Source organism: Oncorhynchus keta, chromosome 27 (assembly GCF_023373465.1).
Source record: "Oncorhynchus keta strain PuntledgeMale-10-30-2019 chromosome 27, Oket_V2, whole genome shotgun sequence".
Taxonomy (NCBI): Eukaryota; Metazoa; Chordata; class Actinopteri; order Salmoniformes; family Salmonidae; genus Oncorhynchus; species Oncorhynchus keta.
In genome coordinates this window covers 47,755,873-47,900,051 of record NC_068447.1, presented here as the reverse complement: position 1 = coordinate 47,900,051, position 144,179 = coordinate 47,755,873, and the positions used below count along the sequence as shown (strand labels likewise).

Below are 144,179 nucleotides of genomic sequence, written 5' to 3'. Positions count from 1 at the left end.
TTCTATGGACACTGTGTTAACAACCCTCCAGGCAAGCTTCAATGCCATACAACTCTCCTTCCGTGGCCTCCAATTGCTCTTAAATACAAGTAAAACTAAATGCATGCTCTTCAACCGATCGCTGCCTGCACCTGCCCGCCTGTCCAACATCACTACTCTGGACGGCTCTGACTTAGAATACGGTGGACAACTACAAATACCGAGGTGTCTGTTTAGACTGTAAACTCTCCTTCCAGACCACATCAAACATCTCCAATGCAAAGTGAAATCTAGAATTGGCTTCCTATTTCACAACAAAGCATCCTTCACTCATGCTGCCAAACATACCCTTGTAAAACTGACCATCATACCAATCCTCGACTTCGGCGATGTCATTTACAAAATAGCCCCCTACTCAACAAATTGGATACAGTCTATCACAGTGCAATCCGTTTTGTCACCAAAGCCCCATATACTACCCACCATTGCGACCTGTACGCTCTCGTTGGCTGGCCCTCGCTTCGTACTCGTCGCCAAATCCACTGGCTCCATGTCATCTACAAGAAAAAGGTAAAGTCCCCTCTTATCTCAGCTCGCTGGTCACCATAGCATCACCCACCTGTAGCACGCGCTCCAGCAGGTATATCTCTCTGGTCACCCCCAAAACCAATTCTTTCCTTGGTCGCCTCTCCTTCCAGTTCTCTGCTGCCAATGACTGGAACGAACTACAAAAATCACTGAAACTGGAAACACTTATCTCCCTCACTAGCTTTAAGCACCAACTGTCAGAGCAGCTCACAGATTACTGCACCTGTACATAGCCCACCTATAATTTAGCCACATGAGAACTTGCTCTCAACTTGCCTACCTGGTTAAATAAAGGTGAAATAAAAATAAATGTACGTGCCTTCACACAAACTTCAGGCGAGCTGTCATGTGCCTTTTACTGAGGAGTGGCTTCTGTCTGGCCACTACCATAAACACTTGATTGGTGGAGTGCTGCAGAGATGGTTGTCCTTCTGGATGGTTCTCCCACCACAGAGGAACTCTGGAGCTGTCAGAGTGACCATTGGATTCCTGGTCACCTCCCTGACCAAGGCCCTTCTCCCCCGATTGCTCAGTTTGGCAGGGCGTCCAGCTCCAGCAAGAGTCTTGGTGGTTCCAAACGTCTTCCATTTAAGAATGATGGAGGCCACTGTGTTCTTGGGGACCTTCAATGCTGCAGAAATGTTTCGGTACCCTTCCACAGATATGTGCTTCGGAGCTCTACGGACAATTGCTTCGACCGGATGGCTTCGACCTGATGGCTTCTGCAGGAAATGCAGAAGTATTTTCTGTTTCGCTATGATCAGGTTGCCAAAATAAATTACGGATACAAACTTGAAACCACTGATCATGACAATGGAGTGAAAGGGTTATATCCTGCCTGTTTAGCCCTGTCCAGGGGTATCGTCGGATGGGGCCACAGTATCTCTCGACCCCTCCTGTCTCAGCCTCTACTACTCATGCTGCAATAGTTTGTGTCGGGGGGCTAGGGTTAGTCTGTTACATCTGGAGTATTTCTCCTATCTTATCCGGTGTCCTGTGTGAATTTAAGTATGCGCTCTCTAATTCTCTTTTGGAGGACCTGTGCCCTAGGACCACGCCTCAGGACTACCTAGCCTGATGACTCCTTGCTGTCCCCAGGCCACCTGGTCGTGCTGCTGCTCCAGTTTCAACTGTTCTGCCTGTGGCTATGGAACCCTCACCTGTTCTCCAGATGTGCTACCTGCCCTAAGACCTGCTGTTTTCAACTCTCTAGAGACAGCAGGAGCGGTAGAGATACTCAATGATCGGCTATGAAAAGCCAACTGACATTTACTCCTGAGGTGCCTGTTGCATCCACTACAACCACTGATTATTATTATTTGACCCTGCTGGTCATCTATGAATATTTGAACATCTTGGCCATGTTCTGTTATAATCTCCACCCGGCACAGCCAGAAGAGGACTGGCCACCCCAAATTGCCTGGTTCCTCTCTAGTTTCTTCCTAGGTTCTGGCCTTTCTAGGGAGTTTTTCCTAGCCACCGTGCTTCTACACATTCATTGCTTGTTGTTTGGGGTTTTATGCTGGGTTTCTGTACAGCACTTTGACATCAGCTGATAAAAAAGTTCAATTGTAGAATTTCTTTCCTTCTTAATGTGTTAGAGCCAATCAGTTGTGTTGTGACATGGTAGGGTTGGTTAAAGACAAAGTGCATATTTTTATGGGCTCCCGCGTGGCGCAGCGGTCTAAGGCACTGCATCTCAGTGCTAGAGGTGTCACTACAGACGCTGGTTCGATTCCAGGCTGTACCACAACCGGCCGTGATTGGCTGGGTTAGGCCGTCATCGTAAATAAGAATTTGTTCTTAACTGACTTTAGTTCAAGGTAACATAAAAAATATTATGTAAAGAACAGCTCAAATAAGCAAGGAGAGATGACAGTCCATTACTTTAAGACATGAAGGTCAGTCAATCCAGAAAACTTCAATAACTTTCAGCGTTTCTTCAAATCCAGTCGCAAAAAGCATGAAGCGCTATGATGAAACTGGCACTCATGAGGACCGCCACAGGAAAGGAAGACTCAGAGTTACCTCTGCTGCAGGATAAGTTAATTAGTTACCAGCCTCAGATATTGCAGCCCAAATAAATGCTTCAGAGTTCAAGTAACAGACATCTCAACAACTGTTCAGAGGAGACTGTGTAAATTAGGCCTTCATGGTCGAATTACTGCAAAGAAACCAATACTAAAGGACACCAAATAGAAGAGACTTGCTTGGGCCAAGAAACACGAGCAATGGACATTGGACCGGGGGAAATCTGTCCATTGGTCTGAGGAATCCAATTTTGAGATTTTTGGTCCAACACCCGTGTCTTTGTGAGATGCAGAGTTGGTGAACGTATGATCTCCACATGTGTGGTTCCCACCGTGAAGCATGGGGAAAAAGTGTGATGGTGCTTTGCTGGTGACACTGTCTGATTTAGAATTCCAGGCACACTTAACCAGCATGACTATCACAGCATTCTGCAACGATACACCATCCCATCTGGTTTGCTCTAAGAGGGACAATCATTTGATTTTCAACAGGACAATGACCAAACACACCTCAAGGCTGTGTAAGGGCGATTTGACCAAGAAGAGTGATGAGTGCTGCATCAGATGACCTGGCCCCCACAAATCACCCAATCACAACTCAATTGAGATGGTTTGGGATGAGTTGGACTGCAGAGTGAAGGAAAAGCAGACAACAAGTGCTAAGCATATGCAGGAATTCCTTCAAGACTATTGGAAAAGCATTCCAACTGAAGCTGGTTGAGAGAATGCTCAGAGTGTGCAAAGTTGTCATCAAGGCAAAGGGTGGCTACTTTGAAGAATCTCATAAATAAAATATATTTTGATTTGTTAAACACTTTTTTGGTTACTACATGATTTCATAGTTTATGTCTTCACTATTATTCAACAATGTAGAAAATAGGAAAAATAAAGAAAAACCCTGGAATGAGTACGTGTCCAAACTTGACTGGTACTGTATTTAATACATTTGCAAACATTTCTAAAAACCTGTTTTTACAGTGTGTGGATTGAGTTTGTTAAATATATTTTTTGAATCCATTTTAGAATAAGGCCATAACGTGTGGATGAAAGGTGGATAAAAAGGTGTCCACATCACCAACAAACTATCATGGTCCAAACACACCAAGACAGTTGTGAAGAGGGCACGACAACACCTTTTCCCCCCTCAGGAGACTGAAAAGATTTAGCATGGGTCCTCAGATACTCAAAAGGGTCTACAGCTGCACCATCGAGAGCATCCTGACCGGTTGCATTACCGCCTGGTATGGCAACTACTCTGCATCTGACCGTAAGACGCTACAGAAGGTAGTGTGAACGGCCCAGTACATCACCGGGGCCAAGCTTCCTGCAATCCAGGACCTATATACTTGGCGGTGTCAGAGGAAAGCACAAAAAACGGTCACAGACTCCAGTCACCCAAGTCATAGACTTCTCTCTGCTACCGCACTGCAAGTGGTACCGGAGTGCCAAATCTAAGCTCAAAAGGCTCCTTAACATCTTCTACCCCCAAGCCATAGGACTGCTGACAATTAATCAAATGGCCACCCGGACAACTTACATAAACCCCCCATTTGTTTTAACACTGCTGCTACTGGCTGTTTTTATCTATGCAGTCACTTTACCCCAACCTACATGTACAAATTACCTCGACTAACCTGTACCCCTGCACATTTACTCGGTACCGGTACCCCCTGTATATAGCCTCGTTATTGCGATTTTATTGTTACTTTTTGATTTCTCTTTACTTTAGTTAATGTGGTAAATATTTTCTTAACTCTTTCTTGAACTGCATTGTTGGTTAAGGGCTTGTAAGTAAGAATTCAACAGTAAGGTTGTATTTAGCGCATGTGACAAATAAAGTTTGATTTGAAACAGTGAGGGACAGTCTTTACTCCAATAAGAATGCTTGTTTTTGTTTTCAGTATCGCCACGCTTTATTACATTGTGGAATAATGAAAGAATTTGGACTATTGTGTGCATTTCTATTACATGAAATCCAAATAAAAATCTATTTAAATTACAGGTTGTAATGCAACAAAATAGGAAAAAACACCAATGGGGATCAATACTTTTACAAGGCAATGTTAGGCACAAATACCAACGTTTGCAACACCCACCTTGAATGACATAATGCATAAGAATGTAGCAATAGAGAACAGAGGAGTTGTAAACAATATGTCAGTGGAAGGCACTGCCCATTGGCTGAGCCCAGACGGATGCGTGCGTGTGTAGTAGGAGGCCTACCTCATCTCTCTCTCCTCATGTTGAGCGATGAGGTTGCTGTAGAAGTTCTCCAGGGTCACCTTGGCCATGGTCACACGTTCCTTGGTGTGATTACTCATCGAGGAGCAGGAACTCTGGCCCGTCATTGCCATGGTTACCTGAGAGATGCATTGAAAGGGGGAGGGTGCAATTAAGCAACCTGTATATCCTCTTGAAAGAACTATAGGCCTACACTATCATAATTAACTTCAAGTCCAAACCAAATGCAGATGTATTCAACTTTTCACCAGTCTTGTAATTGTGCTGTTTTCACATAGGCCTATACCCTTGCAAACACTTTCACAGACTCTTCTTTTATTTGCTTTTAACTTTCCCTACAACCTTTTCAAAGTGCTGAACCACTCTCTTTCTAAAATAAGGGGCCAAGAGAAGAGGGGTTAAAGACAATTGTCCTCTTTTAGTCGCAGTACAGTAACTCAATGTCCAGTCAGCCTCAGCACATTTTGCATGGCTGAGCAACAGGGACCCTTGAGGTGGCAGGAGGAGGGAGGCAAGTGGAAAGAGTCTGCCGTTTGGCTAAGAGCTCTCCACGCACCGACAAGGCCCTTGATTTTTGTATTGCCGATGCTAGGTCAGGGTAATTCAATTATCCGCCGGACATTCAGATGGGCAATGAGTCATGGAAGCCGCCGTGTTTGCAGTGCTATGATAGAGGCTGGTCAATAATACAGTGACAGAGCAGTTAAATGGTGTGGAAATCAATTTTGTGCACCCAATGCTGATGGGAGCATTACTCTGAACCAGAGAGGGGTAGTGTGTGCATCATCATAAACTGTGCAGACAAATACATCACCTCTAATGTCCAAGACATGCAAACACTTCAAGCACGCCTTCTCACAATTTATTTGTATACCTTTATTTATTTAACTAGGCAAGTCAGTTAATTAAGAACAAATTCAAATTTACAAAAAACGGCCTAACCCAGCCAAACCCTGACGATGCTGGGATAATTGCACGCTGCCCTATTGGACTCCCATTCACGGCCTGTTGTGACACAGCCTGGAATCGTCCCATTCACAGCCTGGGCATTAATATGGAGCTGGTCGCCCCTTTGCTGCCATAACAGCCTCCACTCTTCTGGGAAGGCCTTCCACTACATGTTGGAACATTTCTGCGGGGACTTGCTTCCATTCAGTCACAAGAGTATTCGTGAGGTCGGGCACTGATGTTGAGCGATTAGGCCTGGCTCATAGGCTGCGTTCCAATTAATCCCAAAGGTGTTCCATGAGGTTGAGGCTCTGTGCAGGCCAGTCAAGTTCTTCCACATCGACAAAACATTTTAGTATGGACCTTGCTTTGTGTACGGGGGAATTGTCATTCTGAGACAGGAAAGAGCTTTCCCCAAACTGTTGCCACAAAGCTGGAAGCACAGAATCGTCTAGAGTGTCCATTGTATGCTGTAGCGTTACGATTTCCCTTCACTGGAACTAAGGGGCCTAGCCCGAACCATGGAAATCAGCCAAAGACCATTATTCCTACGCTACCAAACTTTACATTTGGCACTATGCAGTCGGGCAGGTAGCATTCTCCTGGCATCCGCCAAATCCAGATGTCTGTCAGGCTGTCAAATGGTGAAGCATGATTGATCACTCCAGAGAACATGTTTCCACTGCTCTAGAGTCCAATGGCAGCAAGCGTCACACCACTCCAGCCGACGCTTCGCATTGCGCATGGTAACTTTATATTACGTTCCAGGCATTTTTTTCTAGTCCCACATAAAAACACCTATTCAAAGTCCTCACTGTCACTCAGAAACAATATATCTTCACCAGCTTCGAGGGCATTATCACTTTTATACACCAACATAACCAAATAATGATTTAGATAAAACGTTATTTTGATTCATTTATTCATACTATTTCATCCTTCCACAAGATGTAGTCCCGACAAGTCTAGGGTTGCTCCCCAGCCCGGCTGATCGTTCTATCAATTGTTGCCAGAGACGCGACCCAGTCGTTCAGTCTTTTTGTTCTGTATCTATTCTCAGTCGTTCGTTCTAAACGTTCCATTGCCATACTGGCTGGCAACGTTCTTATCCTTTGCTTGCTAGCCTACTACGGCTAACTTAGTCATGTCAAAAAGTGCAGCCAGAAAAACAGCAAAGCATGTGTTTAGAGCTTCCAGTTCCTTGGTGTGCAGATCCCCAACAAGCGATCATGGTCCAAACACACGAGACAGTCATGAAAAGGGCACGACAAAGCCTATTCCTCCTCAGGAAAGTTAGAAGATTTGGCATGGGTCCTCAGATCCTCAAAAGGTTTGACAGCTGCACCAGAGAGTATCCTGACTGGTTGCATCCCTGCCTGGTATGGCAACTGCTCGGCCTCCGACCGCAAGTCACTACAGAGGGTAGTGCGTACGGTCCAGTACATCACTGGAGCCAAGCATCCTGCCATCCAGAGGAAGCTTGTCAGAGAAGGCCCTAAAAATGGTCAAACTCCAACCACCCTAGTCATGGACTGTTCTCTCTGCTACCACATGGCAAGGATACTGTAGGCCTAGTTATCATGTTTCACATTGTATTTATTAACCACAAAACTGTATTTTTAACCCTCCTGCTGTGTTCTGGTCAAATTGGACCGATTTACAAGTTCTCTCTGAAAAATGTTGTTCATTTAGGTTCCATGACTTTGTTGTTGTAAGGTTCCATGACTTTGTCCACACAGGGCATCTGAACAAACAAAATACATTTGATGATTTTCATTACATTTTGGGTGTTTTGTTTAACTTTGTACACCTGTGGTGTTCCCGGTCAAAAATGACTGGTCATTAGAAAAGAATGGGTGAGACTACAATTAGTGTATAAAATTGAGTTCATGCACATGCCCATTCATCAGATGGACACACTTCCTCTCCCAGACCCCCACATGCATGTGTCTTGAGCACACACCTCACTCCCCTTCATGGCTTCCATGGCAACCCCCGCAGAAACCTTTCCCCAATGGGAACCACACCGGTTGGCATTCTCACAAACAATCGCAACATTCTTTCAATAATATATAGAACTTTTCTCCTGGTATATAAAGCTTTGAGGCCTTGCTCACAAATCATTATGTGGCAGCACAATGACCAAATGATATACTGTATGTGAGGCTCTTGATCATATCTTTGATCATGACACTGGTGAGGAGAGAGTCCTTGTTAAACTTTGACATAAAGTAGTCTATGATAAATAGCACAATATGTTTCATGTGAGTATTTGTTATAGTCCAAATAATCAATACATAAAGCATTTTTTTTACTCAAAAACTAGATGTATGAGTTCAGGTCAATGAGGCCTACAGGTCATAAACGGAAGTTCAAAACGAATGAATGTTCACAAGAACTCAAGTTGATAAAAAGATCTAACACAACATTAGGTGATAATATATGTATTATTGTGGATTTATAGTCAGCTATAATGGAGCGGTCATTTTGGACTGGGAACACAGAATGAATTGACGTGAAAGGAACACAACAGGAGGGTCATTTCTGGTGTCGCTTTGCACACACGCTTGTTAGCTAGCTCAAAAGACATTCCAAGTTCTTTCATATAAGTCGCTCCTCCTAGGTATACTTCTGTGGACATTATTCAGATAATCATGTCATAACAAGATGTCCAGCACGTCAAGCCTCCTTGTCCCTCTCTCGACATCTCTCCACCCGCAAAAATCCCGTCGCATCTTGCGCCATAGGGTACACTTCTTTGTCCATCAGGCATGTAAACAACTAGCTTGCCTGCACTATTCGCACTGATCGCTTTAGTACTTTAATGAGCTAAAACTGTTAATTTCACAGGTTAAACGAATAACGATATACACGGGTACTTTCGGGGGATCGAACCGGTTAAGAACTTTATTTTGCTGGTCGGAACGAAACGATCGGAAAATAATTTCGGTTCCAACCCCTTCACGTTAACCTTAGATAGCTAAATAAAAGCTGACTATAAAGTAAAATGCCAAGTAGCTAACGTTAGCCAACCTAATTTAAACATGTTTACACACGCGTGTCAAACTAGTTAGCTAACTTATCAAGAGTCCATCCAGTGCACCATCACATCAAATAATATCTTTGCACACGTTTGTATCGAACTAGCTAACGTTAGTAACACAGGCTACACAGCTTGTGGTAAAGTCAAGAGAGCTTGTTCGCTAGCTTAACTAACCTTTGCTAGCCTAGTTGTTTACTGTCGGGTAAGATAATGGGACTAGCGTTAACTGTGTAGCCTGTGTTACTTGTGGTAAAGTCAAGAGAGCTTGTTCGCTAGCTTAACTAACCTTAGCTTGCCTAGTTGTTTACTGTCGGGTAGAATGACGTTAACTCGGAAAACACAACTAGCTCTCTTCAGTACCTTAGCTAGCTGATGTTAATGCTGATGTTAACCTTCAAATATACTAAATTATGGACTAAATAAACGGTTAAAAAAAATCTAGCCACATAGCTTCAACAAAGTAGCTAGCCAACTTGGTTTAGCCGAGTTAGCTTAGCTAGCTCATGCTGTGCTAAACGTGAAACGTTAGCTAACCAACCAACGATGCTTGGCTGGCACGATCCCATGAGAAGGTAGTAAGGAACATGTTAACCATAACATGTTATTTCACTAAACTTGGTAGGTACGTGTAATAGTCTTAAATAAATAAGCATTTCGTTATAACTACCTCCGCAGGAACGACCTCTCTCCCTGCTCCGCTGTGTGTGGCTCTTCTTCGATGGGGTTTAACGGCGGTTGGCATCCAACGTTAACGGTGCATTACCGCCACCAGCTGGACGGGGTATTGAATAAGAAACAACAAAAAAACATTGCGGAACTGGGGGAAAACTTCATCCTTCAAAATAAAACACGTCAACTAAGAAAACCCATCGCGCTTCTGCAATCAATGTCCACTTAATTAAGCAATACGGCGCGAGGGAGTGTGGTATATGGATAACAAACCACGGCTAAGTGCTGTTCTTATGCACAATGCATCCTGTGACGTTCTGCATTTAGCATCGAACAGCCCTCGTGATATGCAACTTTTCAGGGAAGTTACGAACAAATATACACAGGCAGTTAGGAAAGCAAAGGCTAGCTTTTTCAAACAGAAATTTGCATCCTGTAGTACGAACTCAAAAAGGTTCTGGGACACTGTAAAGTCCATGGAGAATAAGAGCACCTCCTCCCAGCTGCCCACTGCTCAGAAACACTGTCACCTCTGATAAATCCACTATAATTGAGAATTTCAATAAGCATTTCTCTACGGCTGGCCATGCTTTCCACCTGCCTACCCCGGTCAACTGCCGGCACCCTCCACAGCAACCCTCCAAAGCCCCCACCATTTCTCCTTTACTCAAATCCAGATAGCTGATGTTCTGAAAGAGCTGCACAATCTGGACCCTCTCTTTCTAAAATTATCTGCCAAAATTGTTGCAACCCCTATTACTAGCCTGTTCAACCTCTCTTTCTTATCGTCTGAGATTCCCAAAGATTGGAAAGCTGTCGTGGTCATCCCCCTCTTCAAAGGGGGAGACACTCTAGACCCAAACTGCTACAGACCTATATCTATCCTACCATGTCTTTCTAAGGTCTTCGAAAGCCAAGTTAAACAGATTACCGACCATTTCGAACCCCACTGTACCTTCTCCGCTATGCAATCTGGTTTCAGAGCTGGTCATGGGTGCACCTCAGCCACGCTCAAGGTCCTAAATGACATCATAACAGCAATCGATAAGAGACATTACTGAGCAGCCATCTTCATCGACCTGGCCAAGGCTTTCGACTCTGTCAATCACCACATTCTTATTATCAGACTCGACAGCCTTGGTTTCTAAAATGGTTGCCTCGCCTGGTTTACCAACTACTTCTCTGATAGAGTTCAGTGTGTCAAATCGGAGGGCCTGTTGTCCGGACCTCTGGCAGTCTCTGGGGGTGCCACAGGGTTCACTTCCAGTGTTTTAATTCCTATATTGTAATTAATTCACCACTATGGCCTATTTATTGCCTTAACTCCCTTATCTTACCTCATTTGAACTCACTGTATATAGACTTTTTGTTTTATTTTGTTCTACTGTATTATTGACAATGTTTTGTTTATTCCATGTGTAACTCTGTGTTGTTGTATGTGTCGAATTTGCTATGCTTTATCTTAGCCAGGTCGCAGTTGTAAATGAGAACTTACCTACCTGGTTAAATAAAGGTGAAATAAAATAAAATTACAATTGCGGAGTGACTGGACAAAGCCCTTATCTGTGGTATATTGGCCATATACCATAAACCCCAGAGGTGCCTTATTGCTATTATGAACTGGTTATCAACGTAATTAGAGCAGTAAAAATACATGCTTTGTCATACCCGTGTAATACGGTCTGATATATCCCGGCTGTCAGCCAATCAGCATTTAGGGCTACAACCACCCAGTTTATAATACAAAATACATCCCTACACAGGCTCAGGGGCCTGTGATGGCGGTACATTCACCGACAAGAATTCTTGCATGGCCTCAGCTGTGAAATCACAAAGGCCCAAAAAACATTTAGCGGCATTCATTAATGATTCCAATTTTCTTAGACTTCTTCTCTGCTTGTGCTGTACAGTTTATGACCATTGCAAAAAAATCATACAAAGTCCACCTTTTTAACATGTAGTATCTCACTATCCCTTAGCTGATCCCTTCACTGGTCGTGGTGGCTCTACTACCATTGCTTCTTCCCCGCCACTCGTTCCATCCCATCTTCTCACCGACTCCAGATAAGAGATAAGCTGGACACTTCTTACCATTGCCAACTCATTCTCCTTCACCCTAACAGGGCAGTCCAGGAATTCAGGCACATGTTCACCTCCACAGTTTCAACATTTCACTTCATCTGGCATACGACACTCTTCCCTTCTGCACACACTTGACAAAATCTTCTACATTTACTGCATGGCACTGAAGGGGCTTGTGCACGAAAGCTCTTACAGGGTATCTCATGAATCCTAACTTTATATGAGAAGGGAGAGACTCTTCATCAAAGAACAGTAGCATGGATGAAGTGAATTTCTTTCCTCCGTCCACCATACAGGTCAGTCAGCATGCACCAACCACTCCATCGATGTCTTCAGTAATATCCTCAGTCTTTCTTTCTTGCGCCACCCCAGAAATAACCCACTTGATTGGTGCCCGGCTACGAAAATCCATACAGTTCCACTTCAATATCTTTTTGAGTCTTAAAACATGCTTCTTTCCTCCAAGACATTCCAGATTTTCTTTGAGACGTTAAACTGATTTTTGAAGTAGCATTGATCCAAAACCCTCACTCTGACTAAAACGAGTCTAGTGATTTGAGTGGCTTGCTTGTGGGCGTGCTAGGCAGCAGTTTGCTTGTTTGGAGAGATTCCTGAGTTTCAACATGGGATTCTGAGTTGGAGGACCATTCAAAATGATTTTTCCCAGTCTGAGCTAGTTTTCCCGAGTTCCCAAGCACTAAAGTCAGATATCTGAGAGTTCCTAGTTCTACGTTGTTTTGAAAGCACATTATCCTAGGACATTGGTACTCAACTCTTACACTACGAGGTCCGGAGCCTTCTGGTTTTCTGTTCTACCTGATAATTAATTGCACACACCTGGTGTCCCAGGTCTAAATCAATCCCTGATTAGAGGGGAACAATGAAAACATGCAGTGGAACTGGCTTTGATGTCCAGAGTTGAGTTTGAGGCTCCTAGGGTTTTCAGCGGTTAGCAGACGGTTGGCTGCATGTGAACTACAATTCTGAAGCTGGGTTTGAACGTTTAGAAACTTCAATAATCATCTCTTGCAAAACTGTTTTAGAAACATATGCTGATATGCCCCATCTTTCATATCAGCGAGAAATAATCATTCAAATAAAAAATATCACTTACTGTAGCAGTTTGCACAGATCCATACACTCAAATCAAAATCCAATCAAATGTATCACAAAGTGCTTATACAGAATCCCAGCCTAAAACCCTTAACAGCAAGCAAAACAGATGTAGAACCGAGGTGGGAAAAACTCCCTAGAAAAGTAGGAACCTAGGAAAAAAGTGAGAGTTGCCAGGCTCTGGGGGGTGGCCAGTCGGCTGTGCCAGGTAGAGATTATAAGAGTACATGGCCATTGATTCAAGATTGTTCTTCAAGATGTTCATAGATGACCAGCATGGTCAAATAGTAATCACAGTGGTTGCAGAGTGTGCAACAGGTCAGTACATCTGGAGTAAATGTCAGAGAGGGCCAACCAGGCAGGATATAACCCCACCCACCTGCCAAAGCACAGCCCCCACGCCACTAGAGGGATATCAACAGACCACCAACTTACTACTCTGAGACAAGGCTGAGTATAGCCCACAAAGATCTCCACAGCACAAGCCTGAGGGGGCACAAAACCGGACAGGAAGATCACGTCAATGACTCAAGCTTCTCCTTGGGATTGCATGGAAGAGCACTAGTAAGCCAGTGACTCAGACCCCGTAATATGGTCAGACGCAGAGAATCCCAGTGGAGAGAGGGGAGCCGGCCAGAGACAGCAAGGGTGGTTCGTCACGCCATTGTCTTGCCGTTCACCTTTGCACCTCTGGGCCAGACTACACTCAGTCATAGGACCTAGTAAAGAGATGAGTCTTCAATAAAGACTTAAATGTCGAGACCGAGTCTGCATCTCTCACATGGATTGGCAGACCGTTCCATAAAAATGAATCTCTATAGAAGAAAGCCTTGCCTCCAGCAGTTTGCTTAGAAATTCTAGGAACAATAAGGAGGCCTACCTCGCGACCGTAGCGTACGTGTAGGTATGTACGGTAGGACCAAATCTGAGAGACAGGTAGCAAGTCCATGTAATGCTTTGTAGGTTAGAAGTAAAACCTTGAAATCAGCCCTAGCCTTAACATGAAGCCAGTGTAGAGAGGCTAGCACTGGAGTAAAATGATACCATTTTGGGGTTCTAGTCAAAATTCTAGCAGGTTCATTTAGTGCTTTATCCAGAAAGTCAGGGAGCAGAGCATTGAAATAGTATAATCTCAAAGCTATAAAAGCATGAATGAGCTTTTCTGCATAATAAAAAATAAATAAGGTTTCTGATTTTTGTAATGTTACGCTTACACACAGGTGTTCGGAGCATGCTAGAGGTTGAAAATGTTGTAAAGGCCACGGAAGACACCTGTTGGAAGACGCCAGTTGGTCAGCACATGCCAGGAGCACACGTCCTGGTAATGCGTATAGCCCAGCGGCCTTGTGAATGTTGACCTGTTTAAAGGTCTTACTCACGTCGGCTATGGAGAGCGTGATCACACAGTCGTCTGGAACAGCTGATGCTCTCATGCATGCTTCAGTGTTGCTTGCCTCGAAGTGAGCATAGAAGTGATTTAGCTCATCTGGTAGGCTCATGTCACTGGGCAGCTCGCGGCTGTGCTTCCCTTTGTAGTCTGTAATAGTTTGCAAGCCCTGCCACATACGACGTGCGTTAGAGCCGGTGCAGTATGATTCAATTTTAGCCCTGTTTTGGGGCATAGCAGAATTTAGCAGAATTTATTATAAGCTTCCGAGTCCCGCACCTTGAAAGCGGCAGCTCTACCCTTTTAGCTCAGTGCGAATGTTGCCTGTAATCCCAAGCTTCACGTTGGGGCATGAATATACAGTCACTGTGGAGACGACGTCCTCGAAGCACTTATTGATAAAGCCAGTGACTGATGTGGTGAACTCCTCAATGCAATGTTTTTATTTTTATTTTACCTTTATTTAACTAGGCAAGTCAGTTAAGTAAGAGCGTCTGCTAAATGACTTAAATGTAAGTACAAATTCTTATTTTCTATGACAGCCTAGGAACAGTGGGTTAACTGCCTGTTCAGGGGAAGAACGACGACAGATTTGTACCTTGTCAGCTCGGGGGTTTGAACTTGCAACCTTCCGGTTACTAGTCCAACCACTAGGCTACGCTACCGCCCCGGAACATGTTCCCGGAACATGAATCCCGGAACATGTTCCAGTCTGTGATGGCAAAATAGTAAGCAGGAATCATTTGGATAGAATTGTGGTCAGGTTTACCAAATGGAGGGCGATGGAGAGCTTTGTATGCGTCTCTGTATGTGGAGTACAGGTGATCTAGAATTATTTTTCCTCTGGTTGTGCATTTAACATAGAGACCAGGCAAAACCGATTGAAGTTTCCCTGCATTAAAGTCTCCGGCCACTAGGAGCGCCGCCTCTGGGTGAGCGGTTTCCTGTTTGCTTATTTCCCTATACAGCTGACTGAGTGTGGTCTCAGTGCCATCATCTGTCTGTGGTGGTAAATAAACAGCCATGACAAGTATAGATGAAAAATCTCTTGGCAAATAGAGTGGTCTGCAGTTTATTATAAAATACTCTACTTCAGGCGAGCAAAATCTAGAGACTTCCTTAGATTTCGTGCACCAGCTGTTCTTTACAAATATGCACAGACCGCCAACCTTCTTCTTACCAGAGTGTGCTATCTAGCTGAATATCCATGTCATCATTCAGCCACGATTCAGTGAAACTTAAGATGTTACAGTTATTGATGTCCTGTTGGTAGGATATTCATGATCGTACCTCGTCTAATTTATTGTCCAATGATTGCACGTTGGCGAGTAATATTGATGGTAAAGGCAGCTTTTCCACTCGCCTACTGTGGCTCCTTACGAGGCACCCCGCTCCGTGTCCTCTGTACCTGCGTCTCTTTCTTTTGCCAATAACGGGGATGTTGGCCTTGTCAGTGTTAGAAGTATATCCTCTGCATCCTGTCTGATGAAGAAAAAATCTTTGTCTAATCCGAGGTGAGTAATCGCTGTCCTGACATCCAGAAGCTCTTTTTTGCAGTAAGATATGGTGGCAGAAACATTATGTACAAAATAAGTTACAAATAAAGCAATCAAAACAAACACATGATAGCACAATTGGTTAGGCCTCCGTAAAACTGCTGCCATTTCTTCCGGCGCCATTTTGGACCTAGACTTGGAGCTCCGGTACTGCTTGCCGTGCAGTAGAAGAGAGAACAGTCTATGACTAGGAAGTTATTATGCTAGTTTTCTTTTTACTGGTTAAGGTAGGTAATATGCGTTGTACATGTAACTATAGTCGGTGGTTATCTAGATAATTTTCATAAGCACCTATAGATCTTTGACCTAATCAAAATAGCTTGTAAGCAGCTAGCAAACAGGGCGTACCTAAAATTAGGCATGACAAAGAATTACCTTGGTGTACATTTATACATTAGATTATCCAAGAAAAATAATCAATGGTTCAATCATTTAATTTACCATTATTCCCAGATCCAAGACTCGCTTTAAGCTGCCCTGTAGCTACTTAAATATTAAATTAACTTACATATGATTAGACTGTAGTTTACTACAGTGTCTGCAAATAAACAGCCTAATGGAAAAAAGTAGAGCGGTCTCAACCAACGTGAGTCCAAGTGCAATCAAAAATATAATCATCATTGAAAAGGAAAAGGCACAATGCGCACATAGGTTACATGCTGACTAGACTAGACACATGTGTGCGTCTCCGTGCGCCATCGCTCGCATATTGATTTTGTCCATCAACACCAGATGCTATCAGGACACGCAGGTTGAAATATCAAAACAAACTCTGACAGGTCGAAACGCAAACATTCATGGACATTTAGCTAGCTAGCTTGCTGTTGCTAACAATTTTTTCCTGGGATATAAACATTGGGTTGTTATTTTACCTGAAATGCACAAGGTCCTTTTTATCCTGGATCTTTGTAGAAGTTTGACCCATTTTGAGTTACACAGAATTGTGCGTTTTCTACTCCGACAATTAATCCACAGATAAAAGGGGAAACCTAGTTAGGTTCTAGTAATCTTTCCTCCTTCAGTCTCCTTCTTCTTCTTCTTCTTCTTCTTCTTCTGTGGACTTTATATGGCGGGTGGCAACCAACTTAAGGTGCATTACCATCACCAACTGGACTGGTGTGGACCTCAGTTCAGCTTTTAATCACCCACTGGTGTATATTCTGCTAAAAACCAATGAGGAGATGGGAAAGGCGGGACTTGCAGTGCGTCAATCGTAAAAATTAGAGCCAAGTTCTACTTTAGCAACTGGCTACACAGACGCTGGCGAGCAGTTTTGATGAAAAGATTGAATAAAATGTACGTGTCATTTTATTTTGCAATGTTCGCTTGTGCAACACGGGCGGTGTGGTCAGCATGAGCGAGCGTCGCGCCTTTTCATTTTCAATTCATATTGATTACCCATTTATTTGTCTCTGCCTGCAAATTGTCCTCCTAAAAGGTAGGCTATATCCTATAGATCTATGCAAAGCGTAGCAAGTGTTGCTGTTATCATTCTTTGCTGCTTCAAGTTCAGTAGCCATACCTGTGAGATCAGGTGTGCATCAGGAGCGCGTGTGGTCTCAATTAAATAGAGTAGGCTATAGCCTATACATGAGTGGAGAAGCACAGTCTTTCCAAGGAAATGTACTTCCTAAATAGTTTACTACATTGCTTAGAAATAGGCCTAAATATTGATCACCCATATTTCTCAGTATGAAAATATTTCCTCTCCTGAAAGGTAGGCTATAAAAATAGCTAAATAGAAAGTGCAAGTCTCTCCTACTCTGCTCTCTTCAAACTACATATAGCATATTGGCTGATATAGCCCAGTAATACAGATAGCCGAACACAAGGGCCATATGAGAATCTCTGGGTATTTAAACTATTTCTTAAGTTCTTTTTGCACGTTTGATTTTGCCTATAGTGCACAAAATTGCTGGGACCATGGATGGCAAGTGAGCTGGGTCACATATGCCTAAAATAACATTGTGGGACTGTGGTTGGGTTTGGTACCAGTTCTTGTGGTGGAGGGTGGGAGTCAGACAGAAAGCCAGTGGGTGTGGGCCCAGAATGGTATGAAAAGCTGTGGATGGGGGTGGGAGCGGAATGAAGAAAAGGCATACCTCTACTGTGCACCATAAGAGTGAAGCCTGTGAAGTTAGAGCTGTTTATTACGGTGTCAGTGTGAAAATGTGGGAATTAGCTAGGGAAACTGACAGATCAATAACATTACATTTCCATACTGACTAATACAAACACACATTGCACTGAAAAAACATCAGAATATCAATCTTCAATCATTTGGCTGATAGTTTCATCATTTGATTCAGGTCTAGTGTGATTGAAGCAAAAACAATAGCTAATGTTAGCCAACTTTTGGCCAGCTCTCTCTCTAATAGTACATCAACTGGCGAAAGCTAGCCAAATTCATTTACTTCTGATGAAACAGGACAAAACAAAGGCTACAAGATATTTCCATACAAACAATTGCTATTAGATAGCGATATGAGGTGGATATTATTACTATCTAACAGATAGCTAGAGGCTAGAGCTGACCTGGCTATGGTAGCTACTAGCTAGCGTAACTAATTCATTCACCTCAGTCAAGAGGAATGAAACATTAGCTAATGTTACAAGTCAGTTACAATACTAGCTCAGAACTGCAAATAAACACTTTCATTTTTCTTGTTAAGTTAAACACCAGTTACCTTGTCAGCTAAAGAGTAGCCAGTTTCTGCTCTACTTGCTTTTACAACTTGGTGAAAGAACACAATATACACACTGAACTATGCTCAACTCTCCTGTGCTGTTCCAGTCAGCCTTCCAGAAGCTTTGCCTTCACACAGCCTGTCAGCCTGCTCTGTGGTGTCCAAGTTGTCCTAAATCCAGCATTTACAATGTAATGGAAACCCATTCACGTGTATTTTTCATTCGGTAAATAGGAATTTAACCGTAAAGTTATTTTACGTGCACTACGTCATCACACACAGACTTTCATCCACAATAAGTCAGTTTGTTTGAAACATACAGTATCTCTTGTGGGAAAATGTACATATTGTTTTATGCAAATTTTAGAATATTTGCATGAAAATCTGTCGCAAATTGGATGTAAACCTAGCTACTGATAGTCACTCAATTAGCCCATGTCAGCTAACATTTTTTAGATTGCTAAATTACTCTAGCTATCTAAACTTAGTAATCATGGTCGAATTACCGGTCAGGGAGCCCCCAATGATTGTGTTAGTCAGTCTAAATCAGATATCAACATGCAACAATTTCAAAGATTTTAGAGTTACAGTTCATGTAAGGAAAACAGTCGATTGAAAAAAAATAATTAGGCCCTAATCTATGGATTTCACATGACTGGGAATACAGAAAACTGGATCAGAAAACCAGTCAGTATCTGGTCTGACCAACATTTGCCTCATGCAGCGCAACAGAGTTGATCAGGCTGTTGATTGTGGTCTATGGAATGTTGTCCCACTCCTCTTTAATTAATGGCTGTGCTGAGTTGCTGAATATTGGCAGGAACTGGAAAATGCTGTCCTATACGTAGATCCAGAGCCTCCCAAACATGCTCATTGGGTGACATGTCTGGTGAGTATGCAGGCCATGGAAGAACAGGGACATTTTTCATCTTCCAGGAATTGTGTACAGATCCTTGTGACATGGGGTCATGCATTACAATGCTGAAACATGAGGTGATGGCGGCAGATGAACCGCACAACAATGGGCCTCAGGATCTCATCACGGTATCTCTGTGCATTTAAATTTCCATCGATAAAATTAAATTGTGTTCATTGTCCGTAGCTTATGCCTGCCCATACCATAACCCCACCGCCACTGTTCAAAACGTTGACATCAGCCAACCGCTCGACTGCACGGCACCATACACGCTGTCTGCCATACAGCTGAAACCGGCCACTCCGGGATTCCTCCGTGAAGAGCACACTTCTCTAGCGTGATAATTGCCATTGAAGGTGAGCATTTGCCCACTGAAGTCGGTTACAACGCCAAACTGCAGCCAGGTCAAGACCCTGGTGAGGACAACGAGCACATAGATGAGCTTCCCGATAGTTTGTGCAGAAATTCTTTGCTTGTGCAAATCCACAGTTTCATCCGCTGTCTGGGTGGTTGTTTTCAGACGTTCCCGCAGGTTAAGAAGCTGGATGTGTAGGACCTGGGCTGGCGTGGTCTGTAGTTGTGAGGCCGGTTGGACATACTACCAAATCCTCTAAAACACCATTGGAAGTGGCAATGAACATTCAATATTCAGGCAACAGCTCTGATGGATATTCCTGCAGCCAGCTTGCCAATTGCACGCTCCCTCAACGTGTGGTATTGTGCTGTGTTAAAAAACTGCACATTTTAGAGTAGCCTTTTATTGCTGTTTAATCAGCTTCTTGATATGCTACACCTGTCAGAGCCGTGTGTATAGGTGGCAGGGAAGTCAGGCGCAGGAGAATCAAACTGAATGTAATGGAGTTGTTTTATAACAATAAATGAAACATAACTCCAACACTAAATATAACAATAAAACAAAGTGTGTCGGAGGACCTGTCGCGCACAAATACAAACACCACAACACTGAACAACAAACAATCTGTGACAAAGACATGAAGGGAAACAGAGTAACAGGTAATGAATGGGATTTAAGCCAGGTGTGTAGGAAGACAAGACAAAACCAATGGAAAATGGATCAATGATGGCTAGAAGACCGGTGACGTCAACCGCCGAGCACCACCTGAACAAGGAGAGGCTTTGACTTCGGTAGAAGTCGGGACAGTAGCCGCGCGCCGACATCGGCCTCGGGGACGACCCGGAGGGCGAGGCGCAGGGCGAACCGGATGGAGACGGTGGAATTCTCGAAGCAGGATCTAACACGTCCTCCACCGGAACCCAGCATCTCTCCTCCGGACCGTACCCTTCCCAGTCCACGAGGTACTGAAGGCCCCTCGCCCGACGTCTCGAATCCAAGATGGATCGAACGGATGTCCAGAGGGGGCGGAGGAACATCCCGCACTTCAGCCTCCTGGAGGGGGCCAGCCACCACCGGCTTGAGGAGAGACACATGGAACGAGGGGTTAATACGGTAATTAGTGGGTAGCTGTAACCTATAACATACCTCGTTCACTCTCCTCAGGACTTTAAATGGCCCCACAAACTACAGACCCAGCTTCCGACAGGGCAGGCGGAGGGGAAGGTTTCGGGTCGAGAGCCAAACCCTGTCCCCTGTGTGAACACCGGGGCCTCACTGCGGTGATGGTCTAAGCCAACTTTCTGGCCCAGGATGGCGCGCTGAACGTGGGCAGCTTCCCAGGTTTCCTCCGCGTGCCTGAACCAATTGTCCACCGCAGGAGCCTCGGTCTGACTCTGATACCAAGGAGCCAGAACCGGCTGATACCCTAATACACATTGAAAGGGAGAAAGGTTAGTGGAGGAGTGGCGTAGCGAGTTTTGGGCCATCTCTGCCCAGGGTACGAACTTCGTCCACTCTTCCGACCGGTCCTGGCAATAAGACCGCAGAAACCTACCCACATCCTGGTTAACTCTCTCCACCTGCCCATTACTCTCTGGGTGAAAACCTGAGGTAAGGCTGACCGAGACCCCTAGACGTTCCATGAACGCCTTCCAGACCCTTGATGTGAACTGGGGACCCCAATCAGACACTATATCCTCAGGCACCCCATAGTGCCGGAAAAGGTGTGTAAACAGGGCCTCCGCAGTTTGTAAGGCCGTAGGGAGACCGGGCAAAAGGAGGGGTGACAGGACTTAGAAAAACGATCCACAACGACCAGGATCGTGGTGTTACCCTGTGAAGGTGGAAGATCAGTTAAAAAAATCCACCGAAAGGTGCGACCACAGCCGTTGTGGAACGGGTAAGGGTTGTAAACTTACCTCTGGGCAGGTGTCTAGGAGCCTTGCACTGGGCGCACACTGAGCAGGAGGAAACATGAATCCTCATCCTTAGCTAAAATGGGCCACCTGGGTCAGACCTATCCCAGGATGACCAGAGGAGGGTGACGTGTGGGCCCAATAGATCAGTCGGTCGCGGACAGCCCAGCTGGACACTGAGAGGGAGAGGGCTCTGCACGTGACGCCCGCTCAATGTCCACGTCCAGCTCCCACCCTACCGGCATCACCAAACAAGAAGCTGGAAGTATGGGAGTGGGATCCATGGACAGCTCCTCTGTGTCATACAGCCGGGACAGTGCGTCTGCCTTAACATTCTGGGAGCCTGGTCTGTAAGAGAGGGTAAACACAAAACGGGTGAAAAACATGGCCCACCTTGCCTGATGAGGATTCAGTCTCCTCGCCGCCTGGATGTACTCCAGATTGCGATGGCTAGTCCAGATGAGAAAAGGGTGTTTAACCCCCTCGGGTCAATGTCTCCACGCCTACAAGGCTTTTACGACAGCCAACAGCTCCCGGTCCCCCATATCATAGTTTCGCTCCGCTAGGCTGAGCTTCTTCGAAAAGAAGGCACAGGGGCGTAGCTTCCGTGGCGTATCTGAGCGCTGAGAGAGCACTGATCCTATCCCAGCTTCAGATGCGTCCACTTCCACTATGAACGGCAAAGAGGGATCCGGATGAGCCAACACAGGAACCGAGGTCAACAGAGCCTTCAGGTGCCTAAAAGCACTGTTGCTTCAGCTGACCCCTGCAAGTGCACCGGGCCCCCCTTTAGCAGTGAGGTAATGGGAGCAGCGACCTGACCAAAACCACGGATAAACCTCCGGTAGTAGTTGGAAAATCCTAAGAATCGCTGCGCCTCCTTTACCGTGGTGGGAGTAGGCCAATTACGCACGGCTCCTGACGGAAATCCAATGCTCTAGGAAGGAGACGAACTGTTGGAAGAACAAGCATTTCTCAGCCTTGACATATAGATCATGCTCCAACAGGCGACCAAGCACTTTTTGCACCAGGGACGGCGCGTGTAGCGGAGGATGTCATCGATATACACCACTACACCCTGCCCATGCAGGTCTCTGAAAATCTCGTCTACAAATGATTGGAAAACTGAGCATTCATCAACCCATATGGCATGACGCGGTACTCATAATGCCCTGAGGTGGTGCTAAATGCCGTCTTCCACTCATCTCCCTTCCGAATACGCACCAGATTGTACGCACTCCTGAGATCCAGTTTAGTGAAGAAGCGTGCCCCGTGTATTGATTCAATCGCCGTAGTGATAGGAGGTAGCGGGTAACTATACCTCACCGTGATTTATTTTTTATTTTTTTTATTTTACCCCTTTTTCTCCCCAATTTCGTGGTATCCCAGAGTCTCTGGTGGCACAGCTGGCGCTGCAGTACAGCGCCCTTAACTCCCCCCCCGTCGATGGGGTGGTAATTGAGTCTCCTTCTTTTTACAGAAGGCAAGAGCCAAATCGGGCATATTCTGGTGGAATGCCCACCTCGGTGAAGACTTGGTCTGGACTTTCCACCGTAGTAGCACCAACAGAAACCCCTACACACCTACCTGAGCACTCTCGCGACCACCCTGTGAGAGCCCTCTGTGGCCAAGAAACAGTGGGGTTATGACAAGCTAACCAGGGAAGGCCTAGCACCACAGAATACACAGGAGAATCAATAAGGAAAATACTTATCTTTTCCTTGTGACCCCCCTGCGTTACCATAAAGGAGCGGTGGCCTCCCTGATAAACCCTGACCCTAATGGTCGACTATCGAAGGCATGAACGGGGAAAGGCATATCCACAGGAACAATGGGAGCCCTAAATTATGAGCTAAACTTGTATTAATGAAATTCCCAGCCGCGCCTGAATCTACTAGCGCCTTATGCTGGGAACGCAGGGAAAATTCAGGAAAAGTGACAGACAAACATATGTGCAACAGAGAGCACTGGATGAGAATGGTGCCTACTTACCTGGCGTGACGCCAGAGTGCTCTGCCTGCTGCCTTGATTCCCAGAGGAACCAACCTGGCGCTGACCAGCAGTGTGACCTCTGCGACCACATGGTGCATGAGCGGGAACCCCCTCCGGTCTCCCTGTGCACCATCCCTCCCAACTCCATGGGTACAGGAGAGAGGGTGCGGGAGGATGGAACAACCAGACCCCGATCTAGACGTCCACGAGTAGCCAGCATGTTGTCCAGGCTGATGGACATGTCCACCAGCTGGTTGAAGGTGAGGGTGGTGTCTCTACAGGCCAGCACCCGACGGACGTCCTCGCGTAGACTACAGCGATAATGGAAGATCAGGGCCCTGTCGCTCCATCCAGCGCTGGCAGCCAGGGTTCTAAACTCCTGTGCGCTCCTCGTCTCCTGCCTCAGATGGTAGAGGCGCTCACCTGCCGCTCTGCCCTCAGGTGGGTGGTCGAATATTGTCCTCAAAATGGTGCAACGCCGAATCCTTTTCCCCACACACAGTCCTGGCCCACTCCAGGGCTTTGCCGGTGAGGCATGAGACGAGGGTATAACTCTTCTCACGGTCTGATGGAGCTGGGTGGACCGTGGCCAGATGCAAGCTTAGTTTGAGGAGAAAACCCTGGCAGCAGGCAGTATCTCCGTCGTACCCCTTTGGCAGGGATAAATAGATCCTGCTGGGTTCAGGCGGGGAAAGGGGGCTCACAGTGGTACTGGTGGAGGCGCTGGAAAAACTCCCTGTGTCTCCCAACGCGATCCATGGCGGCGCTCAGATTGTAAATCATCTCCGTATATTCCATGACGAGCTCCTCCACCTCCATGGCCGGGGTACCTTCTCCTGCTGACTTCATTTTTTTGGTCAGAGATTCTGTCAGAGTCGTGTGTATAGGTGGCAGGGAAGTCAGAACAAGGAGAGGCTTCGACTTCAGCAGAAGTCGTGACAACACCTGTCAGGTGAATCGATTATCTTGACTAAGGGGAAATGTTCACTAACAGCCATGTAAAACAATTTGTGCACAACATTTGAGAGAAATAAGATTTTTTGTGTATGGAAAATTTCTGGAATATTTTAATTCAGATCATGAAACATGGGACCAACACTTTACATGTTGTCATGCCCTGACCGTATAGAGCGTTTTATGTCTCTATTTTGGTTTGGTCAGGGTGTGATTTGGGTGGCAGTCTATGTTCTATGATTTTCTATTTCTAGGTGTTTGGCCGGGTGTGGTTCTCAATCAGAGGCAGCTGTCTATCGTTGTCTCTGATTGAGAACCATACTTAGGTACCCTTTTACCCCACCTGTTTTGTGGGAAGTTAACTTTGTAGTTGTTCAGGGCACATAGCCCAAAGCTTCACGGTTAGTTTTTTTGTTCTTCGTTTGTCGGCGTCATTTTTAAATAAAGTTCAAATGTATGCTTACCATGCTGCACCTTGGTCCAGTCCTTCAGCCAGCCGTGACACATGTTGCGTTCATATTTTTGTTCAGTATAAAAAACAGAGCAACTGTGGGCCCTCATGATGATTTCAGATTTTTTTGTGGCCCCCACCCAATCAAAGTTGCCCATCCCTGGTTGAGAAGAAAGACTAGCTAGGTTTCCATCCAATTGGCAACAGATTTTCAAACTAATATTCTAAAATCCGCTTAAAACAATGTGCGAATTTTCCGACCAGAGATGTAAATCCATCAAATTGGGGGGATTCGCGTTATTACGGCAAAAAAGAGCTTCTGGATATCAGGACAGCGATCCCTCACCTCGGATTAGACAACGATTTTTTCTTCAACAAGCAGGATGCACTGGACATACCCCGAACACCCGACAAGGCCAACATCCCAGTTATTGGAAAGAGGAAGAGACACAGCTACAGAGGACAGAGCGGGGTGCCTCGCAAGGAGGCGCAGAAGGCGAGTGGGAAAGCTGCCGTTACCGTCAATACTACTCGCGAACGTGCAATCATTGGACAATAAATTAGACGAGGTACGATCTCGAATATCCAATGGGACATCAAAAACTGTAACATCTTATGTTTCACAGAATCATGGCTGAATGATGCCATGGATATTCAGCTAGCAGGATATACGCTGCACCAGCTAGATAGAACAGCACACTCCGGTAGGAAGAAGGGGTGGTCTGTACATATTTGTAAACACCAGCTGGTGCATGAAATCTAAGGAAGTCTCTAGATTTTGCTCGCCTGAAGTAGAGTATCTTATGATAAACTGCACATCACACTATTTGCCAAGAGAGTTCACATCTATACTTTTCGTTACTGTTTATTTACCACCACAGAGGCTGGCACTAAGACCGCACTCAGTCAACTGTATAAGGAAATAAGCAAACAGGAAACCAGAGGCGGCGCTCCTAGTGGCTTTAATGCAGAAAAACTTCAATGAGTTCTACCTAATATCTATCAACATGTTATATGAGCAACCAGAGGGAAACAAATTCAAGATCACCTGTACTCCACACACAGAGACACGTACAAAGCTCTACGCATACAAAGTACTACTCCGGCTCTGACGCTCGTCTTATGCGGTAGGGCTTGCAAACTATTACAGACTACAAAGGGAACCGCCAGCTGTCACGTTTGTTTTGTTGTTTTTGTAAGTTTGTTTAGTGTTTTCTTCATGAATTAAATGGGTATGTATTTACATCACGCTGCGCCTTGGTCTCCTCCACATAACGAACGTGACAGAATAACCCACCATAAAAGGACCAAGCAGCGTGAATGGGAGGAAGAGCGCTTAATAGAGAAATGGACCCGGGAGAAGGACGAGTGGGTAACAACCTGGGAGGAGATTGAGAGGTGGTCGATCGATCCAGGAAGAGTGCCAGAGCCTGCATGGGATTCTTTGGAACAGTGCGAGGAGGGACGACGATGATATAAAGGTACACGGCTAGCACGGAAGCCCGAGAGGCAGCCCCAAGATTTTTTTGGGGGGGAGCACAAGAGGAGATAGGTTGAGTCAGGAGGGAGACCCAAGCCAACTCCTCGTGCTTACCGTGGGGAGCTTGTAACTGGTCATTGGCCGGCCTAGAATGGGCATCCAGCCAGGAAGGAGGGTGCCGGCTCAGCGCTCCTGGTCACCAGTATACCTCCTTGAACCAGGTTATCCTGCGCCGGCTTTGCGTACTGTGAGTCTGCACAGCCCAGTGCGTCCTGTGCCAGCGCCCTGCATTTACAGGGCGAGTATAAACATGCAGCCAGGACGGGTTGTGTCAGCTCTACACTCCATACCTCCAGTACGCCTCCATAGCCCAGTACGTCCTGTGCCTGCTCCCCGCACTCGCCCTGAGGTGCATGTCCCCAGCCCAGTACCACCAGTGTGAAAACACCACGCACCAGGCTTCCTGTACGTCTCCAGAGCCCTGTACGCCCTGTTCCTCCTCCCCGCACTCGCCCTGAGGTGTGTGTCCTCATCACGGTACCACCAGAGCCGGCACCACACACCAGGCCTATAGTGCGTCTCGGCAGTCCAGTACGCCCTGTTCCCCCTGCCCGCACTCACCATGAGGTTCGTGTCCCCAGCCCGGTACCACCAGTGCCGGCACCACGCACCAGGCCTACAGTGCGCCTCACCAGTCCAGAGCGTCCGGCGACAGTACCCAGTCCAGAGCGTCCTGGGACAGTACCCAGTCCAGAGCGTCCGGCGACAGTACCCAGTCCAGAGCGTCCAGCAACAGTACCCAGTCCAGAGCGTCCGGCAACAGTACCCAGTCCAGAGCGTCCGGCGATAGTCTACAGACCGGAACCTCCTACGACAAGCCGCAGACCGGAACCTCCTACGACGTGCCACAGACCGAGACCTACCACGACGGGTCACAGTCCGGAACCTACCACGACGGGTCACAGTCCGGAACCTACCACGATGGGTCACAGTTCGGATCCGCCAGAGTCTCACTCCAGTCCGGATCCGCCAGAGTCTCCCTCCAGTCCGGATCCGCCAGAGTCTCCCTCCAGTCCAGAGGCGCCACTCACTCCAGACTCGAGCATCAGTCCAGTGGCGTGCTCTAGTCCGGGGTCAGGGTGTGACAAGTGTGATTTATGTGTTGTCTTGTCTAGGGGTTTTGAATGTTTATGGGGGTGTTAACTAGTCTAGGTGTTATGTATGTCTATGGTTGCATAGATTGGTTCTCAATTAGAGGCAGCTGTTTATCGTTGTCTCTGATTGGGAACCATATTTAGGCAGCCATATTCCTTAGGTAATCTGTGGGTTATTGTCTATGTTAAGTTGCCTGTGTCTGCACTATTATAGCGCCATGTTCGTTTTGTAAGTTTGTTTAGTGTTTTCTTCATTAAAAATTTGTCGGATTATTAATTTTACCAACACATAAAGATCCCATCCTATGGAACGCCGTTTGGGTCTTTGCATGTAAAAAAAATATACACGTCAAAAAACACTATTTAACACGTTAAATAAGCTCTTAATTTGACACGTCAAATAACATTTCTTTTACAGAACCTGTGTTCTGAATATGCATGTGCAAACCAAGCGCCATCACTACTATCAGTAGCACTGTCAAAGCTGTACAAACAAGCAAACACCAACCACGAACGATGTGTTTACAATACAGTATTCATTGTTTGACCACAACTTCTGGGGTAGCTAGCTGGCTTTAGCTTGGCACCAATACAACCAATCTGAAAACAATGACCAGTAGAAACTGCAGTCATTTTCATTATTGTTAACAATAATTTAGGAATACTTGTGAGTAAGTATTATTCGTATTGTATTAGCTAGGTAGCCACTTGTTTTTCGCCTATTGAAATTGAACTTTAGGCTCGACCGGACCGGGTTATGTGTTGTGAAGCTAGCCACAATAAGGATTAAGCACAATAGTGGAATTTGTGGTTTGCCTTCAAAATAAAAGTACCTATTTGAAAGTGATGCAGAAGGTTAAAATTGGTGGAATCATGCCATATTTAGACTAGACGATGTTAAACAAGGTTGGAATGTGAAGCAATGAAATGCGGTATCAGTCCTTGGTGGCACACAGAGAACTGTGAAGAGTTTACGGAAATATTTGCGTCGTAGCTCTTATTGTGGGACTTTGACTGCGGGATCATCTCCCCAGTCAGCCTATTGTGCGTATTGACATTCATATTGCACTGTACAGCCTTACCTAACGATTGGGGAACAATGAAATTGTGTATCAGCCTACTCAGAACCCAAGTGTTTTCCACCAAAGCCCTCAAGAAATAGCAGGCTCCAAAACATTCGCGTTGTATTGTGTTCTTCAGGAATAGTGTTCAATATACATCGTAGGTTGACTGGTACAATACATGTGGCTCAATTCACAGGGGTTTCAGAGTCCCGCAATAAGAGGGGCGGCAGGTTGCCTAGTGGTTAGAATGTCATGCCATATTGGATTTGTAACTGTAAGGTTGCAAGATCGAATCCCCGAGCTGACAGCCCCTGAACACGGCAGTTAACCCTGAATAAGAATTTAACTTAACTGACTTGCCTAGTTAAATAAAAAGAAGAGCTACGATGCTGATGTTCTCTGTGTGTCTGACACCCCATGCCGTTGATCCACAATCCATAAGGCTGTACAGTGAAATATGTACGTTCTAATACACCCAGGGTGATTTTAACACATTATTGTCTTCTGTTGAATTTATATAAGAACATTCCAACCTCGTTTAGCATGATCTATTCCAATATGGCATGACATTTTTTTTTATCTGACGTTCTTTACTCGCATAAGATTTTCGACATGTACTTTACTCGCATAAAAAGTTGGTTATTGACGTTTATATATATATATGATTTTATATGTATTTATTTAGACCGGATAAGGCTCTTGATGCACCCGTAGCTAAGATTCCTCCCACTCCCCTTAGTGAAACGTTTTCCAAGTGAAAGGCCTATTGTGCGACGGAAGTGGGATATCCCTATTCCCTGTCAAATATCGCTCCGCTTTTCTTAAATATCTCTCCGCTATAACCACAAAAACAGCTCATAGCTCGTTGGGAACTAGACTCATTTGTGCGGGGATTAGACTCCTGCGTCTAGTCCATACACTTGTTAGTTACATATAAACTGACAAAAGGGTCCGAGGTTGCCGCATAGTTTAATTAGCACACTAGCTCTCAGGCAGACCACGATAGAGGCCATCGCTTCCGCATAGAATCAAGCATCAAGGTAAGAGATTTCCGAAGGACGACTGTTTGTCAACTTGTCTCAGCTTTTCATGATAATGATTGTATGGTGTTGACAATCTATTGTATGTTTAGTTAGCTACATATATTGATAGCTAGCTAGCTAGCTGACCAGTTGATTTTGTTGCTAACTACTATGATTGCATAGGGCAACATGAGATGAACTTCCTAGCTATATAACATTGCTTTTGAATGTTTTTTTTTGTAGACATGATTTGGTTACTATTCACTATAGGTAGACTTAAAAATGCCTGCCCTAAGTATATACCCTTCAATGCTAATTCAATGCCTTAGCTATAATGCAAGCCTTGCATTTATTTACTCTGTCTCACTGACTGCTGTTTGCAATATCAGCACAATCTATCAGGAAAATTGTGATATGCATGTATGGTTTAGCAGTAATTTTTTTTTTACCAGCCCTCCCTCTGCAGCTTGTGCCCAGCATGTTGCCATAGTCAAATTGTGCTCACCAAAACATACTGTCAAGTAAAAAATAACTCTCTCTCCTCATAAGGGCCAAGCCCAGGAAAACTGTTGTTACCCCACTGTGGATTCCCTGAATAGTACCAGGGTGGAGGCAGTCGTAGGCAGAGTGGGCGCCACGTGAAGCGTGGTTTCGGCTTCCTCCATGAGTAACAACGCTGGTCAAAGAGCTCCACGGACCCGGGCGGCGAAGGAAGCCCAGGGGGCAGGGGGGACAACGACATGGATCCCTCAGGACCAGAGAATGGACCCATCCTACAGGCCAACTACCACTGCAGCCCCAACCACAACATGCAGTGGTGGAGGGAGCTCCTGTGTCCTGAGTAAGCTGATCCAGCTGCCGGCTCCTCCGCTGTCGCGCCACCAGCTGAAGAAGTTGGAGGAGCACAGGTATAGCAGTGCAGGCCACTCCCTTCTGGAGCCCTTCATGCAGCACTACTGGGAGTGGCTAGTGGCGCGTGTGCCGGCATGGATAGCCCCCAACCTCATCACTATCGTGGGCTTGGCCACAAACATCCTCACCACATTGGTGTTGGTGTACTACTGCCCCACTGCCACTGAACAGGTAGGTGCAGGGGCACCGCTGGGAATTCTAGGCCACGGGGGAGAATTTAACGTTGGGGCCCTTTCACACACTGTCTATCACGTGACCCACCCTCCCACTGAGCACCCACATATTCATTATTGAACAGTTATTGCTACTAAGTAATAACCATGGAATAGTAGGTCAATGTTTGTTGTCACAGCTGTACGACTAATGTACACTACTGACAGGACATTGAGAAAAGACGAGAGCCTTCAGAATTTCTTGATTGAAAAGTATTGACTGTCAGATATAGCCTACCCATTTGGAGCCAAAGTCTAGATATGATTGTTTTGCCAATGTTTACTGCACTTTTTTCTAGATAAGTATGCTACATAGCCTAATACTATCCACATTGTCTGTATGTGAGAACTGTATTCTAAACCAGTTTACAGTCGCAGTCTTTGATGAACACTGTTGCGGTAAAACACCAGAATGTCACAAACCGGATCTTAAATGTCACTCCCTTGGCTGTGTCTGAAAATGTTACTAGCTGTCAAATCCTCCCTCCATCCTAGTTTCCTCAATTTCTCTCAAAGCTCATTAGAAGAGGAGGTCAAAGGGAGGGACCTTAGATCCTCTACTCCAATGCGATTTCAGAAGAATTTGAAGAAACGAGGCAAGGATTGGACACTAGCTCGTAAAATTTGTCACTAGCTATACCGAACAAAACATAAATGGAACAATTTCAAAGTTCATATAAGGAAGTCAGTGCATTTTTAAATAAATTCATTAGGCCTTAATCTATGGATTTCACATGACTGGTAATACAAATACCCCCCCAAAAATAGGTAGGGGCGTGGATCTGAAAACCAGTCAGTATCTGGTGTGACCACCATTTGCCTCATACAGCACGACATCTCCTTGGCATAGAGTTGATCAGGCTGTTGATTGTGGCCTGTGGAATTCTGTGCCACTCCTCTTCAATGGCTGTGCAAAGATGCTGGATATTGGCAGAAACTGGAACACACTGTTTGTACATGTCGATGGGTGACATGTCTGAGTATGCAGGCCATGGAAGAACTGGGACATTTTCAATTTCCAGGAATATGCGTCATGGGGCTGTGCATTATGCTGGAACATGAGGTTATGGTGGCGGATGAATGGCACGACAATGGGCCTCAGGATCTGGTCATGGAATCTATGTATTCAAATTGCCATCGTTAAAATGCAATTGTTTGCCACAGGGCACTTTGTTCACAACGTTGACATCAGCAAACCGCTCGCCTGCACGACGCCATGCACGCCATCTGCCCGGTACAGTTGAAACCGGGAATCATCCGTGAAGAGCACGCTTCTCCAATGTGCCAGTGGCCATGGAAGGTGAACATTTTCCCACTGAAGTCGGTTACGACTCCGAACTGCAGTCAGGTCTAACATGGGTTTGAATGAGAAGAATAGGAATACAGTGGTTGCTATGCTATACTAAACAAAACTATAAACTCAACATCTAAAGTGTTGGTCCCATGTTTCATGAGCTGAAATAAAAGATCCCAGAAATGCTCCATACACAAAAATCTTATTTCTCTCAAATTTGGAGTACAAATTTGTATACATTCCTGTTAGTGATAATTTCTCCCTTGCCAAGATAATCCATCCACCTGACAAGTGCTCATGGAGCTGATTAAACAGAATGATCATTACACAGGTGCACCTTGTGCTGAGGACAATAAAAGGCCACTCTAAAATGTGCAGTTTTGTCACAACACAATGCCAAAACTATCTCAAGTTTTGAGGGAGTGTGCAATTGGCATTCTGACTGCAGGAATGTCCACCAGAGCTGTTACCAGAAAATGTAATGTACATTTCTCTACCATAAGCCGCTTCCAACGGCATTTTAGAGAATTTGGCAGTACGTCCAACCGGCTTCACAACCGCAGACCATGTGTAACCACACCAGCCCAGGGCCTCCACATCCGGCTCTTTCACCTGCGGGATCCTCTGAGACCAGCCATCCAGACAGCTGATGAAACTGAGGAGTATTTCTGTAATAAAGCTCTTTTGTGTGGAAAAACTCATTCTGATTGGCTGGGCCTGCCTCCCCTGTGAGTGGGTCTATGACCCCACAAGCCCACCCATGCCTGCATCCCGGCCCAATCATGTGAAATCCGTAGATTAGGGCCTCATTTATTTAAATTGTCTGATGTCTTTGAAATGGTTAATTGTTGCGTTTAAAAAATATATCTTTGTTCAGTATATATGGTCCTGCTCCTTGGTCAATTAAGCTTACAACAGCAACTTTAAAAAGTTCAGCCGAGCCTAACTTAAAATTCTCTAAAACCTTTATGAACTATATATATTTTTTAAATTGGCATACATTTTTGCGTAAATCACCAACTGTCAAGTGTCAGTTGTGCAGAGGTGAGGACGGAGTCAGGCGCAGGACACAGAACTGAGTAAAACAACGTACTTTACTCTGAAAAATAAATAAGCCAAAATAAATCCACGCAGGGAATAACAAACCCTAACACAAAAGACAAACACAAACCAGGAACAATCACGCACAAAACATAATGAGAACCAGAGGGCTAAATAGGGAAATAATAATAACGTAATGGGAACCAGGTGTGTACAATCAAGACATAACAAATGGAAGGAGAAACGTGGATCTGTGGCAGCTAGAAAGCCGGTGACGACGACCGCCGAACAAGGAGAGGCACCAACTTCGGCGGAAGTCGTGAGAGTACCCCCCTCCGACGCGTGGCTCCAGCGGCGCACCGACACCGGCCTCGGGGACGACCCAGAGGACGAGGCACAGGGCGATCTGGGTGGAGACGGTGAAATTCCTGCAAAGGGAAGGGTCCAGTGTGTCCTCCACCGGCACCCAGCATCTCTCCTCAGGATTGTACCCCTCTCACTCCACGAGGTACTGCAGGCCCCTCGCCCGACGCCTTGAGTATACTGTGGCTCGCACAGTATACGCCGGGGATGTCCAGAGGGGGCGGAGGAACCTCCCGCACCTCAGACTGCTGGAGCGGACCAGCCACCACCGGCCTGAGGAGAGACACATAGAACAAGGTGTTAATACGATAATTGGGGGGAAGCTGCAACCTATAACATACCTCGTTCAGTCTCCTCAGGACTTTAAATGGCCCCACAAACCGCAGACCCAGCTTCCGGCAGGGCAGGCGAAGGAGCAAGTTTTGGGTTGAGAGCCAGACCCGATCCCCCGGTGCATACACCAGAGCCTCACTGCGGTAGCAGTTGGCGCTCGCCTTCTGTCGCCTGATGGTCCATTGCAGGCGTACATGGGCAGCGTCCCAGGTTTCCTCCAAGCGCGGAAACCATTCATCCACCGCAGGTGCCTCGATCTGGCTCTGATGCCACGGTGCCAGAACCGGCTGATAACATAGTACACACTGAAACGGAGACAGGTTAGTGGAGGAGTGGCGGAGGGAGTTTTGGGCCATTTCTGCCCAGGGGATGAAAGCTGACCACTCCCCCGGCCGGTCCTGACAATAAGACCGCAGAAACCTACCCATATCCTGGTTAACTCTCTCCACCTGCCCATTACTTTCGGGGTGAAACCCTGAGGTCAGGCTGACTGAAACCCCCAGACGTTCCATGGATGCCCTCCAGACCCTTGATGTGAACTGGGGACCCCGATCAGACACTATCCTCTGGCACCCCGTAGTGCCGGAAGACGTGTGTAAACAGGGCCTCCGCAGTCTGTAGGGCCGTAGGGAGACCGGGCAAAGGAATGAGACGGCAGGACTTAGAAAACTGATCCACAACACCCAGAATCGTGGCGTTCCCTTGTGACGGAGGGAGATCCGTCACGAAATACACCGATAGGTGTGACCACGGCCGTTGTGGAACGGGTAGCGGTTGTAATTTCCCTCTGGGCAGGTGTCTAGGTGCCTTGCACTGGGCGCACACAGAGCAGGAGGAAACATACACCCTCACGTCCTTAGCTAAAGTGGGCCACCAGCACTTCCCACTAAGACAATGCACTGTCCGACCGATGCCAGGATGACCAGAGGAGAGTGAAGTGTGGGCCCAACAGATCAAACGATCACGAACGTTGAACGGAACATACTTACGTCGAACAGGACACTGGGTAGGAGTGGTCTCTGAACATGACGCCCGTTCGATGTCCGCGTCCACCTCCCATACCACTGGTGCCACCAGGCAAGAAGCTGGAATAATGGGAGTGGGATCTGCGGACCACTCCTCTGTGTCATACATCCGGGACAGTGCGTCTGCCTTAACATTCTGGGAACCTGGTCTGTAGGAGAGGGTGAAAGAAAAGCGGTTGAAAAACATGGCCCACCTTGCCTGGTGAGGGGTCAGTCTCCTCGCTGCTCGAATGTACTCCAGATTGCGGTGGTCAGTCCAAATGAGAAAAGGGTGTCTGGCCCCCTCAAGCCAATGTCTCCACGCTTTCAGAGCCTTGACAACAGCCAACAACTCCCGGTCCCCCACATCATAGTTTCTCTCCGCCGGGCTGAGCTTCTTCAAAAAGAATGCACAGGGGCGGAGCTTTGGTGGCGTACCGGAGCGCTGAGACAGCACAGCCCAAAGCTAAGGAGGGATCAAGATGAGCCAGCACGGGAGCCGAGGTAAACAGAGCCTTCAGGTGACCCAAAGCCCTGTCCTCCCCAGCTGACCACTGCAGTCGCACCGGTCCCCCCTTCAGTAGTGAGGTAATGGGAGCCGCTACCTGACCAAAACCCCGGATAAACCTCCGGTAGTAGTTGGCAAACCCTAAAAACCGCTGCACCTCCTTTACCGTGGATGGAGTTGGCCAATTACGCACGGCGGAAATGCGGTCATTCTCCATCTCTACCCCTAGGAAGAAGACGAACTGTTGGAAGAACAGACATTTCTCAGCCTTGACGTACAGGTCATGTTCCAACAGTCGACCAAGCACCCTGCGTACCAGGGACACATGCTCGGCGCGTGTAGTGGAGTATATTAGACTGTCATCTATATACACCACTACACCCTGCCCCATACAGGTCCCTGAAAATGTAATCTACAAAGGATCGGAAGACTGATGGAGCATTCATTAACCCGTACGGAATGACGAGGTAATGAGTACCTCGTCATTCCGTACGGGTTAATGAATGCTCCATCAGTCTTCCAATCCTGGCCGGACAGATGCTAGGTAGAGCTCCAGCTGAAGTAGGAACTCCTGACACCCGGCAGCCGTCCCATCATACGCCCTCGGGAGCGAGAGCTGAATCCCACCGGATCCTGATGATGGAGAGGCAGACGTCACGGTAAGTAGCGGTGGAACCTGAGGAGACGACACAGGGTTCACAGGAAAAACCCCTCTCTCCCATCGGTCCATGGTTTGCAGCACGTGATCCATGGCTTTATCCAGACTGCAGCATGGTCGTGTGCTGCTGAACGCGCTCCTCCATTTTAAGCGGAGGGCTGGCTGCACCTGCTGACTCCATGTATATGGTGCGGGATTCTGTCAGTCTATCTAGAAGATAGCGAAGGAATCAGGCTCAGGACACAGGATAAAACTCCAACACACGAAAGACAATCACGCACAAACATAAAGGGAAACCAGAGGGTTAAATAAGGAACATAATCATGAGATGGGAACCAGGTGTGTAAACAGACAAAACAAATGGAAAAATGAAACATGGATCGGTGGCAGCTAGAAAGCCGGTGACGTCGACCCCCGAACGCCGACCAAACAAGGAGAGGGAACAACTTCGGTGGAAGTCGTGACAGTATCTGTCACGATCTTCCTCCTCTTCATCTGAAGAGGAGAGGCGAGAAGGATCAGAGGACCAAAATGCGGCGTGGTATGTGTTCATGATGAATGTTTAATTAAAGAAAGAACTGAACACTGAATACAAAAACAATAAACAAATAAAGACTCTGAAGCTATCATAAGGACTGTGCTGACACAAGCAACTAACATAGACAATCGCCCACAAACAAACAGTGCAACCCAGGCCACCTAAGTATGATTCTCAATCAGAGACAACTAATGACACCTGCCTCTGATTGAGAACCATACTAGGCCGAAACATAGAAATGCCCAAATCATAGAAAATCAAACAGACTGCCCACCCCAACTTACGCCCTGACCATACTAAATAATGAATACAAAACAAAGGAAATAAAAGGTCAGAACGTGACAGTATCCTAACTTCAAAGTCTTTTAAAATCTTTTTAAACTAACCATTTGCATAAACTAACTCTTGAACTGTTAAAGCTAGACTCACCATATTAACTTTCCCATGTTCAGGCTATCCTATCTATCAATCTGAACACAATCGCGAAGCTATCAAATTTAATTGGTCACATACACATGGTTAGCAGATACATTTTTTTTATTGTGCTTCTAGTTCTGACAATTTAGTAACATCAAACAAGTAATATAAGAAATTCCCAACAAATTCCTTATACACACAAATGTAAGGGATGAATAGGAATATGTACATATAAATATATGGATGAGCGATGGCCGTGTGGCATAGGCAAGATGGTATAGAACAGTATATTCATACACTGCTCAAAAAAGTAAAGGGAACACTAAAATAACACATCCTAGATCTGAATGAATGAAATATTCTTATTAAATACTTTTTTCTTTACCTAGTTGAATGTGCTGACAACAAAATCACACAAAAATGATCAATGGAAATCAAATATATCAAACCACGGAGGTCTGGATTTGGAGTCGCACTCAAAATTAAAGTGGAAAACCACACTACAGGCTGATTCAACTTTGATGTAATGTCCTTAAAACAAGTCAAAATGAGGCTCAGTAGTGTGTGTGGCCTCCACATGCCTGTATGACCTCCCTACAATGCCCTCCGGTGATGCGTTGTGCAGACCGCACTACCCTCTGGAGAGCCTTGCGGTTTAGGGCGGTGCAGTTGCCGTACCAGGTGGTGACACAGCCGACAGGATGCTCTCGATTGTGCATCTGTAAAAGTGTGTGTATTTTAGGTGACAAGCCAAATTTCTTCAGCCTCTTGAAGTTGAAGAGGCGCTGTTAACAAGCTATAGTTTTGGCATGTCATTTTTCCAACAATTGTTTAGACAGATTATTTCACTAATAATTCACTGTATCACAATTCCAGTGGGTCAGAAGTTTACATACACTAAGTTGACTGCCTTTAAACAGCTTGGAAAATTACAGAGAATTATATCATGGCTTTAGAAGCTTCTGAGGCTAATTTGACATAATTTGTGTCAATTGGAGGTGTACCTGTGGATGTATTTCAAGGCCTACCTTCAAACTCAGTGCCTATTTGCTTGACATCATGTGAAAATCGAAAGAAATCAGCCAAGACTTCAGAAAAAGAAAAAATGTAGACCTCCACAAGTCTGTTTCATCATTGGGATCAATTTCCAAAGGCCTGGAGGTACCAGGTTCATCTGTACGAACAATAGTACGCAAGTATAAACACCATGGGACCACGCAGGCATCACACCGCTCAGGAAGGAGACACATTCTGTCTCCTAGAGATGAACAGACTTTGGTGCGAAAAGTACAACTCAATCCCAGAACAACAGCAAAGGACCTTGTGAAGATGCTGGGGGATAACGGGTACAAAAGTATCTATATCCACAATAAAACAAGTCCTTTATCAACATAACCTGAATGGCCACTCAGCAAGGGAGAACCCACTGCTCCAAAACCGCCATAAAAAAACCAGACAACGGTTTGCAAACTGCACATGGGGACAAAGATTGTGCTTGTTGGAGAAATGTCCTCTGGTCTGATGAAACAAAAATAGAACTGTTTGGCCATAATGACCATCGATATGTTTGGAGGAAAAAGAGGGAGGCTTGCAAGCCAAAGAAACACCATCCCAACTGTGAAGCACAGGGTTGGCAGCAACATGTTGTAGGGGAGCTTTGCTGCAGGAGGGACTGGTGCACTTCACAAAATAGATGGCACCATGATGACGGAAAATTATGTGGATATATTGAAGCAACATTTCAAGTCAACAGTCAGGAAGTAAAAGCTTGGTCGCAAATGGGTCTTCCAAATGGACAATGACCCCAAGCATGTTGTGGCATAATGGCTTAAGGACAACAAAGTCAAGGTATTGGAGTGGCCATCACAAAGCCCACACCTCAATCCTGTAGAAAATATGTGGGCAGACTGAAAAAGCGTGTGCGAGCAAGGAGGCCTACAAACCTGAGTTAAATCAGCTTTGTCAGGAGGAATGGGCCAAAATTCACCCAACTTATTGTGGGAAGCTTGTGGAAGGCTACCCAAAATGTTTGATCCAAGTTAAACAATGTAAAGTCAATGCTACCAAATACTTTATTGAGTGTATGTAATCTTCTGACCCACTGGGAATGCGATGAAATAAATAAAAGCTGCATTAAATAATACTCTCTACTATTATTCTGACATTTTCACATCCTTAAAATAAAGTTGTGAGCCTATCTGACCTAAGACAGGGAATTCTTACTAGGATTAAATGTCAGGAATTGTGAAACTGAGTTTAAATGTATTTGGCTAAGGTGTATGTAAACTTCTGACTTCAACTGTATGTATAGCTTACCTATCGTATGAATATCCTTTTCTGACTCAAATAGGATTCCCTAAAGATTGCTTTGATGTCCGAAATATTTCAAGTCAATATTACGTATATTTGAAAATATCTACATTGGTCAATCCTAAATAGATTTTTATTTCCTATTACCAAGTCATTTACGGTTTCTTTGCCTTAAATTGTTCCGCAAGGAAAACTAATCTGTGAATTCTGAAACGCTATCTCTGGTGTGATGAATCACGCTTCACCATCTGGCAGTCCGACAGACAAATCTGGGTTTGGCGGATACCAGGGGAACACTTCCTACCCCAATGCTTAGTGCCAACAGTAAAGTTTGGTGGAGGAGGAATAATGGTGTGGAGATGTTTTTCATGGTTCGAGCTAGAGGTCGACCGATTATTATTTTCCAACGCCGATACCGATTAGTGGAGGACCAAAAAAAAAGCCGATACTGATTAATCGGCCGATTTAAAATAAAACTATATATATATATGTGTGTATTTATTTGTAATAATGACAATTACAACAATACTGAATGAACACTTGTTTTAATGTAATATAATACATGAATAAAATAAATGTAGCTTCAAATAAATAATGAAACATGTTCAATTTGGTGTAAATAATGCAAAAAGTGTTGGAGAAGAATGTGAAAGTGCCATATGTTTTTAAGTTCTTTGCTCCTTTGCATCCCTCTCCTTGCCGCTACCTGGGCTCGAACCAGGAACACATCGACAACAGCCACCCTCAAAGCAGCGTTACCCATGCAGAGCAAGGGGAACAACTACTCCAAGTCTCAGTTTATTCTTTCAGTAACCGTTCCGTATTTTATCTAACGGATGCCATCCCTAAGTATAAATAATGCTGTTACATTGCACAACCTTCAATGTTGTCATAATTACGTACAATTCTGGCAAATTAGTTTGAAATGAGCCAGGCTGCCCAAACGGTTGCATATACCATGAATCTGCGTGCAATGAACGCAAGAGAAGTGACACAATTTCACCTGGTTAATATTGCCTGCTAACCTGGATTTCTTTTAGCTAAATATGCAGGTTTAAAAATATATACTTCTGTGTATTGATTTTAAGAAAGGCATTGATGTTTATGGTTAGGTCCACATTGGAGCAACGACAGTCCTTTTTCCCGAATGCGCACCGCATTGATTATATGCAAAGCAGGACACGCTAGACAAACTAGTAATATCATCAACCATGTGTAGTTATAACTAGTGATTATGATTGGTTGATTGATTGTTTTTTATAAGATAAGTTTAATGCTTGCTAGCAACTTACCTTGGCTTCTTACTGCATTTGCGTAACAGGCAGGCTCCTCGTGAGGCAGGTGGTTAAAGAGTTGGACTAGTTAACCGTAAGGTTGCAAGGTTGAATCACTGAGCTGACAAGGTAAAAATCTGTCGTTCTGCCCCTGAACAAGGCAGTTAACCCACCGTTCCTAGGCTGTCATTGAATAAGAATGTGTTCTTAACTGACTTGGCTAGTTAAATAAAGGTGTAAAAAAATAAATGCAAAATTGGCGTCTAAAAAAAACGATTTCTGATTGTTATGAAAACTTGAAATCGGCCCTAATTAATCGGCCATTCCGATTTAATTGGTCAACCTCTAGTTCGAGCTAGGCTCCTTAGTTCCAGTGAAGGGAAATCGTAACGCTACAGCATACAATAACATTCTAGACGATTCTGTGCTTCTTACATTGTGGCAACAGTTTGGGGAAAGCCCTTTCCTGTTTCAATATGACAATGACCCCATACACAAAGCGAGGTCCATACAGAAATGGTTTGTCGAGATCGGTGTGGAAGAAATTGACTGACCTGCACAGAGCCCTGACCTCAACCCCATCGAACACCTTTGGGATGAATTGGAACGCTGACTGCGAGCCAGGCCTAATCGCCCAACATCAGTGCCCGACCTCACTAATGCTCTTGTGGCTGATGTCCCCGCAGCAATGTTCCAACATCTTGTGGAAAGCCTTCCCAGAGGAATGGAGGCTGTTATGGCATGGGCATAAATATAGAGTTGGTCCCGCATGATTTTGGAATGAGATGCTTGACGAGCAGGTGTTCACATACTTTTGATCATGTAGTGTAAATCGTTTTATTATGAGGCACAGCTGAGTGAGCATAAAAAATCATGTTTTTTGTTCTTTCTTTTTTTTACTGGACTGATTGTCTGCATCTGATTGTCAGTCTGAGTGGACGGAGGGAGCAGCTCCCAACATTTTTGTTGTTTTAAAGTGACTTTGAGATTCTGTATGAAAAGCACCATATAAAATGCATCTATTGTTCAGTATACATCACCATGAAGAGAATTCATAATTATGCATTTCTGTAGAGTACAGATCAGGGACCATGATGTCATTCTGTTACCATGACTCTGTTGCCAGAGGTTAATCCACTTCACTTGCTGTAGTTTTCAAACTCAAGGTGTCATATCATAGCTGACACCCCATTTAAGATTTTGGAAAACATGGTCACATAAACAGAGGGAGATTTTAACATCATTCTGTTACCAAACTACATTCTTTGGTTTGAAATGGGTTTTTGTCAAATTTATATTGGAAATGTAAAAAAAGTTGTCTTTGTGTATAGATTTTATGGTTTGTTTTAACTTAGCAATCAATGTTTTTTGTTTGGTATACTTTTACAGTGAAAAATCGGAGTTTCTGCGTCATTTTGTTACCTTGGAATTACCCATATACTGCAAGTTTAGCATTTGACACATTCTTCTAGAATATTAAGATTTATTATGTAGTATAATATGGTGGTATCTATCCCAACAATGGGCTTTGCATAGGCATTTTGAGAACTCGCACACTACTGTAAGCCTCATTTGAAGCAACAAAACCGAAATTGTTCAAACTTAACTTGTGATAACTATACAACAGAACAGATGAACAGGAAGGACATTTACTCTCATGAGTGGTTAATAAAAAAACTATCTGAACGCCACGTGCCTACTAAACTACCCCTCCAGTCTTTTGATCTGACCCGCTGGGTAATACAGTATCTCAATAACCCAGCACCAACAACCCAACCATGCTCTTTTTAAAGAAAACAGCCCAACTAAGTGACATCAAATAGCACCTTGGTTGAACCCATAGCAACCCCACATACTTGTCTTTTCCTACTAACACTGATTTTGCTGATAGATGCTTTTTTTTTTAAATGAAAGTGTTTTACTTGCAATAAATGTGATATGTGGTTGTCTTACCAACCTTAGTTGAGTGCATTGAATGTAAGTCACTCTGGATAAGAGCATCTGCTAAATACCAAATGTAATCATATTACTCAAACATGGAAATGACGTTCATGAAGGCTGAACCCATGCTTTTCTGTGAATGTCGACGAGCACTAGACTAATAATATTATTGTGAAAGTTTCTGATGCCATAGAGAGATTCCTCATTTATGATGTTGAATGTTTGTGCACTTTCCCTTTCAGGCACCTCTGTGGGCATACCTGTCTTGTGCAGTGGGTCTCTTCATCTACCAATCACTGGACGCCATCGATGGGAAGCAGGCACGGCGCACCAATAACAGCACCCCACTGGGAGAGCTCTTTGACCATGGTTGTGACTCCCTCTCGACAGGTGTGTGTGTGTGTGTGTGCTGGAGCGTGTGTATACAGTCTCAAACATACAGAACACACTCAGACTACAAAGGACAGTACAAAATGCTCTCAGTCCCCTACAAACACGCACTTTAAGACGGAGATGTAGACATAACACACTTGCAGACATAAACAACATACACTAACAGTTGAAGTCGGAAGTTAACATACACTTAGGTTGGAGTCATTAAAACTAGTTTTTCAACCACTCCACATTTATTGTTAACAAACTAGTTGGTACTAGTGGAATATGTACCTGTGGATGAATTTCAGGGCCTAACTTCAAACTCAGTGCCTCTTTGCTTGACATGGGGAAAATCAAAAGAAATCAACCAAGACCTCAGAAATAAATTGTAGACCTCCACAAGTCTGGATCATCCGTGGGAGCAATTTCCAAAGGCCTGAAGGTACCACGTTCATCTGTACAAACAATACAAACTGTACAAACAACAACGCAAGTATAAACACCATGGGACCACGCAGCCGTTATACCGCTTACGGTTTGCAACTGCACATGGGTACAAAGATCGTACTTTTTGGAGAAATGTCCTCTGGTCTGATGAAACAGAAATAGAACTGTTTGGCCATAATGACCATCCTTATGTTTGGAGGAAAAGGGGGAGGCTTGCAAGCTGAAGAACACCATCCCCACCGTGAAGCATGGGGGTGGCAGCATCATGTTGTGGGGGTACTTTGTTGCGGGAGGGACTGGTGGACTTCACAAAGTAGATGGCATCATGATGACAGAAAATTATGTGGATATATTGAAGCAACATCTCAAGACATCAGTCAGGAAGTTAAAGCTTGGTCGCAAATTGGTCTTCCAAATAGACAATGACCCCAAGCATACTTCCAAAGTTGTGGCAAAATGGCTGAAGGACAACAAAGTCAAGGTATTGGAGTGGCCATCGCAAAGCCCTGACCTCAATCCCATAAAACATTTGTGGGCAGAATTGTGGAAAAACTGAGTTTAAATGTAGTTTGCTAAGGTGTATGTAAACTTCCGACTTCAACTGTACGTTCATAAACGGAATGATTTCCATTAGGGCTGTCCCCGGAAAAAAAAAATTATAGACCGAAAATCATCTGGTCTTTTGAGCAAATGTTTGCCCAATTTTTAAATGTGTATTTTTCCATATATAGATTTAATGTGCAATGAGCTAGTTTGATGTTTAAACTTACGGTTTGATGTCTCGAGGGCACCAGAGATTTATATAACCAGAAGAAAAAAAACTTAACCTAACCCAACCATTCTCCTCCAGCTGGCTTTCACAGGTTCTGCCATTTATCTCCTGAAGTTGCTGTTAATAGGCTACACGAGGAGTCAAACTTTCTCACGTGGAATGACCATTTCTTACAATTTCTACCAATCTGCATGCCCTTTTATAGTTTTCATATGCACATTTTCATTAAACAGTTTCATTTAATTCATAATGTCTTCATATCTCAGTCATTGTCGTGGTTAATACAAATTATATCCAAATCTAAAAGAAAATGACACAAACGTAAAAAGTAACTTATTGCCAACTATGTAAAAATAGTCTACATAAAGCCAACAAATAAAAACAATGCAGCTTGCAGGTAGAAAATTTCCAGATTTAAAAAATATAGAAATATCCTATAAATCACATTGGCTACACATGGCTTGTCTACATTGAAACATTGTATCAACTTGGATCTGGCCCAAAGCTTGTGCTAGCAAACTTGCAACATTGTATAGAATATTCTGTGCCCTCAGTTTCCTGCACCTGTGAGCTCAGGACAGACACAGCTGTATGCTATTTGCGCAAGGGATAAGAAGCAGTGCTTGACTTGAACAGGAGCTCACCGGAGCTGACTACCGCCACCTCAAATGTTCTCCTGCTTGAGCTCCTGTTCCTCTTATATAATATTAGCTCAAAAGTATTGTGGAGCTCCTGCACCTAGATATAAACAGTACCAACACCCAAAATGAGGACCGGAACGTATTTCAGTCCAAGTCGAGCACTGATAAGAAGCCTATTTTATGACGTATCCACTGTATCGGAGCATGACATTTCCCCCTTTCATTTTCCCTTTCACGCTGAGTGGTTATTGAAAGTGAGAGAGCTGGAAAGATATTTCAAATACATTGAGGAGCTATTGGAATGTATGTAAAAACAGACTTTGTTTGCTTGAAGAAAACAACATTACTTTGAGATGCTCCACGGGTCATTAGTGGTGGTGCGTTAAGCCAATCAGAAATACTATCAGATCCCCAAATGGGCACATTTATAACGTCCTTACTCAACATCGACAGGAGCGCTCAAAACAAAAGACAATGACTAAATTTGACAGAACTCGTAAATGGAATTAAATAAACCACAACTTTTTTTCTCAGTGTAGCATAGGTTGTGCGCTCTGCAAACAATATATCCACTCTGACAATGAGAACAGGAAGACTGGAATAATATTGAATGCATTAAAATAAATGACCGTAACCAAAGTAACAAACATTGTAGATCAGAAAGGATAGGAATTGATGGTACATGTAATACTGGTGAAATGTAATGGGGAATTGATATACACTAACAATCAAACGCAAACAATTCACAAAATGAAGTTATGACACAATGAATGTGCACAAATTGGTGGGAGAGAGCGCATTCTGGAGAGAAGAGCATTGTGCATCTGGGTGAATGGTCAATCCGCCGTCTGCGTTGTCCATACAACATTTCCGGCGATGTGGCCTCAGCAGAAGTCAGGGCATTCATACTTCTTGCGCTTTGCGGAGCAATGTAGAGCTGTTGTCAAGGAAGTGAGTTTGTGTTTAAACCGTTTGTGTCCAAACGTTTGACTGGTAGTGTGTGTGTGTGGAATATAGTAAAAATGAAGAAAAACCCTAGAATAAGTAGGTGTTATATATTACATTACATACTACCGGTCAAAAGTTTTAGAACACCTATTCATTCAAAGGTTTTTCTCTATTTTACTATGTTCTACATTGTTGAATAATAGTGAAGACATCAAAACTATGAAATAATGCACATGGAATCTTGTAACCAAAAACGTGTTAAACAAAAGATTCTTTAAATAGCCACCCTTTGCCTTGATGACAGCTTTGCATGCTCTTGGTATTCTCTCAACCAGCTTCACCTGGAATGCTTTTCCAACAGTCTTGAAGGAGTTCCCACATATGCTGAGCACTTGTTGGTTTGGGATAAGTCGGACCGCAGAAGCAGCCATCTCAATTTGGTTGAGATCGGGGGATTGTGGAGGCCAGGTCATCTGATGCAGCACTCCATCACACTCTTCTTGGTAAAATAGCCCTTACACCGCCTGATGGTGTGTTGGGTTTTCATTGTCCTGTTGAAAAACAAATGATAGTGTGACAAAGCACAAACCAGATGGGATGGCCTATTGCTGCAGAATATTATGGTAGCTATGCTGGTTAAGTGTGCCTTGAATTCTAAATAAATCACAGACTGTGTCACCAGCAAAGCACCCCCACCCCATCACACCTCCTCCATGCTTTTCGGTTGGAAACAAACATGCAGAGATCATCTGTTCACCCACACCACGTCTCACAAAGACACGGCGGTTGGAACCAAAAATCTACAATTTGGACTCCAAACCAAATGACACACTTCCACCGGTCTAATGTCCATTGCTCATGTTTCTTGGCCCAAGTAAATATCTTCTTCTTATTGGTGTCCTTTAGTACCCTTTTCGTGGCAGCAATTCGACCACGAAGGACTTATTCACGCAGTCGCCTCTGAATAGTTGATGTTAAGATGTGTATTGCTTTTATTTGCGCTGAATGTGTCTGTTAGCATTTATTTGGGCTGCAATTTCTGAGGCTGGTAATTAATGAACTTATCCTCTGCAGCAGATATAACTCTAGGTCTTCCATTCCTGTGGCAGTCTTCATGAGAGCCAGTTTCATCATAGCGCTTAATGGTTTTTGCGACTGCACTTGGAGAAACTATCAAAGTCCTTGAAATGTTCTGTATTGACTGACCTTCTTGTCTTAAAGTAATGACGGACTCATTTCTCATTGCTTATTTGAGCTGTTCTTGCAATAATATGGACTTGGTCTTTTACCACATAGGGCTATCTTCTGTATACCCCTCTACCTTGTCACAACACACACTAAGAAGGAAAGAAATTACACAAACTAACTTTTAAGAAGGCACACCTGTTAATTGAAATGCATTCCAGGTGTCTACCTCATGAAGCCGGTTGAGATAATGCCAAGAGTGTGCAAAGCTGTAATCGAGGGAAAGTGTGGCTATTTTAAAAATATCAAATATATTTTGATTTAACTTTTTGGTTAATACATGATTCCATGTTATTTCATAGTTTTGATGTCTTCACTATTATTCTACAATGTAGAAATTAGTACAAATAAATTAACTCTTGAATGAGTAGGTGTTCTAAAACTTTTGACCATGTGTGTGTATAATTTGTTCCTGCTCGACGAAAACAATCTTGGTCGACCAACAGCCTAACGACCAAACAATTGACCAGTATACTAATTGGGGTAAAAATCATCCTTCTCCATGACCACTATCTTTGTGTACCGTCTTCTTAAAGCTAATGAATCATTCATGTCTGAACTATCTGAACTACTTACTATTGCTGTCTCCCTTACCCGCTAGAACTCCCGTCAGTGGCCACACCTCAGACTCAGCTGCGGTTACACAGGGTGTCCCCCAGGGCTCTGTGCTGGGTCCCTTACTATTCATAATTTACATCCTCCCCTTTGGTTAGATCCTCCATCACTTCAACGTTGACTTCCACTGCTATGCTGATGACACACAGATCTACCTCGGCACAAAATCCCTCAACCCACCTCTGACCCATATTATTGATTCTTGCCTCTCTGCAATAAAAACATGGATACAACAAAACTCCCTCAAGCTCAGTGATAAAACAGAACTCCTTTTCATAGGCACCAAACCCACCCTTACCAAAGTTGGCACCCTCACCATTGACGACACCACTGTCTTTCCCACAAACTCATAATTCTGGAATCCACCCTCTCCTTTGAGCACCACATAAAACAGATGGTCAAATCCTCATTCTTCCACCTCCGCAACATTGCCAGATTAAGGTCCTATCTCTCCTGTCCTCTCCGCTGAAACCCTCATACATGCATTAATCTCTTCCAGTCTTAACTATTGCAACTCACTACTCTCCGGCATCAACTCAACTCCCGCCATAAGCTCCAAATAGTTCAAAACTCTGCAGCCCGACTTCTCTCCCACACAGTGGGTCCTGTGCAGCACATCAGCCTTGTAATCCGTGAACTCCACTGTCTCCCTGTCGCCCAATGCATTGATTGCAAGATACTCCTTCTAACCTACAAAACCTTTCACCACCTTACCCCCCCCACCCCACCCCACCTCTGTTAAGTTCTCATTTTTCAGAGTAAATAACTCATGGACACTAGAGAAGCTTAACCAAGTTTAATTATTCCCAAAGGGTTGTTTACAACTGTAATTCAGGCAAAACATGTTCTCACCATCACAAGTGTGTACAGTATATATATTCCACTTTAGACACCCCTCCATCTCTCCAATCCTTACATCTTATGGTTCGACAGGAAGAGAGTAACAGGCTAATAAACCCATTATTTCTCCCTTCAAGGGATCTGACCTGACCTCCTGATCTCAACCCCTCCTTCACCTAATCCACAGATGTCCTATTGTATCACCTAACCCAAACCCTCACCCTATCCATTAACCTAAAACATGTTCGTATCTTACCCTATCTGGGTTTGTATACAAACCCCTACCCTCCCCATACACTGTTACATCACACTCTTTCCCTTCCTTGAGCCCACCCCTCTCTTTGTTTTTGTTTAGTCTGATGTTTTGACTACTGTTTATTTGTTGGTTAATTTCTACAATTGTAAAGTGACTTTTGGGTCCTTGAAAAGGGACCCAAAAGTCCAATTTAAATAAGTCCCACTTATTATTATACTGAACAAAAGTATAAACGCAACATGCAGCAATTTCAAAGATTTTACTGAGTTAGTTCATATAAGAAAATCAGTCAATTGAAATTAAATTAATTAGGCCCTAATCTATGGATTTCACATGACTGGGAATACAGATATGCATCTGTTGGTCACATATACCTATAAAAAAATTAGCCTCACAATTGGCCTCAGGATCTCATCACGGTATCTCTGTGCATTCAAATTGCCAATGATAAAATGCAATTGTGTTCATTGTCCATAGCTTATGTTTGCCCATACCATAACCCCACCGCCACCATGGGGCACTCTGTTCACAACATTGACATCAGCAAACTGCTGTGAGGCCAGTTGGATGTACTACGGAATTCTCTAAAATGAATTCTCTGGCAACAGCTGTGGTGGACATTCCTGCAGTCAGCATGCCAATTGCACACTCCCTCAACTTGACTGACATCTGTGGCATTGTGTGACACAACTGCACATTTTAGTGGCCTTTTATTGTCCCCAGCATAAGGTGCACCTGTGTAATGATCATGCTGTTTAATCAGCTTCTTGATATGCCACACCTATCAGGTGTATGATTTATCTTGGCAAAGAAGAAATGCTCACAAACAGGGATGTAAACAAATTTGTGTACAAAATTAGAGAATACGCTTTCGTGCATCTGCAAAATTTCTGGGATATTTTATTTCGGCTCATGAAACATGGGACCAACACTACATGCTGCGTTTATATTTTTGTTCAGTGTAGTATTATATTATTTTTTTCTTGTGTAATTGAACTTTTCTCTCTCTCTGTCACTCTCTCTCTTTCCCTCTCTGCATCCATTGATGTCACTGGTACTTGACCCACAGTAAAATACATGTTTCTTACTCATGTTCATTTCCACACACAATTAAGCACAGTAAGGATAATAGCCTGGTGCCAGATATATTTGTGCTCTTGCCAACCCCATTGATTGCTGTCATTGTCAAGCCAAACTTGTGCCATTACAATGAATGAGAAGGAGTTGGCATGATGGCACAAACAGACACTCAGGCTGGAGGATACCTGCCTCTTTTGAATCTCTCTCACACTCACTCATTTTCTCTCTCGGACTTCCTTCTCTGCCCCTCCCTCAGTGTTTGTGGTCCTGGGTACCTGTATCGCCGTCCAGCTTGGCACTAACCCCGACTGGATGTTCTTCTGCTGCTTTGCCGGCATGTTCATGTTCTACTGTGCCCACTGGCAGACCTACGTATCAGGCACCCTGCGCTTTGGCATGTGAGTGAGTGGGGGAGGCAATAACAAGGCAGGAGGACAAGAGCATCACGCCTGATGTTCCAGGGGCCGTGTTCATAAAGCGTCTCAGCGTAGGAGTGTTGATCTAGGATCAGGTCCCCCTTCTTATTCTTTCTGAACAAAAAGGCAAAACTGATCCTATATCAGTTCTCTGAGACGCTTTATGAACACAGGTCCTGAAATGTTTGAATAAAATGGCTATGTCATCGCACTCTTTAGTATTTGTCTAGTATGTATGCAACCATGGGAACATTTAGTAACCACATGCTGTTTTGTCATAGGCCTACATGTAGGGAGATGGGAGATGTTTATTTCATAGCCAGGTTTTAACCCAGTGTCTATCTAGCCATGTCACAGAGCTACCTTGTCTTTTTCCTGGTGGGCAGATTTGATGTCAGGGTATCTGATCGTGTAGCTATGTTAGACGTGCACAGCCACGTTTGGGCCCGGGTTCTGGAACTTAACGGTAAAATGAGAGCATAATCCGCGTGTCTTCCCTGTTGAAGATAACCTTTGTGTCCAATCAGGCCCCACTTCCTGCACAGACTGCCCCCATCGCCAACACCAACCATTCCTGTGCAATAGGACAACTTTCTTATAGACCCTGTTTCATTCGTTCTCACATCGCTTTGATACTGTCATTTGGTATTTGATAGAGGTGGCTCAATTTGATTAGATGTGAGATATCCTAGATTACGTTCATCTCTGACCACTGGAGTAATTTTAGGAAGCAGAGAGATGATGGAATTCACATAAATCTTATAATTTAAGTTATAATTTACAACGAATTTTGGGCCCACCACCACCATTGGTGCAAAGCTTTAAGATCAATGGCTATATTTCGACCTCAAACTAAACATGTTTATTCAGATTTTTTAAAATAACGATAGGTCTGTCATGACAGCTTGTTCACCCAGTACATTTCTGTACCAGCAGCCGTGTTGACGTAGGGTTAGGGTTAGCAGCTGATTGAGATTTTGATGGAACTTCACATATCAACATTGGCTAATCCGATTGGCTTTCGGGAACAACCACAAGGACAAGCGATGAATGTCCTTGGAGTATGGCTGATTTTATTTAACAATATGATTTCATATGATGTAAGCCCTTCACAGAGTAAGTAAGCGCTAAGTAGGTTGTCAGACAGAACAACTAAAAAAACTAACAGATCAGGTTCCTCTCAGCCTTTCAAGGGAAATGTTCTCCACACTCTACACACACACACACACACATTCACATTAGAGGTCGACCGATTAATCGGAATGGCCGATTAATTAGGGCCGATTTCAATCGGAAATCAGTATTTTTGGGCGCCGATTTCTGATTATTTAAAAATATATATATTTTTTATACCTTTTGTTTATCTAGGCAAGTCAGTTAAGAACACATTCTTATTTTCAATGACTGCCTAGGAACTGTGGGTTAAATGCCTTGTTCAGGGGCAGAACGACAGATTTTCACCTTGTCAGGGGTTCTAATTTTGCAACCGCACAGTTAACTAGTCCAACGCTCTAACCATTGCACTCCACGAGTAGCCTGCCTGTTACGCGAATGCAGTAGAAGCCAAGGTAAATTGCTAACTAGCATTAAACTTATCTTATAAAAAACAATCAATCATAATCACTAGTTATAACTACTAATCCAGTTTAGCAGGCAATATTAATCAGGTGAAATTGTGTCATTTCTCTTGCGTTCATTGCACGCAGAGTCAGGGTTATGTGCAACAGTTTGGGCTGCCTGGCTCATTGCGAACTAATTTGCCAGAATTTTACGTAATTATGACATACATTGAAGGTTGTGCAATGCAACAAGAATATTTAGACTTAGGGATGCCACCCGTTAGATAAAATACCGAACGGTTCCGTATTTCACTGAAATAATAAACGTTTTGTTTTCGAAATGATAGTTTCCGGATTCGATTATATTAAATGACCAAAGGCTCGTATTTCTGTGTGTTATTAAGTTATAATTAAGTCTGATTTGATAGAGCAGTCTGACTGAGCAGCAGCAGGCCCGTAATCATTCATTCAAACAGCACTTTCGTGCGTTTTGCCAGCAGCTCTTCGCAAGCACAGCGCTGTTTATGACTTCAAGCCTAATGGCTGGTGTAGCCAATGTGAAATGGCTAGCTAGTTAGCTGGGTGTGCGCTAATACTGTTTCAAATGTCCCTCGCTCTGAGACTTGGAGTAGTTATTCCCCTTGCTCTGCAAGGGCCGCGGCTTTTGTGAAGGGTAACGATGCTTTGAGTGTGGCTGTTGTCGATGTGTTCCTGGTTCGAGCCCAGGTAGGGGCAAGGAGGGGGACGGAAGATATACTGTTACACTGGCAATACTATAGTGCCTATAAGAACATCCAATAGTCAAAGGTATATGAAATACAAATGGTATAGAGAGAAATAGTGCTATAAATACTATATTAACTACAACCTAAAACCTCTTACCTTGGAATATAGAAGTCTCATGTTAAAAGGAACCACCAACTTTCATATGTTCTCATGTTCTGAGCAAGGAACTTAAACGTTAGCTTTTTTTACATGGCACATATTTTACATGGCACACATTTTCACATGGCACATATTACTTTCTTCTTCAACACTTTGTTTTTGCATTATTTAAACCAAATTGAACATGTTTCATTATTTACTTGAGGCTAAATTGATTTTATTGATGTTTTATATTAAGTTAAAATAAGTGTTAATTCAGTATCGTTGTAATTGTCATTATTATTATTATTATTTTATTTAAAAAAACATTTTTTTTTTTTTTATAAATCGGCCGATGAATTGGTATCGGCTTTTTTGGTACTCCAATAATCGGTATCGGTCGACCTCTAATTCACAACCAAGAGGAATGGGTACAGTTTGTGCAGGACCTGCTAGGGGGTGCTATGTGCATGTTGTTTTTCATGAGTGATATGTGAAATCACTAATGGTTGCTCATGATTCCTCTGTCTCTCTGCCCGTTCAGCATTGATGTGACTGAAGTGCAGTTCTTCATTATAATCATGTATTTGCTGGCTGCCATCGGAGGATCAGCTTTTTGGCAGTTCTTGGTAATGCATTTAACCCATTTGATTCAGCAAATTATGGCCTGTTTCTACTGCTTGGATTTGAAAAAATGACACTAATGCTAATATTTACATGCATTGTAGTTTGATGCATTTGATCTGGCATGTTGGTTGAAGTGTTCAGACTCACGTCCTGGTTCATGATTGTGTGAATACTTCAGAAACGCATCCTTTCCTTCTTTCCTGGAGGTAAGCACAAATCTAATAAGTGATTGGATAGGTGAAAGCCAGGTTACAGCCCTATTACTTTCACCAATCCAACAAATTCTGATCTGTCTTTACATAAAGGATGGTAGGAAGGATGCATTTCGAAAGTATTGGAACAGGGCTCTTACTAATCTCCCTAACACACACAGATCCCTGGGGTGAACATCCAGATTAAGATCATTCCAGCCATCCTCACTGTGGCAGGAGCCATCTTTTCCTGCACCAACTACTTCCGGGTCATATTCACGGGAGGTGTAGGAAAGAACGGATCAACCATAGCGGTAAGTAAGACGTGATCCATCCTTGCTGATGAGGATCCAGTTGAATTGTATGGCTGAGTTACAGTCTAGGAAGGAAGGTTTACAGTCCTGCTGCTCATTGTATTGGTTATTTCAACAGGTATGATATATGATATGGGTGACAGTTACAGAAGGTTGGTGGTACCTTAATTGGGGAGGACATGGCTCATTGTAATGGCTGGAGCAGAAGATGTGGAATGGTTTCAAACACGTGTTTGATGCCATTTCATTTGCTTGGTTCCAGCCATTCTTATGAGCCATCCTCCCCTTGGCAGCCTCCTGTGGCGGCAGGTAGCCTAGCGGGTAGAGGCAAATCCAAGGTCTGATGGGAAAAAATCTGGTGGGTAGTGAGCTGGCAAATGGAGGGTTGCACGTATCAAATCCTAGATGCTATTGCCTACTATTGTACCCTTGAGCAAGGCAAACCCCCACACCAAATGTGCCCATGGATTGGCTTCATGGGAACTTCTTACGTACCATATGGTCAAGCTGCTCCCACAACAGCTCAATAGGGTTGAGATCCGGTGACTGTGCCGGCCACTCCATTATAGACAGAATACCAGCTGGCTGCTTCTTCCCTAAATAGTTCTTGCATTGTTTGGAGCTGTGCTTTGGGTCATTGTCTTGTAGGAGGAAATTGACTCCAATTAAGCGCCGTCCACAGGGTATGGCATGGCGTTGCAAAATGGAGTGATAGCCTTCCTTCTTTAAGATCCCTTTTACCCTGTACAAATCTCCCACTTTACCACCACCAAAGCACCCCCAGACTATCACATTGCCACCAACATGCTTGACAAATGGCGTCAAGCTCTCCCCCAGCATCTTTTCATTTTTTCTGCATCACACGAATGGTATTTGTGATCCGAACACCTCAAACTTATATTCGTCTGTCCATAAGTTTTTTCCAATCTTCCAATCTTCATCTTTTGCCCATCTTAATCTTTTATTTTTATTGGCCAGTCTGAGATATAGCTTTTTCTTTGCAACTCTGCCTAGAAGGCCAGCATCCCGGAGTCGCCTCTTCACTGTTGATATTGAGGCTGGTGTTTCGCGGGTACTATTTAATTAAGCTGCCAGTTGAGGACTTGTGAGGCGTCTGTTTCTCAATCCAGACACTCAAATGTACTTGTCATCTTGCTCAGTTGTGCACCGGGGCCTCCCACTCCTTTTTCTATTCTGGTTAGGGCCAGTTTGTGCTGTTCTGTGAAGGGAGTAGTACACAGCGTTGTACGAGATCTTCAGTTTCTTGGCAATTTCTCATATGGAATAGCCTTCATTTCTCAGAAAAATAATAGACTGACGAGTTTCAGAAGAAAGTTCTTTGTTTCTGGCCATTTTGAGCCTGTAATCGAACCCACAAATGCTGATGCTCCAGATACTCAACTAGTCTAAAGAAGGCCAGTTGCATTGCTTCTTTAATCAGAACAACAGTTTTCAGCTTTGCTAACAATTGCAAAAGAGTTTCCTAACACAGGAATGATGGTTGCTGATAATGGGCCTATGTAGATATTCCATTAAAAATGGAATAGCCAGTCTTTTCTAATGTTTAAAAGGCGACTGCACTTCCTGATTTGGCGTCATTTTAGATTTGTTTTTTAAAGAAACGCTAGCGGCCATGGCTGAATTCAAACGCGAGTTGGTTTCGGGTGTGGTTTAATGTGGGTGTCGTGTGTGTGTGTGTGTGTGTGTGTGTGTGTGTGTGTGTTCGCAGGTGGGAAGAGCCAAATGATTTCGCCAATTAGCTTTAGCTGACTAGTGTGCGACCATGGAAAAGTTGGGGATAGTGGGGAACATAAATAAATTACACAATGTAAATAAAACAGATTGTTTTCATGTTGCACATTTAAATAATTTCAATATTTGTATATACATTTCATAGTTTTGAGGTTAAGCCATTGAAATGTTGAGTTATTGACCTTTTAAAATATTGTGCCATGTACATTATTGATTGTCCCTAACTAGCCCCATCGGGATATCTAATGCCACACCAAATTGACCATGGGCATAACGATCAGGTTGCTTGCAGCTATGTTCCTAATTGATGATTACTTGGGTGATGCCAGCTGTGGGCATGTGGATATGATTCAAATAAACCCAACCCAAGGAAAACTATCACTACAGTCCCCTTCATTCCATGACAGAGCCATGACTACATGGAACTCGCTGCCACTCCAGGTAACTCAAGCTAGCAATAAAAACAGATTCAAAAACCAGATGAAATAACACCTTACGCCACAACAGGGACTGTGAAGATACAGACATATTGTGTTATGTAAGTAAGTGGCCTGGCAAGAATAGCTCATAGGTGAGGAGCCATCTCCTGTTTCTAAAGTGTGAGGCAGAAACAGGAGATTACGTAGATAAAGTATTATGGTGTATCGAACTGAGCAGGTAGCATACTTTTTGAAGTGATTTGTTTGACAATCAGATGAAAACACACCACCCCGTGATATGAGACACTGCCTGCGCAGACCGCATAAACAACAGTAAACAGCATAAGATGTTAACATGCCACAGTATCCCATTTTAGATCAGCATATCCCAGGCATCTTACCTGGGTTTCTTATAACTGGGATACAAGCCTTTTCGGTTGTTGTAAATGGGATATGATGTTTGTTTGTCATCTCACACACAGAATACTTGAATATCTCAAATAATAACAGGATATTGGTGTGGATTTAACTGGTGACATCAATTAGGGATAATAGCTTTCACCTGGATTCAGCTGGTCAGTCTGTCATGGAAAGAGCAGGTGTTCCTAATGTTTTATACACGCTGTGTATATTATATTATGTATTTTAATTGTTTTGTTTCCTGTTTGGACCCCAGGAAGAGTATTTGGGAATCGTAATAAATACAAAATCAAAAAATTAAAATAATTTTGGATGATTGACTTTGATCAAAATGATTATTTACACTTTTGTAGTAATTTTTAACACTAGAATACATTTGTCTGACTCATATCGATGCCGCATAGGACATTTTCAAATCAAGATGTTGCTTTATTTTATTTAACCTTTATTTAACTAGGCAAGTCAGTTAAGAACACATTCTTATTTTCAATGACGGCCTAGGAACAGTGGGTTAACTGCCTTGCTCAGGGGTAGAATGACAGATTTTTACCTTGTCAGCTCGGGGATTCGATCTTGCAACCTTCCGGTTACTAGTCCAATGCTCTAACCACTAGGCTACCTGCCACCCAGCTTTCTGGTGGCATTCGCTCTTTAAATACCATTTTTCATTTCTTTGCCACCATAAAATGGTGACAGTGGATGCCTATCATGCCTGGACTTTTTCCCATTTGTTTCAGCCATGCCACTGACTGCTCTGCAGACCTTTACCGTGCAGTTTATTGATCACTTTAGAGATTTTCAGCTAGGTACAGTGATTGTGACATCCATGTCCCGTCGTCTTCCTCAGGGAACGAGTGTCCTGTCACCGTTCTTCCACATAGGGTCAGTTATCACTCTGGCTATTATGATCTACAAGAAGTCTGCGTCCCAGCTGTTTGAGAAGCACCCCTGTCTCTACGTCCTGGCCTTTGGGTTTGTGTCGGCCAAGATCACCAACAAGCTAGTGGTGAGGAAGCAGATGGTCTGAAACATTAAACACTGAAAGGGCCTGGTTACTTTCCAAATCCACACTAGTATACCACTTGGAATACATGTCCAATCTTTTGCTTCATTCTAAATAGTATGTTGGTGTGGATGTTGGAACATTGGCCTAATGTGCCCTGTTTTAGTTGTTAACTTAGGGTTAAAGCTCAAATCTGGGATTCCTTATTCAGCAAATTGGCATACCAACTCTAGTCTTGTTTTTCCTTGTTTAACTTAACACTGCCCCATCTTATTTATATATATTTGTTTTACAGGTGGCTCATATGACCAAAAGTGAGATGTCTCTCCATGACTTGGCTTACCTGGGGCCAGGGCTGCTCTTCTTGGACCAGTATTTTAACAGCATCATAGACGAGTACTTGGTCCTCTGGGTGGCACTAGTAAGGCTACACCTCAATTGGTTCAATTGAAACCTAAATGAAAGTTAGGATTTCCCCTTTTAACTTATTTTGCAGTACAATGTAGATCCCATTTATTTATTTTATTTTTTTGGACCCCAGGAGGAGTAGCGCCTGCCTTGGCAGCAGCTAATGGGATCCTAATCAAATACCTTTTCAAAAGATGATTGATCATATAATAAACACAACCAGTTTTGTATATAGGTAGCCTTAAATTGACTTTGACATCCACCCTCTGTCTTGTTTCTCTCTAGTTCCTGTCCATCTTTGACCTGGTGCGCTACTGCGTCAGCGTATGCAACCAGATCGCTTCTCACCTGCACATCTTTGTGTTCAAGATCAAACCCCCCAACCTGCGGCCCATTGCTGCCTCCCAGTCAGGCAAAGATGTGTGGTGACACTTGTGTCCCTGGTCTGGTGACACTGTCCGTACGGAGATGAAGTTGGTGGGTGTACCTCTACCGCCTCCCCCTTGTCACCACAGGATTCCCATTGGATGAGACAAATTGGGAGGCGGTTTCTCTACGAATGTATTAGCCAATGAAATTATGAATACATTGAGGGTGGTGGAAAAAAATGGAAATAATTTATTTCAATCTATTTGTTGTGCAATAATGCTCTGTTTTTGCCGATGTTGTGTTGTTTTGGTGTTAAAGGTTCATAACCGAAGAGAAAGGGGTTTTGTTTAGTTTGTCATAAGAGCACCCCGTTATTTGGTAAAACTATTTGAGAATTAGTTGTCTAACCAAACTTTATGGATAGGGGTTAATGTTGCTTACTATAACCGTGCTGCCACTATCTGTGTATTAGCTATTTTTTAAACTGAATTAAATGTTATCCATGGGAAGGAGCAGGTTATACCTAACCAAGTAATATTATATTTATCTACAGGAAAAACTCCTACAGTTTATTAATGTGTCAGAGCAGTATGACTGAATTTAAATGTCTCTGTTCTTTCAGTATTGGTACTAGTTTAGCTTCTCTACGTACAACTACTTGTTTCACTCCAGAGAAAACATTAGTCCTCTGTTCAAGGTGTAGTTCTGTGTACTGCATTCTGAGGTCTCGTCATTAACCAAGTATTAAACGTTAGAACTATATCCGTACGGATGGACGCAGTACCCGTCCATGTTCAAACATAAGGAATGTTTTTTTTTTCTGCAAAAGTTAAGGAATGCCTCTTACCTTATATCAAACAGTGACGCACAGAGTATTCAAATGTCTGCAGCTAATGTCTCATAACAAGAGTAGAACTTGGTCATTGTTCTCGTGTGTATCATATGCATGGGATGGGCATTTACAACCCACTGTAGTGGTCACAGCCGATATCTCTAACTGATGGGGTTCAACCAATCGAAACATCCATTCAAACGTACATTTTTTTCCCCCTTTGATTGTTTGTCATTTCTGATAAATGCAGAGATTTTGAAAATAAAATGCGAAGGGTGAATCAATCGTTGGCCGTTAAAAAAAAAAATGCTTCTGTCATTTTTTTTGTTTGGTCAAAATTGTTACTTTGTCAAAGAAAATACATTTTTGAATAAACAAGCTTATGTAAAATAAAGATTTGCTATATTTATAACACATATAGAGGCTATTGGAAGCATAATTGGAGAAAAAAAAACTTTCACTAGAGTGGGGAGAGAATGATGTTTCAGAGGGACACCACCTTGCGTTATTCTGCAACATAGCAGAAGTTTTTCTTTATTCTGTGTACCACAATCCATGTGTATATTCAACATAACTCACAAATAAAACTGAATATATTAAATATTTAACTCATAAAACCTTATTGTATATATTTCACAAATGAAACCATAGGGGTCTATTTTAACAGATCTAACTCAATGGTAAATCTAAGCACTGCTGGTAGCACTATAGGTTTGGGGGGGGTGTCAAATATTTGAGCTATTTTCACAACCACTATCTGCTCAGATGCTGGTGTTATCACAAAAGGCCTGGGTTTTGATGAATTAACACATTGTGGATGTGTTGAGGATTGGCAGCGCACTGGCCAATCAGAACGTGCCCCATGGCAAAATATGTGGTTGCTTCAAGTTGCATATTTAAGGTATTTTATGTATTGCCTTGGGATCAACTCCAAAGTTAGTATGTTATTGTTAAACAGCTTACAGAAACAAAATAGCTAAATGTAGACCTATCCCAGCCTTCCTAAATACACTACTCAAAAAAATAAAGGGAACACTTAAACAACACAATGTAACTCCAAGTCAACCACACTTCTGTGAAATCAAACTGTCCACTTAGGAAGCAACACTGATTGACAATACATTTCACATGCTGTTGTGCAAATGGAATAGACAACAGGTGGAAATTATAGGCAATTAGCAAGACACCCCCAATGCGTTCATCCACCTCTGGCCTGCTCGCCTCCCTACCACTGAGGAAGTACAGTTCCCGCTCAGCCCAGTCAAAGCTGTTCGCTGCTCTGGCCCCCAATGGTGGAACAAACTCCCTCACGACGCCAGGACAGCGGAGTCAATCACCACCTTCCGGAGACACCTGAAACCCCACCTCTTTAAGGAATACCTAGGATAGGATAAGTAATCCTTCTCACCCCTCCCCTTTAAGATTTAGATGCACTATTGTAAAGTGACTGTTCCACTGGATGTTATAAGGTGAATGCACCAATTTGTAAGTCGCTCTGGATAAGAGCGTCTGCTAAATGACTTAAATGTAAAATGTAAAAAGGAGTGGTTCTGCAGGTGGTGACCACAGACCACTTCTCAGTTCCTATGCTTCCTGGCTGATGTTTTGGTCACTTTTGAATGCTGGCGGTGCTTTCACTCTAGTGGTAGCATGAGACGGAGTAAACAACCCACACAAGTGGCTCAGGTAGAGCAGCTCATTCAGGATGGCACATCAATGCGAGCTGTGGCAAGAAGGTTTGCTGTGTCTGTCAGCGTAGTGTCCAGAGCATGGAGGCGCTACCAGGAGACAGGCCAGTACATCAGGAGACGTGGAGGAGGGTAACAACCCAGCAGCACTGCCAGAGCCCTGCAAAATGACCTCCAGCAGGCCACAAATGTGCATGTGTCTGCTCAAACGGTCAGAAACAGACTCCATGAGGGTGGTATGAGGGCCCGACGTCCACAGGTGGAGGTTGTGCTTTACAGCCCAACACCGTGCAGGACGTTTGGCATTTGCCAGAGAACACCAAGATTGGCAAATTCGCCACTGGAAAGCAGGTTCACACTGAGCACATGTGATAGTCGTGACAGAGTCTGGAGACGCCGTGGAGAACGTTCTGCTGCCTGCAACATCCTCCAGCATGACTGGTTTGGCGGTGGGTCAGTCATGGTGTGGGGTGGCATTTCTTTGGGGGGCCGCACAGCCCTCCATGTGCTCTCCAGAGGTAGCCTGACTGCCATTAGGTACCGAGATGAGATCCTCAGACCCCTTGTGAGACCATATGCTGGTGCGGTTGGCCCTGGTTCCTCCTAATGCAAGACAATGCTAGACCTCATGTGGCTGGAGTGTGTCAGCAGTTCCTGCAAGAGGAAGGCATTGATGCTATGGACTGGCCCGCCCGTTCCCCAGACCTGAATCCAATTGAGCACATCTGGGACATCATGTCTCGCTCCATCCACCAACTCGCTCCATCCATACACACATATACAAAAGTATGTGAACACCCCTTCAAATTAGTGGATTCGGCTATTTCAGCTACACCTGTTCCTGACTGGGGTATAAAATCAAGCACACGGCTATGCAATCTCCATAGACAAACATTGGCCGTAGGATGGCCATACTGAAGAGGTCAGTGACTTTCAATGTGGCACCGTCATAGGATGAAATGGAAACGTTTAGGAGCAACAATGGCTCAGAAGTGAAGTGGCAGGCCACACAAGTTCACAGAACGGGAACACCAAGTGCTGAAGCGCATAAAAATCATCTCTCCTCGGTTGCAACACTCACGAAATGAGTTCCAAACTGTCTCTGGAAGCAACGTCAGCACAGTAACTGTTTGTCGGGAGCTTCATAAAATGGGTTTTCAGCTAACCATGCGCAATGCCAAGCGTCAGCTGGAGTGGTGTAAAGCTCGCCACAATTGGACTTTGGAGCAGTGGAAATTAATTCTCTGGAATGATGAATCACGCTTCACCATCTGGCAGTCTGGGAATCTGGGGTTAGCAGATGCCAGGAAAACGCTACATGCCCCAATGCATAATACCAACAAACTCCTTTGGGATGAATTGGAACACCAACTACGAGCCAGGCCTAATCGCCCAATATCAGTGCCCAACCTCACTAATGCTATTGTGGCTGAATGGAAGCAAGTCCCCTCAGCAATGTTCCAACATCTAGTGGAAAGTCTTCCCAGAACAGTGAAGGTTGTTATAGCAGCAAAAGGGGGGTCCAACTCCATGTTAATGACCATTATTTTGGAACAAGATGTTCGGCGAGCAGGTGTCCACATACACTACCTTACCAAAAGTATCATTCACACTGATATTAGGGGCAAGGCCTGCTCTTAATTGCATTATGGCTGAACATGCCAAATGTTGTCAATAAGCAAGATATTTTTTTCACCTTTATTTAACTAAGCAAGTCAGTTAAGAACAAATTCTTATTTACAATTACGGGAACATTGGGTTAACTGCCTTGTTCAGGGGCAGAACGACAGATTTTTTCCTTGTCAGCTCGGGGATTCGATCTAGCACCTTTCGGATACTGGCTCAACGCTCTAACCACTAGGCTACCTGCCGCCCCCGCTACCTGCCGCCCCCACATTCATAACGGATAAAGCCTAAAAAGAGAGCAAATAACTCAAATCAAATTCTAAAACATCTTGTTTTAAATAGGCTATACAGGCACCATAATTACTTGCTGTAATATGCAGTCATTTCAAGATGCAGTAATCTCAATGCTTCCCACTCAAGCACGAGTGGTCTTTCTACAGATTTAAGAAGGCTGTGGGTTAAACGGTTAGTGTTCTTTGAGTACACAACAGGAAACACTGCTGAGCTAATCTTCCTTTTTAGAAAATACAAAACAGGCGCACGCATGCAGCAGGCACACACACACACTCCATATCAGTTACAATAGTTGAGTGGTCTTACTAAAAGTATGAAGCGGGTCTATACTCCCAATCAGACTACTAGAATTTAAGTGCCTGAAAATGTTGTTAAAGTGGGTGACAGTTTGCGGGACTGATAGTTTGTTTCCTCTGTGGCCTAGTTCAACACACTGCTTGAACATGGACTTGATTCTATTCCCGGTTGAAAACTTCCAGGGAATTCAGTCATGGTGGAGTGTGGCTTTGAATGTCAGCCAAGGAAATGACTCTGCTGAGAACAAATCTAGTGTCATGGATGTTATTTACGAAGCAAAAAGTATCCCGCTGGGCACAATGGTTGAATCAATGTTGTGTCCACGCTATTTCAATGAAAATATGTTGAACTAACGTGGAATAGAAGTTGAATTGATGTGCGTGCCCAGTAGGATGTGTTTGGTTCAGTTAGACCGAGCAGGGATTGTGGAGCAATTAGTTTGATGGTCTATGTGGCTTCATTGTTTCTCTGCAGTTAAGTTACAGTGGGTGCTTTTATTAGTCATATGACATGAAAGAGTGACTTGAAACACACACACACACACACACACACACACACACACACACACACACACACACACACACAAAGTAGGGATGCTGAGGGTGCTGCAGCTCCCTATTCTTTTTTCTCACCTCGAGGCAAATACCATTTCTTCCATCTGGAATGTGTGACAGCTTGGGTCTGGTATGGATGTGTTGTTCTGCGCTTTCACAGAAAACCACCACCATGACAGTATACCTGCAGGGCGCTCTACATCCTGGTTGAAATTGGGGTGTCGTACCACGGGCCGGGACATCCTGTGGGCGCGGGTTCACAAACACACTTGCACACGCACACAGGGAAGCAGCAGACATTGACACATTAGAAGGGGACACAACAGTGGGAACTGAATGGATCTGATAAACGACCATGGAAAAGCATTGCATTTTGGAAACACGTGGACCACTTGTAGGCAAGGAATGTAAACACATTTTACTTTCCTTGCCTGTAGGGACAGTTTCTCAGGCTCAAATTCAATTACTCCTGGCCCGTCAGGAAGTCGAGGATCCAGTTGCAGAGGGTGATGTTCAGACCCAGGGCTCTAAGCTTGGTGTCGAGCTCGGAGGGAACAATAGTGTTGAATGCTGAACTGTAGTCAATGAACAGCCTTCTCACATAGGAGTTCCTCTTGTCCAGATGTGTTAGGGTTAAGGCTGTGGCGGGTCATTACATTTTGTTAGCTGGTTATTGTCATGCCAAAGACTGCAGGTCTCACGGTATTTGACGTTAATTAACATGAACACGTTGAGCATCTCCAAGCTACTGATGTGCGCCTTTGGAACATATACATTAAAACAGTGGTGGAAAAAGTACCAAATTGTCATAAAAGTAAAGATACAGCACCTTAACAAAGAATGACAAGTAAAAGTGAGTCACCCAGTAAAATACTACTTGAGTAAAAGTCTAAAAGTATTTGGTTTTAAAATCTACTTTAAATCTGCTAAACATCGAAGACAGGCATCCAAAAAATAAAAGCATCCGGTAGTGGACTAAGTTGTGATAAAACGGCAGAGCACTAGTTGATCTTAGAACGCTCATTAGAGTGCATTCAGAAAGTATTCAGACCCCTTGACTATTTGTTACATCATAGCCTTATTCTAAAATGGATTAAATCGCCCCCCCCAATCAATCTACACAACATACCCCATAATGACAAAGCAAAAACATGTTTTTAGAAATATTTGCAAATGTATAAAATAAAATAAAAACTGAAATATCACATTTATACAGTGGTGTAAAAAAAACTACTGCCTCTGATCTGGCAGACTCACAAAAACACACAAGCTTCATCTGTAAATAATGTCAGAGTCTAGGAGATAGCCCCTGGCTTTCCGTAAATTAATTTAAAAAAAGAAAATGGCGCCATCTGGTTTGCTTAATGTAAGACATTTTAAATGATTCATACCTTTACATTTACTTTTGATACTTAAGTATAATTGGAACCAAAGTGACTTTCACTTTTTCTTGAGGGATCTTTTATTAAAGTTATCATTACTTTTTTTTGACAAATCGGGGACTTTTTCCACCACTACATTTACATAAGTATTCAGAACCTTTACTTAGTTCTTTGTTGAAGCACGTTTGGCAGCGATTACAGCCTTTTTTGGGGAGTTTCTCCCATTCTTCTCTGCAGAACCTATCAAGCTCTGTCAGGTTGAATGGGGAGCGTTGCTGCACAGCAATTTTCAGGTCACTCCAGAGATGTTCGATTGGGTTCAAGTCCGGCTCTGGATGGGCCACTCAAGGACATTCAGAGACTTGTCCCAAATCCACTCCTGCGTTGTCTTGGCTGTGTGCTTAGGGTCGTTGTCCTGTTGGAAGGTGAACTTTCGCCCCCAGTCTGAGGTCCTGAGTGCTCTGGAGCAGGTTTTAATCAAGGATCTCTCTGTACTTTGCTACGTTCATCTTTCCCTCGATCCTGACTAGTCTCCCAGTCCCTGACGCTTTAAAAACATCCCCACAGCATCATGCTGCCACCACCATGCTTCACCATAGGAATGTTGCCAGATTTCCCACAGATGTGATGCTTAGCATTCATGCCAAAGAGTTTAATCTTGGTTTCATCAGACCAGAGAATCTTGTTTCTCTGAGAGTCCTTTAGGTGCCTTTTAGCAAACTCCAAGCGGGCTGTCATTTGCCGAGGAGTGGCTTCTGTCTAAACACTCTACCATAAAGGCCTGATTGGTGGAGTGCTGCAGAAATGGTTGTCCTTCTGGAAGGAGTAACCATTGGGTTCTTGGTCACCTCCCTGGCCAAGGCCATTCTCCCCCGATTGCTCAGTTTGGCCAGGTGGCCAGCTCTAGGAAGAGTCTTGGTGGTTCCAAATTTCTTCCTTTTAAGAATGATGGAAGCCACTGTGGTCTTGGGGACCTTCAATGCTGAATACATTTTTTGGTAGCCTTCCCCACATCTGTGCCTCGACACAATCCTGTCTCAGAGCTCTACGGACAATTCTTTCGACCTTATGGCTTTGGTTTTGTCTCTGACATGCACTGTCAAATGTGGGACCTTATATAGACCGGTGTGTGCCTTTCCAAATCATGTCCAATCAATTGATTGGAGTCCTCCTGTGGTAAATTCAAGTTGTAGAAACATCTAAAGGATGATCAATGGAAACGGGATATACCGGAGCTCAATTTCAAGTCTCATGGCAAAGGGTCTGAATACTTACGTAAATAAGGTACTTTTGTTTTAATTTTTAATAAATTTGATGAAAACCTGTTTTCACTTCATCATTATGGGGTATTGACGCAGAGTGCCTGGTTACAGCCCTTAGCCGTGGTATATTGGCCATATACCACAAACCCCCGCAGTGCCTTATTGCTATTATAAACTGGTTGACAATGTAATTAGAGCACTTAAATGTTTTGTCATACCCGTGGTATATGGTCTGATATACCATCGCTGTCAGCCAATCAGCATTCAGGGCTCAAACCACCCTGATTGGTTAACGTTACCACCGGCTAAATCTATGACGTTAAAATGCCTATTTACTGCACAATCCACTGTCTTATCAGCCCAGGCAGAGAAGTTATGAACTTGATCTCCACTATAAAAAGCATCTAGACATTATCTTACATTTCTTTTAAACTAACATTTAGTTTTCAACAGCGGAGATTTGTATAAACCTTACTGTCTGTCTCTCTGACATTTGCAACAATATTCAAATTTGATCTCCAGCTGTCACATGGTGATGAACGTGTCGGGGTCGGGAGGCAGGACGAGACAGCCAGGCAGGCAGTGTTTGTCAGCCAGTTGAAATAATGAATCAGCTGGCATCATTTTTATGGATATATACAAAGAAATGTTGATTGAAAAAAGGTCAAATGAAATGAATTGCAGCAAGTTGGCAGTCTTTCCAGCTTCAGTTTGAAGTGATTGTGTTAGCTGTGTTGTTGGCTAGCTCCCCTGAACAAGAGTGTCCTAACGAGGCAGCACATTTTCTATGCCAGGGGAAATCATGTCTCATTCGCTCAATGTTATGGATGTGTCCAAATAAATGTCACTAGAAAACAGCTTAAACAAATGCAGCTACTTTTGTTATTCTGTCTGCACTGTTTGACGTGACTAAGTTAGCTGTAGTTGGCTAGCTAGCAACAAGGGATAAGAACGTTGCCAGCCAGTATGACAATGGAAAATTTAGAACGACTGGGTCGCGTCCATAGAAACAGAACAAAAAGATTGAACGGCTGGGTCACGTCTCTGGCAACCGAACCAATAGAACGAACGACCACCTGGCTTGGGTAGCAATCCTAGATTTGTTTCGGGACTGTATCTTGTGGAAGGATGAAATAGTATATACATATTTATCAAAATAATTTTTTTTATGAAAATATGTCACTCATTATTCAAATATGTTATATTGGATATATTGGCATGGTTTGGCAGCCTGAGACGAAGTCTTGGTGTTCCGGTACGGCTTACCGTGCGGTAGCAGAGAGAACAGTCTATGACTTGGGTGACTGGAGTCTTTGACAATTTTTGGGGACTTCCTCTAACACCACCTAGTATAAAAGGTCCTAGATGTCATGATGTCAGGAAGCTTGGCCCAGTGATGTACTAGGCCGTACCTACTACTCTCTGTCGCGCCTTACGGTCAGATGCCGAGAAGTTGCCATACCAGGCATTGATACAACCAGTCAGGATGCTCTCGATGGTGCAGTTGTAGAACCTTTTGAGGCTCTCGGGACCCATGCAAAATCTTTTCAGTCTTGTGCCCACTTCACTTCAGTCCCGACGATGTTAATGGGTGCCTGGTCGGCCTTTTTCCTATAGTCCACGATCAGTTCCTTTGTCTTGCTCACATTGAGAGAGACGTTGTTGTCCTGGAACCACACTGCCAGGTCTCTGACCTCTTCCCTATAGGCTGTCTCATCGTTGTCGGTGATCAGGCCTACCACGGTTGTGTCAACAGCAAACTTAATGATGGTGTTGGAGTCATGCTTGGCCACACAGTCGTGGGTGAACATGGAGTACAGGAGGGGACTCAGCACGCACCCCTGAGCGGCCCCAATGTTGAGGATCAGCATGGCAGATGTTTTGTTGCCTACCCTTACCACCTGTGGGCGGCCCATCTGGCAGTTCAGGATCCAGGTGCAGAGGGAGGTGTTTAGTCCCAGGGTCCTTAGCTTCGTGATGATTTTTGTGGGCACTATGGTGTTGAACGCTGAGCTGTAGTCAATGAAAACACATTCTCTTTCCAAACCACTCAACTTTGTGTTATGTTTATGTCCAATGGCCGATGAGCACTGATACGTTTTATCTATAATAGCTTTCGAGCTAAGATTTTGAAAGTATGATGTTGACATGATCAGTCCAAAGCTAAGGTAGATATTTACATTTACATTTAAGTCATTTAGCAGACGCTCTTATCCAGAGCGACTTACAAATTGGTGCATGATTTGAAGTTATTTTATCTGTGGCCAATGACATTGAGCCTTCTTATATGGTTACTTCTAATGTAAATCTATGGCAGCACCCAAGGCATTTGAACTTTCTAGCTCTCCCTGTAGATTTTGCGGTGACTGGTGTCCCCATGAGTGACAGAACACTGAGCCAATCACAGCACAACTAGAAAACATTACCAACCCCTAAACTCTGTATATTCCGCTGGCTGCCCCACAACCACAGAAAGCACGAGAGCTGCTTTACTCGAGAAAGCAAAAAGAGACCGTTTGTATGTGGCTTTATTAACTCATGAACTGATTTTTTTTGTTTGCAAACTTATATGTGACACGTATTAATGCCAAAATAATATGTAAAACAGGCTACAACAACAAATGTTTATATATATTTACAATCGGCTCATTCATCCCCCTCCTCTCCCCTGTAACTATTACCCAGGTCGTTGCTGCAAATGATAACATGTTCTCAGTCAACTTACCTGGTAAAATAAAAGGATAAATAAAATAAATAAAAATATAAATACACTGCTCAAAAAAAATAAAGGGAACACTAAAATAACACATCCTAGATCTGAATGAATGAAATATTCTTATTAAATACAAAAATGATCAATGGAAATCAAAATGTATCAACCCATGGAAGTCTGGATTTGGAGTCACACTCAAAATTAAAGTGGAAAACCACACTACAGGCTGATCCAACTTCGACGTAATGTCCTTAAAACAAGTCAAAATGAGGCTCAGTTGTGTGTGTGTGGCCTCCACGTGCCTGTATGACCCACCCTACAATGCCTGGGCATGCTCCTGATGAGTTGGCGGATGGTCTCCTGAGGGATCTCCTCCCAGACCTGGACAAAAGCTTCCGCCAACTCCTGGACTCCTGGACAGTCTGTGGACGGAGCGAGACATGATGTCCCAGATGTGCTCAATTGGATTCAGGTCTGGGGAACGGGCGGGCCAGTCCATAGCATCAATGCCTTCCTCTTGCAGGAACTGATGAAACACTCCAGCCACATGAGGTCTAGCATTGTCTTGCATTAGGAGGAACCTAGGTCCAACCACACCAGCATATGGTCTCACAAGGGGTCTGAGGATCTCATCTCGGTACAAAATGGCAGTCAGGCTACCTCTGGCGAGCACATGGAGGGCTGTGCGGCCCCCCAAAGAAATGCCACCCCACACTATGACTGACCCACCACCAAACCGGTCATGCTGGAGGATGTTGCAGGCAGCAGAACATTCTCCACAGCGTCTCCAGACTCTATCACGTGTGCTCAGTGTGAACCTGCTGGCACAGGGCGCCAGTGGCGAATTTGCCAATCTTGGTGTTCTCTGGCAAATGCTAAACGTCCTGCATGGTGTTGGGCTGTAAGCACAACCTCCACCTGTGGACGTCGGACCCTCATACCACCCTCATGGAGTCTGTTTCTGACCATTTGAGCAGACACATGCACATTTGTGGCCTGCTGGAGGTCATTTTGCAGGGCTCTGGCAGTGCTCCTCCTGCTCCTCCTTGCACAAAGTCGGAGGTAGCGGTCCTGCTGCTGGGTTGTTGCCCTCCTACGGCCTCCTCCACGTCTCCTGATGTACTGGCCTGTCTCCTGGTAGCGCCTCCATGCTCTGGACACTACGCTGACAGACACAGCAAACCTTCTTGCCACAGCTCGCATTGATGTGCCATCCTGGATGAGCTGCAATACCTGAGCCACTTGTGTGGGTTGAAAGCACCGCCAGCATTCTAAAGCGACCAAAACATCAGCCAGGAAGCATAGGAACTGAGAAGTGGTCTGTGGTCACCACCTGCAGAACCACTCCTTTATTGGGGGTGTCTTGCTAATTGCCTATAATTTCCACCTGTTGTCCATTCCATTTGCACAACAGCATTTGAAATTTATTGTCAATCAGTGTTGCTTCCTAAGTGGACAGTTTGATTTCACAGAAGTGTGATTGACTTGGAGTTACATTGTGTTGTTTAAGTGTATTTCACTGTATCACTTTTCCAGTGGGTCAGAAGTTCACATACACTAAGTTGACTGTGCCTTTAAACAGCTCGGAAAATTCCAGAAAATTAAGTCATGGCTTTAGAAGCTTCTGATAGGCTAATTGACATAATTTGAGTCAATTGGAGGTGCACCTGTTGGATGTAATTCAAGGCCTACCTTCAAACTCAGTGCCTCTTTGCTTGACATCATGGGAAAATCCAAATAAATCAGCCAATACCTCAAAAAAAATTGTACATCTCCACAAGTCTGGTTCATCCTTGGGAGCAATTTCCAAATGCCTGAAAATACCACGTTCATCTGTACAAACAATAGTACGCAAGTATAAACACAATGGGACCACGGAGCCAGCATACCGCTCAGTAAGGAAACGCCTTCTGTCTCCTAGAGATGAACGTACTTTGGTGTGAAAAGTGAAAATCAATCCCAGAACAACAGCAAAGGACCTTGTGAAGATGCTGGAGGATACAGGTACAAAAGTATCTATATCCACAGTAAAACGAGTCCTATATCGACATAACCTGCAAGGCCACTCAGCAAGGAAGAAGCCACTGCTCCATAACTGCCACAAAAAAAGCCAGACCACGGTCTGCAACTGCACATGGGAACAAAGATCGTACTTTTTGGAGAAATGTCCTCTGGTCTGATGAAACAAAAATATAACGGTTTGGCCATAATGACCATTGTTTTGTTTGGAGGAAAAAGGGGGAGGCTTGCAAGCCCGAAGAACACCATCCCAACCGTGAAGCACGGGGGTGGCAGCATCATGTTGTGGGGGTGCTTTGCTGCAGGAGGAACTGGTGCACTTCACAAAATAGATGGCATCATGAGGTAGGAAAATTAGGTGGATATATTGAAGCAACATCTTAAGACATCTGTCAGGAAGTTAAAGCTTTGTTGCAAATGGGTCTTTCAAATGGACAATGACCCCAAGCATACTTCCAAAGTTGTGGAAAAATGGCTTAAGGACAACAAAGTCAAGGTATTGGAGTGGCCATCACAAAGGAGGAATGGGCCAAAATTCACCCAACTTATTGTGGGAAGCTTGTGGAAGGCTACGTGAAAAGTTTGACCCAAGTTAAACAATTAATGGCAATGCTACCAAATACTAATTGAGTGTATGTAAACTCCTTACCCACTGGGAATGTGATTAAAGAAATAAAAGCTGAAATAAATCACTCTACTATTATGATATTTCACATTCTTAAAATAAAGTGGTGATCCTAACTGACCTAAGACAGGGAATTTTGACTAGGATTAAATGTCAGGAATTGTGAAAAACTGAGTTTAAATGTCGTTGGCTGACACGGAACCCAAACAGTCTGCGCGCGCCATCGTGCATAAATATATTTCGTCCCCCTACACCAAACGCGATCACGACACACAGGTTAAAATATCAATACAAACTCTGAACCAATTACATTAATTTGGGGACAGCATTAAATATTAAGGCAATATAGCTAGTTAGCTTGCACTTGCTCGCTAATTTGTTCTATTTAGCTAGCTTGCTGTTGCTAGCTAATTTGTCCTGGGATATAAACAGAGTTATTTTACCGGAAATGCACAAGGACTTCTACTCCGACAATTAATCCACACATGAAACGGTCAACCGAATCGTTTCTAGTCATCTTTCCTCCTCCCAGGCCTTTCAATCTTTGAACTTATATGATGATTGGCATCTAAACTTTCATAGTATTACCACGATGACCGGCAAAACATTTAGTCTTTCCCACTTGGGTATAATGAGGAGATGGGAGAGGCAGGACTTGCAGCGCGGTCTGCGTCAGAAATAGGAATGACTTCTATTTAGCCCGTGGCAACGCAGATGCTCGTTGGCGCGCACGAGCAGTGTGGGTCCAATAATTGAATAACATGGATATTAACATTTATTTTTGCGAGCGGTGGTCAGCCTGTAAGGTGTATGTAAACTTCCGACTTGAACTGTATATTTATTTTTTAGCTAAACAAGTGGGGCTCAAAACGCCATTGGTGCGCATATGAAGTGGCTATGTTGAGCGAAAAAGTTAGCATTTGAAACGAGTCCTATATGCTATTTTCTTTTGTTATTTGCCAACTTTAGTTGTGAATGATACAAACCGTAGAATATGCCTCAGAAATCAAAAGACTTATGGGCTGCATGATGCAACTATAAGCTATTAATGATTTGAGAAAGTTGCAAAGTAAGCTTGTGCTCCGTTTTCTCCAGCTCCAGTTGTTTTCTCCAGCGATCATTATTTCACACATCAGAATATTCTCAATTTAATCTCGTCTTTACTATTATGTACATTTTGTTTAGATTTAGAATGGCCCATCATGGGTAGGAACAGGGGCAAGAGACATGTCATCCATAGGCCCTCTATAGGAATGGAGGCCACTTTCCCACCGGTATATCCCATGTGGGGTAGGCTACTCAGGTTATTTCACCATGCACAAGTGACATTCCCCCCCAAACGATGTATGCCATGGGCTCTCCAGCCCTGTTCCTGCAGTTACCCAGTGCTTCATTTGGGAAACAAAGTGAAATCTGTTCAGGAACATCAACGAAACAACTTTCATTAAACTGTTGACAGCCCCTCTCGACACGCTGTAGAAAGCAATGAAGGCAAGAGGGGAGGAGATAGATACATGGGTGAGATATTCTGTAGCTAAAGTTAATGTGTCAGTCTATTAATTATGAAAATATAAAGAATGTCCTATTACTAGGCTTTTCAAAATACAAATTCACTATAATGTTCTGTAGGCTAACTCAATTAAACTTTTCTGCCTTCTGTAATATGCCGGTAGGCTATGTATTGTATAAAAGCACGGTCATTATTTTAATTCTGTTTTTTTTTGGGGGGGGGGGGCATTGTCGGAACTAGAAGCACAAGCATTTCGCTACACTCGCATTTAACATCTGCTAACCATGTGTATGTGACAAATAAAATTTGATTTGATTTGATTTGATTTGATTTATATAGGCCTTTGTGTATCCACAAGCTCTAATATGCATATGGGTGTTTTGAATTAATCATCACTTTAGAAGGCTGTCTATTTCTGTCTATTTCTTTGTGTTAAGCTTTGAAACAACGTCCAATGTTAACCACTCAGTTTCAACCTGTTATTGAACTTTTTCAAATTGATCAATCCGGTGAGGAGTTTTAAAAGCACAATGTTTTGATGACACGTTTTTGATGTGATTTTCAATTGCATTTACATTTATGTCAGAGTGGTTAGAGGGACAATAGAGCCCCGAGTAATAGGCCATTAGCGACCTGATGATCATTAGTGAGTTGGGTACTACTAACATGTCCAGCGTGCATAAAAGGAGATTACCGTGGCTCATGACTGCCGGTGTGGCGGTAATGCAGTCACTGCAATAGCCCTAGTTAGGGCCGTGTGAATAGCGATGGAAATGGCATCTTCCATGGAACTTTTGGAGTGGTAGGCAAATTCGAGTGGTTCCAGCGTGCCTGGCATGCTGGCCTTGTGGGCCATGACCAGTCTCTCAAAGCACTTCATGATGACCGGGGTGAGTGCGACGACAGGATAGTCATTTGGGCATCTCACCGTGGTTTTCTTGGGCACTGGGATGACGGTGGTCTCCTTGAAGCAAGTGGGGACGACAGCCTGGGACATCCTCCAGCTGGTCGGCACACACTCAGAGGACATGGCCAGGGGTGCCATCTGGGCCGGAGAGTTTTCCTCACATCAGCGTCGGATAGCGAAAGCACTGGTCGTCCGTAGCAGCGAGAGCCATCCTGAATGGCTTGGCATTTTTCTGCCTCGAAGCAAGCATAGAATGTGTTAAGCTCATCTGAGAGGGAGACATTTTAGCATCAGAAACTCCAGGTCATGTGAACAGGAGCTAGAGATGTTTTCAACTTCGGTACACCAGGAAATGTTGATCTGGAAGCATACACTTCTAGCTTGCTCTCACCATAAGCCGCCGTTCGATTCATAATGGAAAATGGATCGAATGGTTGATATGCACAGTTGAGTGTATTGTCCTTCAGCCACGTTTCTGTAAACATAAAAACAGCATTCCCAGATGTCCCTCTGCAATGGAACATTTGTTTTTCCTTATTGGACCGGTCCAGGTAGTCTGTTCCTGCTTCACTCAGTATTCTTCCATTTGGTGGTAAAAACATTTTTTTAAATTAAAGTCCAGTTTGCCTTCTTTATATCTGTAAATGTAGTTTTGATGCTACCAAATTTCTGCTATTGTACTTTTCCACAAATAAATCATAGGGATTTTGTTGTACACACACACACACACACACACACACACACACACACACACACACACACACACAGTGTTAACCTGGTGATATTTTACTTGGCAACATATTTCTTGAACAGAACTGAAAAACTGGAAAGCAGTAGTAAAGGGTCATAAAAAAACTAGATTTTTTTTGCTTCATCTAATTGATCGTAGCAGGTTCAGATGGTAACAGACTGAAGCCAACACTAATTCTGAATCTAGTCTTGTCAACCATCTATATTGAACAAAAATATAAAACAATTTAAGATTTTACTGAGTTATTTAAATGCCACACCTGTCAGGTGGATGGATTATCTTGGCAAAGGAGAAATGCTCACTAACAGGGATGTAAAACATATTTGTGCACAAAACTTGACAAAAATACGCTTTGTGTGTATGGAACATTCCTAGGGTTTATTTATTTCAGCTCATGAAACATGGGACCAACACTTTACATGTTACGTTTATATTTTTGTTTAGTGTATCATTTTATACAGTAGCAGCACATTAAAAATACCCACTGTTACCCCAACCCCTCTCCCACATACTCTTGCTCACATACAGATAAATAAATCAAACTGGGCCTCCCGGGGGGCTGTGCCACAACCGGCCGTGGCTGGGAGTCCCATAGGACGGCTCACAATTGGCCCAGCGTCGTCAGGTTTAGGGGAGGGTTTGGCAGGGGGGGGCTTTACTTGGATCATCGCGCTCTAGTGACTTCTTGTGGTGGGCCGGGTGCCAGCAGACTGATCCCGGTCGCCAGATGGGCGGTGTTTCCTCCTGTTGCGGCTGGCTTTCGAGTTAAGCTGGCGGGTGTTAAGGAGCGCGGTTAGGCAGGTCATGTTTCAGAAGACGCATGACTCCACCTTTGCCTCTCTCAAGCCAGTTGGAGTTTCATCGATGAGAGAAGATTGAAATTTGTGAGAAAAATAGGAAAAACAAAATACAATAGTAAAACATGTATTGTTTATATACAATAACCTACACTATTCACTTGCAATATTTACATCTACATCTAAAAATCTAGATATTATCACACATCTACAGTAAATGCCTTATATACACACACACAATCACCTCGAGCTCAACCTCGACAAGACGGAGCTGCTCTTCCTAACAGGGAAGGCCTTCCCGCTCCAAGACCTCTCCTTTCATGGTTGACAACTCCACGGTGTCCCCTGCCCGGAGTGCAAAGAATCTTGGCGTGACCCTGGACAACACCCTGTCATTCTCTGCAAACATCCAAGCAGTGTCTCGGTCGTACTCAACATCCGTAGAGTACGACCCTACCTCATGCAGGAAGGGGGGGGGGCAGATGCTAATCCAGGCACTTGTCATCTCCTGTCTGGACTACTGCAACGCACTGTGGGCTGTGTTCCCCGCATCAAACACCTGCAACCTGTCCCAAACGCTGCATGATGTACAACCTTCCCAAGTTCACCCATGTCACCCTGCACACGCCACCAATTGAAGTTTTCCTCTACAAGACCATGGTACTTGCCTATGGAGAAGCAAGAGGAACTGCCCCTCCCTACCACTAGGCTATGCTCTACCCTACACCCCAACCCGAGTACTCCTATCTACCACCTCCCTTTAAGCCCAGTCAAAGATCCCCCACCCCCATACTACCACTGACTTGGCTGATGGCTACTATAATGCACTTATTATGGCTAGGTGGGACAACCACATATATCTTAAGATGAATGTACAAACTAAGATGCTCTGGATAATAGCGTCTGCTAAATGACGAATGTAAATGTAATATCATGGCCTCGTTTACAGTGTATTCATACTTAGTGTCTCTTCTTTGCCTTCTCTTGTTTCTTCTGTTCCTGGTATTCAACAATCTTTTTGTGGAAAATTCCTGGGGAAAAAAAAAAAAAAGAGTAGATGATTAATTTACTCCTTTATGATAAGCAAACATATACCCCAGGAACAAGCTGGCTTCATTACCATGGTTAACAACTTCAGAAATGGTTTCTAACACATAAGTAGCATCTTTCAAATACTGTTCGGTTATGTATGTAAGTATGTATCATTTAAATAAACTCTCCCTCGCACAAGCACCTTGCTGGGGTCTCCCTGGCTGCTGCTCCACCTCCTGGATAAACAGGTCAAACATCTGGGTCTGGAGGAACTTCTTGACAAAGTGCCGCGTGGTCTTGGACTTGATGGTCTTGTAGAAGGCTCTGCTCTGGAACACCCCTGGCTGGCCCTTGCTGTTCCGCGTCACGTACAAATCAAAATGGCCAACAGTCTTCACGAAGAAGGGCAGGAAGGCTTCCGAGACCACGCTGTTCAGCTCCTCCACGGCTGAGGGGGAAATGGTACACACACGGTCCAGGTGGCTCCTCAGAGAGGTGTCATTTGAGAGTGCTCATAAGCCATAACACTCTGGCTCTCCAGTACCACAGTAAGGCATCACATTGACCTTCCACCAGTTTGTGTTACTATGATGACACATGCTAATTTTCCTTAACCTCTCATAACTTCGAAAAGATCAATGAAAGCATAAAGCAATCTACAGGCAACTGCCAAAATAAAGGATATACCAACGTAAAGACAAAGTGTTTCAATAGGGCGTTGGGGCACCACGAGCCACCAGAAAAGCGTCGATGCACCTTGGCATAGATTCTGCACACATGTCTGGAACTCCATTCGTCCATGAGAAATTCCAGAATTTAATGTTTTGTTGATGGTGGTGGAAAACGCCATCTCAAGCGCCACTCTAGAATCTCCCGTGAGTGTTCAATTGGGTTGAGATCTAGTGACTGAAACCAACTTTAAACCCCCTATGCTCCTTTGAAACCTCTCAAAAAGTCAAATCTCTTCTAGCCATGGTAGCCAAGATAATGGGCAACTGGACATTTTTATACATGACGCCTAAGCGTTGAATGTTTTAATTGCTTAAATAGCTCAGGAACCACACCTGTGTGGAAGCACCTACTTTGAATATACTTTGTATCCCTCATTTACTCAAGTTCTTCATTTATTTTGTCAGGAACCTGTATTTTCAGAGGTTACAGTTAATAAAAGGCATGTAATTCATATCACATTTGAATTGTGTCAACGTACGTCTATCTGAACACCTGATGTGGTACTGCAGGTGCAAAAGTGCGATAATCTCTGGACACTTCGTGAAAGAATACCCCATGCAACACATCATTTGCATTTTGGATAATCAGCTTTTTTATATATGAAAATACTCACTGGATGTTTCTTTCCTGTTTCTTAGTGCCTGCAGTATTTCATCTTGAAGCTTAGGGGGCAGAATAGACTTCTCATCCCCGATCTATGAAACAGAGGAACTGTATTCAATGGTATGTCAAAGCAAAAAAATGCATCCCCCGCATAGTTTTAAAGCTGCAGTATGTAACTTTTTGGGCGACCTGACCGAAGTCACATAGAAATGTGAGTTATAGATCTGTCGCTCATTGAAAGCAAGTCTAGGAAGCTGTAAATCGGTTCTGTGTGTGTTATTTCTATGCTTCCCGTTCTTAAGTTTTGTTTGTGTCTTTTACTTGTCGGTTTTGTACACCAGCTTCAAACAGCTGAATATACAATATTTTTGGTCATTGAAAATATATTCGAAAGCGGATAATTTTTTTTTATTTTTTAGAGTTAATATCATGCAATTCTACACATTTTGCCATGGGGCATAAAGAAAATTAGCTGTTTTACAGCCAATTTACTACCATTGAACACATTTTGCCAAGTGTAGAGAGAAATGTTTGCCGTTTTGAATATGAAATCTGAGTAAGACTGTCTAACAAAAACAAAATGGGGGCCTCCCGGCCGGTAATTCAACTACAATTACTGAGTTTAGATAATTGTAAAGTTAGTCTCGAGGCCAATTAAAACAATGTTAGCTGACATGGGCTTATTGAGTGACTTTCAGTGACTGACTGACAGACATAAGTGAAAAACTGCTGATGCACAACCAAGTTTCAAAATTGCACCCTGTGCATTCTATTCTAACTTGCAACAGTCAGTGAAGACCCCACCAAGTTAAAAAAATATATATATATATACAGTACCAGTAAAACATTGACTCAAACCCTTGACTGAGTAGGTTCTTCTTTCACTATTTCTACATTGTAAAATAATAGTGAAGACATCAAAACTATGTAATAACACATGGAATCATGTATTAACCAAAAATGTGTTATATAAAAATACATTTTCAATTTGAGATTCTTCAAAGTAGCAACCCTTTGCACACTCTTGGCATTCTCTTAACCAGCTTCACCTGGAATGATTTTTCAATAGTCTTGGAGTTCCCACATATGCTGAGCACTTGTAGGCTGCTTTTCCTTCTCTGAGGTCCAACTCATCCCAAACCATCTCATTTGGGTTGAAGTTGGGTGATTGTGGAGGCCAGGTCATCTGATGCAGCATTCCATCACTCTCCTACTTGGTCAAATAGCCCTTACACAGCCTGGAGGTGTGTTTTGTGTCATTGTCCTGTTGAAAATGAAAACCAGATGGGATGGTGTATCGCTGTAAAATGCTGTGGTAGCAATGCTGGTTAAGTGTGCCTTGAATTGTAAATAAATCACAGACAGTGTCACCATCAAAGCACCCCATCACACCTCCCCCTCCATGCTTTACGGTGGGAACCACACATGCAGAGATCCGCTTATCTACTCTACATCTCAAAAAGACACGGAGGTTGGAACCAAAAATCTCAAAATGAGACTCCGACCAAAGGACAGATTTCCACCGGTCTAAGGTCCATTGCTCGAGTTTCTTGGCCCAAGCAAATATCTTCTTCTTATTGGTGTCCTTTAGTGGTTTCTTTGCTGCCCTATAAGAAGAAATTACACAAATTCTAGGTGACTACCTCATGAATCTGGTTGAGAGAATGCCAAGAGTGTGCAAAGCTGTCATCAAGGCAAAGGGTGGCTACTTTGAAGAATCTCAAATATAAAATATATTTGGATTTGTTTAACACATTTTTGGTTACTACATGATTCCATTTGTTATTTCATAGTTTTGATGTCTTCATTATTATTCTACAATGTAGAAAAAAGTAAAAAATAAAGAAACTCTGGAATGAGTAGGTGTCAAACTTTTGACTGGTACTGTATATGAGGGCCTTCAAAAGAGGGGCCCCGCCAGTTGCGCATTCCTGCTCTACACTATACTTGCTTGTCTTGTCAAACTGAAATTAGGAAAAATATTAGAATTTTAGCAACCTGGAAATGGTGGAGTGATTTTTGCATAGTGCAAATATGTAAGTGCAAAACAGTGAAAAAAATAATTTCAATTCAAAAGCATGCGTTCAAGTAAATGTGATAATTAATTGTGTCTGTAAACGGAGGCCATTCGTTCCACTCTTCAGACAACACAGGACAGATATTTCAGACACTTACTTGAACTAGGAAAGTGTCCTTCCGATCCTCTGACAAGTCCACCACAAGGAGCTGTGTTAGTGAGAACAGAGCCTAGAATTACTATTTCAACACCAATCCATTACAACTAGACTCACAAACTTTCCATCCAGTCATTCAGGGGATCTCTCAAATCATCTATCCTTGATTCTTCAACTCATCAGAATGCATTGGAGAAGGTCTGAGGGGAGGGTACCTTTGACCTCTTCCAATATGTTGAGGTGGCAAGGAAAGATGAATTGAGATTGGCTCTGATCCAGGAACAACCCCTTATACCCTACCTCCTTGGAAGTTCCTGCGCTTTAACAGAGAGGCTAGCAGACTTTTTATCCCCTACCTCCTTGGAAGTTCCTGCGCTTTAACAGAGAGGCTAGCAGACTTTGCCATATTGCTTATACCTATCCAAGGGGTAATGGGTTGCTTCTGAAAGGCCCACATTAGCAGCTCTAATCCTTAACGTTTCTCTGGTGCTAACACTGCTGTAGCCTCAGGGGGCCATCCTTCTATTATTCAAAGTCTCTACCGTACTTTACCCCTGTTTAGAGTCTTCCTGCCGACCGGTTCCCATGGCTTTCGGAATGTACATGATCAGGGTGTCCAAGGCTAATGGGGAGGGAGGGGGGACTCACGTCGGTCTGGTCCGTGACCTGATCCATTAGCCGCTTCTGCACTCCCAGGAGGTAGGGGGTGGGGGCCATAACAACGTCGATGAGGATCTCAGGGACTATGGAGATGAAAGTGTGTTGCCAGGTGAATGGATAAAGGAGGGCGGCCACAGCGTGGATCACCTGGGACAGGGTGCTGTGGAGGGGGTCAGACTTATTCAGTGTGTGTGTGTGTGTGTGTGTGTCACTGTGTGAAGTAGTTAAGCTCTCAATGGATGAAGTTGACGCATGCGTGTCTGAGACGACTAGAATAATGGTGTGTGTGTGCGCAGTACCTGAGCTCCACGGCTATGAAGACAATGCGTCGCTCCATAACGGCGGCAGCGAACACCAGCACCACCTCCTCATTGGTCAAGCAACGGAAGAGCGTGCGGAAGTCCACGTGCTCCAGCCACGAGTCCAACGGACGCGTCAGACTGATGATCTGGAGGAGACAATCAATTCTTATTGTTATATACAGTAAATGTCCCCACCGTCACCGACATGTTACATACAGTAAGGTAATAAAGTTGATTTATTGTTTAATGGATTTTTTGTTTTGTTTTTTGTAATGCGAGCAAGCGGGGAACAACTTTACCTCAAGATAGTTCAGCCTGTTGATAAGCATGGCTTAACTCTTGGTATAATGGCAAAGATTTTGGAATGGCAGTCGATGGGGACAGGGTTTGAATCCTAGTCGGGGTAACCTCCTAATTAACTACAATAGTCCCATTGAAACAATGTCCCAGCCACAACTGCGGCACAGCTGATTTTTCTGAGGCATAGTTCAGCCTCAATTTTTCATGAGTGTACTTGCTGAAATATATAGCAGTTTACTAAAGTAATCACACCTAAATGTACAGACACAATACAGCAACAACTAGAGTGTGTGTGGGGGTTAATTGTGGAAAAAAGGACCTGAAAGATGGAATGTTGCAGGATGGGATTGGTGTTACTGGGATTTTAGCCCTGGGAGAACATTGAGTAAGAGGGCAGGTTCAGACACAGCACCACACACACACACACATATCAGTGCTGTGTGTGTGTGTAGACACACAGATGTTTTCTTTAACCAGTCGTATACACCACACTTTCCCCAATGGTGCCAGAGCAGTAACTTGGGGTTATCCAAAATTAATGCAAATGACTATACATACACACTGTGGAATGTGTGTACACAAATGTCCACTATTCTTGCAGACATTGACGTTCCTATTGTCACGTTGGCTGTGTGTGTCACCTCTGCCCTAGTGCATCTCTTTTCTTATCAGCATTATCCCAGTCTAAATGGATTTCCTTCTCTTTTCAGTCAATGCATCTCCACCTGCTGGCATGGTCTCCTTTTTCACTAGCTGTGTGTGTGTGTCCGTCCAACTGGCTTTGTGCATCTTGTCAGCGTTGTGTCTCCTAGATCTCTAGCTGTGTGCTTTATTTTGACTTCCTGTAGCTTGGAAGAAGAGTACCCCTCATCCAGAATCTCTTTTCTCCTGGCCTGGATGATCAGATTGGTGACGGGGCCGGAGTATGTTTCCACCATATTGCTCATCACCAATCGATGTGGACATTTCTCAACTTTTGGAACTGTGTATTCTGGTTTTCATTACAACCAATTATTCCCATCATCCTAATGTTTTGTTATGATGTGCCCTAATGAATACCACCCAAGTCTCAAGGAAGACCATGGAGTCGTTCCATGTCAGCAAGCCATAAATTGATTGCACCCAATTTGGCCCTTTTATAGGACTCTCACAATATTCAACAAATATAGTACCCAACATACAATTTGGCCCGAACATTATCCTACCATTGGGTAGACATGATGAATCCAATAAAATAGTCAGTCACACATGGACCTCCTAAACCCCACGCCAAACCCACCCCAACAACCAGTATCAGTTCTCTATATCTGAGAAGTAGTACGGAGCTGCGGCTTGGAGTTTTGCTTCCTCACCCATTCAATGTATTCCCTGTGATTCTGATGGTTTTTTTCCCCTTTTCAGAGAAATTAGCCATTGATGTCGTTTGCATTATTTATCATAAAATAGTGTGAAAGTACCAGGGGTGTATCCATTATGGACACGTTCACCGTTTAAGAACCAAATGGAAGTAAACAGAGCAAAACAAGAGTTTATATTGGACAGATTCAGGTAGGCCCCTCCCTGTTCAGCTTAAGAAACAGAATCGGCGTAATGAATACGCCCCCAGGTTTTGCCCACTAGATGCTGCTGTTCCTGCTCCTGCCACACCCTTTTATACATTCTCCTGAAAAGCAAGTCCTTCTCTTAGAAACGTAATGCTTCAACCCAACTCTACTTGAATTGTCCAACAAATGGCAGCTCTCTGAGGGCTATCCCTATGGTGCACTTCTCATATGAACACTTTTCCTACATGTCCAAAACTTTGATGGAGAAATGGGCTATGATTAAAATGTTGCGACAATAAAATACAATTCTAAACCATTGCGTGGCAGTCATATGTTTTTCAATACAATTACTAGAAAACATCTTTATATGTAGTATGATTAGTGATATTTACCATTAAACCCAACACCAGAAAGTGTGTTCAGGACGTTTACCATTGAAGCCATTAGAACTGCTGTGGCCTAATGGTTTGCTTTAAACCAGGAATGGTCTAACTAATCCAGACCTTTTTTGAAGAGAATAAACCACACAGAGTGTCCATTTCCTGGACACAGATTAAACCTAAGAGAAGGACAAACTGAATTGCTTTCATGGAGGACTGGCTTGAATTGTGATAATGACCACACAATTTATTTTCATAATCAGCAAAAAGCTATTGGTTTTCTACCCAAGGTTGCAAAGAAAATGTTGTGATTAAAATGAATAAAGAGACCAGAATAATTGATAAATGGCCTTGACAGTAGCAGGAAGAGCGACATGTAGCGGGTAAAATCTGGTACTTTCACACTAATTTATGGTAACTAATGAAAGCGACTTCAATCAGGTGAAAAGAAATCCTCACTTTCACAGGGAATAACATTAAATAGTATAAAGAAGCAATAGTTCAAGCCTCAGCTCCATGGTCAGACAGAGAAATGATACTGCATACTGGCTGGTTGGTTGTTGGGGTGGGATTGGCGTGTAGGTGCTCCGCTTTTGAGAATATCATTGATTCCTCATACTCATTGTTAGAAATAATTATGGTCCGAATTGAATGCTAGAGATCAAATGATATTTCAACAAAGTAATGTTTCAGGAATGCTAATCGTCGGTTTCTAACTAAAGAAATTCTTTCAACACAATCTGAGATGGTAGTTGTCGAAATCGTCTTGTGCTATACTAACTTAGTAATGTGGCTAAGTCAGGGTGCTAACCTCGGTGCCCTTGTCAGGAACGAAGCTCTTGATCTTGACAGTGTTGCCTGGGGCGGGGAACGCTGCTTCCCTAAGGCTCTGCATGAACGGGTAAATCATCGCCATGGAGATCTGGCGTCGCTTCTCCACCTCGTCAAAGATCTGCACCAGAAGACCGACAGGAATATTCCAACTCAGACATCGTCATTGTGCACCACTGGAATAATAACAAATTACCACACACACACACCCTCAGTGCACATTTCAGTGGGTGAACTTTCAAGCCCTTCACAAAACCAACAGAAACCACAATGAATGGTGCAGCAGAAATAAGTATACGAGAAAGTAAACGGTGGGGCTTAGTATTCCCACTAGCCTAAGTGATAGTGTAGTGGTGGTGTGTGTCAATATTCATGTCAAAGATTTGGGGCACCACTGAAAAAGAGTGAATTATGTGTATGTAAATTGATTGTATCAGTTCAAAAACACAAAAAAAGTGGCCTATATCCCTTTAATGGTGAAATCTGAGTAAGCATCGTTACACCCAGGGTTCTGCCCAGTTCAACTCATCCATGCTGCAGTCTCTGTGCAAAACACTGATTGTTGACAGCCGAAAGCCAATAACCTTCGAGCGTGTTACCTTGGAGAAGAGTCCGAAACAAGCTAGCCTGCTAATGATGCAGAAGGCCTCAGGGGGGTGCGCTCCGTTGCCGTGGGGCTAGGCGAGAACAATGGAGAAACAGACAGAGGAATAAAGGAGACATTTGTCACACTATAATAAATCTTAAGGTAGATCATCTGAAGTGAAAAACCAAAGTGAAACTTACCAGTAGCCTTCTGCAGTATCCATTCCTTCTACTGCCATCGATCTCAGTCAAGACAAAGGAGAATGTCTCACTAGAGAAATGTGTGAAAGAGCATTTATATTTCATTATCAACAACACACCCAGCTTTCCCACTTTGAAAAAATAAAGGACATTCATATCAGGTGCAGCGTTACCTGTGGTACTCTGTTAGGGGGCCCAGCTGATCCCCTCAGGGAAACAGAAGAGCGTGATGGCCTTCAGGGTCTTTTCTTCCTCCTCTCTTTGGAATCTCACCATCCCATCCCTCTGAGTGAGAGTGAGAGACAGAGCGTAAGTATTCAGACCCCTTCCCTTTTTCCACTTTGTTACATTACAGCCTTTTCCTCAATCTACACACAACACTCCATAATGAAAAAGCGAAAACAAAGAATTTTTCGCAAATCTATTTTTTTTTTTTTTTTTACATTTTAACTACCTCATTTACATAAGTATTCAGACCATTTATTATGACTTGAAATTGAGCTCAGGTGAGCTCAGGTGCATCCTGTTGCCATTGATCATCCTTGAGATGTTTCTACAACTGTTTCTACAACAAATTGGAGTCCACCTGTGGTAAATTCAATTCATTTGACTTTTTTTTGGAAAGGCACACTATACAAGTGTGTCTATACAAGTTCCCACAGAACTGGGGAAGGGTACCAAAAAATGTCTGCAGCATTGAAGGTCTCCAAGAACACAGTGACCATCATTCTTAAATGGAAGAAGTTTGGAACCACCAAGAACTGGCCAAATTAAGAAATTGGGGGAGAAGGGCCTTTGTCAGAGTGGTGCCCAAGAACCCGATAGTCACTGACAGCTCCACAATTCCTCTGGGGAGCTGGGAGAACCTGCCAGAAGGACAACAATCTCTGCAGCACTCCACCAAATCAGGCCTTTATGTTCAAGTGGCCAGATGGAAAGGCACCTAAAGGAAAGAAATATTCTCTGGTCTGATGAAACCAAGAGTAAACTCTTTGGCCTGAATGCCAGGCGTCACGTCTGGTGGAAACCTGGCACCATCCCTATGATGAAGAATGGTGGTGGCAGCATTATCCTGTGGGGATAGTTTTCAGCGGCAGGGACAGGGAGACACATCAGGAGAGGGAAAGATGGACTGAGCAAAGTACAGAGAGACCCTTGATGAAAACCTATTCCAGACTGCTCAGGACCTCAGACTGGGCAAAGTTTCACCTTCCAACAGGACAACGACCCTATGCACACAGCCAAGACAACACAGGAGTGGCTTCTGGACAAGTCTCCAAATGTCCTTGAGTGGCCCAGCCAGAGCCCGGACTTGAACCTGATCTAACACCTGTGGAGATATCTGAAAATAGCTGTGCAAGTGACAATCCCCAATCCCCTGCTGCCAAAGGTGTTTCAACAAAGGACTGAGTAAAGGGTCTGAATACTTAGGTAAATGTGATACATTTACCTATTTAATACATCTCAAAACCTGTTTTTGCTTTGTCATTATGGGGTATTGTGTGTAGATTGATAAGGGGGGGAACAATTTAAACCATTTTAGAATAAGGCTGTGACGTAACAAAATGTAGAAATAGTCAAGGGGTTGAATACTTTCTGAATGCACTCTAATGAGCGTTCTAAGATCAACTAGATCTCTGCCTGTGTTACTGTGAGTGCTCTGCGTTTTATCACAACAAGTCCACTACCGGATGCCTGTCTGATGTTTAGCAACCCTCCTACTTTCCTTGCTGAAGGCCTACCTGAACTATTTTATCCTACCTCCCTTTTAATCTTCAAGGACTTCCAATGCACTTTTAATTTCTTCACATTTTTCCTTCATATCCCTTTCGGGAGACATGCAGTGTGTCCAACTAGCGGACTCACCTTGGGGAACTGGTAAGTGATCTGCGGCTCGTAGGCCCCCTCTTTGGACTTCTTGAGGCTGACCACCACCAGGTACTCAAAGAAGTAATGGCCGCTCATGTAGCGCTGCTCCCTGGCTGTGGTGTCCACTGGGGCTGAATCCAGAGACTCCTGACATGGCTCCTTCACCTCTGCAGCGACAACATTGTGTTGTGTAAGTAGAAGCTTACTATATAGTAACATAACATTTAGTTGCGTGTCTTTTTATCCACTTTGTTTTTGATAGTTAAATAAGAATTGATTAATAATCTAATTTGTCCAGATTTTATAACACTAAGATGTTGAAAAGTGTATGCTAGCTTGCTGGAACTGGGAGCTGTTTTGGTTAGAATGCGGACATCGGGGGGGATCACGTGACCCTTGAACGAGATGGCCGCATGAACTAAGAGCTCCGCACAAGTAGTTTCCAATTCCTAATCTTACCTCCATTCCAAGTTCACACTCATTTAGCTTTAGTAAGAAAAAGTCATGGCGGCTACAAAAGGCGACACTTACAGGTGACATTTTTACCCGGACTCGAGTATTAGCGACGGAAAAAAGCCTCCAAGAAGAAGCTAGCTTCAGAAAAAACTAGCGCCATTGGCCAGGAGCAAGAGAACCCGCTCCCCCACGAGGCACAACGAATGCCAACCTTGCACTCTGTCGAAGACATCCTTTCTGAGTTGAGATCCCAACGTACAGAACTAAACACCAAATTAGATGCCATTAACTCTCAGCTCAGTGCGATAGGGGGCAAGGTGAAAATCCTGGAAAACGCTTTGCCTGACATCAACAACAAGAACCATAAACGCGGGGCGCCTAGACGAGGCAGAGGGGCGAATCCTATCCATGGAAAACTTATTGACAGATGCCATGGAAACAATAGCATATGCTAAAAAGAAAATCGAGCATCTGGAAGAGAAAACAGAGGACCTGGAAAACAGGGGGCGAAGGAATAATTGTGTTCTATTCAATCTGGGCGAAAAAGAGGGGAACATGCCACTGATCCGCTACCTGCAAGACAAACTTCCCGAGTGGCTCCACCTGCCCACCGACAGGCCCATAGAACTCGAGAGAGCTCACCGAGCACTGAGGCCCCCACCAGCAGCCAGACAACCACCGCTCCCAATCACCATACGTTTCCTGAGATTCACCGACAAGGAACGAGTCCTACAGGCGGCGAAAAACAACACCATCACAGTGGGAAACGCCAAACTCGCTTTACACCAGGACCAGTCAGCTGGAATACCCCGAAAGCGCCGAGAATTTGACGAAGTGAAGAAATACTCCATTGACCGAGGCATCTTCAGGGGATTCAAATACCCAAACGAGCCCAGGATTCTTCACCAAGGAGCCTTGCGACACTTCAAAACTCCCGAAGAGGCAAAACGTTTTTTGAAAGACAATCCTGGCCAATGAGAAACAGACCAAATACTAAATGCGATTAATGCCATTACTAAAGGAGGTAAGACGACATATAGCCGATATCCAGAGACCCACCCCCTAAATGTCATTATAGCCGTCCAATTTATATTTATTTTCCTTTAACTGAGAGGGATGGGCTGTATAGCCTAACCTAGGTCTACTAATGTTTCAGCCTACTTTTATTTCCCTGTTTAGTTGTTGCTATTATTACCTGGGGTTCCCTATGTCCCTTGGGGGAGGTATATGTAGGCTGGGCTATTGATTTTATTTTTCTCCCCTCTTTTACTGTGGTCTGGACGAGGGCAACTGTGTTATTTACTCAATGCGGGGTGGAGAGGATGAGGCATTTCTTTGGTGGGGAGAGGGAGACGTTGTGCGTTGCTAACTGTTCCCGGTTTTTGTTTTATTCGGAACACAGAATTGAGACTGAGCGGGGGGGGGGTAAAAGATCCAATGGGATGTGTCGAGTTGTTTGGGAACTCGGCTGGGGTGTTCAGAGATTATTATTTTATGTACACCATTTATTTTCCTTTTATATGAACGCAGCTGTAACTACTATCCACTTTTACCCAGCGATGACTTGCACTAAAGTTCGATTACTGCTCGATGACGATGACTAGTACCTTAAATCTATTGACATGGAACTGCCATAGTCTAGGGCATGCAATAAAACGAAAAAAGATACTATGTGCTCTAAAAAAGGAAAAAGCAGACATTGCGCTATTACAAGAGACACACCTCTGTGATGCTGAACATGCCAAACTCCGCAGAGCTTGGGTGGGACAGGTGTATTTCTCATCTTTCAAATCAAACAGTAGAGGCACAGCCATACTTATCCATAAAAATGTTCCATTCATAATAGACAAAAACATATCTGAGATTTATTTTGATAACTGGGTCACTATATGGTCAACCAATTACTATATTAAACATATACGCCCCTAACACAGATACTCCTGCCTTCATGTCAAAAATTATAACCCTGTTCAATGAGCATTGTGTCTCCTTTGGTGTGGTGGCCGGAGATTTTAATTGTACCCTTAACCCAACCCTAGACAAATCATCTCAAGTCCCCACCACAAATCCTAGATCTGCAAATATGTTGAACTCTCTTACTAAAGAGATGGGACTGATAGATATCTGGAGAGAGAATAATATCTCATCTATGGACTATACATACTACTCTAATGTCCATAACACCTACTCCCGTATAGATTACATTTTTATCCCAAAGAGTTTCATAAATTCAGCCACTTGTACAATCGGACCCATAGCACTTTCAGATCACGCCTTTGTCCGCCTCCGCTTTGACCTCTGCAAAAACATCCCGAGGTCAAAGAGCTGGAAATTCAACACCTCCATGCTATCAAATGACGAGTTCCATACATTGGTAACTACATGGATAGACAACTACACCCAAGACAATAAAGATTCTGTTTCTCCGGCCACAATGTGGGACGCTGCTAAAGCCACACTAAGAGGTCCTCTAATTGCATATGCTTCTTCTAAGAAAAAAGCAATGGAAGCACACAGGCTAGATCTTGAGCGGGAGCTGGAATGCTGTGAAAAAATACATAAACAATCCCTAGACAGCACCTCCTGGAGTCATCTTAAAGCAGCCAAAGCCAAACTGAATTTGGACTACTAAAAAAAAAAAGTTTTCTTTACTAAACAGAAATACCATGAGTATAGCAATAGGCCCAGTAGATTGCTTGCTTACCAATTAAAAAAGGAGCAGTCAGAGCGTACAATCATGGCTATCCGAACAGCAGAGGACGAGATCACATGACCCAAAAAAGATCAATTTAACTTTTCATGATTTTTACTGCAAACTATATACCTCTGAGAGAAAACACACGGAGGCAGAACTCTCGCTACCTAAACTATCAGAGACCGACCAGGAAGATCTCAACTCCCCCTTCACTCCTGATGAGATCCTGGAGGCAATTACCTCCATGCCACCTAATAAGTCCCCAGGCCCAGATGGATTCCCCAGAGAGTTCTACAAAGCTTTTTGGCCCCAGCTCAGCCCTATCTTCATGCCAATGCTGGAGGATTTTTGCAAAAACGGAGTTCTCCCAGACTCAATGCACACAGCTCGCATTACAGTGTTGCTAAAAAAGGACAAGGACCCCTATCCTGCTCGTCCTTCCGGCCCATAAGCTTGTTGGATTTCGACTATAAAATAATTACCAAATTGCTCGCCAAAAGACTAAACACTCTTCTTCCCAAAATAATAAAAGCGGATCAAACTGGATTTATTAGAGACAGATACTCTTCTGATAACATTCGCCGTCTTTTTGATATTATTGATCAAGTAAACGCACAAAAGACCCCTGTCCTGCTGGCTTCACTGGATGCTGAGAAGGCATTTGACAGGATGGAGTGGAGCTTTCTGTTTTCAGTCTTAGAAAAGTTCAATATGGGCCCAAATTTTATTAAATGGATCAAATCACTATACTCTCATCCAAATGCCATGGTGACTACTAATGGACTGAATTCTGACAGATTCCCTCTGGAACGGGGCACAAGACAAGGGTGCTCGCTGTCCCCGTTGCTCTACTTGTTGGGGGCGGAGCCTCTGGCAGAGCTGATAAGGAGCAATCCAAGTATTATGGGTGTTTCTGCAGGTGGCCTGCAGCACAAGATTTCGCTTTATGCGGATGATGTCTTGCTCTACATATCCAACCCTGAGAAATCCCTCCCTCTCATTTTAGACACAATTGCTCAGTATGGCAAGTTCAGGTTATAAGATCAATTTTAACAAATCCACTGTCTGCCCTCTCAATATTACACTCACCAGCTCTATGAAGACACTTTGTCCTTTCCAATGGAAAACACAGGGGTTTCAATACCTCGGGATCTTCATAACACCAGATCTGAATAGCCTTTTTAAGGAAAATTATCTTCCACTCCTGGAATCAAGAACGATCTCCAAACCTGGATCTCCCTCCCAATTAGCTTAGCAGGAAGAATTAATGTAATCCGTATGAACGTCCTCCCTAGACTGAACTACTTATTTCAGATGCTCCCATGCTATCTCCCAGTTTCCTTCTTCAAAACAACTAACCAAAGCATCACCAAATTTATATGGGGCAATAAAAAAAACCTAACATCAAGTTTTCCACTTTATCAAAACCTGAATCTAAAGGTGGTCTCGCCCTTCCCTCCCTTCAATTGTACTACTGGTCTGCCAAAATCTGCAACATGCTAACATGGATCACAAACAGACAAGAGTCAACGTGGATTCAGATAGAAGCCCAATCCTGTGGTTCATTGCCCTTAAGCTCAATTATATTCATTAATAACTTTAGTGAAGTGGGCAACATAGCCAAAACCTTTGCGATTTACAGCACCCTACTAGCGTGGAGGGACTGTAAGAAATACCTGGGCATTTCCTCCCAAATATGTTCTCACTCGCCTATAGTAGGCAACCCAGACTTGCCAAAAGCCCTGAGGGATGCCAACTTTAATCTTTGGCATACTCTAGGAAGCAGGACCTTTTCAGACCTATTTCATCAGAAAACCACTACAATGAAATCCTTTCAAGAGCTCTGCAGTGAATTCAATGTGCCAAGATCCCATTTAAAAAAAAATATATCTTCAAATTAGACATGTAATTTCCTCATTTACCTCCAAGAGGAGGTTTAGAACTCAGTTGAATGAAGTTGAAACCCTTCTTGTCACAGCACAATCCATTAAAGGCAAAATATCTTACATCTATAGACTCCTTTCTGAGAAAGGAAGCTCCTCCTTTACTCCGTTGAAAATAATCTGGGAAAAGGACCTTGGTCTGACTATCAGTGATGAGTTATGGGCGGAGGTTTGCGACAGGGTATACTGCTCCTCTACCAGTGTAAAAATGAAAGAATCTAATTACACATTTTTGTACAAATTTTATTATACTCCTTTGAGACTCCACAGAATGAAAACAGATATGTCTCCTAACTGTAAAAGATGTACCTCTGAAAGTGGAACCTATATGCATGTATTTTGGAGCTGTAGGGAGATTGCCAGAATCTGTACATACTGCTGCACAGAAAATACTAGAGGTACAGTTTGATATGACCCCGTGTATCTATCTTCTTAATGCCCAGCAGGACTTTGTTCTTGATCCTGACAGAGAAAATTTGCTTATGACTATTACATACTTGAGGCGGTATGCAAATTGGAGTGGGTCTCGTGTTTCTGGGATAATGGTGATGTGACTCATGACCAGCTTTTCAAAGCACTTCAAGGCTACAGATGTGAGTGCTACAGGTCGGTAGTCATTTAGGCAGGTTACCTTATGGTTCTTGGGCACAGGGACTATGGTGGTCTGCTTGAACCATGTTGGTATTACAGACTCAAGTCAGGGATATGTTGAAAATGTCAGTGAAGACACCTGCCAGTTGGTCAGCACATGCCCGGAGCACACATCCTGGTAATCTGTCTGTTTAAACGTTGACCTGTTTAAAGGTCTTCCTCACGTCGGCTACGGAGAACATGATCACACATCCGGATGGTATGCATGACCCTTTGACTTGGCAGTGCAACACCCATTTTAATTGGTCGCTAGGGTGCCAGTGAAAAAAAATTTAGCTGTTCATATTCGTTTCTGCCATTTAAAAAAAATAAAAATAATCAAGATTTAATCAAACATCCATGGGTATGCAACAATGGGTATGCAAACTATTTATTCAAAAAGTTTAGTCCGAAGTCTTGGTTGAATCATTGCAATGCGCAATTCAGTTATCATGCACTGTTTGAATGAACATTTCTGAAGGCTTTCCCCAAAAAAATCTTCCCAATTATAGATTGACTGCCAAGTAGTAATGATATCATGATTTGCATCAATCGCAAAGGCATTTATTTAGCAAACTCTGCCATCACATGTAGCCTACTGTACATTGCACAGCACAAAAACACTGCTAGCCAAACAACAATCTCTTGCTAAGAGTGCAATTAAAGTAAAGGGCAACTTTCTTGTTTCTTCTTGTTGTTCCCAGACCTCAAACTGGATCTCCTTTAATGTGGTTTTAGCATTTGAGGGTTTTTTATTTTTTTATTTTTTTAAGTGTTATTTTGAGAGTGAAAATCTGAAAACACAACATGTTTACAATCACGAACAATAACACCTTTGAGATTGTGCAGATTCATTCGATCAATGTAAATAAGATATTGTCAACTTAAAATGTAATTACTTGTGTATGGTAGGCTATAAGCTATATTATATTCCAGGTTATATATTATAGTCTACTTGCTCAGCTCACAAATTAACGACATAATTTGCCTGTTTTCCTGGGCCAGTCACTTTCTGTTGGCACTGGCCTGGTGTGCCACTGGCAAATTTACCTGAATGTCAAGCCCTGCAAGCGCATGCTAATTTAAAAGATGGCTAGTCATTATTAGCCTGGTTTGGAATACAGGTACATTATGGGACACAGGTCAGGTCATTATTGCTGTACAGCGGCAAATCATGTGCTGGTTCCATCAACTGAAAAAGTTATGTATTAATCTAACAGTAAATTGAATGTCCTGAATTTGTTGTTTTTGTAGCCTACTACCCTATCCACTCACAGTGGCTGATGCCCATGTCGCGCGCTCCGTATCTCAAAGCCATATCAAATATTTATGTTGTAAGATAATTGCTATTGAACTTAATATTAAGAGTTGAGGAAAACAAATGATACCCACAGAAAGTCGTTTCAATTACAGTTGCTTCCAAAGCTGTGTTTTAGCCGCAATTGGATTTTGAAACGTTATACTATCAGAAGCCTTTTTTTTTTTTGGAGCGCACATCAGGGGAGAGGGATAGAGAGTGGCTCACTCATCACAGCTGCAGGCCCCACCGCAATAGGCCTAGGGCCTGGGCAGACACTTGCATCACAGGAATCATTAGGATACTGACCAAATCATGGTCCTGGCTACGCAGAAAAAAACTATTGTGTGTGTGAGAAATAGGAAGTACTTCATAGAAAACAATATGTTTTTTTTTATGTTACGAGACGTTTCCATGGAGCGTTTTAAGGCCTTATACTCACGATCTCTGTTGAGCTTGGCCCGGAATGAAGACCACATTGTGCTGAGCCTCTTGAGGGCACCTCTCTCAACCTCCTCATCCTCACTAGGCTGGACAGTGCCTAGAAGGGACCACCGGACCAACAGATGATTAGTAACTCCTACACAAGGGTCATGTTACCAAACGGAACAAAATTAACTGAAACCGGGAGGGACTAGGTGGACTTGTCTAATAAGAAACACTTATTTTTCTGTTGCAAAACGTGTAAAAAAAGATATATATTTATATTGAGTGCCCTATTGAACATGACCAATGCGGTACCCTGTTACAGGAGCTTTGGCACCTAAACCTCACATTCATCTGCCTTCAGATTGACCAGACTAAAACAAGGACCCTGTGACTGATGTGCTAAAATATGGACCACTTCAAACAATGTGAAATCATAAAATGTACAACAATGGAAACAGCCTAAGTAGAATATTGCAATTCTGTGCTCCGACCTTGCTCATAGGTTAGTCATCAGCGAACTAATCTACGCTCATACAAGAAAACACTGGAGGCACCTGTGGAGCGTTATCATTACATCTCTAATGTGTGTATTTTCCCTTTAAACTTTTGACACCTTTATTTGGTTAACAGAATGCTTTTATGGTTACAAGCCGCCTGGACCAAACAAAGCCATGGAACACACTCCTAGAGCTAAAGGTAGAGTCAAAGTGAAAAATGTGTACTGTGCCCAATAAGGCCTACTGTTACTACTCACGGAGGTCACATGATGGGGCGTCTTTCTCTTTCCCATTGGCAGCACCTTGAGGTTGCTCACCTGTTCAGGGGAAAGTCATTCTGTGAAACTGGTTTGTCATAAAGTTCCCACAATGCCAGAGGTTCCACCTTATTGAAACATACTGAACCAACAAAACTGTCCAGAGCAATACATAGATAGGTTGGCTTATGGACAAAATGACCACATGGTTTGCCAGTTGATAAATTGTCCACCACTGACATTACCTAGTGTGTGTAATAGTTCAACCATTAACAGACACTACAGTGTTGCAGTCAACCAAAATGATTGAACATGTGTCCAATTTTATTTCCATGCTCACCATTACGGTTTACAGACCAGCACTGTGGAAACAAAAGGACAAAACATGCACAGTTCAGCTAGGGCTGGGAAATATATCGCTTTTGATTCATTTCAAATGTATGTTTTTGCACAATATACGCAGAATCAAGTTTTTGGGGATTTTTCATTTTGATGAGCGTTTGTACGATTGTTCTCATGTCTTTTTCATCTTGTTTGCTCTTCCTGTGCTGTGCACCTTCCCAGTTACACCAGAGATCAGTATATAATGACAAGATGCTCATGCAATGCTTGCGTCCACATATTACATTTACACATGCAATGTTATTCAATCATTGCACCCACACGGTTCACGTGCTCCAACAAGCGTCTGCGTTGCCAAGCGCTAAATTAGAAGTCAGTTCTATTTGTGACGGTGAACGCGGTGCAAGTCCTGCCTCTCCCATCTCCTCAGAAGCAGATACCCGCGTGCCATCTCCTCATTGGTTATACCCACGTGGGTGATTGAAAGATGAACTGAGGTCGGTCGTGGTAATACACCTTATGAAAGTTCGATGCCAATCGCCATATCAAATCCAAATTTAAAATAAGTAAGACGAAGGAGGAGATAACTAGGAACAATTCGGTTGACCATTTTTGTGTGGGTTAATTGACAGCGTAGAGGACTTGGTGCATTTCAGGTAAAATAACTCAACGTTTATATCCCAGGATAAATTAGCAAGCAACAGCAAGCTAGCTCAATAGAACTAATTAGCTAGCAACTGCAAGCTAGCAAGCTAAATTGCCATAAATCTTTAATGCTTTTCATCCTGTCCCCAAATAATATAATTGGTTCAGAGTTTGTTTTTGATATTTCAACCTGAGTGTCATGCTTGCGTTTGGTGTGGGGGGACAAAAATCAATTAGCACACAATGGCGTGCCCATCCGGTTTGGGCATGGTGCAACAATAGGAGTCATTGTCCCAAAGGAGGGAAGGCAGGCGGCAAGCTTAGGTTCAAAATAAGCGCATAGAAACATATTGGGTTTACTTTGGCGAGAGTGAAACCTCTTTCTCTACGGTTACATACACACCAAGCCCCTCCCTATCACAAAAAAAGGCCATTATACTACCAAAGTTTGTCTATGGCGATTGCATGGCTGTGTGTTCAACTTCATACATCTGTCAGCAATGGGTGTGGCTGAAATAACCGAATCCACTCATTTGAAAGGGTGTCCATTTACTTTTCAAATCGCCCAAAAGTTGTGAAAATAGTCAAGGTCTGAGTTATGTTCTCCCACTTAAAAAGATGAGAGGCCTGTAATTTTCATCACAAGTACACTTCAACTATGACAAATGAGAAGAAGAAAAAAATTCCAGAAAGTCACATTGTAGGATTTTTTATGAATTTATTTGCAAATTATGGTGTAAAATAAGTATTTGGTCAATAACAAAAGTTTCTGAATACTTTTTTATATACCCTTTGTTGGCAATGACAGAAGTCAAACGTTTTCTGTAAGTCTTCACAAGGTTTCCACACACTGTTGCTGGTATTTTGGCCCATTCCTCCATGCAGATCTCCTCTAGAGCAGTGATGTTTTGGTGCTGTTGCTGAGCAACACGGACTTTCCACTCTCTCCAAAGATTTTCAATGGGGTTGAGATCTGGAGACTGGCTAGGCCACTCCAGGACCTTGAAATGCTTCTTACAAAGCCACTCCTTCGTTGCCCGGCGGTGTGTTTGGGATCATTGTCATGCGTTTCATCTTTAATGCCCTTGCTGATGGGAGGTTTTCACTCAAAATCTCACGATACATGGCCCCATTCATTCTGTTCTTTACACGGATCAGTCGTCCTGGTCCCTTTGCAGAAAAACAGCCCCAAAGCATGATGTTTCCACCCCCATGCTTCACAGTAGGTATGGTGTTCTTTGGATGCAACTCAGCATTCTTTGTCCTCCAAACACAACGAGTTGAGTTTTTACCAAAAAGTTATATTTTGGTTTCATCTGACCATATGTCATTCTCCCAATCTTCTTCTGGATCATCCAAATGCTCCCTAGCAAACTTCAGATGGGCCTGGACATGTACTGGCTTAAGCAGGGGGACACGTCTGGCACTGCAGGATTTGAGTCCCTGGCGGCGTAGTGTGTTACTGATGGTAGGCTTTGTTACTTTGGTCCCAGCTCTCTGCAGGTCATTCACTAGGTCCCACCGTGTGGTTCTGGGATTTTTGCTCACCGTTCTTGTGATCGTTTTCACCCCACGGGGTGAGATCTTGCGTGGAGCCCCAGATCGAGGGAGATTGTCAGTGGTCTTGTATGTCTTCCATTTCCTAATAATTGCTCCCGCAGTTGATGTCTTCAAACCAAGCTGCTTAACTATTGCAGATTCAGTCTTCCCAGCCTGGTGCAGGTCTACAATTTTGTTTCTGGTGTCCTTTGACAGCTCTTTGGTCTTGGCCATAGTGGAGTTTGGAGTGTGATTGAGGTTGTGGACAGGTGTCTTTTATACTGATAACAAGTTCAAACAGGTGCCATTAATACAGGTAACGAGTGGAGGACAGAGGAACCTCTTAAAGAAGAAGTTACAGGTCTGTGAGAGCCAGAAATCTGACCAAATACTTGTTTTCCACCATAATATGCAAATAAATTCATTAAAAATCCTACAAATGTGATTTTCTGGATTTTTATTCCTCATTTTGTCTGTCATAGTTGAAGTGTAGCTATGATGAAAATTACGGTCCTTCTGTAGCTCAGTTGGTAGAGCATGGCGCTTGTAACGCCAGGGTAGTGGGTTCGATCCCCGGGACCACCCATACGTAGAATGTATGCACACATGACTGTAAGTCGCTTTGGATAAAAGCGTCTGCTAAATGGCATATATTATTATTATTATTATTAATTTAAGTGGGAGAACTTGCACAATTGGTGGCTGACTAAATACTTTTTTGCCCCACTGTAACTACCTAAAGAGCTCCAGTTATGCATTTGCTCTAGTCAGTGACTCAGGCTACTTTTCCAACAGAACCACCAAATGAATACCTGGACTCTTTATTCAGTTTCAGCCATCTAAACTTGTAGTAATCATGGTTGAATTACCAACTAGGGGGGCCCCATTGATTTTGTTATTTACTCTCACTCTGGTATCGAACTGCAAACAATTATCCACTCCCTATGGCAAAATGTTTAGAATTTCTGGAAATTAGCTATAAAACTGCTAATTTCTCTCCCCGCCCAATGGCAAAATGTGTAGAATTGCAGAAAACCTGCAATATTTTCTCCACGCCCGGTTTAAAATGTAGACCTGCAGTAAATTATAACTTATTTTTCTTCTCTCCCCTGTCAAGAGGGGGGCCGCTAAAATGGGATGTATGGATGTGGGTATGTGTTGCAGGAATTTAATTCCTCTGTTTTAATTCCCAATTAAAATGAAACACTGTCAATTCATAAGAATTTATATGACCCTTATTTTATAGAGATCGACAGAACCCGGTCTTAAAGTCAAATAGCAGCCTTTATTCATGAGAGTACTGAACAGGTTATAAACTGAAAATGACGTCATTAGTTTCAGCACCAACCAGTGCCATCTCCGTTCCAGTACAAAGGCTGTATCTCAAGCCTTCCCACATCCGTCTACCTACCAATTTAATATAATTTACGGCTGAGCCAAGGTTTTCCGGTGTAGATAAGCATTCTAGCCAGTCTGAAGATTTAGTTAATTCATTCCTACCAAGGAACAGACCGTCATTGTTCTAATCCTTGATTCATTCACACACATTATATTCAGTACTAAGATTAAGAAAGAAAACTCATACATATACATAATAGTATTCTGATTAGTACATATACAGTAACATAATAGTATTCGGATTAGTCAGTCCCGATTGAGATGTATACATAGTCATCATTGATAAAAATTCCCTTAACAGTATGAAGACCCGCGAGCCACTGCGGCCCCTCATGATGATTTCTGTTTTTTTTTGTGGCCCCCATCAAAGTTGCCAATCCTTGGTTTATATTGTGTTGTCTGTGTGTAAAATAGAGTTCACAAAAACAAAAATGTTTGAACACAGGTAAAGAGATTAAATGTCACCTAATCATTACCTCATACCTAGTCAACTTATTCTCACCAGAACACTGACCGTTTCCCGCCAATTTACACCTCTTCTCAGTTGTCCAAATAGACTCCCTTGCTAGCTGCACTGTAGACACATTTACTGGGCACATAATTTGGGCCTGACAAAGACACATTGTTGGATATCTGTAGGTCTATATAAAACCACTGAGAAACAACAGCTGTGAGATTACTTATTATCATATTTTTTTCTGTCCAGCAACTAGATGTGCTTCCTTTTTCTACATCTTTATTTACCACTAATTCACAAGCACCACACTCGGACTACCAAGGATGTGTTTCGTTCAGACAAAAACATTATTATTATTATTATTATTTTTAAATACTGCCTTTAGTTTACAAACTAAATCTCACTAAATCTCACACCTGTCTCAATAAGTCAAGTAATCACCAAGCTCTTCATTATTTGAATCAGGTATGCTAATTCTGGAATTTCCTATATAATAAGTGGAAGGTTGGGAAACTCTGCATTACACTTCAGCTCCACTATACGCATCACTTTGCTTTGAGGGGAGAGGTGCAGAGAGGAAGAGCATCTTTATTTTCCTCTACTATACCATATTCATTGATTAAGCGTAAGTACAATAGCTTGTTTTCCAGCTAGTGGTTGTACTAAATGATCCTCTAATTCACAAGTTGCTTTTGTTTACATTGTGAATAGTCAAATGTAGCTAGCAAGAGTTTCTGCTCGCTAGTAGCTATTTGACTTCATACATTTTTGTAAAATAAAGAGTGGTGTATATGCAACAAATCAACTTAATTTATCATTATTTGAATTCACAATACGGAATTAATGCACGCGTCAGCCATCAAGAATTGAGCATCAGCAAATCTTGAGCTTGGATGCTGCCATTGGACGTGGGCAGTATAGCAGCTTTAATTTCAAAGGAAGCATTCATTTAATGGCTGATGTCAATGCCCGATAGCTGCAGCGTAGCAGGGCCGCTAGAAGAACATGAGAACAGCCAGGCTTACATACTGCTTCGTAGGTGTAAAGAATTCATTCTCCATCACAGGGTGTGCTGCCTGCCCTTCAGGTTACATAACATGTTACAACATCTTCTCTTGACAGCCAACAAGCCTCAACTCAATCCAATTAGGGATTGGTAGCTTCTCATTCTGGCAAGGCTCTCGCTCACTCTCCCTAAACCTTTATCTGTATGTAATGTACTAAAGTATTATTGCACTTGAAATATGACCATGTTAGACCGCTAAAATCAGTGCTTCATGGTTTAGGTTCTGCGGTTTCAGAAATGCACTGTGAAGAACCGATGACATTTTTGGCCGATACCAAATATTTTCCTTGCCAAAAAAAACTAGACCGATATTTTGTATTTTTGCGGCCTTTTAAGCATTCTATAACAGTTAAATAGTTACACACGCAGCGGTCTAAGGCACTGCATCTCAGTGCAAGAAGCATCACTACAGTCCTTGGTTTGAATCCAGGCTGTATCACATCCGGCCGTGATTGGGAGTCCCATAGGGCGCCGCACAATTGACCCAGCGTCGTCCGGAACGTCATTGTAAATAAGAAATTGTTCTTAACTGACTTGCCTAGTTAATATAAAAAGGTCACACCACACTAACCAAAATGTTATTTTGTTGGCATTTATGCATGTCCCCATTACCAGTAAAACATAATCAAAAATGGTTTCTTCAACTTACCTTCTGTGCTGTTTTGTTTAATTCTCAACTAGGATTTCTATGGAATGCCGTTTGGGTCTTTGCGTGTCAAAAAAGATGCATGTCAAATAACACGACACTGTTTCAGTAGCTAACTATATAGCTAGGTGTCATCTAAAATAACCTGAATTTATAAGACAGTTCTTGTTTGATTAATTGTGGTCAAATCTATCGGTGAAGTTATCAACAATAAGGATTAGCCACAAGTGGACTTTGCGGTTAGCCTTCAGAATAAACGTATAACATATTATTTTATAATTTGCATCACTGACACTTATTTTGAAGGCAAACTCCACAATTGTGACTAATCCTTATTGTGGCTAGCTTCACAACACATAACCCGGTCCGGTCGAGCCTCACTAGCCAGATGACACTAGCTAGCTGCTTATAACGTTAGCTTTTGGCAACAGGGTTAAGTAGCTGGGTAGCTATTTATTTTCATGAACTGAATTTCAATAGGCGAACAACAATACTTACAAGGATCTCTAAATCATTGTTAAGAATAATGAAAATGACTGCAGTTTCTACTGGTCATTGTTTTCAGGCTGGTTGTATTGGTGCTAGCTAGGTACCAGGCTAAAGTTAGCTAGCCCAGAAGTTGCGGTCAAACAAATAATGCTTTATTACCAACGCGGTATTGTAAGCACATCGTTCGTGGCTGGTGTTTGCAGACTTTTTTGTACAGATTTGACAGTGCCACTGGTTATTTTTTCCACACGAAGACCCAAACGGCATTCCATAGTCTGCATGTCGTGAAACTAATCGCAGTGACGCTTTTACTGTGCAACTTGAGTAGGGCATCATCTGAAAAAATAGTGCACTTGGTAGTGTGTACCGGTGCTCGCCCAGGTGGTAAAAGCCAACATCACCCACGGCAGAACGGTTTATTGTCAAGGGCAATCGATTCCATTAACTTGGCTTACTCTTTCAAAATGAATGCTCAAGCCACACAGCACACAATGTGTGGGCTAGGTTAGGAATGCTGTGTTGAACAAAATTGTACGTGCCATTATTACGTCATGTGCCTACGCTATATAGGTATGCACGGTAGCTTTGACAGACGTTAAACTAGGCATTGGACCGATACCGATGTTGGCATTTTTAGCTAATATCGGCCGATTCCAATATGTTCACCGATATATCGTGCATCCCTAGTCATGACTATCCTATGAGGACCCAAAGGATCAGGTTAGTGGATCGGCGCACTCCCTCCCCCGCAGAGGGGGAGAGGGATGGATGTTGGGGTTTTGTGACAGTTCACCCCATTGTAAACCATAGGCAGCAGACAATACCCTTTGTGGCCTAGTTTGGGTGACTCTTATGAAGAGTTAGTCTAAGACATGTGACCAAAGACGAGAGGGAAGAACAGATCCCTCACCACTGTGGTACACCTGAAATATCAATTCTAACGAACACTCCCAGACAGAAGCCTACAACTAAGGACATTGTGACCTCTGGTGGACAACCAGAGACTTGCGTCAAACCACCTCCCATAGACGGGATCGAGTGGATTCAGATAGAACAGAGAAAGACATCTACGCGTAAATATATTGTGTTTCTAATCCGAATGAGTGGTTGTTAGGGTGCTAAGTATTCTGGTTACGGTGAGCATAGCTTCCAAATGTATGTACGATAAATTGACTGTCTATACCCCTCCCATTGCGTCCCATTCCAATCAAATTAAGTGTTTACCTTTGATGATCTTTGGATGTTTTCACTGACGAGACTCCCAAAATAAAAAAATAAAAAATATTTTTGTACCCAAAATACCTGAGTTTGTTTGTCACATTATGTTCAGAAATCCACCGGAAATAGTGTTCATATCCATAATATCGACAGAAACATGGCAAACGTTTTTTATAATTAATCCTCAAGGTGTTTTTCAAATATCTATTCGATAATATATCAATCAGGACAGTTGGCTTTTCAGTAGGACCGGGAGGAAAAATGGCTACCTCTCTCTTTACGCAAGAATCACTCAGAGCCATCAGCTGGCCACTTACGCAATGTGTTCGTTTACGCTCATTCTTCAACATAAAGGCATGACACTACGTCTAAAGGCTGTAGACACGTTAGGGAAGACGTAGAAAAAGGAATCTGGTTGATATCCCTTTCAATGGGCAATAGGGATGCATAGAAAGACAGGGGTTTCAAAAAAGGGTCACTTCTTGATTGGATTTTTCCAAGGATTTTGCCTTCAATATCAGTTCTGTTGTACTTACAGACGATATTTTTACAGTTTTGGAAACTTTAGAATGTTTTCTATCCTAAGCTGTCAATTATATGCATACTCTAGCATCTGGTCCTGAGAAATAGGCAGTTTACTTTGGGAATGTTATTTTTTCCATAAAAAGAAATGGTGCCCCCTAGCTTCAAGAGGCTTGCCTAGTAAAATAAAGGTTTAAAAAAATCTGCTGCTTGTTCAGAGTGAGCAGTCTGTCAATCACAAGATGGTTGCTGACTGCAAGACCACCTGTAAAGGCCTGCAGTTGTCTCTGGGGGACCCTCCCCTGCCCTACCTTCGGGAAATCAGATCTTGACTCCATTTCGCTCATCCCTTCCTATAGGCTGAAACTCAAACAGGAAGTACCTGTGGTAAGGTCTATTCAACCCTGGCCTCACTAATCAGAATCCATGCTTCAAGATTGTTTTGATCACATGGACTGAGATATGTTCCAGTCGTCCCTGAGAATAACATCAGCGTATACACTCAAACGGTGACTGAGTTCATCAGGAAGTATACAGCGGATGTTGTTCCCACTATGACTATTAAAACCTACCCCAATCAGAAACTATGGATAGATGGCAGCATTCATGCAAAACTGAAAGCCACTGCTTTTAACCATGGCAAACTGACTGGGAATATGGTTGAATACAAACAGTATAGTTATTCCCTCCGTAAGGCAATCAAACGTATAGAGACAAAGTGGAGTCGCAATTCAACAGCTCAGACACCAGATGTATGTGGCAGGGTCTACAGATAATCTAAACACCTGCTTTGCCCGCTTTCAGGATAATAATATAATAATAATAATAATATTATTAGGATAACACAGTGCCACTGATGCGGCCCGCTGCCAAGGACTGTGGGCACTCATTCTCCATGGCCGACGTGAGTCAGACATTTAAACGTGTTAACTTCTTCGGGGAAGGGGGCAGTATTGGGTAGCTTGGATGAAAAACGCGCCCAAATTAAGCTGCCTGCTACTCAGCCGTAAAAGCTAGAATATGCATATAATTAGTAAATTTGGATAGAAAACACTCAGAAGTTTCTAAAACGTTTTGAATGATGTCTGTGAGTATAACAGAACTCATACAGCAGGTAACAACCTGAGAAAAAATCCAATCCAAATCCAGAAATCTGAGGTTTATAGTATTTCCACCTCCCAACCTCATGTTTCACCTCCCAAGGCTACCACTAGATGTCAACAGTATTTAGAACCTGTTTTGAGGATTCTAAAGGAAGGGCTCATAAGAGCTCTTTGAGTGAGTGGTCTGGCAGAGTGCCACAGGCTCGGTCTGGCGCGCTCACGTGAATGGTAGCTTACGTTCCACTTCATTTGTACAGACAAAGGAATTGTCCGGTTGGAACATGAATGCATTTTTATGTTAAAAACATCCTAAAGATTCTATACTTAGTTTGGCATGTTTCTACAGGCTGTAACGGAACTTTTCATTCGACGTTCGGCGCGAGCTGAATGCGCTTTTGGATTTGTTTACCAAACTCCCTAACAAAAGAAGATATTTGGACATAACTGATGGACATTATCGAACAAGTCAAACATTTATGGTGGAACTGGGATTCCTGGGAGTGCATTCTGATGAAGATCAAAGTTAAGTGAATATTTTAAATAATATTTCTGAGTAATGTTGACTACCCAATATGGCCGGTATCTTTTTGGCTGTTTTGTGGTCTAAAGGCTGTACTCAGATTATTGCATGGTTTGCTTTCTCCGTAAAGTTTTTTTTAAATCTGACGCAGCGGTTGCACACAACTTCTTGACGCTACCCATCCCTTAACCTCTTCAACCTATAGGGGCGCTATGTCATTATTGGATAAAAATGCGTGCCCATTTTAAACGCAATATTTTGTCACGAAAAGATGCTTGACTATGCATATAATTGGCAGCTTTGGAAAGAAAACACTGACGTTTTCAAAACTGCAAAGATATTATCTGTGAGTGCCCCAGAACTGATGCTACAGGCGAAACCAAGATGAAACCTCAAACAGGAAATGAGCTGAATTTTTGAAGCTCTGTTTTACTATCGTCTCCTTATATGGCTGTGAATGTGCTGTGAACGAGCTTATGCTCTCTGCCGTTCGTCCAAGATGTCTGCAGCATTGTGACGTATTTGTAGGCATATCATTGGAAGATTGGCCATAAGAGACTCCAGTTGCCAGGTGTCCGCCCGGTGTCCTTTGTCTAAATTGGTGCGCAATTCTCAGTGGCAATCATTTTACCATGCGATACAGAGGGAGAAGCACACTTCCAGGAACGATACATCATTGAAGAGATATGTAGAAAAACACCTTGAGGATTGATTCTAAACAACGTTTGCCATGTTTCAGTCGATATTATGGAGTTATTTTGGAAAAAGTTCTGCGTTTTTATAACTGAATTTGTTTTTTTTTTGGTAGCCAAACATGACGCAGAAAACGGACCGATTTCTCCTGCACAAATAATCTTTCAGGAAAACTGAACATTTGCTATCTAACTGAGTCTCCTCATTGAAAACATCTGAAGTTCTTCAAAGGTAAATGATTTATTGAATGTTTTTGCTGGTTTTTGTGAAAATGTTGCCTGCTAATGCTAACGCTAAATGCTAATGTTAACGCTAAATGCTCGTTTGCTATGGTTGAGAAGCATATTTTTTTTAAATCTGAGATGACAGTGTTGTTAACAAAAGGCTAAGCTTGAGAGCTAGCATATTGATTTAATTTCATTTGCGATTTTCATGAATAGTTAACATTGCGTTATGGTAATGGGCTTGAGGCTGTAGTCATGATCCCGGATCCGGGTTGGCTCGACGCAAGAAGCGGGATAATTGTCATCAACAACCGCTGAATAGCATAGCGTCACAATCAAATAATATTACTAAAAATATTTATATTCATGAAATCACAAGTGCAATTTTGCAAAACACAGTTTAGCCTTTTAATCCACCTGTCGTCTCAGATTTTGAAATTATGCTTTACAGCGAAAGCAATCCAAGCGTTTGTGTAAGTTTATCGATCGCATGACAAAACATTAAGTACACTTAGCATCAGGTAGATTGCTTTTCTGATTTGTGACCAATCAAATACATTTTTTATCTTTGATGATCTTCGGATGTTTTCACTCACGAGACTCTCAGCTACACATTAAACGTTCCTTTTGTTCCATTACGATTATTTTTATATCCAAAATACCTCCATTTGTTTGGCGCCTTATGTTCAGAAATCCACAGGAAAGAGGTGGTCACGACAACGCAGACGAAAATTCCAAATAATATCCGTAATGTCCACAGAAACATGTCAAACGATTTTTATAATCAATCCTAAGGTTGTTTTTAAAATATATAATCGGTAATATATCAACCGCAACGGTCTTGTTCAGTAGGAGAAGAAAGGAAATGGCTGTCCGAACTCTGTTGCTCGAGCAAAACTCATGTGACCACCTGACGCAATCTTTCTGGATCATTTTTCAAAATAAAAGCCTGAAACTATGTCTGAAGATTGTTGACACCTTGAGGAAGTGATAGGAAAAGGAATATGTTTTATGTCCCTTTAAATGGAGCAATGGGAGGCTATGGAACATGGAGTTTTCAAAACCACCTCCTGGTTTGATTTTTCTCAGAGTTTCCTCTGCAATATCAGTTCTGTTATACTCACAGACAATATTTTGACAGTTTTGAAAACTTTAGTGTTTTCTATCCTAATCTGTCAATTCTATGCATATTCTAGCATCTGGTGCTGAGAAATAGGCAGTTTACTTTGGGAACGTTAATTTTCCTAACCTAAAAATAGTGACCCCTAGCTTCAAGAGGTTAAGGCTGTAAAACATCAAAATGTGAAAAGTCAAGGGGTTTGAATACTTTCTGAAGGCACTGTATGTTAGGTCCTAGGCCCATAACTGCTATGATTTGATGGTAACAGACTATAACAGGAACTTGTTACAGCCTTTGTAGATCAAATACATCAAGAGTGAACATGTTCTGAAGCCCAAAAAGTTGAACACAAAAAGCTCAAATTAAAGGGCTCATTTGTTTCGACGGTTGCTCGTTTGTTTGATGCACAAGTACGCAAAATCCTAATAATTATTATTTACAAGCCTAAATTCATATAGCATACATGTAAATACATACACCGAGTGTACAAAACAGGAACACCTGCTCTTTCCATGAGACTGAGCAGGTGAATGCTATGATCCATTATTGATGTAACCTGTAAAATCACTTTCAGTGGAAAAGACAGGTTAAAGACTTTAAGCCGAGAGACAATTGAGACATTGTATGTGCCATTCTGGGGGGCAATGCAAAATATGAAGTGCCTTTGAAAAGTAGGAGGTGCCTGGTGCACTGGTTTTAAGTGTGTGAAAGGCAACGCTGCTGGGATTCACTCAAGTATCCCGTGTTTGTCAAGAATGCTCCCCCACTAGGGATGGGCATGAGTAATCGAGAAGGACGTCACAATTCTCTTTAACCAGAGATCACATTTTGTTCAAATAAAAGTAAAACCATTTGTTTGTAATTGATGTCTCGACTCCACTGTTCCATTTGGGACACAACAAAAAAGAAACCGAGCATCACAGTTCTGCTCCCTACATTTCCTTTCCCCTTCATGTCTTACTTAATTGCGTTCAGACCACTCCCTCCACACACGCATGCAGAGTGCACATACGCTTTTATAGGCATTTACTTCTGCATCTACCTGATGGGATACACAAGCTAAATTCCTTGTCGAACGACGACAGTTTTAACACGTTCAAAATGGACTGGTGAACGGAAGGAAATGGACAGATTCAAATGAGTGGATTCGGCTATTTCAGATACACGTGTGTATAAGGTAGGAGTTGTGGAATTGTTCGGTTAGATTACTCATTGGTTATTACTGCATTGTCGGAACTAGAAGCACAAGCATCTCGCTACACTTGCATTAACATCTGCTAACCATGTGTGTGACAAATAAAATTTGATTTGAGCGGAACCGCCGAGTGCTGAAGCAAGTAAAAATAGTCTGTCCTCGGTTGCAAAACACTCAAGCAACGTCAGCATAAGAACTGTTCGTTGGGAGCTTCATGAAATGGGTTTCCATGGCCGAGCAGCCACACACAAGCTTAAGATCACCTTGCGCAATGCCAAGCGTCAGCTGGGGTGGTGTAAAAGCTTGCTGCCTTAAACTCTGGAGCAGTGGAAACGCATTCTCTGGAATGATTTTATTTAACCGACTTGCCTCGTTAAATAAAAGGTTAAGAACAAATTCTTATTTACAATGACGGCCTACCCCAGCCGAACCCGGATGACACCGGCCGCCCTATGGGACTTCCAATCATGGTCGGATGTGAAACAGCCTGGATTCGAACCAGGGACTGTAGTGATGCCTCTTGCACGAAGATGCAGTGCCTTAGACTGCTGCGCAACTCGGGAACCCCCGATATGATGAATCATGCTTCACAATGTCAGTCCAATGGATAAATATGGGTTTGGTGGATGCTAGGAGAAAGCTACCCGCCCGACTGCATGGTGCCAACTAAAGTTTGGAGTATGAATAATGATCTGGGGCTGTTTTCATGGTTCAGGCTAGGCGCTTAGTTCCAGTGCTACATCATACAATGACATTCTAGAAGATTCTGTGCTTCCAACTTTGTGGCAACGGTTTGGAGAAGGCCCTTTCCTGTTTCAGAATGACAATGCCCCCATGCACAAAGCGAGGTCCATACAGAAATTGTTTGTCGAACGGTGTGAAAGAACTTGACTGGCCTGCACAGAGCCCTGACTTCAACCCCATCGACACCTTTGGGATGAATTGGAACACCCACCGTGACAGGCCTAATCGCCCAACATCAGTGAATGATGTTCGACAAGCAGGTGTCTCCATACCTTTGGTCGTATTTCATCTCCACTTCCTATCATCAAAAGAATCAACAGCGTGACTCCACGTTTACTTCAATATGATAGTTATTATATCAATATTTGCGCATAAAGGCGTTTTCACTGCCATTTCTAGCAATTTAACCAACAAAGATTCCACCATGTTGAAGAAATTGTCTGCATTTGTAAAATTGTAGCGAATCGTCCCGTTTCCTGGTATGACTTTACTCATGTAAAAACGGTGGATGGAACGAGGTCGTAGGAAATAAAGACTTTCAGAAAACCTAGTGTCAAAATGTAAATGTGGTTGAAGCGTTTCCATTACCCATTTAGGTAAATTGCGCATTAATACACTGAAGACAGGACTGCATGCCCTCCCACCTATATATCAGGTAGCCCTCAAAAGCCTTCATGGATAAAATGTTAGTCAATTCTAACATTTGACATTCTAATTCCCACGTGCCAACATATCGCCACGGGCTGTGCCATTATGAAACTTGCACTCCTGTAGACCTGAAATAATTAGATGGTGAAACTTGCTTCCAACCAATCACACAAGCAAAGTAATTCCGCCATTGTTAAATATCAGGACAAGGATCCTGCAAATAATCATTTTTATAGTTGAAATACATTTAGCAGGCAGACATTTCGAATTAGTTCTACATGTGGGTGGAGTGGCGATTCATAGTTACGTTGACATCACCATCCCCGTGTACAGTAAATTATTAGTTCAATAAAGATTCAATAAAGTTTAAGTTTTAAAAAACGTTTTCATTTTTGTCGCAAAGACAAGTTAGACAAGATAAATCGACCCGTCTAACGGATATACAATTGTTGTCGATCTTAAGAAAATGTCTCATCTGCTGTTTCCATTACACAAGTCGCAAATATTTTTGTTTGGTGCGACGTTGCTTTTGTCGAATAAACTGGTCAATGGAAACCTGCCTGCTGTTGGCACCGTCGGAACGCGAGTAGTGACTTGATTGAAGCCACTTTTTCAGTAAATGTACACTTACATTTTTACAAACCTTGTCATACAATCAGTCATTCATTCTCAATGCGAACATGTTTAACTTCTTAGGCTATAAATTCATGTCATCTACTCACTCCATCTCTGCTTGAAGTTGTTTAATCCATGTCTTTTTCGAATCCTTCTCGATACCTCTCCACTCATAGCTCTCACAGGTATCAACGTTGAGCGTCTTATCTCCCTGGACTGCTTGTCGTTTCTCAAATTAATATGTATCAACCACATTCATCATGGCAGCACAAAGGAGAATAGTCGCACAAGTAACTCAATGTTCACGGGTTGGCTTCTCTGGGAATTGGAGAGATGAACGCACCAAACTGTACAGTGCGCGGAGCCTATGGTTCGATCAATTGTCAGTGTCTCACGTGGATGTGCTTCATCCAATACAATTACGCTACCAATGCATAACTATTCCTTTGAGAACTATAATTACAGCTAATTTCATCTGAGTTAAGATGACAATCAAATAAAATTGCCATAGGATAGGCGACAAACATATCAGGCAAACATATTTCATCCCTAATAAATCGTTTAAAACATTTGAGATAATCCTTTTTTGTTTTCAGTGCAGTTATGTAGGACAGCTCATAATTATTAATTAGCCTTTACAATACTGACCAAATAAACGCAACATGTAAAGTGACAGATCCCAGAAATGTTCCATATGCACAAAAAATCATATTTCTTTCAGATTTGGTGCACAAATGTGCTTACATCCATGTTGGTGAGCATTTCCACTTTGCCAAGATTATCCATCCACTTGACAGGTGTGGCATGTCAAGAAGCTGATTTAAACAGCGTGAGCATAACACAAGTCCACTCGAAAATGTGCAGTTTTGTCACACAATTACAATGCCATGTTTCAAGTTGATGAGAATGCAATTGGCAGGAATGTCGGAATGTCCACCAGAGCTGTTGGCAGAGAATTTGTTCCTTTCTATGTCCTTGGAGACCAATGTCGTTTTAAGAGAATTTGGCAGTACATCCAACCAGCCTCACAACCTCAGACCACGTGTAAGCGTTGTATGGGAGAGCGGTTTGCTGATGTCAATGTTGTGAACAGAGTGGCCCATGGTGACAGTGGGGTTATAAACTCAGCAAAATAAGAAACGCCCCTTTTTCAGGACCCTGTCTTTAAAAAGGTAATTTGTAAAAATCCAAATAACTTCACAGATCTTAATTGTAAAGGGTTCAAACACTGTTTCCCATGCTTGTTCAATGAACCATAAAAAAATAATGAACATGCTCCGGTGTTATGGCCGTTAAGACCACCTTGAGCTAGCCACGAGCTAGGCCCGTATTCCAGCTAATTCTAGGGCTACAATACCTCTTTTGCCAATTGGCCTGGACTCTTTATTGTCCATACGGAGCCCCGCCGATCCATCATGACTGGTCTGCCGACGTGGTCGCCTAATGTGGTCACAGCGGGCTTTTCTGTTGCGATGCCTGCTGTAGACCCATCTTCTTGCCCTGGCCTGCTAGCTTTCTAAGCGCCGTGTCTCCCACTCACCTAGCGTAATACTGACTACTGAACGGCTCACTGACTCACCTATTGCTATTCTTTGGACCCTATGATCAGCCGGCTACACAGCTGATGGCCCCTGGACTGTTTCAATAACACGGTACCTCATTTTGTTTATCTGTCACCCCCAGCCCTGAACTCAGGTCCTCTATGTACCTAACTGGCCCGCTCTGCCCATTCATCGCCATTTACCCGTTGTCTTAGCTCTCCTGATCAACACCTGTGACTGCTTTATGCCTCACTCACTAATATGCCGTGTCTACTGCTATTTCAGCTAGTCCATATTCCCTCAGATTTTATCCTGACCAACCTGCCCTCTAAATACACCTTTGCTGTCTTCAACCAGGATCTCAGCGATCACTGCCTCATTGCTTGCGTCCGTAATAGGTCCGCTGTGAAACAACCACCCCTCATCACTGTCAAACGCTCCGTAAAACACTTCAGCGAGCAGGCCTTTCTAATCGACCAGGCCCGGGTATCCTGGAAGGATATTGACCTCATCTCGTCAGTAGAGGATGCCTGGTTATTCTTTAAAAGTGTTTTCCTCAACCTCTTAAATAAGCATGCCTCATTCAAAACATGTAGAACTAAGAACAGATATAGCCCTCGCTTCACTCCAGACTTGACTGCCCTTGATCAGCACAAAACATCCTGCGGCGTTTTGCATTAGCATCGAATAGCCCCCACAATATGCAACTTTTCAGGGAGGTTAGGAACCAATATACACAGGCAGTTAGAAAAGCAAAGGCTAGCTTCTTCAAACAGAAATTTACATCCTGTAGCACTAACTCCAAAGAGTTCTGGGACACTAAAGTCCATGGAGAGTAAGAGCACCTCCTCCCAGCTGCCCACTGCACTGAAGCTAGGAAACACTGTCACCACTGATAAATCCATGATAATCGAGAATTTCAAGAAGCATTTTTCTACGGCTGACCTTGCTTTCCACCTAGCTACCCCTACCCCGGCCAACAGCTCTGCACCCCCCGCAAGCAACTTGCCCAAGCCCCCCTGCTTCTCCATCACCCAAATCCAGATAGCTGATGTTCTGAAAGAGCTGCAAAATGTGGACCCCTACAAATCAGCTGGTCTAGACAATCTGGACCTTCTCTTTCTAAAATTATCCTCCAATTGTTGCAACCCCTATTACTAGCCTGTGCAACCTCTTTCGTATCGTCTGAGATCCCCGAAGATTGGAAAGCTGCCGTGGTCATCCCCCTCTTCAAAGGGGGAGACACTCTATACCCAAACTGTTACAGGACCTATATCCATACTGCCCTGCCTTTCTAAAGCCTTTGAAAGCCAAGTTAATAAACGGATCACTGACCATTTGGAATCCCATCGTACCTTCTCCGCTATACAATCTGGTTTCAGAGCTGGTCATGGATGGACCTCAGCCCCGCCCAAGGTACTAAACGGTATCCTAACCGCCATCAATAAAAGACAGTACTGTGCAGCCGTATTCATCGACCTGGCCAAGGCTTTTGACTCTGTCAATCACCACATTCTTATCGGCAGACTCAACAGCCAGTCTTGGTTTCTCAAATGGCTGCCTCGCCTGGTTCACCAACTACTTCTCAGAGTTCAGTGTGTCAACTCAGAGGGCCTGTTGTCCGGACCTCTGGGGTGTCCGGACCTCTGGGGTGCCACAGGGTTCAATTCTCAGGCTGACTATTTTCTCTGTATATATCATTGATGTCGCTCTTGCTGCTGGTGATTCTCTGATCCACCTCTACGCAGACGACACCATTCTGTATACTTCTGACCCTTCTTTGGACACTGTGTTAACAAACCTCCAGACGAGCTTCAATGCCATACAACACTCCGGTGTCCTCCAACTGCTCTTAAAATGCTAGTAAAACTAAATGCATGCTTTTCAACCGATCGCTGCCCACACCTGCCGGACTAGCATCACCACTCTGGATGGTTCTGACTTAGAATATGTGGACAACTATAAATACCTAGGTGTCTGGTTAGACTGTAAACTCTCCTTCCAGACTCACATTAAGCATCTCCAATCCAAAATTACATCTAGAATCGGCTTCTTATTTCACAACAAAGCCTCGTAAAACGGACTATCCTACCGATCCTTGACTTCGGCGATGTCATTTACAAAATATCCTCCAACACCTTACTCAGCAAATTGGATGTAGCCTCACAGTGCCACCACTGTGCCCTGTGAGCTCTCATTGGCTGGCCCTCGCTTCACATTTGTCGCCAAACTCACTGGCTCCAGGTCATCTATAAGTCTTTGCTAGGTAAAGCCCCGCCTTATCTCAGCTCACTGGTCACTAGCACGCACTCCAGCAGGTATATTTCACTGGTAATCCCCAAAGCCAACATCTCATTTGGCCGCCTTTCCTTCCAGTTCTCTGCTGCCAATGACTGGAACGAATTGCAAAAATCACTGAAGCTGGAGACCCATATCTCCCTCACTAACTTTAAGCATCAGCTGTCAGAGCAGCTTACTGATCACTGCACACAGCCCATCTGTAAATAGCCCACTCAACTTCCTCATTCCACCAATTATTTATTTTTGCTCTTCTGCACCCCAGTATCTACTTGCACATCCTCATCTGCACATCTATCACTCCAGTGTTAATGCTAAATTGTAATTATTTTGCCACTATGGCCTATTTATTGCCTTACCTCCCTACTCTTCTACATTTGCACACCGTGTATACATTTATCTATTGTGTTATTGACTGTATGTTTGTTTATCCCATGTGTAACTCTGTTTTTGTCGCACTGCTTTCCTTTATCTTGGCCAGCTCGCAGTTGTAAATGAGAACTTGTTCTCAACTGGCCTGGTTAAATAAAGGTGACATTTAAAATATATATATTTTAAAAGACTAACTGCTTACAGACGGTAGGAAATTAAGGTCACAGTTATTAAAACTGAGGACACTAAAGAGGCCTTTCTACTGACTCTAAAAAACACCAAAATAAAGCTGCCCAGGATCCCTGCTCATCTGCGGGAACGTGCCTTAGGCATGCTGCAAGGAGGCATTAGGACTGTAGATGTGACCAGGGCAATAAATTGCAATGTCCGTACTGTGAGACGCTTAAGACAGCGCTTCAGGGAGACAGGACGGACAGCTGACCGTCCTCGCAGTGGCAGACCACGTGTAACACCTGCACAGAATCTGTACAAACGAACATCACACCTGCGGGACATGTACAGGATGGCAACAACTGCTCGAGTTACACCAGGAATGCACAATCCCTCCATCAGTGCTCAGACTGTCCGCAATAGGCTGGGAGAGGCTGGACTGAGGGCTTGTAGGCCTGTTGTAAGGCAGGTCCTCACCAGACATCCCCGGCAACAACGTCGCCTATGGGCACAAATCCACCGTCGCTGGACCAGACAGGACTGGTAAAAAAGTGCTCTTCACTGACGAGTCACGGTTTTGTATCACCAGCGGTGATGGTCGGAATCGCGTTTATAGTCGAAGGACTGAGCCTTACACCGAGGCCTGTACTCTGGAGTGGGATAAACTTGGAGGTGGAGGGTCCGTCATGGTCCGGGGCGGTGTGTCACAGCATCATCGGACTGAGCTTGTTGCCATTGCAGGCAATTTTAACGCTGTGCGTTACAGGGAAGACATCCTTCTCCCTCATGTAATACCCATCCTGCAGTCTCATCCTGACATGACTTTTTAGCATGACAATGCCACCAGCCATACTGCTTACTGATACTGATCTGTGGCGTGATTTCCTGCAAACAGGATTATCAGTGTTCTGCCATGGCCAGTGAAGAGCCCGAATCCCAATTCCATTGAGCACGTCTGGGACCTGTTGGTCGGAGGCTGAGGGCTAAGGCCATTCCCACCAGAAATGTCTAGGAATTTGCAGGTGCCAGAGTGGGGTAACATCTCACAGCAAGAACTGGCAAATCAGGTGTAGTCCATGAGGAGGAGATGCACTGCAGTATTTAATGCAGCTGGTGGCCACAACAGATACTGACTTACTTTTAATTTTGACCCCCTTTGTTCAGGGACACATTATTCAACTTTTGTTAGTCACATGTCTGTGGAACTTGTTGAGTTTGTTTTAGTTTAATCTTTTTATGTTCATACATATATTTACACATGTTAAGTTTGCTGAAAATTAACGCAGTTGACAGTGAGGATGTTTCTTTTTTTGCTGAGTTTAGTATGGGCAGCCATAAACCACGGACAATGAACACAATTACATTCTATCAATGGCAGTTTTGAATTCACAGGTTATGTGACGAGATCTTGAGGCCCATTGCTCTGCCATTCATCCCCCGCCATTGCCTCATGTTTTAGCAAGATGATGCACTGTCCCATGTTGCAAGGACCTGTACACAATTCCTGGAAGCTGACAATGTCCCAGTTGTTCCATGGCCTGCATACTCAGACATGTCACCCATTGAGCATGTTTGGGATGGTCTGGATTGAGGGGTACGACAGCGTGTTCCAGTTCCCACCAATATCCAAGGACTTTGCACAGCCATTGGAGAGGAGTGGGCCACCATTTCACCATTCCACTGAAGTCGGTTCCTCTCCTTGTTTGGGTCGGCGTTCGGCGTCACCGGTCTTCTAGCCATCGTCGATCCACTTAATTTTCCATTTGTTTTGTCTTGTTTTGTTTTCCTACACACCTGGTTTTCATTCCCTCATTACGTGTTGTGTATTTAACCCTCTGTTCCCCCCATGTCTTTGTGTGGTACTGTTTGTTTTAAGTGCTTGTGCACATGTTTACTGGTGCGCATCGGGTTTTGTGCACATGTTTACTGGTGCGCATCGGGTTTTGTACCCATGTTGGTTATTTCTTTATGCTGTTGGTTTTGCAATTAAACTGCTCCGGCTATTACCTAGTTCTGCTCTCCTGCGTCTGACTTAGCTGCCACCAGTTACGCACCCCTTATAATAACAATCAACAGCCAACTCTATGCAAAGGAGATCTCGCACTGCATGAGGCAAATAGTGGTCACACCACATACTGACTTGTTTTCTAATCTACGCCCCTATTTTTAAGGTATCTGTGACCAACAGATGCATATCTGTATTTCCAGTCGTTTGAAATCCATAGATTAGGGCCTAATTAATTTCAATTGACAGATTTCTTTGTGCTGCGTTACAGTTCATATAATCTTTGAAATTGTTGAGTTGTTTTTGTTCAGTAAATGTACGAGTTTACTAAGCTCATGTTACCAACTAGCATTATCAATTGCCACTAACAGTTCCATAATGATGGTTTTCACCATTAAATGCTATCCTATATGCTTTTGTCCTATAGACTTATTCTATACACACATTTGGCACAGATCAGTGATTTGACATTAATCATCATACAGTGCATTCGTAAAGTTCAGACCCCTTGACCTTTTCCACAGCTTGTTACAGTACAGCCTTATTCTAAGATGGATTTTTTTTAAATTGTTGTTGCAAATTTCAAATATTTTCTTTAAATATTGCATTTACAAAGGTATTCAGACCCTTTTACTCAGTACTTTGAAGCACCTTTGGCAGTGATTACAGCATCGAGTCTTCTTGGGTATGATGCTACAAGCTTGGCACACCTGTATTTGGGGAGTTTCTCCCATTCTTCACTGCAGATCCCCACAAATTCTGTTAGGTTGGATGGGGAGCGTTTTTCAGGTCTCTCCAGAGATGTTAGTTCGGGTTCAAGTCGGGTTCTGGCTGGACCACTCAAGGACATTCAGAGACTAGTCCGGAAGCCACTCCTGCCTTTTCTTGGCTGTGTGCTTAGGGTCGTTGTCCTGTTGGAAGATGAATCTTCATCCCAGTATGAGGTCCTGAGCACTCTGGAGCTGGTTTTCATCAAGATCTTTCTGTACTTTTCCCTGTTAATATTTTCCTCGATCCTGGCTAGTCTCCCAGTCCCTGCCGCTGAAAAAGATCCCCACAGGATGATGCTGCCACCGCCATGCTTCACCGTAGGGATGGTTCCAGGTTTCCTCCAGACATGACGATTGGCATTCAGGCCAAAGAGTTCAATCAAAGTTTCATCAGACCAGAAGATCTTGTTTCTCATGGTCTGAGAGTCCTTTAGGTGCCTTTTGGCAAAGTCCAAGTGTGCTGTCATGTTCCTTTTACTGAGGAGTGGCTTCTGTTTGGCCACTCTACCATAAGGGGCTGATTGGTTGAGTGCTGCAGAGATAGTTGTCCTTCTGGAAGTTTCTCCCATCTCCACAGATGAGCTCTGTCAGAGTGACCATCGGGTTCTTGGTTACCTTCCTGACCAAGGCCCTTCTCCCTCGTTTGCTAAATTTGACCGGGCTGATAGCTCTATGAAGAGTGGTGGTGGTTCCAAACTTCTTCCATTTAAGAATGATTGCGGCAACTAGGCATGCCTGATATATCGGTGAACATATCGTAATCGGCCGATATTAGCTAAAAATGCCACAATCGGTATTGGCCCGATGTCTAGTTTATCACCGATGTCAAAGCTGACGTACATGACGTAATGTTGCTCTACACGTGCAACACAGCATTCCTAACCTAGCCCACAATGTCTGCTGTGTTGATCGAGCAGTCAACGAGTCGAACAGTCATTTGAAAGTAAGAATTTCAGCGAGACAGGTCCAAGGCAAAATCCATTAACACCAAGATAATGGAATTCATTGCCCTTGACAATCAACCGTTCTCTGTCGTGGATGATGTTGGCTTTCGCGACTGGTCGAGAACTGGTACACACTACCAAGTGCGCTATTTTTCTGATGTTGCCCTACCGGAGTTACACAGTAATAGCGCCACTGCTATTAGCTTCACAACATACTTTGGAATGCCGTTTCGGTCTTTGCGTGTCTCAAAAGAACCATCAAATGACAATAACACTATTTGACACGTCAAATAACAGTTCTATTACAGAATGTGTGTTCTGAATATGCATGTGTTAGCCAAGCGCCACCACTACTATCAGTAGCACTGTCAAAGCTGTACAAAAAAAAGTCTGCAAACACTGGCCACGAACAATGTGTTTACAATACTGCGTTGGTAATAAAGCATTATTTGTTTGACTGCAACTTCTGGGGTAGCAAGCTAGCTAGCTAGGTACTCAGCTAAAGCACCAATACAACCAGCCTGAAAACAATTTTCCCAACGTTATCAGCCTCAAACGTCCACGCAGTATTGTTTTTCCTCAGGAATAGTGTTCAATTCAGTTTCAGAGTCCCTCATTAAGAGCTACGATGCTAATGTTCTCTAGGTGTCACTGAGTAGACTGATACGCCATGTCATTGATCCACAATCCATAGATAAGGCTATGCAGTGAAATAAGGATGTCCCCAATGCAATTCTAAAGTCTAATACATCCAGTGTGATTTCAACAGATTTTTTGTCAAATTAACAAATCATTGTCTTTTGTTCATTTTATGTAACAACATTCCAACCTCGTTTAGCATGATCTATTAAATGATGACAAGTTTACTATTTGCATCACTGTCAATTACATACTATCCACTATTGTGGCTAGCTAAAAAATAGATGGGTCCGACCACCATTAATCAAATAAGAAATGTCTTATAAATTAGGGTTATTTTATGATACCTAGTTATATAGCTAGCTAACTATAGCTACTGAAACAGATTGTCATTTTGCTATGTTTTTGGGGAAGAACACTGTTTGCATCCATGAGATGACCAGCACTGTAGGTGCGCGAGACAACTTTACCAGCATCATAGCAGACGTATCGATGAATCATTGTGACATATGAGTGATAGTGTAATCAATGTGTAAGAACTATGTAAAAGATGTTTGAATGCATTAAATTATTGTGCAGTCATATTCAGGTCCTGATTGGTCAAGCTTATTTGGGTCTTTGCGTGTCAAAAAATACACACGTCAAATAACACTATTTGACATGTATTTTTTGACACGAAAAGACCCAAATAGCGTTCCATAGAAATCCTGGTTGAGAATAAAACGACTGAACAACAAAACAGCACAAAGTAAGTGAAAGAAATAGGTTTTGATTATGTTTTGCTGGTAATGGGGATATGCGTAAATGCCAACAAATATATTTTTGGTTGGTGTGAACTTTATTTAACCAGGCAAGTCAGATTAAGAACAAATTCTTATTTACAATGACGGCCTTCCCTGTCAAAAAGTCGGACGACTCAGGGCCAATTGTGTGCCGCCCTATGGACTCCCGTTTATGGCCGGATGTGCATGGATGCATGCATGGCAGCATGGATTCGACCCAGGGACTGTAGTGACGCTTCATGCACTGAGATGCAGTGCCTTAATCCGCTGTGTGTGTGTGTTAACTATTTAACTGTACTAAAATGCTTAAGTCCGCCAAAATTTTAAATACTGGGTATCGGGATCGTTTTATTTGGCATGGAAAATATAAGGTATTGGCCAAAAAAATGTCATTGTTGATTCACTAGAGGCAACTGTGTTCTTGGGGACCTTCAATGCTGCAGACATTTTTTGGTACCCTTCCCCAGATTTGTGCTTCGACACAATCATGTCTTGGAGCTTTATGGAAAATTCTTTAGACCTAATGGCTCGGTTTTTGCTCTGACATGCACTGTCAACTATGGGACCTAATATAGACAGGTGTGTGCCTTTCCAAATAATGTTCAATCAATTGAATTTACCACAGGTGGACTCCAATCAAGTAATAGGAACATCTCAAGGATGATAAATGGAAACAGGACACACCTGTGCTCAATTTCGAGTCTCAAAGCAAAGGGTCTGAATACTATTGACTACTGTCGTACCCCATTTTTTTTGCACATTTTATGAACTGTTTTTCTCTTTGTCATTATGGGGTATTGTGTGTGTGTGTGTGTGTGTGTGTGTGTAGATGAGAAACAAAACAAATATTTTATCAATTTTAGAATAAGGCTGGTAACAATGTGGAAAGTCAAGGGTTCTGAATACTTTCTGACTGCACTGTAAAGTGATGCATCGTGGCATTCATGAGGTTGAGCGATGAATAGTTTGGTTTGTTTACCCTTTAACCAGTCTGCCACCAGCCTCAGCTGGACCAGAGCGGTGGGTCCTCCTGAGGCACCTGTCACAAGAGCATCAACCTCCTCCCTCTCCTCTGGAATGCTTTGAAGATTTTTTCAATTCATGCTTTACTTGCATGGTCGTTATACAACTATTCAGGTTCAGACAGAAGGGGAGAGGGAGATCGTTGATGTTTAGATGAGAGCCACTCACACTTGAGGCCTCACGCACCAACGAGTAGGACTGCACCCCCCCCCCCCCCCCCCAAACCTAAATCCAGCCTCCTTCGCCATCTGTTTACCTTCGCTTGAGATTAAGCATCAAGATTACACCTTACTTCTGTATGTGAACTGAAGGAAGGTTTAATCAACATTTTAGAAAATGGGCAGCAATAATGACGATATGTATCAGTTTGGCTAGGAGAATAACAATTTGGGTGTCTATGGCACTAGGTCAAGACCGATGTATTTCTTCTGAGTCAATTCCAAATGAATGACCTCATTCATTTGTTAATCCCAAATAATAAGGGGTGACGGTGAAGCTCACACTGGGATCGACAAGAGGAAAAGCTCCAGTTTCTCTGCTTCTCCCGCCATCCTAGCTCTATTTGTCTGGAAGAGATGTGGATAAGTAGTTGAGAATTTCTTTTTTTAAAGAAATACAATTAATTGGAAGCCGTGACATGTCAACATCTGACCTTCAACTACTTTTGAAGATTATTTACAGTCATCACTTCTGTTAAGATATTTTCATTACCTGTGAGCGTAGTGTCCATCTTGTTCAGTAGTGTGGTTTGAATCTCATAACCCAGTAGTGAGGCTCATATTTCAGACTCCCTCACAATGTATTGTCTCTCCTTCAAGCTATCAGTTATTGTTTGCTCTTATGTAGACTTTGAAACTCTATATTTAAACTGTGGGCACACCCTTTTGGTTTGCCTAACAATATGATGTGCTTGGAGTCATGCGTCATAAACAGAAATCCAAAGCAGACATCTGTGTTGTTTACAGGATATGATACCAAGCAGAGTTTAAAAGTTAACTTGAAAGTGCCAGGACTAAACTTAATCTTAGTCCCGGAAATCGGCCCTAAATGTCCTAACAGGTTCACCTTTCGACCTCAAGCACCAAATTCAGTCTTGTGAAGGCCCTCCCTGTGTCACTACTACTTGATATCAATTTTACATTGTGGCTGTGGAATCTAGTGGAAACTGTTTATCATCCTCACACAGGCTTGAAAATCACCTCACCAAATCCTGATTTGTCCAAATAATCAACGACAAACCCCAAACCAGGAACTACTGCTGCTCATAATCACATCATTTTATATGTGAGTCTTGACAGATTCTGGTTTCACCTGTCCATGAGAATCTGTCCACGGGAGATTAGGTCAATTCCAACGCAATTTGTTTCTGGAATGGATTTCAGTATTCGAATTGAAACATATTAAGTTAATGAGGGTTTTTCCAGTTGTAATACCATTTTCTACTGAACAATTCAAAGGAATGTACTTCAGTCAAACAAATCAACATTAAGCTTGTACACAGCAAATTGACCAGTGTTGATTGATTTCAGGAGACAGAGTGAAATGAACACTCAGTGGTGTAAAATAACTCCCAATGTTGGTGTTAACTTCTACTGGATTGGTGTCCCGAAATTGGGTTAGTTATTGCTCAATATGTGATAATGTGACTAGAATGACATTGTTAACAACAGCCAACTTCCCGGGACATAGACATGTCTTATGTGGGCAGAAAGCTTAAATGATTGTTAATCTAACTGCAGTGTCCAATTTACAGTAGCTATTACAGCGAACAAATTCCATGCTATTGTTTGAGGATAGTGTTCTGTTGTGCACTATCACGGCAACTGGTTGTAGCATAGTTTTGTTTGATAAAATACATTTTTATATTCAAATGTAGGAACTGGTTTCTACAGTTTGACCCCACTGCTGTCTCTGGTCCACACCTACCCCGCCCGGCCATCCAAATGTGTGAAGGTTAGTGTCTTTTCTGTAGGGAAGCTAATGATCCATTATGTATGACATTCCTGGGAGTGTGGAAACGTACATTTTTTATTACCATAGCATTTTTGTATCTTTATAGTTATGTACTTGAAAGTTTATCAATTGAGCAATTCGGCACATTTGGGCAAACTCGTGAAGGACAACTTACTTACTTACTGACTTTATTGTCCCCATGGGGAGATTTTGTTGCGGTGTCATTTACACATTTAAAGTGACATTTAAATACAAAACAAAATTGACAACACAACTTTTCATAACAGTTACATACCAATACATAAAAAAAATAAAAAATTAAAGGCTGGCCTTACTGAATCGATAGGAACATTAGCCTGAGCTATTTAGGAGGGATAACACACCTGGCACAAATGATTGTCTAGTTCTGTTTTTCCTGCTGAGGGGTGCCCTATACCTGCGCCCAGAGGGGAATAGTTCAAAGTCCGGGTACAGGGGGAGGCTTGGGTCTGGACCTGACAGACTGGATACAAAATATTATGCAGTGATGTAATTCTGAAACTTTGCGCATACACACTGCTGTCTTGTGGACAACATCTAAATTACACCTAGAATCCTACATCACCGTCTGTCCTTTCTCTTCAAAGACGATGCAAAAAATGTTTTGAAAACGCATGTTTGTTTTATCTTTCACCAGATCGAATGTGTTTTATTCTCCTTCATTAATATCACATTTCCACAAATTTCAAAGTGTTTCCTTTCAAATAGTATCAAAAATATGCATATCCTTGCTTCTGGTCCTGAGCTACAGGCAGTTCGATTTGGGTATGTTATTTCAGGCGGAAATTGAAAAAAGGATCCGGTCCTTTAGGGCTCCTTTTTTCTCAATTTCCACCTGAATGACGTGCCCAAAGTAAACTGCCTGTTGCTCAGGCCCAGAAGCCAGGATATGCATATAATTGGTATCATTGAAAAAAAACACTTTGCAGTTTGTAGCAATGTTAAAATAATGTAGGATAATATAACACAATAGATATGGTAGGAGAAAAACCAGAGAGACCATCCTCTTACAATGGCAGGTATAAGGTCATACTGAAAATAAGGTCCCTGAATGCAATTCCTATGCTCAAGGTTTCAGGCTTCTAACTTCAAAAACTAACAAATAACAGTCAAATCAATGACTTCAACTAAACTGACTTTTTGGGATATAAAGAAGGATTTTATCTATTTATTTTATCTTTATCGCTATTTGTGAATTTATGAAACCTGTGCCGGTGGAAAAATATTTAGTTGTGGGGCGCCGTCCTCAAACAATCGCATGGCATGTTTTTGCTGTAATACCTACTGTAAATCCGACAGTTAGATTAACAAGAATTTAAGCTTTCAACCGATATAAGACACTTGCATGTACCTAAATGTTTAATATCCATCATTTTTATGATTATTTATTCGAATTGCGTTCCTTCCAGTTTCACCAGAAGTTGTCCCGCTAGAGGAACGCCTAGTCCTAAAAGGTTTTAACCTGTTTGGGATAGGGGGCAGCATTGTCACGTTTGGATGAAAAGCGTGCCCAGAGTAAACTGCCTGCTACTCAGTCCCAGTTACTAATATATGCATATTATTAGTAGATTTGGAAAGAAAACACTGAAGTTTCTAAAACTGTTTTAATTATGTTTGAGTATAACAACTCATATTGCAGGCGAACACCTGAGAGAAATCCAACCAGGAAGTGGGAAATCTGAGGTTTGTAGTTTTTCAAAGCTTGGCCTATCGAAGTGTCTATGGGGTCAAATTGCACTTCCTAAAGCTTCCACTAGATGTCAACAGTCTTTAGAAATTGCTTGAGGCTTCTACTGTAAAGGGGGGACTCATAAGGGCTCTTTGAGTCAGTGGCCTGGCAGAGAGCCACAAACTCGTGACGCTCGTTCACGTGAGAGGTAGCTCGCATTCCATTGCTTTTCTAAAGACAAAGGAATTCTCCGGTTGGAACATTATTGAAGATTTATGTTAAAAACATCCTAAAGATTGATTCAAAACATCGTTTGACATGTTTCTACGGACTGTAACAGAACTTTTGGACTTTCGTCTGGACCTAATGCTGACGCCTCATTAAGATGGATTCCTGGGCTGAACACGCTAACAACAAGGAGGAATTTGAACATAAATGATTAACATTATCGAACAAATCAAACATTTATTGTGGAACTGGGATTCCTGAGAGTGTATTCTGATGAAGTTCATCAAAGGTAAGTGAATATTTATAATGCTATTTCTAACTAATGTTGACTCCACTACTTGGCGGATATTTCTTTGGCTGATTTGATCTCTGAGCGCCGTACTCAGATTATTGCATGGTGTGCTTTTTCCGTAAAGCTTTTTTGAAATCACACACAGCGGTTGCATTAAGGAGAAGTCTATCTTTAATTCTGTGAATAACACTTGTATCTTTTATCAATGCTTGTTATGAGTATTTCAGTAAATTGATGTGGCTCTCTGCAAAACATATGTATTGTGTAACATGATGTCCTATGAGTGTCATCTGATGAAGATCATCAAAGGTTAGTGATGAATTTGATCTATATTTCTGCTTTTTGTGACTGCTCTTTGGCTGGAAAAATGGCTGTGTGTGTTTTTGTGACTTGGCTCTGACCTAACATAACCATAGGTTGTGCTTTCGCTGTAAAGCCATTTTGAAATTGGACACGATGGGTAGATTAACAAGAAGTTTCTTTCATTTGGTGTATTGCACTTGTTAATGTGTGAAAGTTACATATTTCAGAAAAATATTTTTTTTTTTTGCGCACTGCCTTTTCAGAGGAATGTTGTCGAGGGGTGCCGCTAGCGGAACCCATAGCCATAATTATAACACAAAGAAAATATGGCTGCTTTGGTGTTAACTCTACTTGCAATATTATCTCAGCTCCTGAGTAATGCAGGTTACTGGTAATCTGACTGTCGATTTAGGTTTGAAAGCATATCTAAACAAACCTGACACATTTTGGTCTTCCCGTATACTTGCAGCTCGTTTTTGTGTAATGTTACGAAAAACACTAAGAAAGAAGAAACATCAGAATAACTCACATTTAACACCAGGTTAAGTCATGTTTCTTAATTTTATCTATCTGTATTCTTTAATTATTTATTTTTAGTAGTTAATTACAGACATTTATTTTCTACAAATGTGCGGCAAGCCAACTCAGTTGAACTAACAATTCAGCTGTGGAGGGCACTGAAACACTAGCACTGCCTTGTCTCAGAACCACCTGAAGCACAAATGCTATTATCTGCTTGAATAAAACCTAGTGATAATGTACTATTGTAATGCCAAAATGTACTCAAATAAGATGAGTAAGTTGGATGTTTTCATATCTTTATAATAAGAGGAAGTCTCCAAATGCAGTGGTTGTGCTGTTACCACTAGCCACAGGAAGTAAAAGTGAAATTGTGTTAGTTTGATAGCACCTGCACCGTGTCAAGTAGATCAAACATTTCCCCTCCCTTCCTGTCATATGATGTTTATTAACAGGGAATTGGGAGATGCATAAGTATTTGAAATGTGCCTCTTACACAAATTGAGATAATGCTGAAGAAATCTGCTATTGCAAAAATTATCCAAGGGCTGCATAAAAAACATGAATACACAATTGACTCGCTCTAATCCTCCAGACTGTGCAATACACGTAGTGATTTGTCCATTTTTTTTGTTCTCTCTCTAGTCTCGTTTTTAAACCTATCCGGTATATACCTTACACTTTAAATGTATTTACCAATATCCATTTTTCTGTGCGTTGCATAGTGAATAAAGATATCTCCTAAGCTAAGTACCACAGGTAATGCTGCGTAGTGCAAAATTGAACTCGACACTGTCATGACGTTGGCCTGGGAGGTAGGCTTATGGCAGTCATAAATACCTCTTCCCACCTTTTTCCACTCTCTACCCTACTGAGGGTACATTTGCAAAACCCTTGGTTAAGAAGTGCCTGTTTATAAATAGGAGACTTGAAACCGTCTGTGATAGCAACATGATCAAGTAGCTTGAAACTAGTCTGAAGCATCATTCAAAGACCAATCTGTGTGAGAACCAGGTGTAAGAGAATATTTTCTGTACACCTGGTTCTATATAAGTTGAATTTCTGTCTTTTGACTTCTTCCTCACCCCCTTGTTCCTTACCTCCTCAGTCCTTCCCTGCATCTCCCAAGCCTTCTTCCAATGAGCCTCCAACATTGCTGGAGAGGGAATTGCTGCGGAAGTTAAGCCTGACCTCCTCGGGGGACCTTGAGCTGACGAACAGGGTCACTCAGTGGAAGAAGCTCATAACACAGAACAGGTGGGTACTATCGTCTCAGCTGTGCCATAACATGCCAATAACAGATTTGTATGAGTTTGCTATGAATCTCCTTGGCACTGCATTGTCAATTGACCAGAAAATACATTATCATATAAACTTTGCAAATAAATTATTTTTTAAATTGACAACCTATTTTTTCATCGTGTGATGTAAAATAAAGGCTAGGTGGAGATGAATGTATGCTGATGATATTGAGTTGGTGACCCAAGAGGTAGATAAGCCTTTGACTGACGAGACCCAATAATCGATATCAAAGACCCCCAGACAGTATCATGGCTTTGACTTTGAGCAGTCGGCGAGGAGAGGATCAACCATTTCAGAGCACAACAGAGAAGGAGGCTGCCCTCAACAACCTGCATTCCCCAAGCTAAACGTCTCCAAAGTGGGGTAAAATGATTTCTAAGGGCCCTCACAGATGTGTTGAATGTCATGGACGATTACTCCACACACTTTCATTCCTAAGCCCTGCTAGAACATCCACACTGTAACTGGTAAAGGTCTATTTTTTAAAAGGTAGAAACCCCATACACTTGTCCGCACTTTATCTCCCAAGACCTGTGATGCATGATCTTGTGATCGGTGAAAATATTTAATATGTTAGAAATAATTTATAGATTGTGATTATTTTATTAGAACGTCCAGAAGGACTTTTCATTTGATTATAACTGATGCCAAAGCAGTGTTTGTTTGATCAAACTTGCCTCACTATTGAATTTTAAGATATTGTTTGTAAATTAGTTAGAGTTGGAGTAATTATTTTAGAGAAACAAAGTAGTTAAATTATTTGGAAGAGTTTTTTATTTTATTTTGAAGGGTTGAAGATTATTTATTTTCAACAAAGATGTTTGTTGCACGATTCTACACAAGTTATTTCTAGGTACTGAAAATGAGTACCTCTTAAGTTATATTATTTATAAGTGAGGAATCCTTCAGGAGGCACAACACACAGGTGTCAATGTCAGTCTGTTACTAGTCAATCGGAAGGTTGAATGCTGTCAAATCACGTTTGTGTATTCTCATAACCATCGACCTTGTGCAATAAAGCAACCAATGTTTGTATGAAGGCATCGTTTTGTTTTTGTCATGTGCATGTCCTCACCAGTGACATATCTCTCAAACGACGCTGCCTATCTGCTCACTCTTCCTCGCAGACAGTGTACTGTAATGATGAAGGTACACTACAGTGTTGTCAGTTTCTTATATGGTCGGTTGCCCGTAAGGGCCATGGGGTCGAAAGTCTAATACGTCTGTGACAGCAGTCAATGGTGATGTCCCAGGTTATCATTTATTTTTGGGAAGTTGCCTGGAGAAGTGTTAAACTTCTCAGGAACCACATTGATGTGGAACAATCCTCTGAGATGCACAGTGTGACAGCTAAAAAGTTGACCTGGCACACACCCAATGATAGCCATGGTGAACATGTATGAAAATACAATGTAATGGAACTTGTAAGTCCATGCATTTCTCTTGTAAACCCAAAATGTGGCCATTAAGGCCAGCCGCTTCTATTGGGCTTTATATCAGCAAGACCTGGAATACCAGAGTCATGTTCAGAAAGACACACTATGGCAAAATGTTCTGTTTGGCAATGGAAAATGAGAATGAGTGTTTCTTAATGGAAACGTTCAGGTAGAACCTCCTTGTTTCAAAGTGTTTTCTCCCACTGGACACAACCCAGATGTGGAGGCTCTGGTCAAAGAGTAAAATAAGATGTAGTGCCTTGAATGCTGAGTGTCTGCATGTTTTCGCTCCTCCCTTCTCCTTGATTGATGAATTAAGGTCACGGATTAGTAAGGAACTCCCCTCACCTGGCTGTCTAGGTCTTAATGAAAGGAAAAAACAAAAACTAGCAGACACTAGCAGACACTAGGCCAGGGGTGTCAAACTCATTTCATACTGGTTTTTGCATAATATAAGATAATGTTCTAGACATGTTTCGTGGGAACGTTGCCCAGTTCTGTGGGTTAGGAGAATATTCCATCTATGTCCCACCAAACATACAGTGCCTTGCGAAAGTATTCGGCCCCCTTGAACTTTGCGACCTTTTGCCACATTTCAGGCTTCAAACATTATTATAATCATAAATTATTCAGCCCCTTTACTTTCAGTGCAGCAAACTCTCTCCAGAAGTTCAGTGAGGATCTCTGAATGATCCAATGTTGACCTAAATGACTAATGATGATAAATACAATCCACCTGTGTGTAATCAAGTCTCCGTATAAATGCACCTGCACTGTGATAGTCTCAGAGGTCCGTTAAAAGGGCAGAGAGCATCATGAAGAACAAGGAACACACCAGGCAGGTCCGAGATACTGTTGTGAATAAGTTTAAAGCCGGATTTGGATACAAAAAGATTTCCCAAGCTTTAAACATCCCAAGGAGCACTGTGCAAGCGATAATATTGAAATGGAAGGAGTATCAGACCACTGCAAATCTACAAAGACCTGGCCATCCCTCTAAACTTTCAGCTCATACAAGGAGAAGACTGATCAGAGATGTAGCCAAGAGGCCCATGATCACTCTGGATGAACTGCAGAGATCGACAGCTGAGGTGGAAACTCTGTCCATAGGACAACAATCAGTCGTATATTGCACAAATCTGGCCTTTATGGAAGAGTGGCAAGAAGAAAGACATTTCTTAAAGATATCCATAAAAACTGTTGTTTAAAGTTTGCCACAAGCCACCTGGGAGACACACCAAACATGTGGAAGAAGGTGCTCTGGTCAGATGAAACCAAAATTGAACTTTTTGGCAACAATGCAAAACGTTATGTTTGGCGTAAAAGCAACACAGCGCATCACCCTGAACACACCATCCCAACTGTCAAACATGGTGGTGGCAGCATCATGGTTTGGGCCTGCTTTTCTTCAGCAGGGACAGGGAAGATGGTTAAAATGGATGGGAAGATGGATGGAGCCAAATACAGGACCATTCAGGAAGAAAACCTGATGGAGTCTGCAAAAGACCTGAGACTGGGATGGAGATTTGTCTTCCAACAAGACAATGATCCAAAACATAAAGCAAAATCTACAATGGAATGGTTTAAAAATAAAACACATCCAGGCTCACATCAAACATCTCCAATCAAAAATCAAATCCAGAGTCGGCTTTCTATTCCGCAACAAAGCCTCCTTCACTCACGCTGCCAAGCTTACCCTAGTAAAACTGACTATCCTACCGATCCTCGACTTCGGCGATGTCATCTACAAAATGGCTTCCAACACTCTACTCAGCAAACTGGATGCAGTCTATCACAGTGCCATCCGTTTTGTCACTAAAGCACCTTATACCACCCACCACTGCGACTTGTATGCTCTAGTCGGCTGGCCCTCACTACATATTCGTCGCCAGACCCACTGGCTCCAGGTCATCTACAAGTCCATGCTAGGTAAAGCTCCGCCTTATCTCAGTTCACTGGTCACGATGGCAACACCCATCCGTAGCACGCGCTCCAGCAGGTGTATCTCACTGATCATCCCTAAAGCCAACACCTCATTTGGCCGCCTTTCGTTCCAGTACTCTGATGCCTGTGACTGGAACGAATTGCAAAAATCGCTGAAGTTGGAGACTTTTATCTCCCTCACCAACTTCAAACATCAGCTATCCGAGCAGCTAGCCGATCGCTGCAGCTGTACATAGTCTATAGGTAAATAGCTCACCCTTTTTCACCTACCTCATTCCCATACTGTTTTTATACTGTTTTTATTTATTTACTTTTCTGCTCTTTTGCACACCAATATCTCTACCTGTACATGCCCATCTGATCATTTATCACTCCAGTGTTAATCTGCAAAATTGTATTATTCGCCTACCTCCTCATGCCTTTTGCACACATTGTATATAGACTGCCCATTTTTTTCTACTGTGTTATTGACTTGCTAATTGTTTACTCCATGTGTAACTCTGTGTTGTCTGTTCACACTGCTATGCTTTATCTTGGCCAGGTCGCAGTTGCAAATGAGAACTTGTTCTCAACTAGCCTACCTGGTTAAATAAAGGTGAAATAAAAAAAATAAAAAAAATAGAATGGCCAAGTCAAAGTCCAGACCTGAATCCAATCGAGAATCTGTGGAAAGAACTGAAAACTGCTGTTCACAAATGCTCTCCATCCAAACTCACTGAGCTCAAGCTGTTTTGCAAGGAGGAATGGGAAAAGATTTCAGTCTCTCGATGTGCAAAACTGATAGAGACATACCCCAAGCGACTTACAGCTGTAATCGCAGCAAAAGGTGGCGCTACAAAGTATTAACTTAAGGGGGCTGAATAATTTTGCACGCCCAATTTTTCAGTTTTTGAATTGTTAAAAAAGTTTGAAATATCCAATAAATGTCATTCCACTTCATGATTGTGTCCCACTTGTTGATTCTTCACAAAAATATACAGTTTTATATCTTTATGTTTGAAGCCTGAAATGTGGCAAAAGGTCGCAAAGTTCAAGGGGGCCGAATACTTTCGCAAGGCACTGTACACAGCACATGGTTGCCATGTTCTCAGAATATAAGATATTAATGTTATAGACAAGTTTCATGGGAACATTCCTGTGTATAAGTCATCAGGACGTTGCCTGATGGCCCCTCCAAAAATAATATTGTTTCACCAACCCTGTTTACTGTGGCCCAGCCCATCAAGGATCTGATTGATGAACCACTAATCCATTAACAGCTCTCTGTTGGCAAGGTTAGGTACACTCACACAAACAGTGCTTTTAACATAGTGTTTTCAACTTACATGTAGTACATTATTAAATTGCCACCAATGATGAGAGAATCGGACTATTTTCTCATCATTGATTTTATTTACTTATTTCAGCCATTTTTTGTATAGTTGTCTAATGTTGGTGGGGCATACAACCCTGTTTTAATGTTACTCCTGAATCACTATTTTCTTGAGTGTACTTTTAACAGAGCTTCAAAGTGCATTCACCCTATTATTTACATATATCCAGTTGTTTCAGATCTACACAAGGGCCTAGGGAAAAGGCGCTAGGATTTACTTCTGGACAGGGCCTAACTATATTGGCCTAATAAGCACATGCCCTAGGGATATCCCTTATTAGGACAGTGTTCAGGACCTTTGTCATTGGTGCACTATTGTAAAGTGGCTGTTCCACTGGATGTCATAAGGTGAATGCACCAATTTGTAAGTCGCTCTGGATAAGAGCATCTGCTAAATGACTTAAATGTAAATGTAAATGTGCTGGTGGCCTGGGTTTGAGACCTGCTAGGGGAGTCACACTACTCACATTCTTAGCAATATATGTTAATATAAAACTATTTTGCAACAGTTACAACACCCCTAAATGATCTGACAAAAAATTCCCCCCTGCCATATGTTTGACACCTCTGCCTTAGGGCCTGTCCAGAAGGAAACCCTAACCCCTTTTCCCTAGGCACTTGTGTAGATCTGAAACAACTGAATAGGTGTAAGCAATAGGATGAACGCACTTTGAAGTAGATCTCAGCTCTGTTAAAAGTACTCAAGATAAAGGGTGTTATTGATCATAGGGAGTCAGTTGTAACATAAAATAGGGTAAAATATCCCACCAACGATAGACCACTGTACAGAAAGCCCTAAATTTGCTGAATGTTGTAAATAAACCAAAAGTGAGAGAATTGTCAGATTAACTGATAACTGACACAGATCAGTTGCTCCAGATACTCAACTAGTTTAAAGAAGGTCAGTTTAATTGCCTCTAAGTGATGGTTGCTGATAATGGGTCTCTGTTAACCTATGAAGATATTCCATTAAAAATCTGCCGTTTCCAGCTAAAATAGTCATTTACAACATTAACAATGTCTACAATGGATTTCTGATCAATTTTATGTTATTTTAATGGATCAACATTTTGTGCTTTACTTTCAAAAACAAGGACATTTCTAAGTGACCCAAACCTTTGAATGGTAGTGTATATTTATTGATTAAAAAAAAGGGGATGTAAAAGGTTTTCAGTGTAAACAAACAACTAAATACAGATACACAATGTCTTGAAAATAGCGCAATATATTTTTAAATAACATATTTGAGAACTAACAATACCCAAAATAAAAAAAACTAGACAATAAGGGAGAATCAAAAATGTAAAAAAAAAAATGGCATGGGGCGCCCATTGATTTTGTTATAATGTTTGAGTCACTCAGCACAAAAATGTGTGCACTCAACTGTAAGTCGCTCTGTATAAGTGTCTGAAAAATGACAAAAAAAATGTAAATTGCATAGGAACACGACATAAGCCATGGGAAAATGTGTAGAATTGCATGAAATTAGCTTTAAAACTGTACAACGTACTCTCCACTGCATGGCAAAGTGTGTAGAATTGCAGGGAATTTGCTTTAACACAGCTAAATATTGTTTGTGGCCAAGAGGGCCTCTAAAACCATGCCATTTGCCACCCATACTACCATCATAGGGGAACCACTGTTCTGGGTATCTTGGTTAGCTATTTTCATCTCCTTATCATACCCATTCTGTCCCATTCATTTAATCTAGCCTATAGGCCTAGTCATGGAATTGAAGGCCTACCTCCCAGAACCTACACCAGTCCCAAGACAAACGAAAAGGACATGGCCAGGGAACAACAACAAAGGTAGCTACTGTATGATTTTCGTACCAGAACTATGTACTGATAATGACGGTTGGTTGTATTTTGTCTGTACTATATATTTAATAATCTCATTAACATCTACCCTCCTTAGATTGGAAGTAGAAAATGGTTTATAAGCCATGGCTACAAGTAAGTATTCCACTCAGGTAAAACATAGCAGAGCAACACACTCACTCCTTTCCGAAACGTTACTGACAGTTGCAACAGTCACTTGACATGCATGGCTCTTCCCCAGAGGACAACTCTTCCCAGGGTGATCACTGCGGTACCCAAGACCGCCAGCATCCGTCCATTCAGGTAAAACAACATAACAATTGAAATTGCATGAATTTAGAAGGTATTGTTATGCAGGTGAGTGAGGACCCAAAAGCGATTTAACAGAAACAGAGTCTTTTAATGTCCAAACAGGGAAAACATAAATCCTCAATCTTTACAGGAGATGTCCAAACAGGGAAAACATAAATCCTCTATCTTTACAGGAGAGTTCCCCTTCTAGTTGTAGAGGAGAATTGCAGGGCTAGCGGCAACAGACTGCAGGTCCCTTCGGGTAGGCGCGGGCCGTAGAGGATAGAGACACCTGCTCACACGCAGTATCTGATGAAGAGGCAGAATACGACAGGACGGAACAAGGGCAAAGCAAACAAGAATCCGACAAGGACAGAAGCAGAAACAGAGAGAGAAATAGAGACTTAATCAGAGGACAAAATAGGGGACAGGTGTGAGAGAGTAAACGAGGTCGTTAGGAGAATGAGGAACAGCTGGGAGCAGGAACGGAACGATAGAGAGAGAGAGAGATAGAGAGAGAGAAAGTAACCTAATACGACCAGCAGGGGGAAACGAAGAGAAGAGAAAGCAGAGGGACAAGACATGACAATACATGACAGGTATACTGACACCATTAAACAGTATGGAATTGGTCACAGATGGGACTTGAACTCTCACTTGAACTCTTGTCCATCTCAACACAGATGGACAAGGCAGGGACATCATTCATCAAGTCGGAGGACAAGGAGGGGGGACAAAAGGCTAAATCTATCCAAATGCAAAAATGGCGTTCAACAGTCTACAGGTCTTTTGACTGTAATGACACTTTTGAAATACAGTATATTTGTGACCCGATTCAGGAAAATAGGCGTATGTTGCAAGTCAAGACTTCACAGGAGAGCTGTTTGAACGTAAAAAATATTTGCTTATCAAAATTTGTTTTTTTTGGGGCAGAAATGCCGTCTCGAACTTGTGAACTTTCATGTGCCTTAATATCAAAGTTGAATGCCATCTGTACATACGAATAAAATTGTTAAATTACGAGCCTACTTGGTTTAGCCACAGAAAAAGTCAGCAACCTTCCCGCTACCCATTATTGGCTGAGATAATGAGTGGGCTGGACATGCGGAGAGATGAGTTTGGATTGGTCTGCCATATAGCACGCATTTGGTTAGTATGTCTAGGTAATCATGTCAAATGCTGTTTAAAAATATATATATATCTATATATATCTATCACGTAGTAAAACTGCATAAACCTAATGTCAAGTTAAAGTGTAGTGTTAGCTAGCTAACGTTAGCTGGCTGGCTCACTAGCTAACGTTATGTTTATGCTCTCCACTTTCTGGAGGACCGAGTTTTGAAATCAGTGGAATTCAAGTATGATAGATAAGGAGATGGAGAGAACACCATTCTGGGTTACATCGTCAAACTAAGGGCAACCATGCATGGCATCCGACAGGAGACGCATCCAGCCATGATGTATACTGGTAAGATAGTCTAGCTAGCTGCATTTTCAGATATTACACGTTTCTAATTTTGACAGAAAGTGGTTTCATTTCAAGTGTAGCTTGAAGCTAGCTTCAAGCTAGCTAACGTTAGTTGGCTGGGTCGCTAGCTAACGTTATGTGTATGATCTTATTCTTCGCATCTCACACATTTGCTTGACTAGTTATAGCCATAGAAGCTGGTTGGTTAGCTACCTGCAGATTCATGCAGGCTGGTAACGTCATGAGTTGTGACTATGGTCCATTGTTCAGCTAGCTATAGTCCATTGTTTAGCTAGCCATGTCTTAACTTCTTACGGCTGAAATCCCGCTAACGGGATCGATATGACAACAGCCAGTGAAAGTGCAGGGCGTCAAATTCAAACAGAAATCTTATAATTAAAATTCCTCAAGCATACAAGGATTTTACACCATTTTAAAAGATAAACTTGTTGTTAATCCCACCACAGTGTCCGATTTCAAAAAGGCTTTACAGTGAAAGCACACCAAACGATTATGTTAGGTCACCGCCTAGTCACAGAAAAACAGCCATTTTTCCAGTCAAAGAGAGGAGTCACAAAAAGCAGAAAGAGATAAAATGTTTCACTAACCTTCATCAGATGACACTCATAGGACTTCATGTTACACAATACATGTATGTTTTGTTCGATAAAGTTCATATTTATATCAAAAAAATCTGTTTACATTGGCACGTTATGTTCAGTAGTTCCAAAACATCCAATGATTTTGCAGAGAGACACATCAATTTACATAAATACTCATAATAAAACATTGACGAAAGATACAAGTGTTATGCATGGAAATATAGATATACTTCTCCTTAATGCAACAGCTGTGTCAGATTTCAAAAAATCTTTCGGAAATAAGCACACCATGCAATAATCTGAGTACAGCGCTCAGACATAAAAACAAGCCATACAGATACCCGCCATATTGTTGAGTCAACAGAAGTCAGAAAGAGCATTATAAATATTCACTTACCTTTGATGATCTTCATCAGAATGCACTCCCAGGAATCTCAGTTCCACAATAAATGTTTGTTTTGTTCGATAAAGTCCATAATTTATTTACATTTACATTTAAGTCATTTAGCAGACGCTCTTATCCAGAGCGACTTACAAACTGGTGCAAACACCTATGACAACCAGTGGAACAGCCACTTGCATCTAAATCTTGTTGGGGGGTGAGAAGGATTACTTACCCTTACTTACCCTATCCTAGGTATTCCTTGAAGAGGTGGGGTTTCAGGTGTCTCCGGAAGGTGGTGATTGACTCCGCTGTCCTGGCGTCGTGAGGGAGTTTGTTCCACCATTGGGGGCCAGAGCAGCAAACAGTTTTGACTGGGCTGAGCGGGAACTGTACTTCCTCAGTGGTAGGGAGGCGAGCAGGCCAGAGGTGGATGAACGCAGTGCCCTTGTTTGGGTGTAGGGCCTGATCAGGGCCTGGAGGTACTGAGGTGCCGTTCCCCTCACAGCTCCGTAGGCGAGCACCATGGTCTTGTAGCGGATGCGAGCTTCAACTGGAAGCCAGTGGAGAGAGCGGAGGAGCGGGGTGACGTGAGAGAACTTGGGAAGGTTGAACACCAGACGGGCTGCGGCGTTCTGGATGAGTTGTAGGGGTTTAATGGCACAGGCAGGGAGCCCAGCCAACAGCGAGTTGCAGTAGTCAAGACGGGAGATGACAAGTGCCTGGATTAGGACCTGCGCCGCTTCCTGTGTGAGGCAGGGTCGTACTCTGCGGATGTTGTAGAGCATGAACCTACAGGAACGGGACACCGCCTTGATGTTAGTTGAGAACGTCAGGGTGTTGTCCAGGATCACGCCAAGGTTCTTAGCGCTCTGGGAGGAGGACACAATGGAGTTGTCAACCGTGATGGCGAGATCATGGAACGGGCAGTCCTTCCCCGGGAGGAAGAGGAGCTCCGTCTTGCTGAGGTTCAGCTTGAGGTGGTGATCCGTCATCCACACTGATATGTCTGCCAGACATGCAGAGATGCGATTCGCCACCTGGTCATCAGAAGGGGGAAAGGAGAAGATTAATTGTGTGTCGTCTGCATAGCAATGATAGGAGAGACCATGTGAGGTTATGACAGAGCCAAGTGACTTGGTGTATAGCGAGAATAAGAGAGGGCCTAGAACAGAGCCCTGGGGGACACCAGTGGTGAGAGCGCGTGGTGAGGAGACAGATTCTCGCCACGCCACCTGGTAGGAGCGACCTGTCAGGTAGGACGCAATCCAAGCGTGGGCCGCGCCGGAGATGCCCAACTCGGAGAGGGTGGAGAGGAGGATCTGATGGTTCACAGTATCGAAGGCAGCCGATAGGTCTAGAAGGATGAGAGCAGAGGAGAGAGAGTTAGCTTTAGCAGTGCGGAGCGCTCCGTGATACAGAGAAGAGCAGTCTCAGTTGAATGACTAGTCTTGAAACCTGACTGATTTGGATCAAGAAGGTCATTCTGAGAGAGATAGCGGTAGAGCTGGCCAAGGACGGCACGCTCAAGAGTTTTGGAGAGAAAAGAGAGAAGGGATACTGGTCTGTAGTTGTTGACATCGGAGGGATCGAGTGTAGGTTTTTTCAGAAGGGTGTAACTCTCGCTCTCTTGAAGACGGGAGGGACGTAGCCAGCGGTCAGGGATGAGTTGATGAGCGAGGTGAGGTAAGGGAGAAGGTCTCCGGAAATGGTCTGGAGAAGAGAGGAGGGGATAGGGTCGAGCGGGCAGGTTGTTGGGCGGCCGGCCGTCACAAGACGCGAGATTTCATCTGGAGAGAGAGGGGAGAAAGAGGTCAGAGCATAGGGTAGGGCAGTGTGAGCAGAACCAGCGGTGTCGTTTGACTTAGCAAACGAGGATCGGATGTCATCGACCTTCTTTTCAAAATGGTTGACGAAGTCATCTGCAGAGAGGGAGGAGGGGGGAGGATTCAGGAGGGAGGAGAAGGTGGCAAAGAGCTTCCTAGGGTTAGAGGCAGATGCTTGGAATTTAGAATGGTAGAAAGTGGCTTTAGCAGCAGAGACAGAGGAGGAAAATGTAGAGAGGAGGGAGTGAAAGGATGCCAGGTCCGCAGGGAGGCGAGTTTTCCTCCATTTCCGCTCGGCTGCCCGGAGCCCTGTTCTGTGAGCTCGCAATGAGTCGTCGAGCCACGGAGCGGGAGGGGAGGACCGAGCCGGCCTGGAGGATAGGGGACATAGAGAGTCAAAGGATGCAGTAAGGGAGGAGAGGAGGGTTGAGGAGGCAGAATCAGGAGATAGGTTGGAGAAAGTTTGAGCAGAGGGAAGAGATGATAGGATGGAAGAGGAGAGAGTAGCGGGGGAGAGAGAGCGAAGGTTGGGACGGCGCGATACCATCCGAGTAGGGGCAGTGTGGGAAGTGTTGGATGAGAGCGAGAGGGAAAAGGATACAAGGTAGTGGTCGGAGACTTGGAGGGGAGTTGCAATGAGGTTAGTGGAAGAACAGCATCTAGTAAAGATGAGGTCAAGCGTATTGCCTGCCTTGTGAGTAGGGGGAAGGTGAGAGGGTGAGGTCAAAAGAGGAGAGGAGTGGAAAGAAGGAGGCAGAGAGGAATGAGTCAAAGGTAGACGTGGGGGGAGGTTAAAGTCGCCCAGAACTGTGAGAGGTGAGCCGTCCTCAGGAAAGGAGCTTATCAAGGCATCAAGCTCATTGATGAACTCTCCGAGGGAACCTGGAGGGCGATAAATGATAAGGATGTTAAGCTTGAAAGGGCTGGTAACTGTGACAGCATGGAATTCAAAGGAGGCAATAGACAGATGGGTAAGGGGAGAAAGAGAGAAAGACCACTTGGGAGAGATGAGGATCCCGGTGCCACCACCCCGCTGACCAGAAGCTCTCGGGGTGTGCGAGAACACGTGGGCGGACGAGGAGAGAGCAGTAGGAGTAGCAGTGTTATCTGTTGTGATCCATGTTTCCGTCAGTGCCAAGAAGTCAAGGGACTGGAGGGAGGCATAGGCTGAGATGAACTCTGCCTTGTTGGCCGCAGATCGGCAGTTCCAGAGGCTACCGGAGACCTGGAACTCCACGTGGGTCGTACGCGCTGGGACCACCAGATTAGGGTGGTCGCGGCCACGCGGTGTGGAGCGTTTGTATGGTCTGTGCAGAGAGGAGAGAACAGGGATAGACAGACACATAGTTGACAGGCTACAGGAAAGGCTACGCTAATGCAAGGAAATTGGAATGACAAGTGGACTACACGTCTCGAATGTTCAGAAAGTTAAGCTTACGTAGCAAGAATCTTATTGACTAAAATGATTAAAATGATACAGTACTGCTAAAGTAGGCTAGCTGGCGGTAGCTGCGTTGTTGGCACTACACTAATCAAGTCGTTCCGTTGAGTGTAATAATTTCTACAGTGCTGCTATTCGGGGGCTAGCTGGTTAGCTAGCAGTGTTGTTAACGTTACGTTGAGTTAAAAGAACGACAATAGCTGGCTAGCTAACCTAGGAAATCGGTCTAGACTACACAATTATCTTTGAAACAAAGACGGCTATGTAGCTAGCTATGTAGCTAGCTACGAACAAACAAATCAAACCGTTGTACTGTAATGAAATGAAAATGTGATACTCCTGACCGGTGATTGAATTCGAATCAGTAAACGTGTGGTGACGTTGGCTAGCTGTTAGCTGTTGGCTAGCTAGCAGAGTCTCCTACGTTAAGGACGACAAATAGCTGGCTAGCGAACCTCAGTGAATTAAGATAATCACTCCAAGGCTACACACACTAAACTACACAATTATCTTGGAAACAAAGACAGCTATGTAGCTAGCTAACACTGAACTAATCAAGTCGAACAGTTGAGTGAATAGCACTACAGTGATGCTAATCTGTGTGCGTTAGCTAGCGTTGCTAGCTCCTGGGCGAATAGCAGTTAGGGCGACGAAATACGATAATTATGCAATTATCTCTGATACAAGGACGGCTAAGTAGCTAGCTAAGAAGAATTGCTAAGATTAGACAAATCAACCTTTGTACTATAATGAAATGTAATGAAAAAGTTATACAACCTGCAGAGCGAAGTGCGAATGCGACCGCTCGCTCCAACCGGAACCTCCTACTGCTGCTTTATGTCCAAATACCTCTTTAGTTTGTGCGTGTAGTTTACAAATCCAAATTCATGAGGGGCGAGCACTAGGTCCAGACAAAAAGTCAAAACGTTCCACTACAGTTCGTAGAAACATGTCAAACGATGTATAGAATCAATCTTTAGGATGTTTTTAACATAAATATTCAATAATGTTCCAACCGGAAAATTCCTTTGTCTTTAGAAATGCAATGGAACGCAGCTACCTCTCACGGGTGATCAGCTCATGGCCTTCAGTCAGACCTCTGGTTGAAACAGCTCTCATTCTGTCCTCCTTCACAGTAGAAGCCCCAAACAAGGTTCTAAAGACTGTTGACATCTAGTGGAAGCCTTGGGAAGTACAATCAGACTAAATTTACACTATCTTGGATAGGCAAAGAGTTGAAAAACTACAAACCTCAGATTTCCCACTTCCTGGTTGGATTTGTCTGTTTTTTTTCCTGCCACATGAGTTCTGTTAAACTCACAGACATCATTCAAACAGTTTTAGAAACTTCAAGAGTGTTTTCTATCCATGTCTACTAATAATATGAATATCTTAGCTTCTGGCCTGAGTAGCAGGCAGTTTACTCTGGGCAATTTATTAATCCAAGCTACTCAATACTGCCCCCCAGCCATAAGAAGTCTTAACAAAAGACTCTTGTCTTCGTGTACCAGAGCGCAGAATAACTGATACATTTTTGAACACTCAACGCCTGTTGAATATGTCCGGTGTCAGTAAACGTCAGCAACAAAGCGTAATTCAATTGTTGCCACCAGCACAGTTACAGTCACCAACGCTCTGGATAACATGAAAACTGCCTAACCAGCTCTGCTAGGGGGAGTAAAATGGTCAGAGTGGGGTGTTCTCTCATTATGTGTCTGGAAGTAGCTAGCCAATGTTAGCTTGGGTGCTTGACTGTAGTTGTGAGGTCAGAGCTTTCGGAACAATCCTACTTATCAGTCAGAACGTCCAGTGTGCACTCTTTATGCAAAATCCTCTGAATTTACGAATGGACCATCTGACACCACAGTTGCAGTCACCAACGCTCTGGATAACATAACAGCGTAACCAGCTCTGCTAGGGGGAGTAATGTTCAGTAAGCTGTTCTCTCTTGGATGTCTGGAAGTAGCAGGGCTGCCTAGCCTGTTCCCCTTCCTCTGTGCACTCATCTACCCTGATTTGACTTTGAGTCCCAAACTGTTGTTTTAATGCCTATGTCCAACCGACCATCTGTATGGGTTGTGTAAGAAGAAAATATGGCGGCACTTACAGTACAGCAAAAGGGGATTGTTTACAAAATGTCACACTCCCCCACCTCTTTGACATACGAGATAATAAATGAAAAATGAAAGTCATGTAACAAGTAAGATCCATCGCCTAGTGTTATTATACACGTCTAGGATTAGTCTGCATTGGCCTCAGTTTCCCTCGACCCAGCTCAAATTTGTCCCTAATTCAAAGTGCCAATGGAAATGGGGCTTTAGTCACTAGGTATGAGTAACTACAACATAATATTTGTCATTTGTGACAGGGCAAAACCACTGAATGTCCTATATAGGAACATACTATAGGAACATCAATACACAAACAACCTTAACTGATTTGGACAAATTTGGTTGTTTGTCTGATGTGTTTTCACCTGACAAATGTAGTCTTATTTACCGCTCTTTAGGCCATTTCATGGTCACTAGTTTGAGAGGCTGTATGATTACAGCTTGTATATAAGGAGAAAAAAAAAACATGTCAGGCATTATCAGACTGGACTAGATGGTGTAAACTAGGGTATCAATCAATAATTATGTAACAAAGATGTTGATATCATTGTATATCTAAACTGTTTCAAAGCACAAGATACACCCTGGACAGTGGGCACTCATATGGATATATACGAGTATCGCTTTGGAGGTGTACTATGAACAGAATGCTGAATACAGAAATGACTCAAATGAACTGTGACCTAGGGGTGGTCTAGCAGTCTAGGCCAGGGTTAACCTCTCAGTTCTGGGGTCCCAACAACACAGCTGATTCAAATAATCAAAGCTTGATAACCCTTGTCTAGGCTGCTGTCGCCAGTGCACAGCTGAAGCATGTGTTTGAATCTGGTCCACTGCTATTTCAGCACACTCTCCTCTATATCTCTCTTTATCTAATAAACATACAAAGACTTAATGGAACAGGAAAAGGGTTTGCGAATGCTGAAGTTGACAAAAAAATATATATGTTAACGTTTTTCTTAGATTAGAACATAATGATCTGGAATGAAATGAATGGCCTGCTTTTCCAGTTTTTAGTCAATACCATGAAATACACATTTTTGATTAAGGGCTCTGTTCAACCTGCATCGTGGAGGTTCAGCTTTACAGCATGATTGAAATGCAATTCTCGCTTTAGCATTCACAGTAAACGCTGCATATGTCGGCTCAATCGGAAACTACCTTTACATGTCTATCGCGGGATCTGTAGCGCTGCAGCTTTACAGATTGAATAGAGCCCTAGGACTAGACCGAGTGTATGCAGCATTGTAGCTTTTCCATTAAGAGAACGTGCCACATATGTCCACTAGATGGGGATCCATGACCTAACTCCAGTTCATACTACTGTAAGGCTTGTTTTCAAACTTGGTAAATGAGTGTCATTTAACACTGATGTACTGTTTGGGACCAGGATAGATGTACGCTATTATTGTGCCACACTTCTTCCTCCCATTCTCCCACTTCAGTGAAACAACAAGCCAGAAGTCATACGAAGTGTAACAAAGATGGCAGAAATTAAATATTTGTTTAAATTTCCAATGCAAAGAAATTGAAATCAAGCTCACATTTATAGTAGGTTGGCTAAACCATTATGAGTATGTTTGATCATTTTCTTCCATAAAGAGTATAAAAGAAGTTGGAGGGTGTCTACCCTCCTATTTCGTGACGAAACCACTTGTGATCACAGTATAGACAATTCCGGGAAGTGAACAATGTGCACACTGACTGGAAAGCCTGGTGAGAGCTTTTAGTCGTTATATAGTGGCATTCTATGGATTACACATTATTGTATTTATACATTGTCTATTAGAGCTTTTCCCCCTATAAAATTGTAATATTTTATTTACAACAGTTATACAGCAGGCTTGAGTACAAATACTATTTTAAATCTCTCAAATGCTTTAAGCTTTTGCTTTAGCCTGTACAGAGTACCAAATGGATGGGGTTTGCAATTCTGGGACTGTTCTATTTGTCCATTAAGCCAGACAAGCTCAATCAAGCACCACAGATAAAGTATTTGAAATTATGTTAAATAATATTTGAACCCAGGCCTAGTATACAGTAAAGTAAACAATATTGTAATGTGTCATTCCAACACCTGAACGTTTAGAAATATGCTTTTAGTCGATGTTGTCATGGGTTATGCAATATGAAGACACTAGGTCGAGGACGATGCATTGTTTATGCATCGTGAAACATAGCTTGTTTGGAATACTTGGTGCCAGTTTGATCCTTGTCACAGACTATTGTAAAGCTCCTCTTCTCCAACCATTAGGGCTAGATTGATGCCTGAAAGTGCTTCTTGGGTTGGTGGACATTGATATTGTCATATACAGTAGGAGGGACACGCAAAGCATGCAGATGAACGAGATAACAATCATAAAGCATTCTCATATAGATGAGAACCAGTAAGCAGTGGGTTTTAGGCCATCTACAGCTAATGCCTGTGGCTTACTACTGACCTAAATGTTAATGAAGGACGCTGTAGCCCATTTCACTAAAATAAAGTAACCCTATCTGATTTAGCTGACATAACTTCAGATAAAGTACAGTGCTGTGCGTCAAATAGTATGTCAGAAATGATTCCGTTCGAGAAAGGGACAATAACATGTTCCAGAAGTATTACTTTGCTGTGGATAATAACCTGTGTTTGAAGGGAGGACACACACACACACATGGTGAAATCAGGAGATTGGCCATACATTATACACACCTGTCCGTTGCAGATTCATGCTTAGTTTAGTTTATTAGTAATGGGGGGGAAGAGGTATATATGACTGTCAGGCCAACCTGCATGTTGCAACCA

General features: G+C 43.0%; 2 protein-coding genes and 1 pseudogene across 3 annotated transcripts in view; 1 reads left to right on the top strand and 2 right to left on the bottom strand.

Annotated features, from left to right (window-relative positions):
- The window catches only part of LOC118360225 (serine/threonine-protein kinase 38), an 18,504-nt gene extending 8,848 nt beyond the window's left edge, over positions 1-9,656 (bottom strand). For both annotated transcript variants that reach the window (XM_035739506.2, XM_035739507.2), the window contains exons 1-2: positions 9,497-9,656; positions 4,821-4,957 (exon numbers count right to left, since the gene is read on the bottom strand). In XM_035739506.2, the coding sequence (XP_035595399.1) occupies positions 4,821-4,957; positions 9,497-9,571 (212 nt within the window). In that variant the 5' untranslated portion in view covers positions 9,572-9,656. The remainder of the gene's footprint in view (positions 1-4,820; positions 4,958-9,496) is intronic.
- Positions 9,657-29,337: 19,681 nt separating this feature from the next.
- LOC118360224 (choline/ethanolaminephosphotransferase 1-like) lies at positions 29,338-59,241 on the top strand. The gene is made up of 9 exons (XM_035739505.2): positions 29,338-29,645; positions 30,177-30,710; positions 42,675-42,822; positions 49,908-50,049; positions 53,035-53,119; positions 53,491-53,622; positions 57,061-57,219; positions 57,512-57,637; positions 57,910-59,241. Exons 2-9 carry the CDS (start codon positions 30,291-30,293, stop codon positions 58,051-58,053), a joined length of 1,356 nt encoding a protein of 451 aa, XP_035595398.1. The 5' UTR covers positions 29,338-29,645; positions 30,177-30,290; the 3' UTR covers positions 58,054-59,241.
- Positions 59,242-74,804: 15,563 nt separating this feature from the next.
- LOC118360223 (DENN domain-containing protein 2D-like) lies at positions 74,805-121,228 on the bottom strand (annotated as a pseudogene).
- Between the last annotated feature and the right edge of the window lie 22,951 nt (positions 121,229-144,179).

Bases quoted from the DNA above. Each gene is read 5' to 3' on its own strand.
- LOC118360224 (XM_035739505.2), top strand. From the start codon at position 30,291: ATGAGTAACAACGCTGGTCAAAGAGCTCCACGGACCCGGGCGGCGAAG. The intron at 50,050-53,034 runs GTGAGTGAGTGG...CTGCCCGTTCAG, and splicing joins GGCACCCTGCGCTTTGGCAT to CATTGATGTGACTGAAGTGC. The intron at 57,220-57,511 runs GTGAGGAAGCAG...TTTGTTTTACAG, and splicing joins AGATCACCAACAAGCTAGTG to GTGGCTCATATGACCAAAAG.